The sequence below is a fragment of the Cupressus sempervirens genome, chromosome 3, assembly GCF_028749045.1.
Source record: "Cupressus sempervirens isolate cs-2001-9-10 chromosome 3, ASM2874904v1, whole genome shotgun sequence".
In the NCBI taxonomy this organism is placed as follows: Eukaryota; Viridiplantae; Streptophyta; class Pinopsida; order Cupressales; family Cupressaceae; genus Cupressus; species Cupressus sempervirens.
Window position 1 is genome coordinate 149,691,876 of NC_143120.1, and position 144,179 is coordinate 149,836,054.

At 35.6% G+C, this 144,179-nt stretch overlaps 2 protein-coding genes across 14 annotated transcripts; both read left to right on the top strand.

The window, feature by feature from the left end:
• The first annotated feature begins 25,675 nt into the window (after nt 1-25,675).
• LOC149565194 (cytomatrix protein-like protein) lies at nt 25,676-102,981 on the top strand. 12 transcript variants are annotated; one of them, XM_089818738.1, is made up of 11 exons: nt 25,676-25,841; nt 25,924-26,076; nt 26,759-26,870; nt 54,934-55,007; nt 55,119-55,796; nt 56,033-56,092; nt 56,215-56,328; nt 56,460-56,549; nt 102,048-102,155; nt 102,240-102,359; nt 102,533-102,981. In XM_089818738.1, the coding sequence occupies exons 1-11, from the start codon at nt 25,794-25,796 to the stop codon at nt 102,572-102,574; spliced, it is 1,599 nt and encodes a 532-aa protein (XP_089674864.1). In that variant the 5' UTR covers nt 25,676-25,793; the 3' UTR covers nt 102,575-102,981. The 12 variants fall into 12 exon arrangements, with proteins under 12 accessions (XP_089674864.1, XP_089674858.1, XP_089674860.1 ...); XM_089818732.1 differs by having other exon boundaries at nt 56,203-56,328; nt 102,240-102,433; nt 102,533-102,688; XM_089818734.1 differs by having other exon boundaries at nt 56,203-56,328; nt 102,240-102,433; nt 102,632-102,688.
• Nucleotides 62,822-65,840, top strand: LOC149565195 (uncharacterized). Of its 2 annotated transcripts, XM_089817051.1 has the most exons (5): nt 62,822-63,381; nt 63,503-63,735; nt 63,844-63,996; nt 64,082-64,480; nt 64,585-64,931. In XM_089817051.1, exons 1-4 carry the CDS (start codon nt 63,236-63,238, stop codon nt 64,153-64,155), a joined length of 606 nt encoding a protein of 201 aa, XP_089673177.1. In that variant the 5' UTR covers nt 62,822-63,235; the 3' UTR covers nt 64,156-64,480; nt 64,585-64,931. The 2 variants fall into 2 exon arrangements, with proteins under 2 accessions (XP_089673177.1, XP_089673176.1); XM_089817050.1 differs by lacking the exons at nt 62,822-63,381; nt 63,503-63,735; nt 63,844-63,996 and adding an exon at nt 65,119-65,840 and having other exon boundaries at nt 64,152-64,480; nt 64,585-64,987.
• Nucleotides 102,982-144,179: the final 41,198 nt, after the last annotated feature.

Genomic DNA, 144,179 nt, shown 5'->3' on the forward strand with positions numbered 1-144,179 from the left:
AATAAACAATGCACATTGAATGATAGAATTTAAGCATCCATAAAAGTGAGGGCTCATGCTAACTTTAGACAACTACTTATAATCAACAAACTATTAAAAGTATGGGTCGTAGAACTCATCAAAACATCATTAAATTCTCTATGACATCAAAACACTTTATCCAACCAATCTAATCTAAATGAGGTAAAAAGAGAACAAGAAAGCAATAAGGCACGTCAAGAGATCACAAAACTCCAATGATGACTTTATTTGTTTGAGTAGCTCAGTGACAATCTAATAATTTTCTCACTTACAAATGAGAAGTGAGGTTTATATATATATATATATATGAAAAAGAAAGAGAATCTATGATTAATGAGGAGGTCTACATGGACCAATAAAAAAGAAAACCTCCATATTAGTTGATAATAAATGCCCACTATATATGCCCATCCAATGGGAGAGAGGGGTGACATGAATGCCCACTATGTACTAAATGCACCTTTGTCCATAATATTGTATGTTTGACCATGCCCTTTAAATACATGGAATTTTTCTAACACAATCTCCAACTCATCTACATTAAAACTTGGCGTTGAGTCTCGTTTGAATTCTAGAACTATCATCTCTCACTTAGAATTATTCAAAATACTTTCCTAATTTGAAAACAAGTCTTGGGTTGTGTGCATGACATTTGAGAGAATGGAGAAGTTCTCAAAATCATCCTTTGTGAAGTAAATTAAATTCAAAAATTCTTCTAGTCCACCTTTTAGGTCGTCCATTTTTATTTCATTCTCAACCAATCTTAGGGATAAAAAGATGCGGTTGTGTTGAAGATCCCTTATTGAATATTCTAGACTACCCTCTTCAATCAAGTAGACTCCATACTAAAATGCTCAAACAATTATCTTTACCATGATCACTACATTATTACCATTAGGAAAATTCATATGCCTCTCCTCTAAGCACTCCACTTCTAATGATTGCGAGTCTCCATTAAATCCTTCAAATGTGAAATTATCTCATCTCAACAAATATGTTCATCCTCCCATGACCATTCTATGCATTGTATCCTAGAAAGGATATGACTATTTCCCTTTCATGAATTTGCACAAAGTCCTCAACAAATATGTATGCCTCATTTTGGATGCCTTCTACCCAAGCTTATGTATTGTGAGGATTTTGTCTGATTCTTTCAATACCCTCCACTAACTCAATTGGAAGAACTATAGAAGGAACAAAGGATTGTACCTCTTCTCTCTTTGGATGAGATAGGTTGTTAGATATTAATACAAAGCCTTATTCTCGCATTTTAGATTCTAATATTTTCCTTCCATTTTCCTCATCTTTTCTTTCATTGCTTGTATACAATCATCAAATTCTTCAGTAACCTATTCTTGAGAGACATGTCCCAGATTGAACTCTATCACATCGTATTCATTTGCAATAATTTGATCATTTTTTTTTATCGACTATAGGCAGTGAAATATTCAGAGTTTTGTATTCAAACTCTCCTTAGATGGCCTTTGAAAACTTCTTGGCCTTTCATTTCTCCTTTGGTTTGTTGATTCAATCCAAAATTTCTTGCAACTTCACTATTAGGTTAGCCTATTTCTCCTAAATTTTCTTAAACCTTTGCTTTATCTAATCAGGAATTAGAATAATCTAATAGCCCTAGACTAAGAACTACTCTTGCCTTCTACCCTTACATCAATCTTTTCCTTGTCTACAAGAATTTTTTTCTTTGTTTCAATAATTTTTATCCCTATAGTAGGAATTTCTTCCTCTATCGCAAGAACATATATTTTCATCATCTCTCGTTCTAAAATAAAACTGAGACTTTCCTTTGTTGCAACATCTTTCTCTATGTTTTTCCTTGGGAAAACTATTGATAGGCATTGAAATCTTCTTTGTCCAGTATTGTCCAGGTCATATGATCTGCTTGCTCTACCCTTCTTTTATTTTTTTTCACTTCTCTTCTGATGAAATGATCTATCTTTTGAAAACTCAAAGTTTGACTAGGCTATGATGGAACAAGCCTTGACATCTGTCTTTTCTACTAGGATTCTTCAATAAGAAGGTCTGATCAACACTAGTCTTTCATTTTCTTTTTTTAGCACTCTATGATGTGATTTCTCCTCCTTCTCCCTCCTAAGGGATGGTTTGGTCTTTCATCTTGTATTAGTTGATTCCATGTCAAGTTGTAGTTTAAGGTATCCTTAGATACCTTTAGTGTACTAATTTGTTTCTCACCCTACCATTTTTGAAATCCAAAACTGATGCAGATAATGAATCAATATCTAATTCTTTCTCCTTGGGCCTACTATAGGATGGATGGTCCTTTCCTTTTATGGGTTATATTCATCTTGGATCATATTCTTGTCTTCTTCTACTTGATTGGGTACCTAGTGTTGACCCCATTGCAAGACATATTGTCAATTAATGACAAACCACTTAAGTTATCCATGAAGGTTGATTAATACTGCAACCTAGCTTTCCATAAAACAACATATTTTAGTGTAGCCCAAGAAGATGAAGGATATATTGTGTTAACCAAGCTCACATTATAAACCAAGTTATCCAAGTTATCAGTGGAAGCCAAGTTCCTAGTGTGAACCAAGTTCACAGTTCAATCCGAGCTCTCTGTGTGAATCGATCTACCAATTTCAAGTTAGTATGCTCCAATATTACCCAAGCGATAAAGTATTACCTAGGCATCCAATGCTACTCAAGTGCTAGAGTATCACCCGAGCATCAACAGAACACCAAAATGCACAGTGTTGTTCGAGCATCAACATTTGGTTGACTTGATTGTATAGTTTGGTTATTATGAAGTTAATATCTTGTGTAAGATGACTTAGTATGAAGTTATTTTTTGAGGGATATGTAAGGAAGACAAATTCATTTTTCTAAGATGGAATACATGGGAGAGATGAATATTTAAGACAAGAAGCAAGTATGGAGAAGATTGAGTAAGCAGGCTACAAAGTAGTATAAAGGGAAAAGTAGAGATCTATCTATCATAGTTAGGTGATCAATATTATTCAAAGGATCTTCATCAACAAACAAAGTTGCAAAGCATAGATCAACCTGTTGATTTGTCCTAACAGGTGCATCAGTCAAATCCTCTAACCAGGTGGACCTAACAATCTTTTATTGAATCTATTAACATAGTACATACTTCATTGTATTGTAAAATCCTTTTACAAGGTGGATCTAATAGTCCTTCATACTCCTAATAGAGTAGATCACTAGAAGTGATCAATTGTAAGCCCTAACATGCCAACTTTATTACTGCAATAGTGAAGCATTGTGGGTGTCATCCCTACCCCAATTTTACCTCATCCTTAGAGGGTTTCTGGGTTACCAAATCTTGTGTCAAAGTGTAATGATGTTAATTTCTTATGTTTTATATTCATGCTTGAAAGTAAATTAGAGAATCTAAAGAAGTGAAGTAAAAGTATTCTAAGTGTGAAAAGTTTAAGTGGTTCTTGATTCAACCCCCCCATCTCAGCCACTTATTTGTCATTATATTTCCAACAATTGGTATTAGAGCATGGTACTCCTATCAGAGGCTTAACAACTTGAGAGTAAAGATATGAGGAAATGGAAGTGTACAAGTTAGAGAAAGCTATTGAAAATGACAAACTTGATCTACACATGGCTATGAGCAAGTCAAGAAACTCAAGGAGCAACTCACTTACTCTCTAAAAAGAAGAAAAGATTTGGTTACGTAGATGAATGAAAATCTATACATAGAAGAGAGAATAGAAGATCTATGCAAAGAAAGAGGTTTAGAAGAAACAAATGCAAGCATAGAAGATCTACTAGTAAGGAATGCAACTCTACAAGAAGAAGCGAGAAAATTGAAAAGAGAACATGAAAGTCACTTGATCAGGCTATGTGAAGTCATGGAACAAAAGAACAAAGCAGTAAATGATAAAGAAATGGTAGATGAAGACATAAGACTACTTGATACAAGATTAGAAGAAAAGACCAATGAAGTTCAACAACTAACCCAACATTAGGAAGACATTGCAGATCAGCTAGATGATGCAAATCAAGGAATCACCAATCTAAGAACATAATATGATAGACTCTAGAGTAAACTAGGAGTTGAAAAGGAACTAGATGAAAGGATATTGAGATGACAAGAAAGTGTGAATCAATTGTATGAGAAAACTCTGAATAGACTTAAAGGCACTATTGGCTTAGGGTATACTAATCAAGGAGAATCATCACACCAAGGAGCACAAAAGAACAAAAAGCCCACATGCAACAATTGTGGAAAGGTAGGTCATACATCAAATGTTTGTTGGAGCAATACTATGCAACCCAAGTTCAAAGGTCATTGCTACAATTACAACAAATATGATCGCAATGCTAATGAATGCAAATCCATTGCAAAGTTTGAAGGGAATTGTTTCACATGTCACAATTATGGTCACAAATCTTCAAAGTGCAAATCAAATCCAAATAATCAGCACAATGGAAATTGTTTACTTTGGTTGAATGGTTAAGTTTGTTTAAAGAAGATAAATGTTTTAATTGTTGGATAATTGGTTCACCACCTCCCCCACCCCCACTCTCAGTTATCTTAGTGGACTATTATTTCTACAAAACTACCCACAAGTTATTTGTAAAAAGTGTAATCCACTATAGGATTAGTGCAAGTGGTAGATAAATCAACACCCGATTGAAAAGGTGTGGGAGCAGGCTTGGAATCAAGTATGTTGAATCTTTAAAGCATATCAAGAGCATACTTTTGCTAAAGTATGGCTATCCCATCCGAAGACCAAACAACCTGTAGGCCCAGAAAATAGTGCAGAAGTCCAAGGTTTGTCATCTCAAACTGCTCTTTGAAGGCTAGCTGAACACTTTGTATCATGGAGGGTGAGCTACCTATAAAGATGAGATCATCTACGTAAAGGATAAGTATCAATAAGTCAGCCCCATGATGCTGAATGTAAATAGTAGGATCATAATGACATTGAGTGAACTGTGAAGCTAGCAAGAAGGAATCCATCTTCTTAAAACCAAGCCCAAGGGGCCTATTTGAGACCATATAAATACCTTCAAAGCTTGCATACCAATGAAGAGTCTTGTACAAAACCATGAGGCTGCTCCATACAGATCTCCTCATGAAGGTCTCCATGCAAAAATGCACTCTTCACATCCATCTGAAAAACTGTCCATCCTTGTGAAGCTGCAAGAGAGAGTACAAGGCGAATAGAATTCATCTTGGCAACATAAGCAAAGGTCTCAGAGTAATCAATACCCTCAACTTGTGAAAAGCCCTTTGCAACAAGATTTTCCTTGTACATGTCAATAGAACCATCTACATCATACTTGGTACAGTACACCCAATGACATCGAACCAACTTTCTTCCTTTCAAAAGAGGACAAAGATCACATGTGTGGCTCTTCATCAAAGAAGATTACTCCTCATCTATAGCCTTATCCCACTCTAAGTGCCTAATTGCTTGTGAAAAAAATCTATGGATCATCTAAAATGACATGAATCAAGAGGCTAGTACTAGAAGTCTAAGCATGAATGTGATGAGAATCTGTAGGATCACCTGCCATAGGTCCTGCTACATCAACGACATCACAAGCCCACTTGGGCACTCACAAAACAATTGGTGGAGGTGGTGAAGGGGGATTAATATCAAGATCTTCCTCAAAGGATGCATAATCTTGTGGACGAGTAGAGGAAGTACTGGGTAGTGAGGGAAAAGCTGGTGATGGTGGCTCCATCTGACGATAACGCTCATCAAACTGAACAACTTGTCAAAACACAAATCTGGAATTAGGATCAAATAACGTATACACCTTCACATCCTCACAGTAGCCAACATAGATGAGTGGTCAGCTCTTCTTCTTTGTGGCTTTTCACTGAGCATCAGGAATAAATACCCAATCCTCACTACCAAAAATGCAAAAGTAGAATCATCTGGCTTGACATGAGTCCAACCCTCCTTAGGAGTCATGTGTCGCAATGCCTTGTGAGACATTCAATTTTGAAGATAATTGGCATGATTGATAGCCTCAGCCAAAATGAAGAACTCGTCGCTTGAGACTATAACATACAATTGGTCATCTCCCATAATGTCATGTTCTTTCTCTCTGCAACCCTATTCTATTGAGGGGAATAGGGAAATGTGAACTGATGCTGCATACCATGCTTAGTGTAAAAATATTTGAAAGATAAATTCACATATTCCCCCCATTGTCAATGCATATATGCCTGACAGAAAGACCAGACTGCTTCTCCACAAATGTCTTAAATCTTTGAAATGAATCAAAGGCATCATACTTGTACTTCAAAAAGTACACCCATGTGCATCTAGAGAAATTATTTATGAAGGTAAGCACATATCAAGCACCTGAAAAGGATGGAGTGGGGAATGACATAAGATCATTGTGTATCAACTCCGATGGTGCCTTAGCACGTGTGCATCCACCTAATGGAAATAGATCTCTATGATGCTTGCCAAGTGCACAACCTCAACAAAAACTTTTAGTACAAGAGATTTGAGGTAGTCTAATCATTAGCTCCTATGTACTCATTTGTTGTAGATATTTGTAGTTGACATGGCCAAAACGCTCATGCCAAAGTTTTCTCATTGTGTCTGCATGAGCAATAAGAGAAACACCTATAGAATCAGAGCTCTCAAAGCCATCAAACTGATATAAGTGAGACTAAAGATCAACACTCCTAGTAGCAACAACCAAGTTAGGATCATGGAAGTCTCAAATAACCACATCATGTGGGGAGAACTCAACTATCTTTCTAAAGCCAGAATGAAAAATCTAAAAGATAAACAAGAGGTTCGTAGAAATGGCAGGAACCAAGAGATTATCTTGTAGTGAACCACCTTCTAAAGAGATAGCTCTTGAACCTATGACTGAAAGATGTGTAGAATCACCAACTATAATCTGTGTAGTAACACTTTGAGCAAGTGAGGTAACCAAATAAGGTGAGTGTGTCATACGGTATGAAACCCCTGAATCAAGAATCCAAGTAGTTGTAGAAGATAATGCAGCATGCTTGTGCAAAAAGAGCATGTTCTTTCACAAAAGGAGGAGGTGGTGGCTTTGAAGAAGCAATATTGTGCTGGTGCATGGCCTCCTCTAAAGCCTCAAGACATTTCCAACACCTAGAAACTAGATCCTTCCTTGCCACAAAATTAGCAAGGATCACCTGTGTACTTCTTAGTCTTGGAGGAAGACTCACTAGACTTAGAAGATTTACCCTTTTGAGAGGGTTTCCAGGCATCTTATTTAGGAATAGACTTGGAGGAACTCTCACTTCCTGTTGAATGTGTCTTGTGCTTCAATTTCTGCTTTGGCTTCCTTGTAGATGTTTGAGCAACCAATGCTTGTGTCTTTGAGCCGGTGATGATAGTATACAATTGCTTAAGCTTGGACTGCTCTCTAGTCAAGCAATTACAAAAGACCTCCAAAGTGGGCATGACAAATATGAGACCCAAGGCATCCATAGTGGAATGGAAGTTAGAAGAGAAAATATGAATGTTTCCTCGAACCTTTGATAGAATCAGACAGATGCAATCCTTATCTGTCTTCTCTTTTCCGCATCCTTGTAATAAAGTTATCTTCTATTTGAACCTCATAAGAAAGTCCTCAATAAAGGGGAAACCATCAAGTGCAAGAGAAATAAGCTCTACCTCAATCTGCAATACTCTAAACTTGTTAATGGCGTCAAACATGTCATTAAAGTCGGCCCACATTTCTTGAGTGGAACACTCATCAAGATAAAACTGTAAGTTGTCTAAAACACTCATAGAAAATCAAACCCATGGCTTCATCCATCTTATTCCTATTATGCAAGTTTGATATTGACTCTGAAATGTTGGTTACACTATATCTAAACAAGACCACAAACCCTTTGAATGGAGAATCCACTGCATCTGAGACTTCTATTTGTGATAGTTGTGTGGGTTTATTAGTACTAGAGAAGAAGAGGTCTTGACCATTTTTTTAAGAAGGGGTTTTAAATTTTTCTAATATGCTAATATTATAACATAAAATAATGAAAAAATACCCCCCATAATGCAAAAACACCGAACCCCAACTTACAAAAGGAATGCATATACAAAAATAAAGAAAAAAATATTTAGTTGAGCATCACAATTACCTTGTATAAAATATTGATGAAATGACAGAGAATTTGGAAAGTGCTCGAGAAGAGCTTTATGGATAAAAAATTGGAGCTATAATGAACAAATTACGCCCCTCGAAAGATTGAAAACATCATCAAACTTCAAGAGTGAAAACATGTACCAAACTAGAAAAATATCCAAAACTACTTGTACCATTATCTTTGTCTTTGAATGAACTTTCTAATGCTTCTTTTGAATCGAAAAAAGACCCTTGGATGCTCAAGTTATAGCCAAACAACTGACAGGGCCTCCGAAATTGTAATTTCTTTTTAAAAACCCCCAAAAATTTGCTAAGGGGCTAAAATTTTGGCCCTTAGCCCCCACGTGACTGCGGGTTGGGTAGGAAGGGGTGGAGTGGCCCAATGACAAAGCTCAAGCGGAGACACCGATAGAGTGCCCTGACGACAAAGCTCGAGTGGAGACATCGACGAAGTGGCTTGACAACGGAGCTTGAGCAGAGACATTGGTGAAGGTGGCATGTGCTGGTGGAGACATTAGAGGAGGTAGGGTTGTGGTGGCGGTGGTGCGGTTATTTTAATATCACAAGCATTAGTTAAAAAATGTTTTTTAAATTTTTTTGATTTTTTTGTAAAAATTGCATCAAAATGTGTGCTAGAGGTCATATGACCCTCATATGCAATTTTTTTTGCCTCCCCTGTCATTGTTGTCCAAAATTGACAAACTTTATATGAAAATGGAAGTTTTGAAGCCTTCTGAATCCAACCGTGAGATTTGTTTGGCCTCAAAGTGCTCCAAAAATTAGAGAACCCTCTATTTTCATAGAAAAAGACTGAAAAATGCTAGATCTATTATGTCAAATCCTCGTTCTTCTTTTTCTCCAAATATTGAATAAGCTACAACAGATCCAATTTTGATACTAGGAGGATTGGAGCAATACAAATCCACAAAGCCCAAAGAATACCTGCATGCAAGAACTTGTCACACAGAAGAAACAGCAAAGAAGAGGCAAGGGTTTTTCTTTGAAAATATACAAATTAAACTATCAAATTAAAAGAATGAGAGATATTTACAAAAGATCAGTCCTTATAGAAAGAGATTGAAAAACCTAAAAGGGAAACCCTAAGAGTTAAATGACATTTAATAATTACTAGTTAATTATTAAATGAAAATGCAAAGTGCATATGGTGAAATCTTAAGAAGGGAGTAAAGGTAATTTAATAAATTCAATTCAATTAATGCTTTAACACGAATACTATGTTATGAGAGAGTATTAAACACTGTGAGACCCAAATCTAAATCCCAAAAACTCTTAGGGTCTGTTTGGTTGTGGTAATAAGAATATGGGAATAGGAATACATATTCTGGAATTATTATTCAAGAATATAAAATAAGAATATGTATTCCTATTCTTGTTTGGTTCAACTAGAATTTGATGGGGAATTCACAAACCTAAAAATTTATGTTTTCTAAAATATATAAAATTGGTATAGGAATACGTATTCCAATTCCACCTATTTAGGTGGCATTGCAAATGTTCGTTTTTGGGCCAAAAGTGGAATATGTATTACTATTCACAATTCCGATTTGGTGCACCCAAATAGAGAATTTGAAATTTTAAGAATTTACATTTGCATATTCCACTCATCCTTGCTGCCAAACATACCCTTACATCAATGCTCCAAGAGGAGAGAGTTGATAAAAAAGAGCCCAAAACCATCCCTAAAACCCAACCTATAGAACAATGTCAACATTAAAAAGATTACATGTTGAAAATATTATGATTACATTATGATTGCTCAAAAGCCTAGAACTCATATGAGGACAAAAGTAAAGCCAATCATTAATTGGTGCAAGACTAAATGCCACAAAGTAGACCCCAAAAATCAACATTAGTGTTCTTCATCTATGCTACAATAACACAATGGCAATGAAAGAAAGAAGGCCATCCAATGTAGATACAAGTCCACCACGTCCTTGAACTATATATGAAATCTCAAAAGAACAGTAAGATCCATAAAATAATAAACATATGTTACCAGAGAGAAATCCAAACAATTTTGCTATGAAATCCTTTGATGCTAATAGTCGCCAAAATAAGCATACTGAGGAGCCAAAATGAAGACCCAAGCTAGAAAGGTTCTAAAGAAATTCTTTTGTGATCATATTAACTAGATCACGGAAGTCAAGAGGTTTAAGTGTATAAAGTAAATAAAAATAATAACTCCATCAGTACCTAGATTGGCCAGACAATCAACTAAAAGATTGCCTTCTCTATAAGTATGCATAATGTAACATTTAGAGATTGAATCAAGAAGGCACCAAACTTGATGCATTATATACTGAATGGACCAGTTATACACATGATGCTTAACACATGCATTAATAGTAATGACTGATTCCCCTTCCACATGCAAACTAGATATAGATAGTGATTTTGCAAGTTCCAAACCAAAGAGCAAGGCTAAGGCTTAGGTTTTGTTATTCGTACACAGAGGGAGAGGAGAAGATTTTAAATCACTTGAGCTTTAAAATCTCTAATGACTATACCATCAGCAGATTTACTTGGATTCCGCCTGGAAGCCCCATAAAAATTGAGTTTATAATAACCCTTACCTAGGGTGATCCACTTGGTTTGTGCTCGGACCAAAGGTACCTTGGATGGGCGTAATGGAGCTGGTAGGTGAGGAAAGTCCAAGCCTTTCCAATGTTGAATAACATAATTTTCCCATGAAGAAAAAATATGATTACGCTTGTACTTACTTACTGTAGCATTAACAAGCTCGATAATTAATTGTTCTAACCCTTTTAAAACTTGGGAGTTTGGAGATGAAATTTGTCTAAAAAATCTCTTATTTCTCTCCAACCAAATGGCCAAGACTAGAGATGCAGGGATACACTTCCAAAGACATGAAAACATTGTTTCAATGTGTAGAATTGGCCATGCTTGAAAAAGATCCAATAGGGAATTAGGTAGTGGTATAGAAAAATTAAGCTTGTTAAGAACAAAATGCCAACAATCTTTGGCAAAGGGGCAATTTAAGAGGAGGTGATATGTTGTTTCCACATCTTGGTGACAAAGCACATAATTAAAGAGATTAGGGATGTTCAATTTGTGAAGACGATCACTTGTTAGGATCCAATACTTTAATGCAAGTCATGCAAAACAAGCTGCTTTTGGAAGAACTGAACTATTCCAACATAATTTAAAAGCACGATATGTGGGCTAGTTATGTTGATTTTGTTGCAGGGCCAAGTATCCTTTCTTAACAAAGCATTTACTATCTTTGGCTGAGCCCAAAAGAGGCATTCTGGCTAATTAGACATAAATACATTCCTTTTAACTAATATTTGTTTCAAATAAGCAACTTATTTATTTATGAGATATAGGGAGAGTTGATGGATCTATCCAAATAACCAATCTTGTAAATCTATGTACAATTGAGGCATAATTAGAGAAATATGTTCCACAAGCTTGCATCACTGTGTTTGAAAATTCCTTTAAAGAGTCAACACATAAAAGAGGGAGAGGGCAGGGCTGGGGGGTGGGGGGGTGGGGAATCCTTTCCAAGAATCAAACCAAAAGTTGACACTCTCCCCATTATGCACTTCCCAGGATATGAGTGAAGTAATAACTTACCTGAAGGCTATAACGAAATATCAGATCGTAGAGCCCTTTGGCGGATCCAGGGTAGTAAAAATCTTGGAGGGTTCCATGTTATCCAAATATTTCTCTTATAAAATTTGACACCATTTGGAAAAGGGTTTGTCATACATCTGCTAAACTAATTTAGCACCAAAAGCCCTATTCATATTAGTAATGTTGTGAAGTCTCGTGCCTCTAGTTTTCAAAGAGGTTGACATGACAAAAATATAAATAAGGGGCATTTTCTTCTATCCATTCAAATTTTCTGACCAAGGAAATGAGCAGATTAAAGTTTCAATTTCAAAGATGATATTTTTAAGAGCTTGTAAAATGGAGAAATAGTAATTTGGAATGGCTGAGTGAACACTTTTAATAAGTAAAATTCTAAGTGAGCGAGATAATCAATGAACCTTTCATGCACTAATTCTATTTTTAATATGATCAATAACAAATTTCAAATAAGAAGATTTGTTTGAACCCATGAAAAAGGGAATACCAAGATAAGTAGAAGGAACCTAGTCAAGGGGAAAACCAAGCAACTGAACTATACTTTGAGAAACCAATTGAGAAGTATTAAAGACATAAATTTTTGATTTAGCTACATTTATACATTGCCCTGAAACTTGCTTATATAAATCAATGACTTTCTTCACATTTGCGATTCTTGATATGAAGATGAACCAAAGAGTAAGGTATCATCAACAAAAAGAGAGCAAGTTATGGAGAAGGATGTACCAACTATGTTTACACCTTTCCACAAACTCTTTTGATTAAAATAATTAATAAGTCTGCTGAAGGCTTCCACCATAATGATAAACAAGAATGTTGAAAGAGGATCACCTTGATGATCTCCTTGGGAAGAGGAATAAATGCCTACTAGTGTTCCATTAATGAGAACATAAAAGTGTGCACCTGAGACACAAGTTTTAATCCATTTACACTACCTAGGGGAGAAACTAAATTAACAAAGGAATAAGAGGAGAAAAGACCAATTCAGTTTATCGTATGCCTTCATCATATCTAATTTGGCAACAAAGGCCACGCCATTATGTTCTTTGATGGTGTGAAGAGTTTCATGGGCTATTATGGCTCCCTTAGTAGTTTCTCAATTAGGAGCAAAACCCCTTGTTTTGCTTAAATAATCTTTGGGATAATGGACTTAAGGCTCAAATAAATAGCCGTTGTAATAATTTTATAGATGGTATTACACAAAATGTTTTATTCTCTATAATAATTAATTTAATTCTATTTTAACTTACATAATTTTATAAAAGAAAAAATAAATAATCTAACTAAAAAGCTATATTAAATAAAATGTTCAGTAATTTGTAAAATCTAAATTTTGTAAATATATTTTTATTATAAAAAGTCTTTTTTAGTACTTGAAGCGAGGCATAATAATATTGTAATCACTTATGTATATCTAGTTATTAATATTTCTTATTTCTACCAATAAGAATCAATTATTTTTAAATACTATTATACAATTAATATTTTACAAAGGATAGATGCATATTTCTTATATTTATAATTTAGAGTTATCTTATTCCATAAAACATTTGGGGTCTTATACACTTATTTTCCACAACCATGCCTCTTCAAATTTTTGAGGTGACTTTTAAGGGGAGGACCCAATATTTGTAGAGTGTTAGCATATGTTTACTTTTTCTAACAATTTCAAATTAAAATTTTTGCATTATGATTTTTTAAAATTAAAATTCTAAAAGAAATAATTTATATGTATAAATTTATTTATATATATATTTTGGATTGGTAAGAGGCCAAAGCCCAAATTCATTATTATTATGTGATGTGATGTAACGCCCCGCTCGAGAACCCAAGAGAAATAAACCTAACATGTTACAATGTTTACTGAACTATTTTTTTTTTGAAGTTTAAACAACATCAAGATAACATTAATGTGGAAGCAATATGAACATACACATCAAATACACATATGCAAATATAGATACAGTTTCAATTCCTCAAGAGTTCCTTTACGTTGAGTCACATTTAATAATTTTTAAATTAATTAGTTTAAGTTCCAAGTACAATGTCTCATGATCATAAAGAAATACCAGATACATAATCGCATAAGCAATTGCATAAGTATAAACAATACAATGAAAGTACATCCAATTAATAACATCCACTGCACATGTCGCAGGGTATGTGAGAAAAGATACAATACATCAGAATACATAACAATATATATACATCATCTGAAAAGAAGTCTCTGAGATAAGGAATAAGAATGATAAAGGTACATCTTCTACAACGAACATCCAACAGCTATCAATGTGAAGGGGAACCCAAATGGTAAGAAGGCACTACCTCCCGACCGCGTGGTTACCTAATCAGGCTTCCACTCCCACTGTGTAGGGAAGATAATGAATGATCCACATGCGGTAAAACAAACATAAAACATTCCTAGTCAAGGAATTCCTAATAGCCAAAACTACCTCAAGGTAACACATGCTACTCAAGAAGATAAAATAATCCAAAAGTAAGAACACTCAATCCAATACCGACACCACATAACCAAACATCATACACAAACCAAGTATAAACCAAATACCAAAATCATAAGATAAAGTCAATGAAAGATAATCACCTCAAGTCAAAAACCACATATCAAGAGTACAACATTCATGAATCACCAATCATCATCAATGAAAGTAAATAACCATAATAAACACATCCGACAATAGATACGCCACCAGAGGTACACAAAATCTATAGAGGAGACTCAGGCTACATACTAGGGAGTGTCATCACATGGCTGCTTGAGTTACCCTGGACTGATCTCTTAAGAGACCCCGGACCCTCAAGCGTTGAGTTACCCTGGACTGGTTACTATGAACCCCAGACCCTCAACATCACACATATGGAAACTAGAAAGCCCTCTCAAGAAATCTCACAAAACCTCTGGTGTACATCCTAGATTGGTCGACATCTAAACAACACCAAAATCCAAAAAGAAATATAGACAGTACATAGAAAACATCATAGTCTCACAGTTGGATTTGATTGATAATATATTGTTGAATTAATGTAAGGTTTCAATTTTCGTTTTCAATATAAGTTTCAATTTGTGTTTCAATGTATGTTCAAGTGTATACGATTCTCAGTATTACTCATACAATACACCCGTGTATTTGTTTGAATTAAGGTTTTAAATTTCCAGTTTAATACATGTTTTCAAGTAAGTAAGTTTTCCAGTTAACCTTCATAATTAACCCTTGCAATTAAACTCATTCTTGTTCATATAATAACATATCAAGACTTAGAAGTAATATTAATCATTTATTAAATTATTCGATTACTAAATAGAAATATTTCTCAATTCCATTAATAATTCAAATGGTTAAATAGTAAATATTATTAACCATATTAATTGCATTAATAAAATTAATAAACATTATTACATTTTAAAATTAATAAAAAAAAAAACAGATTAATAAACATAGCGTATTTTTTTAAAAGCCCACCGGCTTTATAAAGGGCCGCCGGCCTCCCCATAAGGGGCTGCCGAGCAGCGTACCCTGCTGCGCAGGGTCTGCGCCAGTAGTGGTACGCTGTACCACTGTTGTCGCAGCCTGCATCAGCAACGTACGACGCCAGCAGGGGTTATAAAAAATTTCATTTTTTTTTCTTTAATTATTTCTTTTTTTATAATTTCATTTTTTTTTTTTAATTAATTAATTTTTTAAAAATTTATTTATTTTATTTTATTATTATTATTATTATTATTATTTATTTATTTATTTATTTTTTTAACTAAGTCAAATTTCAATAATTTTGTTTATTAGAAGAACAACCCTTCTAATAAATTTAGATAAATTATTATATATGAAAATTTTAAGAATTGTATTATAATTCTATATTCTTTATTTTATAATATTTTTCTCAACGAACTTCATAACAATATTATTTTAATATATACATATTTTAATAACATTTATGATATTAAACTGATAGGAAAAATAAATTGAACCCTTCGAATTTTCAATCCTAAGATTTTCATTTCCAAAAACAAACCCCTTCCAAATTTAAATTTCTTAATTCCATTTTAATTCAAAACCCAAATTTCAATTTAATACTAAATTTCTTTCAGAAGTAAAACAAGGTTTTCTAAATAGTTTTTTTCAATCCCGATTCCCAGAAGAAATCAAATCGCAAAAGATTCAGAAGAAAGGTAGCAAGATTCATTCAATAAAATTTGATAAAGCAATTTCCAACAAGCACGAAGAAGACAAAGATCCGAAAGTGTTTCTAAAATGGTTCACAAACCCTACCTTGATTTGATGCTAACAATCTGGTGAAACCCTTGCTAATCCGAATGCTGGGTGATGCGATGCGCTCCCCTACCCACAGGTGGTTAATTATGTGGTGTTCCATGTTCATTAACAGTCATGGCTTTTGGTGCAACGACAAATGGGCCCTACAATTGGTATCAGAGCTTGGTTTTGGCTTGGTCATGGGTTCAAATCTCCCCGGTGCCTTCCCGACCCGCATAAGCACCTGGTATGTGCGTCAAGGGGGAGATTGTTGGGTGATGCGATGCGCTCCCCTGCCCACAGGTGGTTAATTATGTGGTGTTCCATGTTCACTAATAGTCATGGCATCTCCCCCTCGACGCGCATACCAGGTGCTTACACGGGTCGGGAAGGCACCGGGGAGATTTGAACCCATGACCAAGCCAAAACCAGGCTCTGATACCAATTGTTGGGCCCATTTGCCGTTGCACCAAAAGCCATGACTGTTAGTGAACATGGAACACCACATAATTAACCACCTGTGGGCAGGGGAGCGCGTTGCGTCACCCAACACCGAACCCTTCCAAGCTTCCAAAGATTTCTTTGCTCCCCTTTCCAAAAGTGTGTTCTCTGAAAATCTATGTGTGCAATAATGACCCAAAACCCTCTAATATAGAATCTAATTACCTTTTAGGGCTTCTGTCCCCACAACTCTAAAATAATAATTACTTTATTTAATTAATTCATTCATGCACAATTAATTTCTCTTTTAATTAAAATTATTATTTTATTATTCCTTTCATGCACGTTAAGTGAATTGTTAAATTACTTTATTTAACTTTCCACTTTACTTTAATAAATTTATAACTTTTTAAATCTCATGTGCACATTATTAAAATATCTTTATTCAAGTTCACATTTTTATCTTTTAATTAATTTTATTTTTAACTCATGCATAATTCATGCGAACTATAATCTTTATGATAATTAAATATCTTTTCACTTTTAATTTCATTTTTAGAAACTTAATTGATAAAATATTTATTAACTTAAATAACAATAATATTTAGCATTTATTTTAAAATGCACTCTAAATATATTATTATTAAATTAAATAAATATAATCACGTTCTAAATTTAAACTTTAACTTTTATCTCCAATATTTAATTCTCTCTTATTTAATTAATTCATTCATGCATAATTAATCTTCTTTTTAATTAAGATATTCTTTTATTAATCCTTCATGCACTTTAAGTGAATTGTTATATTACTTTATTTAACTTTCCACTTTGACTTTGCTTTTAAAGTTAATTTATAATTTTAATCTCATGCGTACTTTATTAAAATACTTTTATTCAAGTTCACATGTTTTTATCTTTTAAATTAATTTCTATATTTTAAACTTATTCGTGCGAACTTAAAACATATTCATAATTTAATATCTTTCTCCTTTTAATATTTTTTTTGAACGTTTAACTTGATAAATATTTATTAACTTAGATAACAATAATATTTAGCATTTGTTTAAAAATGAACTCTAAATATATTATTATTAAATTAAATAAATATTATCATGTTCTAAATTTACTCTTAAAACTTTTATCTTCAATTTAATTCTTTATATTTAATTAATTTCTCAATTAATTAAATATAATTAAATATTCATAATATCATAATAATTTTCCATTAAATTAAATTATTAATTTAATCTATTAATTAGACTTAATTAATAGAAATTCATCAAAGACTCACAAAACAACATACGCACAAAATACACACAGGTTTAAAAAGGGTAGACAGTCTGTTACGAGTCCTCCTTGCAGGACAAGTATTATAGGCTTATGGCTAGGATTGGACCTGATCATTATTTTCCCATTCTCACCATTTGAGTATTTGTAATAGGGCACGCTCATCCTGGCAATTCAGGGAAGTCGATGCCTGGTACCTGCATCCTGCATAAAAGCCAAGCATGTACATGTATATAATATATCTAAACTAAATAGACAATGGCAGGGAGTGGTTCATCGTGTAGATCCCGACTAGCAGGTGACTACGACTCCCTCCCTTAACCACATCAAACACGTCAGACAGAAAGATAAAATAAACACGCACACCATACACATGCAAGTATGGGGTAAGTATCGTAAAAATCACAAGTCTAATATCAAATGCGCACATGTAATAATGCATCTCTATCAATACAACATAATCATCATTAAAGATATCACGTTAACATTTTTATAAAAGAAATCACATTTACTAACTAGGATCATTAAAATATCATTAACAACACATGAATGAAATCAACTAAGCAACAATAACTGATACATTTGTAATCAAAGTCATGAAATAATATCATAATATTACAAATCTAGTATTTCTAAAACTAATCAATGCATAAAATCAGCCTAATGAATTTGACAATGATAACAGAAATGCGAACTAGGGGCATGCACTACATCCACCCTCCCAGAATTAGGCTTACTCCTGGAAGCCCATTACTAAGAGACATGAATCAACACAAAACTAAGGTCCACGATCGGGGCAATTGGTCGCTCTATGACCATATTGTCCACAAAAGTAGCAATCTCCACTAAAGCCTCCCTGAGCTCCAAGTGCACGTGACTGATCACAACTACCAACACTAGCATCCTCACTGAGAGCTCGAGGAACTCGATCCAACCTATTGCGCATACTACGCTTCCAGTTGCGATAGTTCCCTGACTGTGAACCACCACTGTTACCATGGAAGAACTTTCTTCCTGGCTTCTCCTGATTACCCTTAGAGAAGTTAGGAGAATTTCTAGAACTTCCAGCCCCTTGAGACTGGTTATCCCTCAATGCTCCTGAATAAAGTGCCCCTCTAGCCTGAACACCTGGTAGGCCACCTTGGCCTGAAGTCACACTCACCTCAACCAAAGTAGCTCGCAATATAGCATCCTTAAGGGTTTTAGGTTGGAAAACCTTAACACCCCCAGTGATGTTAGCGTTAAGTCCTCTAATAAAATGTTGGACCATCAATGGTGAGCTATCACTAACTCCCGCATAAGACATAAGCTCGAAGAACTTACGCTCATACTCCACCACAGTCTTGGTACCCTGTCTCAAGTTATGAAACTCATCTGCCCTCTGAAGTTGCCACTGCTCTGATAGAAATTGCTCATGGAAGTGTTCAAGGAACAACTCCCATCTAACAGTCTGCATAGTTATCCCAAGTTTCTTCTCCTCTATATTCCACCAAATCGCTGCAAAGAGCTCTAAGTGGGTAATGACATATCTTGCTTTGACATTGGAGTCAAAGTCTTGCATGGAAAAACATCTATCTAGTGCAATCAACCAATTCTCAGCATCGTATCCAGTACCTTCTCCATTGAAAGGTTTGATCTTGACCCGTAATAGGTCCTTCATCTGGATGGACTGGCTAGACCGCCTTATGCTCTCTAGGCTCCTCCCTCTAGGACTCATGGACCTATCTCTATCTCCATGCTCTGAATGATGAGCTCTATCTTGTAACGGTAGGTGTGCTAGGATCTCCTTGACCAAGTCTCTAGCGACCGGTCCTTCTGTCTCAGCGTCTTGCTTAACACTAGCATCCTCTCTAGCCTCTTCCTGAATAGGGTCCCCTGAATGGACCAAGGAAGGAATATGGTGACTAACTCTCCCACGACTTCTACCACGCCCTAAGCTACGACCCCTAGCAATGGATCTAGAATCAGAAGTCATCTCTCCTACAACACCCAAACACAACAACGACATCTAAGAATCCATCATAACCATAGGGTCATAACTTACCGACATAAAGCAATAATCCGAAAAGTTTTAATAAGTTTTCTAGTTCCATGTTTAGAATCTGTATCATTTCAAAGTTTATTGTTCAACAGTTTGGTTTCAAGTTTGATGTCAATATAAGTTTTCTGTTTAAATAAGTTGCAAGTTTACTAATTGCTCGAGTGATGGCGCACATAATGCCCAGAGTTCCCAATGTTGAAACTCAGGCTCTGATAACAAATGTAACGCCCCGCTCGAGAACTCAAGAGAAATAAACCTAACATGTTACAATGTTTACTGAACTAAAATCATATTTAAACTCATATTAAATTATGAATATGTTTTAAGTTCGCACGAATAAGTTTAAAATATAGAAATTAATTTAAAAGATAAAAACATGTGAACTTGAATAAAAGTGTTTTAATAAAGTACGCATGAGATTAAAATTATAAATTAACTTTAAAAGCAAAGTCAAAGTGGAAAGTTAAATAAAGTAATTTAACAATTCACTTAAAGTGCATGAAGGATTAATAAAAGAATATCTTAATTAAAAAGAAGATTAATTGTGCATGAATGAATTAATTAAATAAGAGAGAATTAAATATTGGAGATAAAAGTTAAAGTTTAAATTTAGAACGTGATTATATTTATTTAATTTAATAATAATATATTTAGAGTGCATTTTAAAATAAATGCTAAATATTATTGTTATTTAAGTTAATAAATATTTTATCAATTAAGTTTCTAAAAATGAAATTAAAAGTGAAAAGATATTTAATTATCATAAAGATTATAGTTCGCATGAATTATGCATGAGTTAAAAATAAAATTAATTAAAAGATAAAAATGTGAACTTGAATAAAGATATTTTAATAATGTGCACATGAGATTTAAAAAGTTATAAATTTATTAAAGTAAAGTGGAAAGTTAAATAAAGTAATTTAACAATTCACTTAACGTGCATGAAAGGAATAATAAAATAATAATTTTAATTAAAAGGGAAATTAATTGTGCATGAATGAATTAATTAAATAAAGTAATTATTATTTTAGAGTTGTGGGGACATAAGACCTAAAAGGTAATTAGATTCTATATTAGAGGGTTTTGGGTCATTATTGCACACATAGATTTTCAGGGAACACACTTTTGGAAAGGGGAGCAAAGAAATCTTTGGAAGCTTGGAAGGGTTCGGATTAGCAAGGGTTTCACCAGATTGTTAGCATCAGATCAAGGTAGGGTTTGTGAACCATTCTAGAAACACTTTCGGATCTTTGTCTTCTTCGTGCTTGTTGGAAATTGCTTTATCAAATTTTATTGAATGAATCTTGCTACCTTTCTTCTGAATCTTTTGCGATTTGATTTCTTCTGGGAATCGAGATTGAAAAAAACTATTTAGAAAACCTTGTTTTACTTCTGAAAGAAATTTAGTATTAAATTGAAATTTGGGTTTTGAATTAAAATGGAATTAAGAAATTTAAATTTGGAAGGGGTTTGTTTTTGGAAATGAAAATCTTAGGATTGAAAATTCGAAGGGTTCAATTTATTTTTCCTATCAGTTTAATATCGTAAATGTTATTAAAATATGTATATATTAAAATAATATTGTTATGAAGTTCGTTGAGAAAAATATTATAAAATAAAGAATATAGAATTATAATACAATTCTTAAAATTTTCATATATAATAATTTATCTAAATTTATTAGAAGGGTTGTTCTTCTAATAAACAAAATTATTGAAATTTGACTTAGTTAAAAAAAAATAAAAAATAAAAATAATAATAATAATAAAATAAAATAAATTAATTAAAAAAAAAAATTAATTAAAAAAAAAAAATGAAATTATAAAAAAAGAAATAATTAAAGAAAAAAAAAAATGAAATTTTTTATAACCCCTGCCGGCGCCGTACGCTGCTGACGCAGGCTGCAACAACAGTGGTACAGCGTACCACTACTGGCGCAGACCCTGTGCAGCAGGGTACGCTGCTCGGCAACCCCTTTATGGGGAGGCCGGCGACCCTTTATAAAGCCGGCGGGCTTTTAAAAAAATACGCTATGTTTATTAATCTGTTTTTTTTTTTATTAATTTTAAAATGTAATAATGTTTATTAATTTTAAAATGTAATAATGTTTATTAATTTTATTAATGCAATTAATATGGTTAATAATATTTACTATTTAACCATTTGAATTATTAATGGAATTGGGAAATATTTCTATTTAGTAATCGAATAATTTAATAAATGATTAATATTACTTCTAAGTCTTGATATGTTATTATATGAACAAGAATGAGTTTAATTGCAAGGGTTAATTATGAAGGTTAACTGGAAAACTTACTTACTTGAAAACATGTATTAAACTGGAAATTTAAAACCTTAATTCAAACAAATACACGGGTGTATTGTATGAGTAATACTGAGAATCATATACACTTGAACATACATTGAAACACAAATTGAAACTTATATTGAAAACGAAAATTGAAACCTTACATTAATTCAACAATATATTATCAATCAAATCCAACTATGAGACTATGATGTTTTCTATGTACTGTCTATATTTCTTTTTGGATTTTGGTGTTGTTTAGATGTCGACTAGTCTAGGATGTACACCAGAGGTTTTGTGAGATTTCTTGGATACTATTATGTGGCTAGATGTTATGATGATTCTTGTGATTCAAATTGAAGTTTATACTTATGAGATTTGTTTTGTGAGCATTTATGTGTATTTGGATTTAGTTTGATCCATCTTGTTATCAGGTTGCCTGTTAAGGAGCCAAGTTTGATCTTTATGGGTGTTGTGGTATGGGACACAACTGTGTTTTTATGTGCTTAGGAGAGGTTGTCTAGGTATGTGACTTGGGAGTGGCTTGCATAGGGGTCTGAGACCCAAAGTGGTCAGTACCAGGGTAACCTAATGCAAGTTATGTAATAAGTGATAACCTAGTAATTAAAATTTATGGGGGGGGGGGGGGGGGGGGGGGAAACACACTAAAAAGATAAGTTAGAGATTTTTGATTTACCCATGCCTTGAGTGCTTGTATAGACTAAGGATGGGAATGAGATGAGTGCCTCGTCTTCTTGAGAGGGCTTTCTAGTTTCCATATGTGTGATGTTGAGGGTCCGGGGTTCATAGTAACCAGTCCAGGGTAACTCAACGCTTGAGGGTTCGGGGTCTCTTAAGAGATCAGTCCAGGGTAACTCAAGCAGCCATGTGATGACACTCCCTAGTATGTAGCCTGAGTCTCCTCTATAGATTTTGTGTACCTCTGGTGGCGTATCTATTGTCGGATGTGTTTATTATGGTTATTTACTTTCATTGATGATGATTGGTGATTAATGAATGTTGTTCTCTTGATATGTGGTTTTTGACTTGAGGTGATTATCTTTCATTGACTTTATCTTATGATTTTGGTATTTGGTTTATACTTGGTTCGTGTATGATGTTTGGTTATGTGGTGTCGGTATTGGATTGAGTGTTCTTACTTTTGGATTATTTTATCTTCTTGAGTAGCTTGTGTTACCTTGAGGTAGTTTTGGCTATTAGGAATGCCTAGGAATGTTTTATGTTTGTTTTACCGTATGTGGATCGTTCATTATCTTCCCTACACGGTGGGAGTGGATGCTTGATTAGGTAACCACGCGGTCGGGAGGTAGTGCCTTCTTACCATTTGGGTTCCCCTTCACATTGACAGCTGTTGGATGTTCGTTGTAGAAGATGTACCTTTATCATTCTTATTCCTTATCTCAGAGACTTCTTTTCAGATGATGTATATATATTGTTATGTATTCTGATGTATTGTATCTTTTCTCACATACCCTGCGACATGTGCAGTGGATGTTATTAATTGGATGTACTTTCATTGTATTGTTTATACTTATGCAATTGCTTATGCGATTATGTATCTGGTATTTCTTTATGATCATGAGACATTGTACTTTGAACTTAAACTAATTAATTTAAAAATTATTAAATGTGACTCAACGTAAAGGAACTCTTGAGGAATTGAAACTGTATCTATATTTGCATATGTGTATTTGATGTGTATGTTCATATTGCTTCTGCATTAATGTTATCTTGATGTTGTTTAAACTTAAAAAAAAAAATAGTTCAGTAAACATTGTAACATGTTAGGTTTATTTCTCTTGGGTTCTCGAGCGGGGCGTTACATGTGATTAATTATTTTAATTTATTAAGCTTGTGTAGAGTCAAACCCAAGTCCTCTCGAATACAACACTCACAATTTACTGTTGTGTTGTAAGCTCTTTCCTTATATATAATAATAATAATAATAATAATAATAAATTATGATTAAATCTACATAAAAAAATTAAATGATTAATTAAAAGGCAACTACTAAGTTACTAAGTTATGAAATTTTTTTTAATTAGTCATTGTTTCCAATAATATGATTATTATTATTATCACTTTAAAATAGATTATAATATTTTATTAATATTTAAATTTTAATACTCTTTAATACCACTATATTTTTTGATAACCATATTCTATATTATTATATACAATTACTAATGTTCATTTTTAGTTAATAGTTTTTGAAGAATACTTTTCTTAACTAATCAATTCATTGTTGTCACTATGTGGTGTAACAAACTATTAAAAATTTCAAACAATCTCTAGAATATTGCTGTCAAATGTTATTGAAAAAATTGTTTGGATGAAATTATAAACTTTAATGACTTGTTAAAAGCTCCAAAAGAAACACTTGATAGATATACAACTTTCATCATTACAAAATTATAAATGTTTATAATTTTATTAGTAAATAATATTAATTTTTTTTTCCTTTGTGTATTTTACAAAATTTATTTATAAATTAAAAGTTATTAATATTTTTATTTAAAATAGCTTAAAATATATGAAAAGAGATTTATAATTTTTTTTCTTTCTCAGTACAAAAGTGAAAGATATTATCACATTGAAGTTTAAGTAAATTTTTGTGATACTTTATTAGTTCTACCCTAGGCATATTATTATTAGTTGATACAAACTAAATTTACGTTCAAAAATTTGTAAAATGTAGAAAGATCTTTAATTATACTATCCATATATATTCACACACACACACACAAACAATATTGATTTTGAATAAAAAGTCAAACACTTAATTACTATAATTCTTACTAATTAGCTTTCAACATATTACATTTAATCTTATGCGTAATTGCAAAATCTTCTACTATAATTCATATTTTCTATTATAAAAATATATTCCAATTACTATAATTTCCTAGTGAAAAACAACTTTTTAATATTACTGCTTTTTTATAAACTTTTTGTAACTATATAGTTTTAATATATATTAATTTTTTTATAATTAAATAGAAAATATTTATCTTTGGCTGGTTGTTGCTACAGTTGTGAGTGAGGTTTTTGTCTTTTTCTTGAGAAAAAAATTAAGAATTTATTTAGAAACTTTATGAATGATTGATAAAGAATTAAAAATCTTCCAATCAACATATATTCTTTGATTGTTTTTTTTGGTTAACTTTATGCATTCTAGTATTGCTCAATATTGCTCAATAGTATTTTTGTTTGACAACTTTATACAAACAATTAAAAAATCTACAAACTAAATTTACATTTAAAAAAATTGTAAAATTTAGAAAAATCTTTAATCATACTACCCATAAATTTACATATATATAATATATTAATTTTGAATTACTTCAATTACTATCTTATATTTCTTACTAATTAATTTTTAACATATTACATTCAATCTTAATAAATATTATATATTATAGTATGTTCACAAATTTTCTATCTTAAGAGTACACTCCAATAATTTCCTATTAATTAGTTTTCAACATATTACATTCAACTTATGCAAAACTTTATTATTATTTTTTAATTGTGAAGAGAGGGAGGGAAAAATTTAAAGTCAAGACCCGTTTAATTCCTTCGTAATAAATGAAAGGGAGAAGAAAAACACGGAAGCCAAAATTCCCAATGCTACTGACTGTTGTCGAAGATGGCCACTCTGCAGAACATCTGTGCGGAGCAAGGATTAACAATCGAGGCAATTAAATTTTTACCGTTTACCGTTTGTCAGTCTTTGATAATTCAGCTTTTGATTTACAGTATTTTATGTTGTGTTGCAGAAATTGTTCGACTTTGCACTGAGGAATCTTGAAACGAGCAAGGAAGAAATCTCTTTCCTTGAAGAGGAGAGAGAAATTCTTAGACAGAAAGTGAATATGCAGCAAGCCCTCTTGGATGCCGAACATCAATATTTTCAACAACGTCTTCAAACAGTAAAATTCCTAATCCACAGACCTTCATTTGATAAACCAGTTCTTACATTTTATTTTTGGAGCCCGGTACATCTTAGGTAAGCTTGTTTTAATGGAGGATGGGGTCCGCCTGGACAATATTTGTGTCTATGGCCAATATGCAGTATCGGGAGAAAGAAGCTTTAAATTGCAACTAATTTTGAAGAAATTGAAAGCTCGATCCATACATTTAACTAGGTCAGACCCATGTAAATTCAAGCCTCAAATTTACGATATACATCACTTGCTATGTTTTTTTATCTTTATGTTTTGTCTTAAAATAAAACGAAGGACACAAACCGTTGGTAGAAATGCTTTTAAGCGAATTCCAGACACAGATTATATGGTTTTGGGTTTTGGCTAATACGGAGATTTGTGAACACGTGTGGTTTTCCCATGTATACATAAACTCATTACACCACTACCTCACCCACGTCTGCTTGATTAATAAGCTGTCTGGTATGTGATGATTTGGAATTTCGGTTATAGTCTTCCCATGGTGCCCCATTAATGTTGTACTGCAATGAGTTGCCTTATTATATGGGTTTTAAACTTAAGTATTTACAGTGCAACCTCTTTTCTCAGGGGTCTGTGAATGTTAAATTTTAAACTTACTCATCTTTTAGTTGTAATTTTTTATTTTTACTTTCTATTTATTACACAGAATGAACTGATGCACAAGGAAAGGGAGCTCACACAAGCATATGAAATCGCCAAGACAAGTCTTCTCTGTGGTGCGGATCAAAAGGATGCTTTACTTCTCAAGCTTAGGCTAGGTAATATTATACCCTAAGGACCTAAACCTTGGTTCTCCAGTATATATATGTAGGCCTTAGGTTTTTGAGTTTCTAGGAATATTCTTCTTTCATGTGTAGACAAATGTCATTCTAAATTGTTCAATACATGCTAACGATACTGAGCATCATGATCGAAGCTGCTATTGCTACCATCAAACTTGTTGAAGTCAATTTTTTTAATCATGTTCCGGTGAGGCTTCCAATCAAACCCTAAATCACATTTAATAAGATATTTGAGGTAAATGGGCTGCATCAAAGAAACTTCAAGAGGGGATGCACAATAGGCATATTTGCAAGGCCATCCGCGTGACCTGAGACTATGCCAAAATGCAGGAATAATCACCTCGACCCTTGAAATGGTAAAAGCTTGATAGTTTTGTCTGCATATGCAACAAGAGGATTTTCCCTTTTCCGTAATGTGGCCCTCAGTAGCTGCTGACATCGCTGCATCCACTGTCAAACTCACTACTAAGAAGTGAGAACTGCTTCACAAAAGGAGAAGCTATCAATTCTGAACATTTAAATATAATCTCTATAAATAGTTTTCTGGAAAGTACACTTATTTCTGAAATCATTGACACAAAATCTCTGAGCCTGTACTAGACTCGTGCAAAGAAAAGTGAATATTGAGCCTTTTTCTTTAGGATATCATTTTTCATTTTCCATCTTTTATTCTCCAGATTATTAATTCTCAAAAGGCCTGTAGGAATTCAGTGTCACATTTATTGGCATTGCATTTTATATTTTCTTTTTATTTCATAAGTTATATCTGGATTTTTCGAGGCTAAAAGGCATGTTTGAAAAGCAATTTTCCACTGTTTGGAGTATGCCGATACATAGGGTCATGTTTACTTGCATTGTATTTCATATTCGTCATCTACTCTATGAGTCACGTCTGATTTCCTGAATCTGAAACACCAGAGTTAAGGAATCTCATGTCTTGTCTGTTATGGTTACCGGGTGGAAAATTTTGCTAGAAGTGTTTTAAAAGCAACTTTTCCCTGCTTGGAGTATGGTGATATGTTTTCCTGAGAAGGTAATACCAAAAACAGTGTAAATATATCGTAGCAAACAGTTTTGAAAATCAGCAACAATAGAATCAAGCTAGTAATAATATTCATGGAAGATTTAAAATAACCAATACACAAGCCTTTGCCCAATAGAAGTCCTTAACACAGTATGATGACATATGATCTCCCATTTTTATGTGATGAATATTCCTTATCTAAAATTGTCCTCTTTCATGCAGAATTATACTATTGTTGCCTTCTCCAGGTTTGAATATATGTATATTATGGCTGTTCAATGTTGAACCTATAATATGGATTCTTCCAATATTTATTATTTAGAAATGTGCTGCCAATACCATATAATCTATGATTCTAACAATTTTAATGAATAAGACATTTTCATTACTTCCTAGTCTTACCAAATGTCTTTAACATAAAGTAGAAAATGAAAACTAAGCAGTTTTATTTGACTTCTTTATAAATATACAAGACTTTCTATGTGCAACTGACAATTGATCAAGTTGAAGCATAGAATGAGCAAGTAGCGCTTGTTATAAACAACTTTCCTTTGTACTTTGAGAGTGGCAGCTCCCTTCTAGGAGAGGTTTTTAGTGTATTTTTAGCCAAAAAATACAAAAAGGAGGATGTGATGAGAAAAAGAGAGAGAAACATTGAAAATTCCTAGCTAGTTTCAGATGCAAAAATATTTAAGGCTCCTCAAATGAAAGTGTCAGAATGAAGGGAAAAAGAAGAAACAATGAGCAATGGCTGTGAATGACAACAAAGTCCTTTGATTTTGTGCATGCAACCTTGACAAAATAAGTAATGTTTGACAGTTTTCTCTCTAAGGAACAAGAGAATGCATGCAACATTAAACCTACATGAACACCTCCTAGGTTTGTCTAATGCCAGTAGCCATTACCTTAACACTCTTGACACCTTGTCACTCTGAAATCTCCTTATATCTCCCTTCCATATCACTCTGTAATCGCCTTATATCTCCCTCCTTCATCCTTCTTATCACTCCACCTTTATATCTCCTTTGCTGACTCCATATCTCTCCAACTATCACATCCATCCCCCTTACCTCTCCGTCGTACTAGGCTTGCAGTCCTCTAGTTTGTTTGTGGAACATCTTGTCCTCAACATTTCCTACATCAGCCTATCTGTACTGACATGTCTCTGACAATTGTGAGCAGGCACAAATTTTCTGTGAATTTCTTCATTTGCAGCTTGGTCAAACCTACATTCATCTCCTTTGTTTGTGCGAGTATGGGAAACTGTGCTGAGATTGAAACATATGATTGCCCTTGAAATAACCCTGCCTGGCTATAGCTCTAACAAATACTAATATTTCTGACTTTTGACATTATGTCAAAACATTTAGCATACAATGCCAATACTACCGAAAAGAACTCCAAGGCTGACTAAATCACATTTACCAAGATTAGACAAATATTGAACAACACTGATGATGACCAAGCTCAATTCAATGGCAATGATAGATTTGCATTTGATTTACTATGCCATGTAACTAAAAAGAAAACTGAACTACTTCATATTTATCTCTCAATTCAATTTACACCAGCATTGAATCAGATCACATCTCAGAATTTTACACACTTTCTTCAAGCAACAGTAATGATAGAAATGGAAGATGCAAACCTTAAGAAATTGATGCACAATACCTCAGCTGCAGGATCAATGCTCAATTCTAAAACTCCAAACCCTTAGCCAGATGCTTCAATAAGTATATAATAATCAAGATTATTCTCCTTAGCTACAGTAAAACAGTGGGAGATATGCAAAATGCTGTACAACAACAGCAAATTGCAAGCCAACCTTCAACCAATTCTCAGATTCGAATCTACAACACTTCAGCTGTAGATCCAATGGAACAATTCAGAATTCAGACCCTTATACTTCAGCAAGGGCACATAAATCAAAACTCAGAAAAAACAACAAAGGCATCAAAAGCAAATAAAATATCCAAGCATGCTCTCATCAATAAATGGGCTTGTCTTTATAACCTCCATATGCCCTTTTAGTTGCTAAAATGTAACTTCACTCAAGAAGCTTCACCACATAACATTAATTAGAAGCTTCCATTAGATTCTTTCACTTGAATTTGCTTAACTAATTAATAAAACTTTTTCCAATGATAACTTAATTCTCAACTTAAATGAAATTATAAATTTAGCTTACAACTTTATAATAAGCCATTTAATAAATTAATAATAATTTGGCCACTAAAAATATAATAACTCCTAAAATACTCATCACTTAAATATGCCGTTTGAAAGACGAGTCATACCTATTATTTCTCCTTGTGACCAAATGCACTTTTCAAAAATAGAAAGGGTCCATCTCAATCAACACCCAACTTACCACAAATAGTAAGTACACAAAACTAAGCCCAAACGAAGTCCAATCTGAGCCAAACAAAGTCCAATCTGAGCCAAACGAAGACCAATTTGTAGCTTACTGAATTGTGGAGAAGACAAGAGTCAAGACCCTCCCAAGCCAAGCCACTGCCTTGGAAGACCCTCTATGCGCAATAATTAGCCTATGAGGAACACACTAATAGGCTAATCCTTGAAACTCTAATACTGACAAAAATAGGGACATTATAGTCCTCCCTCCTTGAGATTGCTTGTCCTCAAGCAATCCAGAAACATAGTGAACTCCAATCTCTACTTGGATCCCAAATGAAGAAGTATGTGGCATCCCTATCAACACTGGACCAACTGCATGCCAATATCATTAGGCCCATCAACATTGCTTGTAATATAGTACCCAGTACTTGTGCTGATGATGTGAAAGTCAAGGCATCAATAGAAGATAACTCCAGAGGAGATCTCAGCATACTCTTCTTCGCTGTAGCCACCAATATAATATATATTGGATTGGAATCCTGATCAACAATCCCCGAAAGAGACTTAGCTACAAGAGATCCATATGCACTCATGCCGACTATATCAACAATAGGTGTATCCACGTCACAATCTGTGGACACAGGATCATCACCAACTGCCGTAACACAAAATTAAACCTTTGCAGATGGTGAAAACTTAGCCCAACTCCACTTAGGTGAGTGATCAACATCAACCTCAAACAACGGATTGTCATAAGACAATGTTGCATACATGTCGAACATAGGATTGTCCATGAAGTGAACATCAACACTGTGTTGATCGATAGTATAACATGTCTTTGCTGCTACATCACTCACCTCATCATCAATAACAAGTGTACTATCATCAGAGAACACATCTACAATTGCATACATACTGCTAAGCTCCTCGTTGGATGACTCAACCGACACAGAAGTGGCTACTGATATGATAGCATCCTTGCATGCTCCTACTAACACTATCGTTGCATCGTGATCAAATACATGATCCTGAGAAGTCATGCCAACAACTGCATTATCTAACTTGACATGAATTCTCATAACATTCCACCTCAGTTGTGCCCAACTCATTTGGTGTCTCATAAGAAATGTCCTGCAAATTTGTAGCCGCAATTGTATCATCACATTTTGCTCTTCGAAAAAGCAAATCATGCTCTGCTCAAATCTTGGATTGAAAATTAGTTGGGTCATCCATTTGTGATTTTGATTCAGCTCATTCACTAAGACATCCAACTGTTTCTCAATACCGGGTATCTCAAATTCTCCATCCCTAAGCGGAGAAGTACGCCCTCTGCAGGTATAATGAATACCAAATCTCTTGTCACCATCCATAAAGTTGATGAAGAATTAGTAATTTCTGAATGAACTGCAACCTCCAAAGTATCATAAACATGGATAATATGCTCTAGAGAATAAATAAACACACAAACTCGGGAAGATGAGCATTGAGAGATGGCCTAGTATCATGATCTCCATATAACTCTTGAATGTGGGTCCAAAGAGCATGTAGGCACTCAATGAATAAGAGACTCCAAGATATTATAAGGGATATTCTAAAAAATAAATATAAAGACCTTATCCCTATAACCTTCCCAACTACTACATTTCCAAGGTGTGTCAAGAATGGGAACCTCATTGTACAAATATGGCAATGATTGGAGCACACTCAAATGAGTGATTATGAAATCACTCCATCACATGAAGTTCCTCATCTCCAAATGGAAAGAAAAATCTATTTTTACAATTGCGATTCAAAAAAAAGAGATAATATGATTACAAAATATAATTTCTAAAAAAAAAATCTTGACTGCCACAAGATAATCAACCCTTAATGGCGATTTCTTGGTGATTTCACTTGCCAAGGATCATAAGGCACATCACTCTGTGCACTTATTGAGTTTCACAGAGTAGTGAAACAAGCCAAATCATTGAGGGTCACTGTCAACTTAGACCAATGTGTGTGTCAACATTTGAGGACCATGATCCTAATTACACATTGATAACATGCGCTTTAGGCTATTTAAACTCCACATAACCCACCATTTTGTAAATAGGGATCAAAGTGTCCACAAGAAATCATGTGCTATATTATAGGACCAAATGCTTCTGTTGTGCATCCAACGTTGCACAAAATCACTAACAAATACTAATCAAAGCCACTAGATCCACTCAAGGAACAAGCCAACCATCTGCATGAGTACAATCAAATGGTAGCAAGCATGTTGATTGGGCTACATAAAGGCACTTTAGCTTCACCATGGAAGCAATGCGAGACAGAAACCCTCTTCATATTTAGAGGATCGCTGCAAATGTATTTGCACTGCCTATGATTTTTGTACTTTCCTAAGGTAGAGATCTCTTGCATTTATATGGAGAATAAGGCGAGAAAAGACATGTCTTGTGAAGGGACATGTCTATTTTTAATTACATGATTAACACAATGACTTTTATAATTATTTGTATTTATATACGTAATATCTCTTAAGTCATTTTATAATAACAATAATATTTGTATATATATATTTAAATATATACATCTAATATGTATACACACACACACATATACATATATATCTTCACTAGTAGTTATTCAAGTGAAGCTACAAAACATCAACACTCCCTCTTAGCTAGGGAGGATAAACACATGATATGATATAACCTCAATGAAATTTCAAGAATGACAAGTTTTAAGGATATCTTTGATTAGAAGATATCCAATATTTAGATATCATCTCATGATATCAAGAGTAATGGCCTCGTGAATGTCAAGTCACATGACATTCACCAAGTACTCCAATAGTTATAAGGTAATGGCCTCCTGAATATCGCATCACCTTATATTCAGCAAGTACCTATGACATATCTATACAAACAACTCATAGATGGTCAACACAATGACATCTTTCACTTAGTTGATTTACAAGATATAATCTATCATGATCTGCTTAGACATCATAAGAAGTTCATCACAGTAGAAGGCCATGGTCTGTTTAAGGAACTCAAACCACCAAGCAAGATATAATCTGTTATGATCTATTTCAAACATCATAAAATGTCTATCACGATAGAAGGCCATGGTCTGTTTAAGGAACTTAATTTACCATGTAAGTTATAATCTATTATGATCTATTTCAAACATCACAAATGTCTATCACAATAGAAAGCCATGGTCTGTTTAAGGAACTTAATCCACCATTCAAGGTATAATCTATTATGATCTATTTCAGACATTAAAAAAATCTCTATCACAATAGAAGATTAAGTTATTGAAAGATTGTCACCTTTCAATAGCTTCTACAAGTGATCATCATTTGGAAGTCGTCACTTCCTCATGATGTACACAGGGGGTAGGCACATTAAAATAATGCAGTTACAGACATGGATTTTTAGATTCCCTCTAAATATTAATTTTCTGAGCTCCTCATCTGTAACATCAGAGTATTTTACATCCATATGTTACATCAGAGTATTCTACAATTATAATTCAACTGATAAGAAATATCTAAACTATTACTGAAGTTAACCTAAAATTCTACATCAAGTTTCATTATTGATCATCAAATCTATTCTAAATAATTGACAAGAAACTGTATCCATTCTACTTTAAGAATCAATTTATAAAACATCTAATTACAGGGAAGAATCTATCAGTTATAGAAATAAAGAAAGAAAGAATGAAACAAAGGTACGTGCTGATTTACTTGAAAGACTTTTCCAAATTAATTGACCAAGCTCTGACTTTTGAGAGAGGAGAAGCATTAACATAGGCTTAACCTCCCAACCACGGACCTTTTTACTTATCCCCACAAGTTCTAAATAAATAGAACGGCCCTCCCTACCCTGAGGTCAGGCTTGGGATGTTCATCGATCCAGTCATCGGAGTACTCAAGTGGGTTAAGGTCCCAACGACTATTCGATTGAATAGTTGAAGTATCAAGAAAACAACATGATCATTTTGTTGTGGCATGTTCGCCCTTTTATCGCCCTGGCCAGGAAGTTCAGAGGTGGGTTTCTATAACCCAATCTCCACCGCTTAGCTTGACAATTTATTCTTCAAAGTGGGTTTTACATGAGCTAAATAAAATTATGTTCTTAATAACAATTACTGATAACCTTTCTTATTTATCTTGTGACAGATTCATCTACACTTTTCATCATCAGCAGATCGTTAGATCAGTGATTCCTCGGTGCCTGAATCCATTACATCTTAATTATAAGATTTTTGCTTCCACCTACTCAGTTCTTCCTTAGTAATCAGACTTGATCTTTATTACAGAATAGTTTAAAACATAACTTCGCAGTTTTATATCATGGATTGATATTGGTACAATTTTTCACACAAGAAAGAAATATCATTGAGGTAGAGTCAGACATTGAAAGAGATCAGAGGTTTTATAAAATTTTATCAACTCAGTCTAAGACACTGCTCACTGTTATTGCTGAATAACTAACGTGATAAGCACAAGTGATGAAATATGACTCAACATGTATATTTATCTTATTCACAGTGATCCAACTCGGCTCAGAAAAGAGGACGGGAAATGAGATGGAAAAATGAATTCGTATGCAAGAAAATGTAAACGTTTCAGTTCACTCTTACTTGTCTGTAGTATACTGTGCGTTTGGATTGAGGAAGTCTACCGCCCTTACTGAAATTCGTAGCTCAAACTGCATGCAAGGATGCTTCACGTAATTACTGTTGAATGCTTGGTAATGGAATTAGATCTTAAAACAATATGCTGGTGATTGATCAGAGAGGTCGAAGGATAATTGGGTGAAAGACCCAGGGCCGGCTACTTGCAGCAGAGAGGGAGAACTTCTCCATGCACTAGCTCGGGTTATCGAGAAAACAAAAACTCAGACCAAGGCAAGAACGTGAATAGGCGGATGTCCCTTCTTGTCTCCCGAAAATGACAAGACAACATATAAATTCGAATGCACGGCTTTACATCTTCCGCCGTTACAAGAATGCATTGTGTTGTTGAAATTCCAATGATTGGAATACGAAAAGTTGGAACAAGAGGTGGATAAAGGTTTTGCTAGTATAAATTTTAATGTTGTATTATTATTTTGGTGAAATTATAGTTAAGTATAAATAAGGTGACATTATTGTATTATAAATCTAATATAATAGTGCCACTTTATAAATATTTAGTTATGATTTTAATCAAAATAATGATATATTATTAAATGATATTACTATTAAATAAAGGCAAGAATTTTCTTATTTAGTTCTTTTTTTAAAAAAAAATCTTATATTATTTTTAGCTCATGAAAATTCCCACTTTGTTATTTGTTGTCAAGCTTTGACAGTCTTGCCATGGCGACTTTTGATCAACCCTGATATTCTTGATAACTATATCATATGATCATTCCATTTCCGTATGACCTCATTTCGTAATGCTTCCCCTCCTTTTCGAGTCTTTATCCTGCAACCTTCAAAAACAATCATCCTCGCCAAAACGCCAATTTCATAATTAAATAATATCGTTAGGAATTTCATCATACATAATAACTGATTGAACAATGGTTAAAGAAATTTTTTATTCGTTTGGGCTATAACCTATATTCATTTTCACATGAACACAACAGCTATAAACTATATTCATTTCACATGAACACAACGGCTATAAACTATATTCATTTCACATGATCACAACGACTATAAACTATATTCATTTCACATGAACACAACGGCTATAAACTATATTCATTTCACATGATCACAACGACTATCCTTCAAAAAGAAATTAGGGCAAAAATTGGGATGTAACATCATCTAATATTGCTTGTGATGAAGTGTCAGATTCCCTTTTAATTTTATATCAATCTTCTTTTTCTGTAAGATCAGACTTGGAGAGAAAAGAAAAGATCAAGGAAAACAACTCGTATAAAATGTATAGAAATATAAATAAGTGAGAGACTATAATGAATAGATAAATGTAATATTTAAGGGTAAGAAATACTTATCTGCACATGAAGGTCCATGAACATCAATGCCATTTACCATTCACATTCTTTTCCTAGAATGCCTTTATTCTTTATTTTCTTTATTAATGTATCATTGTATCCACCTTATATGGTTCACTCATTATATTACTCTCCTTATTTAGTTGTATTAGACGGACCCGATGTCCTCTTAATAGTCCTCACCATCGAAATGCTATTACCACTCGTGACTTGGAGTTTATCAATGGATAGGTATCATATGATTTATTATTTTATGTGCTAGGAAAAGATGGGGTGATGAGTGAGATGTTGATGTGTCTTCACAAAGACAAATGTGCCATGTGTTTGTCTGTGGTTGGGCATGACTTCTGTTTGATCAACAGGAGTGGGGCTTTTGGTCACGGTCACAAATTGGGTTTGAATGCCCGTGGAGAAACTTGAATGTGTGATTAGTCACAAGATCGGCTCCAATGTTTGGATTGGGTTGCTAATGGTGGGATATGCCTGCTCAATAGATGTCTCCCAATGATGTCGAGTTTTCTCACTTCAGCAATACCTATGTGACTCATGTGTTTACGGATCTTGTCTTGTGGCAGCGAGTGAGACGTTGGCGAGTTCATTGTGAGTTGGATCAAATGATCCAACGTTGAAGGGTATTCTTGTGATGGAGCATCTGATATTACTTGAGTTGGATCAATGCTTGCACTGGATTAGATAAGCTTGAGAGTTGTGGTGTTCTGGGCAGATATGACAAAGATGCTACATAGGTCACTTAGAGTGCTATCACATATACCAAGAGATGGCTCGACACAATGCTAGCTACGTAGTAGGGCTTCACAGAGCTTTGCATGTCTCTAATGTTGAATGTCACTTGGGTGCTGCGAAACTGGTTTACAAAATCGTTGATTAGGCTCAATGCAGATACGAGGGCGATGAATGCTAATATAGGCGATGACCCAATTGTCAAAATAGAGCCACATGGTCAATGTTGTTGTTAGTAGATCGTGCTCCAGTTCGCTTGGATCTTCTTATTGATGTTCAAGTTTGCTATCTTGGTTGGGAATATAAACCTTTTCATCGCTCAAATGCTCATATGGAGGAATTGCCTATGGAGGAATTGCCTATTATTGTGATATTTGGTATTAATGTAATTTCTCTTTTCATTTGTTTGTTATTTTTCACATTTGTAGCCTAGCTTTAATACCATGTTGAGTTTTAGTGTTTAGAGGATCGCTGCAAGTATTTGCATTCCCTATGATTTATGTACTTTCCAAAGGCAACAATCTCTTGCATTTATATGGAGAATAAGTTGAGAAGAGACATGTCCCATGAAGGGACATGTCTATTCTTTATTATATAACTAACATAATGACATTTATAATAATGTGTGTGTGTGTGTATACATAATATCTGATAAGTCATTTTATAACAAGAGCTCTGATCGAGCTTTAGTCCATGCCTTCTATGGAGAGAGTAAAGGAGGGTTATACATACAAGCAGGTCTGTTTTTTTGGGGTTCAATCCATGAAATTGTAACATTGACTTGGAAACATGCTACAAGTTTAGAGAGGGAAGAAGTTGGCAGTTAAAATAGAATGCTGGAAGTGATCTCTTTGTATTTGGAAATTAGCAGATTTTAAAATTGCACAACAATAGTACATTTAACATATGAATAGGTATGTTGACAAGACTGTATATGTAAAACTATGATATTCTATTTTGAAAGGAGTATATCATATAGTCAGTGATTCTATCTACAACAGTCAGGTACAACAAGCATAGAGACACATATGAAATCTATCTGTATTAGCAGACTTTAATATTGGGGAGCAATAAGAAAAGTGCAGATTTAAAATTAGCATATTCTATGTATTATACAAGTACTAGTGAGACATCTATATAAGAGATGAAAAAAATATAAGTACTAGTGAGACATCTATATAACAGATGAAAAAAAAACCCTTATATTTGATTTGAGAATTGTATATTGAGTAGTAGACATGTATATTTTTTCATACAAGTATTACAGCGGATTGTCAATCTTTTATAGTAACCTGAAATAAAGAGAAAAAAATTGCTCCTCTGAGATTAAAAAAAGAAGAAGTATAAGCTAATACAGCTATTCTTGAAAGACTAATTTAAAAATCTTGTAACAAGAGAGATTGTAAAAATCTGACCCATAGATCTGTCTGCATAAAATGTTGCATGGCCTGGCTTCCAGCTATCCACAGGTAATGTGTTTAGTATAGCGATGACCGCTACAATTCTCAAAGTCTTCATCGTTGCCATTTTGGTACAGAGCTTTCTTGTCATTGAAGCCTCTAAGTATCCACAAAGATAGATGTCTCTTCATGAAAAATTTGCAGCGTCAATTTAGTGCAATAAATCATTGCGGCCTTCCTGACAACTATAGTCGATACAATAAATGCAAATAAATGAAAGCTTATCGCTTTACAAAATTTCGTACCATTTTTCACAATTAAAAAACAAAATTACCCCTGCCAAAAATTCAATCAGCCAATAGTAAATTAGAATTTTAATGATAAAAATTAATTTTTTAATATTTGCATATGAAAACTTTAGTTTTTGTTAGCTTGGTGTGATTTGAAGTAGTTATGTGCTGTCACCGAAAACATTAGTTCCCTGCCTTATGCAAGGCAGGGACTAATAAGAATATTTGTATATATATATATAAGTGTGTGTGTGTGTGTGTGTCTTCACTAGTAGTTGTTGGACTGAAGCTACAAAACATCAACACCCCTATATTATTGTGCAAGATTGCAGTTAGCGGGCCCACCACAAACAGATTTTACATTGCACTGAATCCAACCCTAGATGCCAATATTGAACCAAGACTTTAATGGTTGCAAAATTTGCTTCAAATTAAATTAAATTGATCAATAGAAGAGTCCCTACCTTAATAAAATATGGGCTTAAGCAATGAGCAAGCTACACTAAATTGGGCCAACCTAATCTTTGGACACTTTGACTTAAATCCTAGCATAAGAGAAATTTGCAAAAGCACAAGGGCTATCTCCTCCATGCAAAGCCCTCAAGGAAATCCCTCCAAAATTGATATAGCTCAAAAACTCAATATTGCCTCCAACTATGTTACTCGATCCCTGCTATAGGACGTGACCAAACTTGACAAATGTGACCAATTTGTAAATCAAAAGGCTCTAAAACACTAAACACATAAATGAAAAGAATAATACCAAAGATAACCCACTCGGGGAAGGTAAGGCATAAACTGTTACTTCTAGGCACTAAGTTGCACTTGGAAATGTGCAAACATAAAGTGAATATCCATGCAAATATGCAAATTGTCGCAACCACACAATATACCATAGTTTTATGGGTATGGTTTTAACACTAACAAAAGATGAGCCTTAATCAATATTGAATGTCTAATAGAAATGAGCATAGGCAAATAAAATCATTGAGAATCAACTGTTAAATTGGTACAACTGTCCCAAAGAAAAGGCCCTTATTTTGCCAACTGAATCTCTTGGTGCCTCAACAAATCACTAATGAATGCTTCGTAGATACAAAAGGAGTTGTTGGATGTGCACTCTGATACCATGTAGAAGTGGCGAATCTCCCAAGATTCTCAAGCAAATATAAACCTTGACGATAGACAAACAAATCATTAGAAAGATAACTGATATGGAGATACAATTTTTTAACAAAACCTTGCTCATAAAGCAAGGATAGACAGGTAGATGCAACTATCAACATAAATACATAGCCTATTAATTATTAATTAGCTTAAGAAAGCTTAAGCATATAGTAAATACTAAATACTAATTTACGCCAACAATATTCCATCTTTCCCCTTACTAATTGATGCATTGTAATGTCCCTTGCCCAATATAAAATGAGATATTGAAAACCTTAAACAACTTTTTCTCAAAGTTGCTGATTGCTGTGATGTTTTCCCACCATTGCCCCATTGCAAATTGGGACATGTTGATGTGAGTTTTGTTCCACTACGACATCCAAATTCAAACACTCAATGTTTCGAAGTGAAACACTAAATACTATTGGCTACCTATTTTGTAAGTCACTAGAACTACAACTTACAAAATGGGAATTTTAGTCAACGGTGTAGTGAGATAAATCTCTCCTATCAGCAATAGGGGAGGCTTCTTTCTTACCGTAGGTGGCTACAATAGGGACCTAACTGGAATTGACAAATGGATAGTTCTTTGAATCAATTCCTCTTTTTACAGGAATGATTATACTCTTACACCAACTATTTGAGAATCAACAAAAGGTATCTATTGCTACAATAATGCCAGTGACTTAGAAATTGGCATAAGAACAACTTCTAGGACAGTATTTACAACTTGATTTATATGAATGAGAATAAGAGCCCATAGTCTCCTACGAACAATCCTCTTTGAATAAAGGATGAATGACTGATAAGCCCCAAAGTCTCTTATCAACTATTCAATTTAAAATAATGTACTAAGAATTAAAATACAAAGTCTTTAACTCCTCGTTCTGGCAGCCACTATTAACTAATCTTATTTCCCAAAGCTCAAAGTCTTTGATGCAGAGAGAAGCCATCATACATCCAAATCTACATCTTATCTTGATATTGTCTTCATAGATATTGAATTCAGAGGCTTACTACCATTAATAATAACAATAATGTTATTGTTCACTTGACATAATATCTTCTCTATATCAAACTCACCATCCTCCCCAGCTCTAAAACTTGACCACGACCTTTACTAATGTTAGAGATTGACAATGATCAGGTTCCTCCATCTTCACTTGCAGTGACCCATTTTCCCCTATCGGGTTAGTTAGTGGAACTTGCCACCCTCATTACTGTCGTAGTGGTTGAGATGCCAACTCAGCCTTCATCCTTATTTATCCATGCTGTGCATTCTTCATTAACATCAAGCGTCCATGGTATGGCACGCATGTCCTCATACCTTGCAATGTTGGTGACAAGCATAGTTTGAAGAATTGAATCATTTTTTTATTCTTAGAATAACATGCCTCTTTGTTGTGTTCGGGTTTCTTCCCAAGAAACCGAGCTTGCATCCTCTTTCCATGCCGCCACCTTTGTCTTAATAGTAATTGGCACTCCCCGCTTCAACTTTGCATATCGGGTCCCTCGTGATTTGAAGTTAACACGACATACCAACACATAGGTACTTGCATTTTGCCACCTTTCACCTTGTCTCTAGCCGGGGGTCCTCGTGTTCTTCCTCTTACTAGCGAAACCTGCCACCTTTTGTTATCACCATGGCTTGCGGTGACTGCAAGACCTGAGTGATCTCCATGGCCTTGACGCCCACATGGGTGTGCTCGTACTCGGTGATATACACAACCACTTTCTCCTGCGAACATCATGTGTTTAAAACCAACAGAAATCGGGTAGTGAAACTACCTCCACCACCTTTTGTCTTTTCTATTATCAGATAAAGATAGCGAGTGGCTCTTCCATATCAATACCCAATGCGGATCATCCCAAGATGCCGTTGTGATCATGTGCAACTCTCCATGTGCATTTGGGTCTCTTCGCATTCCACCCATGAATCCGAGTCATGTAGCCTATCAACCTATTGCGGGTTTTGATAATAGTCCCAAACCGGGATGAGGAGAATTGGTCATGAACCGAACCAATTCTCATTATGATTATCATCAACAGAATCGAATGCATAGGTATAATAACACAGATCGATAAAGATAGAAATATAAACTTACACTTCTATTAGGAAATCACCCGGAGATTACAAAAGCATGTGGCTCTTTGGCTACCGCTAGAGGGCCATTTGGAGATTCTAGCTAACCACCCTAAAAACGATTTAACTTCCTATCGATCTCCTTATCTATCTCATCGATTACAATGGTGCTCCTTTTAAAGCGCGAGTTTCTTAGGTAGTTATAAAACTGCCCATCTACTCAATTTTAATATGTAACACAAATGATTATGGTATTTGACATCTACCCTATTACATTCAACATGTAATACAATGTTTAGGGCATTCCAAAGAATACAACCATTACAATTTTATTTTTCAACACTTAGACAATGATTTTAATGGGATTCTTAAAGTGATTTAAAAATATTAAATAAGAAGGTGGAGGTGGTGCTCTTGCACTAGTCTTCAAGAACAACATTGAATGCTCAAATGCATTAGAAAGAAGTAAAAAAGTCAATGCAACATAAGAAACAAAGATTGATTACAAGCCTCACAGCACAAAGTTTGGGAAAACTTGCTTCTTTATTCACTTCAGAGAATTGCAGCAAGAAATACAACGCCTGCAAGTTACAAGCCCAACCTTCTTCTATAAAGAAAAAGATGATTATTTACAATGAACTCTCTCCTTTATATAGGAAAATAGGAGAGATAAAAGTGGAGGGAAAAGAGGAACTCCTCAACCACCTTGACTTATTCTCTAATGAACTCCTAACGAACTAAGTTACCTTATCAAAGTTGCATGCCTAATACAATTGCAACTTGACTACATGAGTTGATTGTAGACGGACATGTTATCTTGTACTTACAACATAATTGCTCTTTACACGCAATCTTTGTCATCCTACTCTAAAACACATGGAAAATTTGAGATGTTCACAAAGTCTCAACTATTTTTGCAAATTTCTGTAGTGAATTATACACAACTTCAGCATCAGGCTCACCGGTGTATTCAACTACCATTATGATCCTTCGATATGTACCAGTTGCTTTTGAAATTTCTTTGATGGAAACATCCTTTTTGCTTTGTAGTTCATCTAGTGAACGCTTCCAACTTGTAAATGCATTCATCATAGTGATATTGAAATTGTCTGCTTTAAGTTATAAGTGAATTGCTTTAGTCAACCCTGTAAGATTTTCATCTTCTTTCTTGAGTTCATTGTTCTAAAGGATAACTTCACATGACATCTTCTTATAACATTCACTAACCATGTCTTCTTGCTCATTAATCTTTATTACTGCTGCCTTCACATCTTTCATAAGCTGTTGCAAAACTTGTTCTTTGTTAATCATCTAGTGCTTGTAATCATGATACATCTCAAGAGATGAGATAACTTCATAATCAGAGAAGACATCGAAATCAAACTCCATCATGCTTTTCTACGCACCAATGTCTCCATCCGACAACTCTAATTGTCGTTTAAGTGATTCTTGAATATCACTTAATTTGGCAACAACTTCCTTTCCTTTCCTCTCCTTAGCATCCTGTAGATATCTCAAATGATCTGGATACCTTGTGATTCAATACTGGCAATCCACTCATCCATAATTTGCACTTCTCTTTTGATTCTTTCTGTACACTTGGAGGAAGCATGTTCAACACCTGAAGAATATTTCTTCATCCCTTCAATTGTTTTCAAAAGATGCACATTCTCTCTTTTCATCATATTTTTCTTTTCCGACAACTTGTCTTTTTTCATAACTAAAGAGTCAAGTGCATCTTGAGTATCTTGTTTGCAGCCCAAATGTGTTCGCTTGCCAAGTTCAATTCTAGAAAAATTATAATCAGCAAGTTGCATTTCTTCTGCTGGTTTTTCAGCAGGAGGTTCAACAACTTCCACATACTATATGTTGTTATCATCCACCATAACCTGAGAAACTATCTTAGCTTTTTTATTTTTTGAAACCCTTGGCCTGACAATTTGCCTGCCAAACTCTTCAGGAACGATTTCTTCTTTCTTTCTCTTTTCATGTGATGGTGCTCAACCATGGAGGAAGGTTGAAAGAAGATGTGCCAGCTGCAATAGTAGTCACCATGGTCTATACCAGATTATCTTGCATAATTGTAGTAACTATGGCAGGCGCCTTAGTCTGAATGGCTACAGGAGCAAGACTACTATGTGGTGCTTCAGCCATGAATTGTTCAAATTGGGCTGAAGTCGCATCAATCGGAGCCAATGACAGAGGTGGAATAGAAGGTATGGACATAGAATATGTGTCAAACGCATTCTATTGGTCTTCCATTTCTGATGCATGTGCGACTGATGACATAGGCAAGGCTTGTGTAATTACCATGGGATATTTGATCAATGGATACTTGGAAAATGCATCAACAAATGAGTTCAAGGGTGAATCTGGGGATTCATCTAATTCAGGTGCTAAAGCTGGAAGAGAGGTGGTTGCAAGAACCTCAAGAGGACACGGAACTAGTGGCGAGGGCTCCTTTGATCTCCTAGTATCATGATCGCTTGAGTAAATTAGTATTGATTGAGTTTCAATCCCTTTTGCCTCGAGTACTCTCGAGTTCTTCCCTCCTTTGATGGATGGCTTGGGAAAACTTTGAACAGGAGTTTCAAATGTTGATGATGGTGTCCCATCTTTACTTTTTTACTTTATCTCAGATCTCATCTCGATTGGACCAGCAGGATCAAAGTCTTTCTCATGCTTTATCTTGATGCACTTGAGACTTCTTTTCAGCCAAGTGTTAGTATTGACAAGAATGGATTGAAATTGATCCCAAATTGAGGTGCTTTCCTTGCATGACTGTGTAGGAGGAAGAATGGGTAAGTTCTCCACACTATGTTGAACATAGTTGGGATCCAATATTTTATCATCATCCTCAAATCCAATAGGGATTGTTGTTAAGTTGAAATCCACAATTTGTTTCACAGTTAATTGAGAGTAGTCCCTTTGCCATATATCCAATTTGGTGCATACATCAATCTAGAGATCTTCTAGGCGATGTATATGCAGGAATTGCTTCCTCATCTTATCATGCAGTCCTCTCCTATCAAAGCAACTTCTTGCTGCAAATTCCTTCGATGTGATTCGTTGAAGTTCAAACTCCATGTTCTTTGCTTTAGGCATGATATCCAAATAGTACCCATCAATCTTCAAGGGGTTGCGTGATGATATCTCCACTCCTAGTCAGTGCAAATTGGATTGATAAGCTTTTAACTCCATGAGTTGTCTTGCCAATTTCATGAGTACAATCTTGTTTGTAGGGTACCTTGGCAAAGTGTATGGCTCTCCCTTAAAACATCCAACTCGCAAATATGTGAAGTTGGGAAATTGTAGAAACATGCAACCATACTGATTCACTTTGTCCCATGCGTCATCAAAAACTTGCTTGTTTGTGAGTTCTTTGTCAAATAAGCACATGCAATGCAAGTATCCCAAACCCTTCGGAAATGTATCCGACTTTGCTTCAGAGGCAATTGATCATAGTATTCCCACACGTGCACCACATACCTGTCATTTTTAGTTGACAAGCTAGAGAAAGAACCTAGGGCAGCAAAAATATATACCAAGTAGGAGTTCATGTTGAACACGCCTATAGTCAACACGTTCACCAACTATTCACAGATTGCATCACTTACTAGTTCAGCTGAAAATATATTCTTCTTTGACCTTATAATGAGAGAGATGTACTTGTACATCAATGGTTCAAAGGTGTTTGAATCCTTGACCCTTGCTAAGCGACTGAGCAATGTGATGAGGTCATTAATTTCTTCTTTGAAATCACGATGACGCATGCCTTTTATTGGCCATCTAACAAGATTGGCCTCTTAGTGATCAACCAATTATCATTGACAAAATTTGTGCAATAGGAGGTATCATCACAATTGGAGTGTGAGGAACATGAAAAATATGATCAGTAGTCTCAGGATCGAGACTAATGATCTCTGATGGTTCAAGAGGGTGCATTAAAGTGTCTTGCACATGTAAGAATGAATGCTGGCTCATGAGCTGTCAAGGGGAAAGTGGACAATAGATGAATATGACTTCGTTTGATCCTTGTCATATTCTCGATAGCCTCAGCATCAACTCTTGCTAGGAAATCTTTAATGTTCATATGAGATATGTCGGTATCCTGGACTTCATCACAATAGAAAGTTACTTGTGACGGTGGAATGGAGTTATGATACTGATCATACTGGTACTTCATTTTCTTTCTATCTTTACCTTTTGCTGGAGTAGGTTCTCTTGAAATGCCAAATGGTATGCCTGCACAACTATCACATGAAAATCCCATAGTGTAAGAACATCTTCATTTGAGGGGTCCATGGCAAGTTTTTTAATGTAAAAACATGGATTTAGGACAAGCTATAGATGGTGAGAATGGATGAAATGATGGACAGTGAATGAACAAATGCGTCAAGCTTATAATGACTCAAATATGAGTAAAATGGCCCAAAACGTTTTTTTTGAAGTGGATTGCATCTACAAACAACAAACTTTAAAATATGTGATTGAGGAGTGAGATGTAATGAAATGGAAACATAGCATGTTTAAATAGGTGTAAGTCATTCTATGTATTTGGCAAATATGTTGGAAATTCTTCTTCAACCATAGGGCAGCCATATGGAGGTTAATGGAATGCACATCGGTAGGACTTGCACTTGCATTCTCATGCAAGAAAAGTGGGACTTGCCTTCATATAAGAACGAGAGTTTACTCCGATTGCATATGCAAGTAAATGCGACTTTGCATACGCAACTTGAAGAAGAAGATGAAAGAAAAAGAAGAGACAACATATATACAAAAACATGCAAATCTGAAAATGGAAATTGAAATACTTGCATTAAGAAACTTAACAGGACAAAAATGCCTTAAGGAGAATAAGGGAAAAATAACTCTGTTCACCAACCACGAAATAAGAGGTCTTTCTCAAATCTTTGGACAAATCTGAAAATAAATCCAAGAGATTTTGGATTACGATTGTTTAAAATCATAAGATATAGATTTTGAAATCCAAACATCAAGGTTTGAATTTGGACATATGGAGATAGAGAGATTTAATGCCCAAAACTTGCAACCAACTGTCGTTGGTAAATATTGAGTAGTTGACGGGTTGATGTTGTCGGTAATTGTTATGTAGCTGACGGGCCCCTTTGGGAAGGTTCTTGTTATGTAGCCGACGGGCCCCTTCCGGAAGGTTCTTCGGGATGGTAGATGTACAACTTTGGATCGTTATTGTAATCATCGAAGCACTATGTAATCTCTTTGGCATATATGCGAATAATAAAAGGAGTACTACTATTCCTGTCTATTGTCTATTTTCTCCTAAGCAAAAGAACCATTAGAGCTAGGGCTAATATTATTCAAATTATCCTCTACACCACCGAAATTATCGCTGTATTCAAAATCTTGTGGATCTACATCAAAAGCATCATCCACTACATCTTCTCCATTTAATATTTCTTGCATCTCAGCAGAAGGATGTATAGTTTCATCATCATTTTCCATGAAAGCAACTGCCTCTACAGAATTCCAATATGGATCATCAAGCAGTATAAGGATTTCATTAAGAATTGGCAAGATCTCCATTTTAGCTCGCATGCCCAACACCATCTGTTCAATACTATCTTTGATGAAATGCATATCAACTGTCTCATGATTGTCATTATTTTCCATTACACTGGACATCATGGTTTTCTCAGGTATGTCCAAGGAATCAAATACTATATGACAATCGGCATAAACACTAAGGGTCTTCTGGTGGATGCATAGAGAGCTCGAGAGGAGCTAATCATCTAGTTGAAGGTAGTACAGTGACACTCAGCTCAGTGTACCGAGGAGTTGGAAGCAGAGAAAGAGAGCTCGAGAGGAGCTAATCATCCAGTTGAAGGTAGTACAGTGACACTTGGCTCAGTGTACCGAGGAGTTGGGAGCAGAGAAAGCATCACGGGTGGCTATCAGGGTTAGCTTGACTAAGGAGACAATGTGTTTTGGAGACCAATTTGGTGCAGGCACAGGACGAATGTGAAAGTGATGTAATAGAAACAGATCTATCTTGTTGTAGTTAGTCAGTTAATGTATTCCGTTTTGTTAATCTGTCTCGGATATTTTGTAATTGTTGTCTGGAGACAACTTTTTCTTTTGGGGGGGATGATGTTGTCAGTAAATATTGAGTAGCCGACAAGTTGATGTCGTTGGTAATTGTTATGTAATCGACGAGCCCCTTCAGGATGGTATATATACAACTTTGGATCATTATTGTAATCATCGAAGCACTATGTAATCTCTTCGGCATATATGCAAATAATAAAAGGAGTATTGCTGTTCTTGTCTATTGTCTGTATGCATTAATCTATTTACCCATACGGTAAACACCAACTTTGATCAAATCAAAGCCATGTGCAAATGCATTAAAATTTGACATCTAGGGCATCATTTTAAGCTTGGAAATGATGGAGAACAAGCTGGAAATTGAAATAAATTACCTAGAAAGCTCTTTGGAATTATTGGAAACCAAAAATCACGAAGCAATTCAACATTTTTGGTAGAAAACATACCCCAGATGGGCTGTTTTTGGCCAAATGCACATGTAGATGAACACACTATTACTCCAAAAATTGCCACTTTAGGAAAACGCCCAGAAAACGTCTTCTATTAAAAACAAAACTTTCTTGAGCAAATGCATATGCCAATAAGTTATGGATATTAAAACGCATCTTTGGGGACTAAAAACATGCAAAAATATGCCCAAAACTTCCTAAAAAAGGTGCTGGAGTTTAAAATGCAGTTCTTGAGGGCAAATACACATACCAAAATGCATGTATTGGCAAGAGAAATAACAACTTTCAGCCTTGAGGAGAAAAATGCACTTTTTAAGGGTGAGCACATGTTTCAAAACATGTAATACAACCAAAATTCGCCACCATAAGAAATGGAATAATAACTTAGTGGAGAAAGCATTTTAAGAGGGCATACGTATATTCCAAATATGTGTTTTTATTAAGAAAATCGCAGGTGTTTTTATGTGTTTTTGGCCTTATAGAGGAAAACACAACATTTAAAGGCAAACAAATATATTGGAAACATGTGTATTGGCAAGAAAAACCACCACTCTTAACCTTTATAATAATACCTTCATTAGATGTGTTTTAGGAAGTCATTGACATTGTTTTAAAACACATGTATTAGGGTAAGAAATTGCCACCCATGAGTCTTTAGCCCATGATATAGTGCATAACATAATTTGGGATCCATTGACATATTCTAAATGACATGCTATTCAGCCAAAAATCGCCACTATTCTTTTAGTGGCAATGTAAATCGTTAAAAACACATTTTTCGTAGGCATTTAAATGTATTTTAAACATATGCAGTTGGGCTAGAAATCACCACTTTCACTTAGGCTAGGTGGAGATGAGTTTTAAAACATCATATACACATGTAGTTGGGTCAAAAATCGCTACTTATGTCTTTGAAAAGGATTTGCATATTATAAAAACATGCAAGTTGATTTAAAAATTCCATTAAGTGATTATTTGAAAAGATTTATATAAATGAGTTAGAATTTCTTACTTAGATTTATTAAATAAGCTTAAAATATATAAATACATTAAAAATTCTTTTAACACATTAAAATGTGTTATTGCATATAAAAAGTTCATTTAATTCAATGATAGGACTTATAATTTATTGGGAGTGCGTTTTCACATAATGATTTGCATGTTGATGTATGCAATGTGTAATAAAAACCCCACTATTAAGCATTTAAGTTGTTTTATGTAATTAAATTTAATATTTAACTATAGCTTTAACAAAGTAACATGAAAAATAGTCTTGAAATAGGCTATTTTCATAAAGTATAATATAATTTTAAAATTTTAAAATGAACCACAAAATCCACTTTAATTATCAAATATAATTTTATATCATGCTTTCACCAATAAAAATTCTACTTTTTTGAGGTTTTTTAAATCCATATATGTAGTTGTCTTGAAAGAACCCACTTTGTCCCCTATAACTTGAGCTAGACAACTCCAATTTTGACCTAAATTGGATTGGAATGAGTGGAATTCCAAGGGCCATTCACCTAAGGCAAAAACAAGACTAAAAGCTGTTTACAATACAAGAAAAACGAAGAAAGGTCGTGAAGGATTGCCAAAAATTGAGTGTTTGCAATTAGAGAAGAAAAATTCTTACTAGTAAACAGTTTGGGATTCAACTCGATGGAAACCTTCAAAAGAAATACAAGATAGGATCACATAAAGTACGATTCAGGGATAACAAATTATCTTCATGATACTTCATCAATGCATTAAAACTTGAAAGGTTCACCTACGGGTTGCCTCAATTTTGAGAAGTCAAAATTGAGGACAGCAAATACTCAATCCTCTCTTGAATAGGATCACTTCTCATGCTAAGCTTGCATAGTAAGATAATGAAATGACTTCAAAGTTCATTATATTGTGGATACTTGCTCAGTTGAAACGATGTGATTAAGCGGTTCACTAATGGGACTTATGATATTTATCAAGACTTATCAACTCACTCCTATGGATTTGGCTTCACAATGAGCAATGAAAATATAGTTTGTTGATTTTTCAAACCTTATTTCTTCTACTGCTACTTCTAGCTATGAATATGAGGAAGTATGGATGAACTTGGATTCTATTAGATGCAATCTTGTTTGCCACTCTGCCCATCCAATGCAAGCTTGTAAGGTATACTCTAATGATTTTCAAATCAATATCTCCTCTTCAATCCCATCAATGGATGCAAACGAAAGATTGAATATCATTTAAAATTAAGTACTTTCAATGTCTAGCTAACTACACAAGGTACACTTACAATCAATAAGAGGCTAGTGGCCTAATAGATGTTAATTCAAGCAATTAAGCATCCACAATTTCTTTCATCCAACTAAATTACTTAAGCGAATTCTATTCTTCCTTAACAACTTGAAATTGAAATCTATTCTAGATGAAGATTAAGGTTATCATGCAATAATTCAAACCTGTTTACAACAAATCACCATGCAAAACACAACAATGATAAGCAAAGCAAAATTGACATTATCTTTTGCAACAATTCTCCAACATATCTTTTACAAACGATAGGAGCAATCTTTATAGAAGGAGCCAAAGTAAAATGAATAACGAAGATTAATTTAGAATCAATAGCCCAAATTGATTCCTACAAACCCCAATTGGGGTCACCACCGCATTAGCCAATGAGATTGAAGGATCCCAAAATGAGCCAATGGCAAAATTACAAAATAGTGAAAACCATCTAATGACACCAAATGTGACCCAATCCAAATCAAGCGTCTAAACTACTAACTAATGAGGAACTAGTTCGCCACTTAGGCTTACATCGAATTATCATCCAAAATATTATTCCCTTTGTCTAATTCTTTCTTTGCTAATTTAGTGAACCTGGACGCAGTATTGTTGAGCATGTTCATTGGGGGCATAGGCACATTTTGTATTCTCCAATCTACTAAGTCCATCTTAGTTTTAGTTGTAGCAATTGTTTCTACCATTCCATTGCATTATTCTTGGTTGAGGCCATGAGAAGACTGAGAGATGAATGCCTCCTTAAATATTATCTTTTGATGATACCATTCACCTCAAAGGTGATGTGTCTCAATCTTTTTGTCAAAATTTCCAAGTTCAGGTTCTCTTCCTTTATCTCATCAAAGTGGAAGATGACCTTTGTTACTTCTATGGAAGAGCATGAAATCTTGCTTTAAGTCTCGTGAGTGGCTGAAATTGCACTAAGATTTCTGGAAGAAAGCCCATTCTTTCTTGCAAAATTTCTTCCATCCAAGCTCGAGTTTTTTAAAGTGAAGTCCCTGAACCTTCTACACTATTGATATCTTTCCTCTAAATGGTGATAGGTGGTACAAATATGAGATTTTTCTGCTGGTATGGTTTGAAGACATTCCCGTAGTATTCTCTCAATCTCCTATTCTCCTTCTATTTATTTTTCTTTGCAACTTTGTTAGTTACTCTAATTTGCACAGCCTTGAGAGCGTCTTGAGCTTCTTTATATTCTATCTTCTTTGTAGTAACTCCCAATTCATGCTTAACTACTTCATAATCCTAGGATTGAATGCTATCTCATCTTCTTCGCCTTTGGAATGACAATTTGAACCTTGTAGGTTTGTGAATTGTCTTTCATCACCTTAGCTATCCTTCCTACTGGTTGTCTCTTTCTCTTCTTCAACTTGGTGTGCAATGTCTTCGATATTCCAAGTTGGGTTAGGCTCTATGTATTCCTTTACTTGTATCATATCCAGAACCAATCAGGTTTCGTGCATTCTCGTAGTTCCACATTAGGTTCTTTTCTTCCTTAACTTTTGATTGGTAGGAATGCAATATCTTCATTCCAGCCTTCATTAGGAGGTGGCATTTGTCCATCTTAGGGAGAATCTTCAATATCTACCATTTCACCCTCATTTCCATGCCGTGGAGAAAGAATTCCTTCCATTGCAGAGGAACTCAATAGAGAATACTCTAAAGAGTCGTGGCTAATGTTGTCCTTTGATTCAAAAGAAATCCCTTGTCTCGCTTCCTTTCCCTTGGACATAGTCTTTCCTTGCTTTGCAATGGCACTTTGTTTTGATTGTGGAATGGTCTTCTTTTGTCTCTTAGTTTGAGGCTCTTTAATCTTCCCTTTTCTCTTGAATTCTTGCTGGGTGGAGCCTTTGCAACAATTTTCCTCTTCTTCTTAGCTTCACTATGTTGCTTGCTTTATATTTGAGGTTGTTTGGATGATTCTTCTTCAATTTCTTCTATCTCATTCATCTTATCGTATGTCAACTGTACTCCACTTACTAAATTGATCATCTTACCATCCAACCATTGTTGAGTGAGGAGGGAAATTGGAATCATCAAAGTCTCAAGGCTAACCTCTTTATCATTATGCCAATCAATTGTTTCCAACTCATGATTTGTAGTGGCATTGAAGTTTCCTCTAGTGATGTTATCATCCTCTAACTGATCAGGAACTGAGATCCCCTTCCCTTTGTACTTTCTAAATATGTACTGTCAACCTCGAGAACATCATCGTCTTGACTTCCAAATCAACTTTTACATCCATTCCAGTGTCTTTTATGTGTGGAGTGTGAAAATATTTGTTCCCACATGTGATGTACTCTTTCGTTGCACAATGTTCAACAATCTTTAAACTGGATCATAATGGTCATAGTATTTTTTGCAAATATTGTCATAGCTATTGTGTGAAAGCATTGTTGTTTAATATTTAATGTTTGAGTTTCCGAAGGATGGCCAGTGTCCTTTTGAGGTTTACATTCTTTTAAGAGGTATACAGGTTTTTAATTATACTTAAAAATAAACTGAATATGAGTCTTCTTGGCAGAACTGATAGCTAGTTTGTACAAATGTATTTAGATATTCTACATGCATGCAAAACCTAATAATTTACATTATGTAGCATTTACTTGCTGCATGCTCTCAAAACCCTTTTAAATAATATTTGAGATTCACGAGTGTATGTTATGTTGTATGACACAACAACTATCCTTTGTCTATCATCTCTAAGTTTGTTGGTAATATATGCGTACTTACCATGTGTTCAATTTGAGATTCCAATAGTATATGGAAGAAACATTGACATTCTTTTAAGTAGGCTCTTTTGAGTCTTAGTATTGCTAGATTTTGCAATAATATTGTCCTATGCATGAGCTAGAGAGTACATTGATAATGATGATAACAAACTGTAGACAAAGTTCAATGTAAATTTGGTTCAGATTGCAAAATGAAAATATGCAAATGTAAATGCACTCGTGTTAGCTGTATAATAATAATTGTTTAAGTTTGCTGTGAGGTGGATTGTTGTGACACTCTTATTTTATGTTAAGAATTTTTCTCTTGAGAAAAACATTCAATTTTAGGGCTATGTCATTTGGTAAAAAAAAGCTCAGATATGTAGCTTTATTGTTAATAATGGCTCAAATTGCCATAACATGATGTTTGGAAGGCAATCTCAGCCTCAAGGGGATCTTGGCCTGAAGGTAATCTCAGTCTGATGACATTATTGGCACCAAAGGGGATCTTGGCGCGGTGACGATCTCGGTGAAGTCTACTCTTCCCTTCGTACTTGGTTTATGGACACACTTACTTCCTCTACATTTGGTTGGTCTTCTGTCGTACTACAGTTTATGGGTCGGCGTCACTACAACAATACTCCTTACAACCACAATGCTTGTTCCCGCCTGCACACATTTTCCTGCAATAGAATTGTCTTATGGATGCTATCACAACCAAATATCGGAAAGTTATTGATGCAAGCCAGATTTTGAAAAGATCCTCAATAAAACGATCTCAGATCAAAGGGCAAAATACAGATTTGTCTTCGAATGAAAACTTTTACAATTTTGACCCACAATGTGAAATATCAGAATGATACTTTCAACGACAGACTAGGGTGACTATGAACCACTGAAACTGTGTTCACAGATTAGGGAGGATCTTCCACCTTGAAAACTGCATGAAAACCACCTTTAGCATTCGGCTTCCAGGAATACAAAGAAAGCATAAATTTTCACCCTGATAATTTACAATGCCCAACCATCTCCTTTTAAAAAGGTCTCCAAGCAACATCTAGAGATTTACAATTGACTGACATTATTTAATTGGGTTGTTATTTTATTAATTTGGGCCCCAATTTATTAATTAAATTAATTAACTAAAGGTTCTTTATAATTTTATTTAAATTCTAGGACCACTTAGTTAATTTAATTTAGTCGTTTTACTAAAAAATTTGGGGACATCACACATAAAAATTGAAACATTTCTGGAATGATCGTCTGCTATTTTGTATTATTATCGTTATGTCATCTTTGTATCCCTCCTAGTTTCTTTTCTTTATTGGCAAAACATATGATATTGAAATGCTTAATGGCACTGTTCGTATTTGTTTGGATATATTTTAGCCCCCTCACTATCTTGAAATCTATTTTGGAGCAGATTCTGCATTAGATGATTTGGAAGAACTGCAAACAAAATATGAATTCTGTATGCTGGAACTTAAAGAAGAGCAGGTGAAATTTCTGTTGCTGTAGATTAATACAGTCTATTAAATTTTCAACTTTTCTTTTGTTATCGTTTTCCCCTCTTATTGTCTTTTGTTGTTTTGCTCGACTGATTTTCAGGTCAAAGCTAAAGCTTTGAATAAGGGTTTAATTGAAAAAGAGAAAGAATTACAGTCACAGACAATCTTGGAACTAGAGCAAAGAACTCAAACCCTTCAGGAATCGCTTTGTGATATGGAGAAAGATCATGTTACAGAAATTGCCAAAGTAAAGAATGAGTATAAAAGGATTAGTTCCTTGAGGAAAAATGAAGTTTCTGCACTCCTGAGGGAGAAGGATTTTGTCTGGAATCAATTAAAAAGAATGGAGGAAGACTATGCTAACCATCTGAAAATAAAAAATGAGCAGCTTCAAATTGCTTCTGAGAATATCGAGAAACTTCGCATTGCAATGGATGAGCTGCACAAGGCAAACAATGAAAAGGAAGTTGAACTAACTGTAATGAAAGTTGAATTGGGAGAAAAGGAAAGAGAAGTCCAGGTATTGAAAGAAAATGTTATCAACAATTCAAAATCTTCTGAGCCTCTGCAAGAGTCCAAGCCTTTCAAAAATACATCAACAGAAAGCAAGGGGAGAGGAATGAAAGTTCTCTCTGTCCAGGATGCTTGTGGTGCAGAAAAAAATAAAGTGTCTTCTGAATTGAATGTAGCACATCAAACATTCTCTCCGGATAACAACACAAAAGCAGAAGCTCTAAACAAAAATATTATCAATTACGTGGAAAGTACACCAAACAAGGTTCATAATTCAACATTATGCTTTTTCCAGTAATAATCTACTAATGATTATATGCGTAACATGCTAGATCATCCATATGCAGATATGGATATGCATCTATTTGTTGCAAACAGAATCCTGAACATGAACTGTTTGTTTCAGATTAGACTTAATATCTTATTGATACTGTCTGTCGTGATAGGTGTTTACTATTATTGGGATTCCTTTTGTTAATAACTTGCAGTGACTTTAATCAGGATAATAAGTTGCATTTGGCAGCATGTGTGGATGAGAAGGCAAAAAAAGAGAAATTTTTGGTAGTATTGCAACTTGAAAGTGATAATGTTCAGTTGAAAGATGGAGATGTTTGCTTGATATGAATTGATTTGCATGAATTTGGATTTCTTTATTGATGAATACTCTACAGGTATCAATTCAGGATGGTCTGACATCAAGAGATCATTTATTCTGTAACTTGAACACTCAATTTGACGAGCCTGCCGTGAATTCAGATCTTCCCAAATTATCACCTGCCAATGATCCACTGTTAAATGTAAAAGAATTCTCACGATGCCAAATTCTTGTTATAAAGTATTCTGTACCTGCAGTTATTTAGAAGGCAATTACTTAAGTTGGAAGTTTAGTTTTTTTAATAGCAGCTTCATGAGAAAACAATTGCCACAGGAAAGCCCACATGTCGATTACAAGAAGGGAGTCAATGGCATGGATAGTATCCAATACCCCCAGGGAATAAATGACAACACAAAACTGCTGGTGAGGTTTTCTATAGAAAGGAGTTTGGAACATATCCTTCGATGATACCATAAAATGCTGTTGGTCTCCGATATGTAATATTGGCTTGAGGTTTACATTTTTTTTCTTATTCTGATTAAGGATAAGATTTGTATTGTAAAAGCAACAATTTTTTGGAAGGTGAAGTTGTAAAATAGGTTCTAGAAATTTTTAAAAAATCAAGTAATTATGCAGCCATAAGAACTTGATAATTAACTAATGGTTTGAAATGCATAACAAGAAAATTACAAATGCTGTCATGAGAACATCATGTAAGAGCTGTGGATTATATTCAGTAAATCATACTTTTTTTTTCACTTCTCTCAATATTTCATCTATTCAAGTGTCACTTTATTGTAAAAATACCAATTTGGGTACAATTTTGAGATATTTGTGTGGCAACCACCCTCCTTTCCACTCCCCTCCACCCTCCAGGCACAAAGTCCAATGAATAGATAGCTGCTCATTGCTTCTTTTCCTTAAGAATTTAAAACATAGCTGCAAATGCAAATAGAAGAAGAAGAGAAATGTCACCCGATGTGTTTGGAAATTAAAAAAGAAACACTAAAACAATGCAAAGGACATTGAATAAACAAATAGAAGATGTTATACGAACCTCAAATGTGGTGGATTTGATGCCCTATTACTTCATCCTGCTGTTCTCTTATTTTGACTACTCTGTTTGCACTTCTTCAAATTTTGGAAACTTCACTGAAAAGGTGCTCCTTTTAATGAGTATGTTTTGTAGTTTCTAGTTCTTATAGGTTTAGGTATAGTTTAAACTTAAAGGGGAGTAGGGGTCCTTGTTGGCTCATCCATCACTTTCTAAAAAATAAAAATAATGTTGTTTTTGAATGTGCTCAAACTATCTTTGGCTATAGAGAATGAGTTAAGTTTCCAGACGTCTTCTATTTTTTTGGACTTCCACGGAGGTTTCATGCTTTTGCATAAAAAGTTGAACAGTGACGGGCTGTTTCCTATTTATGTGTCTCCAAAGTGTCTCCTATAGTAGACCGGTGCATTTGGGAAGGGGATGTGTCCTCATGGAGAATGCCTTAATAATGGTCAATCAGAAATATTCAATCAAATTCTAAGTGTTGCTTGAATGAAATATCATTTTATGCCAACTTCCCCATAGAAATTTTTTAAGTTGGAAACTCTGGGAGGCGCTATAATATTAGGGATTCAGGGTTTCCAATTTTCAATACATTTACTATTTAGATTAGTCAAATTGATACAATACATTTACTGTTTAATGTATTCAAATTGGTTGATGCAAATGTTTGGTAGCTCGAATCCTATTTTGGGAGTTACCACTGGTTATTGCTTATTTTATATTGCATTGCTCTTGAATCCGTTTGCTCTTTTCTAGCCATTACATGAATTCCTATTTCAATAATGCAATAGAATAAGGATTTACTAACTTATGTGCTCGTTGGTTTTAATTTGATTGTCTATGGCATTCCAAGATCATATAAGTTTGTATTTTGCTTGACTATAATATAGGCTATTCGAATATTAATTTTACGTTGTCAACTTCACTGTAATACATGTTCGCTATTTTAACTCCAATATTGGGATTTAAGGTTTTTAAAACATTGTCTGTTTATAAGTTCAAATTTAATTTAGTGGATTTTTAAATTCTTTACATTTTATTGGTTTAAGGGTTTCACAATTTTTATTGACTCCTCAAAGTAATACTAAATTCTGCCAGGCAAATACGTTTTGCTGTTAGTCTTCTGTACTACTTTGAGTAGTCCTCCAAAATTCGTCACAAGCCAATGCAACATTACTGTCAATTCCAATGTTCAGAGTTTAAGGCTTTCAAAAGTTTTTTTCCCCAATTCCAATCCAACGCTATCATTTCTAGGTTGTCAACTACAGGTAGTGTAGTATATGTTTGCAATTTCAATCACAATGTGGGAGCGATGGCCTTCATAAGTTATCTTCTTTTGGGAAACCGTTTTGCTTCCATTTTGCCTCCCAAGATATATACAATTGATTACATTAAGTTGGTTGGAGAGTTTCAGATGTAGATGACATACGCAATGCAAACTTAATTTCAATCACAGATTATTACGTGGCTATAAATTGGTTGATTTAGGAGGCAGAATAGAGGATTCATTGATTGGTACAGTGTAGGAATGACGTGTGTGATGCTGTTGTAGAACATAACTAGATGAGCTAAATGAAGTTCTGGACAACGGAGGTTGTTTACAAAAACAACTGAAGTGAAGTAAGCAATCTGGGTAACTTATGACTATACATAATTATTCGTGAGTGTTAATGTATAGATTAGTTGGACATACATATTGATGATATATTAATAATACTTTGTGTTGATATTTATGTTTATTGTTTCAATTCATATGTATATTAGATATATGTATAAATATACTAATATATATATATATATATATATATATATATATATATATATATAAGTATGAATTAGTGAAAGTGATATTCTAATGTCATTGACTGCCTTTATAAATCTAGTTATGTATTAACTCCTGTCGACGGTTATGTTGTCTTAGATGATGGCTATTGAGTCATGCCCAAAAGACGTGACTCAAATATGAGTCACGCCTACCGGTGTGACCCATAGCCAATACTTAAGTCTTATTTATGTCATTCACCTCTGATGATCAGACACAGCGAACACAAACATTACTACAGTCTTCCAGTGCATATCACTATTGAATACCTATAAATATCTCTGTCGTATGTTCTTGGAAATTACATATCTCTGCATTGTTGGAAACTATAATTGTTATATGCTCTGGTTTAATGACTGTGGCATTGTTACATTGAAAGAACTTATAATCAGATTATTATCTGAAGGAAGCAATCAGAATAGTATTTATCTACAGTCTGTTTACATCAACCTGGTATCAAAGCAGGCTTAAGAAGTGATCCAAAATGAGGCATTATTTAAATACTGTTCAAAATGGTGAACGGCATGAGAATATAAGACAGGTTAGAAGGTGATTCAGACTTTGCAGGCTGGAAACTACGGTTAAAGCTCATATTAAAAGAACATGGCCTAAATAAGTTCATCGAAAAATCTGGCCCACCACCCAAAGGAAATGATGAACTGGAAAAATGGGAGAATGACAACAATAAAGCCATGAAGCTCATTGTGGATGGTGTTAAAACTCATCTACTTCTTGTAATCTCAGAACTATAAACTGCACATGAGATTTACAATGCTTTTGAAGAAGATTTACAAGTTCTCTCTATACAAGTAAATAAGAAGAAGAGAAAACAAAAATTCAAAGGAAAGAAAAAGCAATTTGACTTCTCCAAAATGCAATGTTTTAGATGTGATAAAATTGGGCATCTAGCATCTAAATGTCCTGATAGAATTAAGCAATAAGCATCATTTGCAACTACCCAAAATACAAATGAAAAATTCTGAACATAATGTGTTCTATTCAGCCCTCTCTAGTGAAGTATCAACCAGATCAAGTACTTGGGTAATTGATAGTGGAGCCTCTCGACATATTACAAGTTTTAAAGAACAGTTGGATTCTATCAAAGAAGACTATGTTGATGAAGTAACTATTGGGGATGATACAAGCTATACCGTAAAGGGAATAGGGACATGTACTATACATCTGAAATCAGGAAAAACAATTGAACTTACTAAGGTACTATATGTACCTAGTATAAGAAGAAACTTGGTCTCCATCTCTACTCTTGAAGATAAAGGATTCAGAGTCACATTTATAGAAGGAAAGGTCTTACTTGGCCTAAGAATTCTAACATAAAAAATGCTTACAAGATTGGCTACAGACATGGATGTGTTTAGCAACCTAACTCTCACACTCATTCAACTCTCCTTCATGATTATTTCAAAGGAAAAAAACATTGGCGCAGGAGACTAGGTCATCTTCATTTTTGAGGATTCCGCTCTAGAGACAATGGTAACGGGGCTACCTAAACTTCATCCGTACCATGAAGGAACTTGTAAAGGTTGTGCTTTGGGGAAGGATATTAAAACCACATTTCTCAATAGTCAAAGTAAATCCAAAGAAGATCTAGAACTTATTCACTCAGATTTATGCGGTCCAATGTCGGTTCCTTCACTAGGGGGTTTCCTATACTATATCATATTCATGGATGATTTCTCTAGGAAAACTTGGATCTATTTTCTAAAGAGTAAAGAGTGTGAAGAAATCCTGACAAAATTTAAAGAGTTTAAAGCCCTTGGAGAAAATCTATCTGGAAAGAAAATAAAAGTTCTTAGAACTGACAATGGTAAAGAGTACATTTCAAAGATCTTTATAAATTATTGTAAAATTGTTGGGATTAAGAGGGAGTGTTCTGTTCCCTATAATCCTCAACAAAACGGAATAGCTGAGAGAAAGAACAAAACCATAGTTGAAGCTGCTAAAGCAATGCTTCATGATCAAAATCTTGAAACTTTTCTTTGGGGAGAAGCCTCCAACATTGTTGTTTTCCTTCAAAATAGATGTTCACACTCTCATCTTGAATTCAAGACCCCTAAAGAAGCATTTTCTAGGAAGAAACCTGATCTTAAATACCTAAGAATTTTTGGTTGCCCTGTCTATGTGCACATTCCTAAGGAGAAAAGATCAGAACTAGATCCCTTAGGAAAGAAGGGAATCTTTGTAGGATATAGTGAAACTTCTAAAGCTTATCGTATCTATATCCCTGGACAAAGAAATATTGAACTAAGTCGAGATGTAATATTTGATGAAGATCCAACTTTCAAGAGAGAAGAGACACTAGAAGAACAAAACTCTGACAATGAGAGGGAGTCTCAAACAAAGGAAGATAACTCTATTGAACCTATGGACATTACTCACAATTTCGAGGAAAAGAAAAGACCACTATGGGCTAGAAAGCTAACTGAAGAAAACAATTCCATTCCCTCAGATTTCATTAGGGAAAGAAAACACCCTAACATATATTCTAGTATATTGCATTAATGATTGAAATCAAATCTGAACCATCTAAAGTAAAAGAAGCAATGAAACATCAAAACTGGAAAGATGCCATGATAGAAGAATATAATTCCATAACTTAAAAATGATGTTTGGGATATTGTTCCTAGACCTAAAAATAAATCGGTTATCTCTTCAAAATGGTTATTTAAGATTAAACATGCTGCTGATGAAAGCATCGACAAGTACAAAGCAAGATTTGTAGCAAGAGGATTTTCTCAAAAAGAAGGAATAGACTATGAGGAAACTTTTGCTGCAGTAGGTAGATATACCTCTGTTAGAATTGTTCTATCCATTGTTGCATCCTAGGGATGGAAAATTCATCAAATGGATGTAAGGACTGCATTTTTGAATGGTGTTATAGAAGAGGAAGTTTATCTTGAACAACTTGAAGGTTTTGAAGAAAACAATAAACAATCTCATGTATGTAAACTAAAAAAGGCATTACATGGATTGAAACAAGCGCCCTGAGCTTGGTATGAACAGATCATAGTAATGAGAATTGCCCAAAAATCGCCTGAATCGTCGATTCCGCGACCAGATTCATGTTGGGCGATTTTTTTTGCATCGTGAATCGGTATCGCCGATTTTTGGGCCATGAATCGCCTGAATCGCCGATTAATCGGCGATTCATGTAAAAATCGCCAAAAATCACCTTTAAAACTGGCCATGAATCGCCCGCGGCATGTAAAAAGGGAAGTTGAAATTTTTTAAAAAATCACTTGTTTTTTTCACTTTGTTTTTGACCTATTCTCTTTGTTATAACCCTAAAGGGCCTTCTATTTGTTAAGCATGAGTAGAAGAGAGGAAAAGTGAGAGAGAAGAAGAGAAAAGAAAAACCATAGGTTTCCAACCGGCAAGAAGGAGGAGCACCAAAGAGATCAGCAGGCCATTTGGGGAGCCCATTAATTGCTTTGGGAGCATTAAGGAGCCAATATCAACACTCCTCAACTCATTTGCAAGAGGTAAGTGCTTATTTTTTTCTTGCATGTTAGTGTATTATGCATTTTTTGTTAAATTTTTAGTGTATTATGCGTTTTTTAACTTTTTTGTTAAATTTCTATAGTTTTCAAGAATTTTAGTGTAAATCTTGAATGTTCTTTATTTTTACTAAGTTGCAAGCTAGGGTTTGTTGTTTTCTAATTTTTATTAGCTTCAAACTTTGATATTTTACATAAATTTTTTTATTGCAGCAGCCTTTGCTCTCATTTTTTGCAAATTCCAATGGGTAAAAAAGATGAATGTTGGAAATATAATGAAGAGTTTCCTAGAAGAACCAAATATCAAACAAAATGCATGTTTTGTAAAGAAAAAATAACTTCCGAGGGTATTTATAGATTGAAATTCCACATTGCTGCTATACCTGGACACGATGTTACAGTTTGCACTCACCAAACTCCTGAGGCAAAACGCACTTGCTTAATGGCATTAGAAAAAATTGAAAAAGACAAAGCAAATAGGAAAATGCAAGTTGAAGGGTTAAGGGGTATTGGCTCCCATGTTCCCGCATCTGCAGCCGCATCCACATCTGCATCTGCATCAGCTTCCGCATCTGTAGGTTGTGTTGGAGAGGGTTCTTCTAGGCCTCCTTTTTATCCTAGTGCTTCTGCTCGTGCTCGTGCTAGTGCTAGTTGATCACATACTGAGATAGAGACCCACACCAACCTATTGCAGCCTAGAGTGTGGAAAAATAGAATGGATAGTTACTTTGTGCCCCGCACTACTCCTGGTTCCCAACCCACGCTTGAGGGCATGGGTTTGAACAAGGAGATTCACGATGCTGCCAGAAAGGAGATATGCAAATTTTGGTACTTTTGCAACATTCCATTTATTGCAGCCAGGTAATTGATTCTTTTTTCTTTGTTTTCTTAAAGTTAAAATTAAAAGTAAAAGTAAAACTTTAATTATATCTACTTGTTTTATAATTTGAGTCTTTGACATCTAAACTTTTATTTGTGACAGGGCTCCTTATTGGCAGAATATGATAGATGCGGTTGCTATTTGTGGTCCGGGGTTTAAAGCCCCAACTGAGGCTGAGTTGAGCGGATACCTCCTGGATGAGATGGTAGAGGACATGAGGGTTGACCTCGAGGAGAATCGAAAGGAATGGATTGCAAAGGTTTGCACCATCATGACTGATGGTTGGACCGATAGGAGGAATAGAACACTCCTCAATTTTCTTGTATCCTGTGGAGGTGATTGATCATTCTACTTTCCTACATACATTGTAAATTTTGATTTGTTGAATGCTAATTCGTTAATGATCCATTTAATATTATAATTCGTTGTTTTGTTACTTGTAGGATATACCATGTTCATAAAATCCATTGATGCTTCCGCACATGTGAAAAATGCCACATATTTATGTGAGGCTATTGAGGAAGTTATAGTAGAGGTGGGGGAACAAAATGTGATCCAAGTGGTGACGGATAATGCAACAAATTATGTTGCAGCAAGTAAACTTTTAACTTCGCAAGTTTTGAAAATAAATTTATTTGAATTTTGAAATTTGAGTTTCTAATTGACTTAAAATTGTTGTAGGTAAACTTTTGATGGAGAGGCATCCCACCATATTTTGGTCCCCTTGTGCGGCACACTGCATTGACTCATGTTGAGGAAATTGGCAAACTTGAGTTTGTCAAGTCATGTGTGGAAAGGGCAAAAAACATATGCAAATTCATTTATAATCATGCATTTGTCCTTAGCACAATGAGGAAGTACACAAAAGGCAAGGAGTTAGCTCGCCCAGGTATCACGAGGTTTGCCTCGAATTTCATCACCTTGTAGTCCTTGTTGACATCAAGGGATGGATTGAGGAGCATGTTTGTTGGGCAGGAGTGGATTTGCTCTTCCTATGCCACGACCACTGTAGGGTTAGATGTGGCGGATTGCATATTTGATGAGGATGGTTTTTGGAAACCCGCTAGAGAAATCCTTAAGGTAAATTTATTGCAATTTAACATTTAGTATTTTGCTTTTACTTTAAGTTATATTATTTTATATTTAAGTTTTGACTCAATTTTTTTGTTTTACTTTAAATGTAGGTCACTGAGCCCCTTGTAGCTTTGCTACGAACTACTGATGGGGAGAAGCCCTCTATGGGCTACATTTATGCGGGCATGGATAGGGCCAAGGAGGCCATCAGAGCCCAATATGCAGGAGTGCAGGAGAGGTATGGCCCTATTTGGGACATCATCGATAGGAGATGGCAGAATCAGCTCCATTGACCCATCCACGCAGCAGCTTACTATTTAAATCCGACATTTTGTTTCCGTCTTGAGTTCAAGGTGGATGCAGAGGTTCTCACTAGCTTATACACAGTGATTCAAAGATTGAGTAGCGATGAAAATAGCGCTGCTGCGATTGTTGAGCTAGACCAGTTCAACAATGAGGGGCCACTTTTCTCTGGCAGGATGGCCATAAATGCTCAGACAACACTACAACTAGGTAAAAATTAAATAATATATTCAATGTTCATGAATTTAGATTCTAAACTTAAAATTGATTATATAATGCATTAATTTTAGAGTTGTAATTTTTAAATGAGACTAATTGTTTTTGTTTTTCCCTTATTTCAGATAGATGGTGGCAAATGTTTGGGGCCACAACCCCAAACTTTCAAAAAATTGCCATCCGCATTCTGAGTCAGCCGAGCAGCGCTTCTGGATGTGAGCGCAGTTGGTCCATGTTCGAGCACATCCAGTCGAAGAGGAGAAACACGTTGACAGTGCAGAGGTTGAATGATCTTGTCTTTGTTCATTACAACCTTCATCTTAGGATCAGACAGATTTTGGGCGCTAACTCCTCTTCGATCATTCTGGAAGAGATTGATCCAGAATCAGAGTGGATCACAGAGACCGTGGACCCAATCTTCATTGAGGAAGACCGCGCATGGGTTGACCAGGTGGATGTAGAGGTTGAGGCTGTGGCCAGGGCAGAGGAGGCAGCTAGAGCATGTTCAGGCATTGGTAGACGCACACGCGCACGCACAGACGCAGGCCCTAGCGACGTTATTCATGAGCCCATTGCCCATGCAGGGGACATGGCTCGGCGGTCCTCTAGGACCTACCTTACATGCCTTTCTCATAGGCAAACTGGATACTCAGAGGCTGAGGTTGAGGCTGCAGCAGAGCTAGAGGATGATGATGAGGATGATGAGGCTTGAGCTGGAGCCTTGTTTTTATATTTTGTTTACACTGTATAGATATTGATAGTGATACTGAATCACTGATAGACATATGTTTCAAACTTTCATGGATCTTCATCTTAGATTTATATATACATTTATGATTTGATGTCTTATAGATCTTCATGGTTTCATCTTATTGATTCTATGATTTGAATCATTATGATCATTTGATTTTTATTTACTTCAGCTAGCATACAATTTACATTTTAGTACATAGTGATAACATAGTTACGTATGTGATGGATTTTATGTTTCATGTTTATGTATGTTAGATTCTATGTGATGATGTTATAGTGTTTTTAAGTTATATTCAATAAAGGGTGCATGAAATAAGTCTTAAATTGTTAAAATCTTTACATTTAAAATATTTTTACAAATTTGCCGATTCATCGCTGATTCACCCCCGATTCACGATTCGATTCGACCATGGCGATTTCGATACGATTCCGATTCACGTTACTTTGGAACAGATAGATCATCACTTAACTGAACTTGGTTTCTCTAAAAACATTGCAGATTCTAATCTATATTACTTTTTATATGTTGATGATCTTTTGATTATAGGAGAAGATCATCTTATTGACAAATGTAAACAAGATCTTATATCCGAATTTGAAATGAAGGACTTAGGAACACTACATTATTTCTTGGGACTAGAAGTATGGCAGCATTCAAATGGAATCTTCTTAAATCAAGGGAAATATACTTTGGATCTACTCAAAAGATTTGGCATGTTGGATAGCAAGGCAATGAAGACTCCTATGGAAACAAATCTCAAGAATCTAAAAGAAGCAACAAAAGATTTTGAAAATGTTGATCCTGCTATATATCGACAGATGATTTGTTCTCTAATGTATTTAGTAAACACAAAACCTAACATTTGTTATGCTGTAAATGTTCTTAATCAATACATGTGTGAACTTAAGCAAACTCATTTAGTAGCAGCAAAACACATTCTCAAGTATCTTAGTGGTACAATTGGATATGGTCTAAAATACACTAAAAGTGAACTAAATCTAAGCGGATATACAGACTTTGACTGGGTAGGAAACTCAGAGAATCGTAAGAGCACTTCAGGATGTTGTTTTACTTTGGGGTCAGCAATGATATCTTGGTTTAATCGGAAGCAGTCTTTGGTAGCATAGAATTGTACAGAAGATGAGTATGTAATTGCATCCATGGGAGCAAGAGAAGCTATATGGTTGAGAAAGCTTCTATTTGGATTATTTGGAAAGCCTCTTCCACCTACTACTATCCACTGTGATAACCAAAGCTGCATTAAACTATCCCTTAATCCAGTGTTTCATAACAGATCAAAACACATCGAGATACCATACCACTATGTTCAAGATGGGGTTGAGAAGGATGTAATCAAGTTGAAATATATCAGTATAGAGAATTAGATTGCAGACACTCTTACCAAACCACATACTAAGACAAAGGTGGAGCACTTTTGTAAAGAACTTGGTATGATTGTAAAATTTGAGGAAATGTCTCAGAGAAATTAATTATTGTACATTACACATATTATATAAATATTAAGAAGTGACAACTTTAAAATGATTTCACTTGTATTGGCAAAAGTTGTTGTAAAGTGACGACCTTATAATAACTTGTAGCATGATTCATTTTGTGTAATTGTTTCATGTAAAGGCTTTATCTTATAAATGAACAACTAGGCATTAGATATCATTAAATTGATTATCTACAAGTTGCTTGTATAGATATATTTTCGATACTTGGTGAATATCTTGCCCTGATATTCCGATAGGCCAATACTGTTGGAAGCATGAATGTTGATGATATTCCTATGGGGGAGTATTGGAGATACATGGCTAGATCATTATCATGATGATATGTTACATTCATGATTGTGTTTGTCATTGATGTCAACATAACAGTTTTCTGTGGTATCTAATAGAAGAATAGTGGAAAGATCAAGTTGGTACGGATGATTAGTTGAGTATTCTCACTATCCGAGGTTATGGGAGATACTTTTGAGTATCTAGTATATGCAGTTAACGTCGGGCAAAGAAATGTTAAGTCTGAAAGAAGTTATGTAAGTTTTGGTGATGTCTGTTTTGAGATAGAGTTTACAGAGGCATGTGTTTACTGCATAGGTTAAGTAATGCACACAGATAATGAACAGGAATAGCAGCAACAATATTCCTTTATTCGCATATGCCAAGAGATTACATAATTGGTGATAAGATGCTTTACAATGATCCCAGACAGGTTATAAATACTTTTCGCTGAACCTTCCCGAAGGAGTTTGTCGGCCACAAAACATTAATCTACCCGTCGGCTACAAAATCTGTCCGCTACAAACTGGTTATCGACGTCGTCGACTACAAAATACAAAATTTACCAGGTTAATTAAGTAATGCACACAGATAATGAACAGGAACAATAGCAACAATATTCCTTTATTCGCATATGCCAACAGATTACATAACTGGCGATAAGATGCTTTACAATGATTCCAGACAGGGTATAAATACTTTCCGTCGAACCTTTCCGAAGGAGTTCGTTGGCCACAAAACATTAATCTACCCGTCGGCTACAAAATCTATTCGCTACAAACTGGTTACCAACATTGTCGGCTACAAAGTACAAAATCTGCCGACTACATCCCCCTCAAAAAGAAAAGTCGTCTCCTGACGACTAACAAAATATCTGAGACAAATTAACAACCAAAATACATTAAGTGACTAACTACAACAAGATAGATCTGCCTCTGTCATCACTTTCACATGCATCCCGTGCGTGCACCAAATTGGTTTCCATCCCACGATGCATCTGTAGCCTCTGCTAACACAATATTGTCTCCGTAATCAAGCTGACCTTGATAGCCACCCGTGCTGCTTTCTCTGTTTCCAAATCCTAGGGACCCTTAGCCAAGTGTCGCTGTACTGCCTCCAACTGGATGATCAGCTCCTCTCGAGCTCTCTATGCATCCAACAAGACAACCTCATGTCCAACACCTACTCCAAGTGCCTCTGGTACATGAACACTCCATGCCTGTAGCAGCTCCAAGTCTTCATCAACTGGTCATACTTCCCACGAATGATATCCGCAACGATTGGGGGTCCAAGGGGCAGCGCCCCAGGTATACAGGGCGGGGTCGAGGGTCAGCACCCCTCGCTGCCAAGACCAAATTAGCACTCCGAAACCCACAGAAAAGTCCATGGAACACACCATTTCTGTCATTTTCTGCCGATTCTCCACTTGTCTAGCAACCACTGATGTTTCCCCTTTCCTTTGGCATCATTTGTTCCTCATTTCAAATTGCTTCAATCTGTCGACGTTTGTTTTTTTTTTGTTTTTTTGAAGTTGCTTCTCTGCTCCTCTTCTGATTGCTTCCTTTTGTTGATTTGTATTCGCTCCAAGTCTTCATCAACGATTGCTCCAAGTCTTCATCAACTGGTCATACTTCCCACGAATGATAACCGCAACGATTGGGGGTCCAAGGGGCAGTGCCCCAGGTATACAGGGCGGGGTCGAGGGTCAGCACCCCTCGCTGCCAAGACCAAATTAGCACTCCGAAACCCACAGAAAAGTCCATGGAACACACCATTTCTGTCATTTTCTGCCGATTCTCTACTTGTCTAGCAACCACTGATGTTTCCCCTTTCCTTTGGCATCATTTGTTCCTCATTTCAAATTGCTTCAATCTGTCGACGTTTGTTTTTTTTTTTGTTTTTTTGAAGTTGCTCCTCTGCTCCTCTTCTGATTGCTTCCTTTTGTTGATTTGTATTCGCCACTTCATATAACCATGCCAAAACAATAAGAATGTCATGCCGTGGGAAGGCAAAAAGAACCTGCGGTAACCAATCGCCAAGCCACAGGCACACCTCCCACGCCGGGTAACCTCAGAAGAAATCTCCAACAGAAGGAGCAGCTAGCCGCAGGAGTACCAAGACAAGGCGCAGAGACAATCCACCTAATAACGTTTGCAGAAAGGGAACTACTCAGCTTGTCGTCCACAAATACTGCACCTGCGGAGAGGAAAAACAGTCTGCGGAGTGTGAAGAGCATCCAGTGAGAAGCACCTACGAAATTAGGAAAACATTTGCAGGAAGACAAACATCCGCGAGGAGCAAGATATCCTCGAACGGCACAGACAAATGTCCGCGGAAGATGCAGAATGTAGGCCGTGAGAGGAGTAGAGTCCGCGAGAGAACATACGCTGTGGGAAGAAGAAGATGGAGCTGAAGAAGAAAAGACAACTCCTCGAGCCACCCACGAACACACAGCTGCTACCTCGCGGGAGATAACTGTTGCATTGCCGAAGACATTCGTGGGAACAAACTATCCGCGGGAGAAGAAGACACAGGCGTGGAAGAATGAAAGGTCTTCGCCAAAGATGAAGTCCCTAAGTTCCATGCCTGTCCGTGGAAGCAAATCAAAGCCAAGTCGGGAGAACCTATGGGCAGATATACACGTGAAGCCGTGGCCAAGGCAGAGGGCACCCGCGAAAAAAAAACTCAGTCCGCGGGGGAACATGAAACGTTTGTGGGGATAACACCCATGGGACCACCCGCAGAAAGCTGCCCACGGGATAGTGTGTCCGCGGAGCAGCAGTCCGCGGGGGAACATGAAACACCCGCGGGGATAACACCCACGGGACCACCGGCGGACAGCAATCCACGGGGTGCTCTCGCGAGCACAATCTTTCCCCCCTTTTTTTTTTCTCAATTTTTAAAAAAAAAAAATTATTTAAAAAAAAAAAAAAAACCGCGGCACCTCAATTTTGCCTCGAGGCATCGCCGTTCTGCAACGACAACAACGAGGAAGTTATCTGGTCATTCTGCAATGGCGATGAAGTCTTCTTGGCACTGTATATTTTCAATTTGGATCCGTTGACTGCCTAAAGTACCTCTTGCCCGTCCAAGGTTGACAATTTTCTCGCTCCGTTGTCGCCGACCTTTGAGATTTGGTATGGTCTTACCCATCTAACCTTAAACTTCCTTGGTTTAATTTCATTCCGACTGTCGTACTTTAGTACCAACTGCCTCGGTTGAAACTTTTTGAGTTTGAGATGCTTATCATGCCACGCCTTACATCTGTTCTGTGTCACCTCTGTCGCCCATTGTGCCTGTGGTCGTTGCGCATCTAGATTATTTCTTTGCTGTCGGTTCCCTTCAACCAATTTTATGGTGCGATGCATTCTTTTCTTTCTGTGCGGTCTGTTCACTATGCACCGAATGGTGGGATCTTTTTTTTTGGGTTTGGACTGTATGTTCTTCCCCTCAACTTCAGTCGTAACCGCCTTTCCTTCTTCCGGTTCTCTGTATTCCTTCGGACATTCATTTTCCTTTGTTTTCTCACCTTCCTCGACCCTTAACATATTACAACTCGAAAACAATTCGTAGTCTTCTATTTGCTAGTGGAGAAGGCCATTCATCGAGTCTAGGTTGTCGTCATTCGATCCTCCTTCTAGTGTCAATACTCCTTCATCCGGTTCCATTCTCCTTTTTCCTTCGTCGTCACTTTCGCCTTCACCTTCTGAATTTGACGATGCTACCTTCTCACCTACCATTTGTGTGTGCAGGTCAATTATGAATATTTTGTCTCTGTGCTCCATTGATAGGGTATTTTGTTTCCAATCATGTTATACTTTTGCTTGCACCAACCAATTCCGTCCCAGAATAGCATCATATCCTTTTCTTCTCAATGGAATGACCACGAAGTCCAATAAAAATGGACGCATTCCAATAGTTACCAGTTGCGCCCTCAAGGTTCCCAACGGCTTGATCCTGTGTTGGTCTGCTATGAGCAACTGGAATGTAGGTGGCCACAACGTCGACTTTTCCAACTTCTTTCAAGTATCCTCTTGTAACACATTCACGTCGAACCCTCCGTCAACAATTGTGTCTGTCAGAACATGTCCCAAAATCCTCATCTCGACAACCGTCGGATGCCTTCCAGTTGTGATTGCTAGCAGCATTGGGTCTGTTTTCGTCACTTCACTACTGTCCCTTACTGTTTCCTCCGTTGCTTTTGAAAACGCTGTGTGATTCAGAATGGTCGCCCGTAACTGGGGCATTGTGAGAAGGTCACTTATCTTGACTGGTACCTCCGTTTGTAAGATCTGTCGTACGATGTTTTGTTCCATGTAGTTCCTTGCTAAGGTGCTGGTGATGTCTTTCAACTGAGATGTCTCTGCGGGCGATGCCTTTTCAATTTCCGCCCACCCTTCCCCCAATTTTCTCTTTTCTTCCGCCGAGTTCGGGTACACCTTCACTTGCCTCCGTGTAATTGCCAGAACCTCCTCTTCATCTGTGCTGACAGTGATCAAATTTATTCTAGACTTTGGGCACTTAGCATCTTCATGGTTGCCGGGTCCGCACCATCTGCATAATAATTTCAGTGTGTTTTCCGTTGTACAATCTCGCGCAAAATGACCCCACAAATTACATGTTCGGCATTGAACGATCGACCGTTCGTTTGCATCATACTGGATTTGACTCCGGTTGCCATTATTATTATTATTGTTCGCATTGTTATTGTTTTGCCCTTTGCTATTATTCCTATACCCACCCGAAGTGGCATCATCAATGTTTGCATTTCCGTTCCCTCCTAAAGTGGAAGCTGCTTGTGTAAGAAGCACCTGCGAACATCCTCTGGTTTTCATGTTAAAGGGGCATTTCTTTATCGAATGGCCCATGATTTGACAAATGTTGCAAAATTGGTTCTTTGGACAGGATCCTTTAGTATGATTGTCGGTTTTACACTCTATGCCCCACAACTCACTGCTCTTTGTCTCCTTCTGCATATTTTTAAACTCCTTCATTATGCGGATCATGACCTTCTGTAGGGCGCGGACCTTCTTGTTGCTGCCTTCATCGTCGCCGCTATCTTCTTTTGAGGGCTCATCGTCATCAGAATCAGATGAGCTCATCTTCTTCTTCTTTGTCTTTTGCTCACTTTCCAAATTCAGTGCTTTGTTGTATGCTTCTATGTATGACAACGGTGGCACAATTTTCATTTTCTTCCGCAACTTTGGGCGTAGACCTTCCACGAACCATCTTTTCTGTAGTTCGTCTGCTGGCTTATTTTCCATTTTATTTATCAAATCTTTTAATTTCCTGGCGTAGACACGGACAGTTTCATTCTTCCCTTGCTTGGTATTGAAGATCTTGCCAACAATTTCATTAGTATCGTGCAACAGTTGAAATTTCGCCAAAAACTCCTTTTTAATGTTATTCCAACTGTCTAGCTTTTGCGGATCTGTACTAGTAAACCAGTCAATTGCCACACCTCGTAGGGTTGTCAGAAATTGCCTCATCCAGTTGTCTTCATCAGTTATGCCATGTCCTCCAGATCGTTTCACATGTCTTGCAGTGTCGAATGGGATCAGCCATACCATCACCATCAAACTTCGGTAGTTTTTCTTTTGGTCCCGCCATCACAATTGGTTTTTGTAAACAGGAATTGCTCGGTCCTGCAACACTGGTACTGTTTACTCCCACCTCGTGGCTTTGCACTCCCACACCGGCGGTATGCACTCCCACATTAGCGACTGTTTTCCCACACTGGCGGACTGTTCTTGCACACCGGTGGACTGTTCTCCCACACTGGCGGTCTGCAATCCCACACCGATGGCCTCAACAGCTGTGAACCTTGGTGAAGAAGGGTCTTCTGAAGTTGTCCTCGGCAGAAGTATATCTCGGACGAAGAGTTCACTCCACGCTCTTGCTCCGTCCGCACTCCGAGCCATGCGAGTCGATGCTCTTCCGTCTGGATTCTCTTCCCTCGGTGAATAGTAATTCAAAAAATCTTCTCGTGCTTCTTCCACCAATTCCACCCGTTGTCGCGTTTCCTCCAATAAGTCTTCCGTGCTCTGGTTTCCGTCGGCAATCTTCTGGAATCTCCTTCGGCGTTCGACTTGTTGTGCCAGAATTAAATTTTCTTGTGCAGTACGGATTCCATCTTTTCCCTTGACCTTATTTCGATCATTGTTAAGCTGATTTGGCATTAATCTTCATTCCTCCCACCTTACAGGTTCATAGGGCAATGGCGCCAAATGTTTACCGCATATGTTAATTAAGTAATGCACATAGATAATGAACAGGAACAGTAGCAACAATATTCCTTTATTCGCATATGCCAACAGATTACATAACTGGCGATAAGATGTTTTACAATGATCCTAGACAGGGTATAAATACTTTCTGCTGAACCTTCCCGAAGGAGTCCGTCGGCCACAAAACATTAATCTACTCGTCGGCTACAAAATCTATCCGCTACAAATTGGTTACCGACGTCGTCGGCTACAAAGTACAAAATCTGCCGACTACAACATGTTCTAGTAAACTTGTTATATCTTTTAGCAGAATTGTTGTTCTGAAAATCGAGGTTGAGGATGTGAAGAAGACATGATGATGACATAGCTAAGCTCGCTCATCATAATATTGCACGTACGGAAAGTTATTCAAGTTGCAAGGCGGAAGATTAATGTTATCGCTAAGTGTAACGTGTTCTTAATGTAGTCCTATAATAATTGATTGAGAAGGTGTAACAGCTGACTCAGGGAATTGTTTTATGGTTTCAATATAAAGGAAAGACATTTTCCTTTATCTTAGATGTGACATATGAGATAATTATAAGCAATACGAAGAGCAGAATGCAAAGTTGAGTACAGTAGAGCAGAAGTGAAGGAAACTTCATTACCAAGGTTTTATTGAGTGATACGAAGTTGGATACTTGGATCCGAGGTTCGTGACCTGGTCTACAAGGTCTGATAGTGATTGGTACGGTTGACAGAATAGAGGAAAGAGGAACTTAACAGTAAATTATTGATTTGGGCAGTGAGCTCTTCTTGTAATTGAAATTGCATGTTTGGGCAGTGGGCTCTTCTTGCATACATTGTACCACAATTCCCAATAGGGTTGGCACAACTCCTAACAGGGTTGGAATCTCCTTATAGGGATTCAAAGTCTCCTAACAGGGACTCTATGTAATAAATGTTGTATAGACTCCTAATAGAGTCCATCCTCTAACAAGGAATATTTTTATTAGTACATCATCTTGTGAGCATCATTCCCACCGAGGTTTTCCCTCTGATCAAGTGTTTCCCTAGTTAACATATCTGGTGTAATTGTCTATGTGCATCTTGTTATGGTTGCTATTTATTTTGGATGAATGGATACAATTGCTTAAGGTTAATAAATGTTTTAATTATTGGATAATTGAATCACCCCCCCGCCCTTCTAAGTTATCTTGGTGGACTATTGTTTCTAGCAATTGGTATCAGAGAATGAAGTCCTTGAAGATAAAGTTTAAAAACTTTGGGAGATCCATGGCACACATGTTCAAGAAAGATAGTTTGAAGTCTGGCAGAGGAAATTTCGACACCTGGATGGTGGAAATTCTTGGTTAGTTATTAGAATTGTGGCAAAGATCAGAGCATTGAGTTTTCAGATCTAGAATTCTTTTGTTGTACACAAAAGAATAGAAGCACAAGAATAGAAGATGACATAAAGTTAAAGGAAGGTATTGATCTTCCTACAAAAAGAGAGCCAGAAGGTATGAAATTTTTTGTTTGTGGACATGTAAAGAGTTTGGTCATTTTTTGTCTGGATGTCCTAAGAGATTAAGGAAAACTAGAAAGAGTTTACTTCTTGAGTGACTTTGATAATGAGCCTAGATTGGTTAATGAAGATGAAGTAATAGAAGAGACAACTTTGGTGACTATTATGGAAAGTGCAAATGTGAGAGTTGGTGAGAAATTCAGGACACAAGAAAGAATAGTTGATTAGAATTCAGATGATGATGTGGTTACTAAACCAAGGAATGATGAAGTATTTCTTGAGACTAACAATGATTTGCAGAATGAAGGGGAGGCAAGGTAGGAACAAAGCTCAGAACCTTCAGTAGAGCCAAGAGTTGAGATAACAACTACTACTTCGGGTAAGAATATGATAAAGAATCATCCACCCAAACAAATCATCAGAAGTAGAGATAAAGGTGTGATGACAAGAAGCAGAATCAATGAAAAACTATGTTTGATATCTCAAGTTGAACCTAATAATGCAGATGAAACATTTAAAGATGACTATTTGAAGAAAGGTATGAAAGAGGAATTGGATCAGATAGTAAAGAATGAGACATGGGAATTGGTCCCTAGATCACGAGACAAGAATGTGATAGGAATTAAATGTGATAGGATAAAGAAAGAATCTTTATTTCTTAGACGAAGTACTTGAAGGATTTACTAAAAAGGTTTGGTTTGGAAACATATAAACCTGTTGGAACACCTATGGTAATTGGACACAAGTTATCTACAAAGGATGAGACACCCACTGTTGAGCAGAAGAAGTACAGATCTATGATCAGAGGTTTGCAATATTTGACTCACGCAAGGCCGGATATAACAAATGGAATTAGAATTGTTGCAAGATTCCAAGCTGATCCTAGAGAAGAACATTATGCAGCTGTCAAAAGGATATTTAGATACCTGAAAGGAACACCAGAGTTCGGATTGTGTTATGATAAGTCTATTGATTTCAGTCTATGTGCTTATACTGATGCTGATTGGGCAGGCAGCATGGATCACAGAAAGAGCACTAGTTGTGGAGCCTTTTTTCTTAGAGGAAGATTGGTTTCTTGGTTAAGCAAGAAGCAGGATTGTACCTCACAGAGTACAACAAAGGAAGAATATGTTGCAGCAGCAAACAATTGTAATCAAGTTGTTTGCATGAAGCAGATGCTGAAAGATATAAAGATAAAATTTAGTGAACCTGTTGTCATACATTGTGACAACACAAGCATAGTAAATATGTCAAGAATCCAGTGTTGCATTCTAAGACCAAGCATATTTCTATCAAGTATCACATGTTGAGAGAGAAAGTTGCAGAAAAAGAAATTAGATTGGAGTGTGTGAGCACTAAAGAGTAGATTGCAAATATTTTCACTAAGCCTCTTTCCAAAGAGACTTTTGAGTATTTGCGAGGTATGCTAGGGGTTATGCCCCTTCCTACATCAGAGTAGAAGATGCAAGAATGTTGATGCTTCCTATGTGGGGGAGTATCTGTGATGGACAAAGTCATCTAGGACTCTTGTTGGATGTTGTTTTTTTAACACTGTCTTTGGACACTTGAGCTAAGTAAGAATCAGTTGTTGTAGAGTTTTGATGTTTTCTGAAACCTTTGACATTGATGTCAATGGGGGAGAAGATTAGCATAAAAAACAAGTTGGAGAACAAGCAAGAACAAGTGCAACATGTTTGGGAAAAGTTTAGCATTTGAGAAGAAAACCGTTTGGGAGAATGATTGATGAAGAGGATTTGAAAAGAAAGGTTAACAATCTTTTGCAGTTGGTATTCTTGGAACTAGATGTTTGTCATCTATGTTGCCATCAATGCCAAAGGTGAAGATTGTTGGAAGCATGAATGCTGATGATATTCCTATGGGGGAGTATTGTACATACATGGCCAGATCATTATCATGATGATATGTTACATTCATGACTGTGTTTGTCATTGATATCAACATAGCAGTTTTCTGTGGTATCTAACAGAAGAATAGTGGAAAGATCAAGTTGGTATGGACAGCTAGTTGAGTATTCTCACTATCCGAGGTTATATCTCTTAGCAGAATTGTTGTTATGAGAATCGAGGTTGAGGATGTGAAGAAGACATGTTGATGATGATGTAGCTAAGTTCGCTGATCATAATATTGCACGTGCGGAAAGTTATTCAAGGTTCAAGGCGGCAGATTAATGTTATCGCTAAGTGTAACGTGTTTTTAATGTGGTCCTATAATAATTAATTGAGAAGGTGTAACAGTCCACTTAGGGAATTGTTTTATGGTTTCGATATAAAGGAAGGACATTTTCCCTGATCTTAGATGTGACATATGAGATGATTGTAAGCAGTGCGAAGAGCGGAATGCAAAGTTGAGCAGAGTAGAGCGGAATTGAAGAAAACTTCATTGTCGAAGTTTTATTGAGTGATCCAAGGTTGGATACTTGGATTCGAAGTTCGTGACCTAGTCTACAAGGTCTAACAGTGATTGGTATGATTGACAGAACAGAGGAAAGAGGAACTTAACAGCAAATTACTGGTTTGGGCAGTGAGCGCTTCTTGTAATTGAAAGTGCATGTTTGGGCAGTGGGCTCTTCTTGCATACATTGTACTACAACTCCTAACAGGGTTGAAATCTCCTAACAGGGATTCAAAGTCTCCTAACAGGGACTCTATGTACTAAATGTTGTGATAGACTTCTAACAGGGTCCATCCTCTAAAAAGGAATATTTATATTAGTACATCATCTTGTGGGCATCATTCTCGCTGGGGTTTTCCCTCTGATCAAGGGTTTCACTAGTTAACATATCTGGTGTAATTGTCTATGTGCATCTTGTTATGATTGCTGTTTATTTTGGATGAATGGATAAGATTGCTTAAGGTTAATGAATGTTTTAATTATTGGATAATTGATTCACCCCCCCTCCCCTCAGTTATCTTGGTGGACTATTGTTTCTAACAAATACTAAACTCTGTGCTTGGTAAACATTATTCAATTGATGTTTTGATAGGCCATTACTCAAGAGTGCTTGGTGAATATCACGTGGTTGATATTTTGATAGGCCGACACCCATGTCACATAATGTTGGTGAATATCTTATCATTGATGAACCAACACTTATATGATATTGTATAAAGAAGTCTTCTGATCAAAGACTTCTGTTAGTGTAGTTTTTTATTTTTCCTATTTTGCTATGTTTTTCCTACACTTTTAATAATCTCGCTTAGGTTAATAAAGCATGTCTTATTAGGTGAATGGTTGTGAGGTGTCACCTTCTTACATGTGAGCATCCATTAGCTATCTTGGGAAGATACTTTGCTATCTTTAGTCCGATAGATGGTTGCTCCTCATTGGTTGGTGTTGCCACCTCCTCTCTCTTCCTAGCCTATATAAGCATGCTACCTGGCTTGTATTTGCATCTCTTGTTTTTGCATCCTCTTAATGCTATTTTGCTTCCAGCATTTGCATTACTAACTCTATGATGCTATTTTGATTTTGTATCATTTGCATTCATAGTTTAGATATTTACTCTTTGCACTAGTTTTCTGGGTTATTAATCTTTTCAGATTCTAACATGGTATCAGAGCTAGCTTGCTGCTCGCTGTTTGTGGTTTGTTGAAGCGTTTCAAAAGCTGCGTTTTTCGGAGCAGTGGGAGGCCGTATGGACAACTTTTTAAAATTTCTTTTTTGGGGCACTTTTGGCTCAAACGGATGCTTCCATTGGATCCGGAAGGCCGTTTGCAGTCAGAATCCATATAAAATTTGTCCATTTTGGACACCGTTGGTCTGGGAGGCAAAATTTTTTTGTCCGACAGGGCCGTACGGCCCCCTGCACGCATTTCAAGGCGACAAAAATTAAAAAATGCACGCATTTCAAGACGACAAAAATAAAAAAAATATAAAAAAGCGACTTTGTTTACAGCTGCGGTTTTAAAAAAACCGCCAACGGTCACCGAGACCGCTAGTGGTTGGCGGCAACCGCCTGCGGTAAACCGCCGGCGGTCCCGCTGACCGCAGCGGCTCTTGGTGACCCGCCGGCGGCGCCTTTCGACCGCCCGCCCGCCCTCCACCGTGGCTTCACCACTACGGCAGCGCGGCCTACAACCTCCGCCCAGCCTCCACCCGTGCGCCGCTCCGCTAGCGGAGCAGGGGTGGCGCATTTTTTTTGGAGGTTTTTGTTTTTTTATTATTTTTTTTATTAAAAAAAAAAAAATTTCTTGCATTCGGAGGCCTTGGAGGTTTTTTCTCTGTAACCTGAGCATACGGACGTATTTTTTCAATCCGAAAAATGCGTCGGAAAGCTAGTTCCGAGACGGAGATGCTGGTATAGGTGTTTTTGGGTTTTGATGCAGTTTGGTTGCCTGTTTTGGCAGTTAAAGCCGAATGTTCTGTTTTGCACTCCGAGAGGTGTATCTTGAGCTTCCGATCTCCGATTTTGGACTTCTTTATATTGCTGGAAAGCTCTTTCTGTGCTCTTTCCAGTGATGCTGGTTGTTATTCCAAATTCTATTCCAGGCACATCCTATTCAGTCTTTTGCGTTTTAGCATTCTGGTGGATATCTTGTTTGTTTCAGGTCCGGAGATCGATTTTGTTGCTTCAGTTGCTTCGTTTTGGCCTCTACCTTTTATTGTTTCAGCCTTATGTTTTTTCTGATCATTGTTGATATTCATTGTAAGCATCTTTATGCAACGCACTGAGATAAAGTGCCACTCTTGCGTTTCGGGATCCTTTTCATCATTGTGATTCGTTGTACTCGCACTATTTTTATAATGTGCCATGGGGGGGGATAGTTGTTTGTTGCTTATAGGCCCTCTTTCTGTATTTTTCTCATGCAGTGTCGATGACACATGCCTTTATTGGTGTTTGTACCTCACTCTCGATGTGTTTGGCTCCTGTGTTGTAGGAGATTTTAGGCTCATCTTTTCAGCTGCCTGTCACCTCACCTGCCTTAAGGAGAGGTTATATTGCTGTTCTATGCTTCTTTGGTTGATGGTTCGTGCCTTCTATTTCCATGGAGGTTCCTTTGGTTGATGGTTTGTGCCTTCTATTTCCATGGAGGTTCTACAGATCAGCATATTGACAGAGTTTTGCGGTTCTTCATGCTTCAATAATTCTCTTCTGATCTCTTTGTTCCTTCTTCTGGAACATTCTTTGCTATCTCTTTTTGGAGTAGGGTTTTTTCCATGTGGTTTTCTCTATTTCTCCACTTTATAGAGATTTTGTTGTGATTGGGTACCTGATCAGGCCTTGTTGCCGGGACCCAATTCTTCTTTCATAGCTGTGCTAGGTTAGCTTCCTCTCAAGCTTCGCTTAAGGGGGGGTGTTAGAGTAATTATTTGTTTGCACTTATTAATTAAATCACTTTGATTTAATTAATTAAGTTGCCTATTACTCTAGTTTGCTTAAGCTATCTTGTAGGTGCATATTAAAACAATGTGGAATTGAAAAGAAAGATGAACAACTGATTCTTTGTATTCTCTCTAAGCTAAGTTCAGAATATTCTGTGTTTGTCTCTACCTTCTATGCTACTAAGGGTGCACTTGGTATTCAATTCACCATGCCATCTTTAGATGATTTTGCTGTCAATCTCACTCGAGAACAAGACAAGCTAATCCAGATGGGCATTCTTAAGTCCTCTAAGTCACATGCCTTGGCTACCAAGGCACAAAAGAACAACAAGGACAAAGTAGCAACAACAATAGTAAGGACAAGAAACAAAAGAATAGCGAGGAGAAGAAGGATCAGATGCTAGTTTCTTCAAAAGCAACTATTGATACACCATCTTCCAAGGGTGATAAGCCTAAGAAAGAAAAAGGTCAAATGTGCCTATTGTAAAAGACCTGGTCATGATGAACATAAATGTTTGCAGAAACAACTTGATCACTTGAGATACATTCTTGAGAAGAATAATATCAGTGTTCTTGAGTCTATCAAACAAAGTTCAACTGAAGGGTCTAACAAAGAAAAAGAAAATAGCAAGGGGAAAGGAAAGGGCAAGGCTCTTTTTGCAGTTGCTTCCTCACCATCCACTTGGGTTCTTGATTCGGGCACTTCACACCACATGGCTTCATCTAAGGAAGAAATTGCATCCTTAGAGCCATGTACTATGCCTTCTATGTTGATGGGTGATAACACTTCTGTTGAGGTGTGTGGGAGAGTGTCTGATGATGTGGGGGATGGGACATTCCATGATGTTCTTTGTGTACCCTCAATGTCAACTAATCTCCTATAGGTATACCAGATCACTCACACAAGTTTAGGCAAGCAGGTTGAGTTCACTCTTAGTTCAGTGGAGATATGTGAGGTTCACAATGATTCTACAGTTGCAGTTGGGAGAGCAGATCATCAGTCACGACTCTATATGTTTTCTCACTTTTTTCCTGATCCTCCTTTGACTGTTTCACTCACTCACTCTAATGATGTGAGCAGATTATGGCATGAGCGGTTTGGCCATCTTAACTTCCACTACTTGCATCAGCTTAACCAGCAGAGCATGGTCACAGGGTTGCCTTCTACTTTGACATTGGAGTCACTTGGAATACATGATAGATCTTCTAATGGGTCAGATTCACTTGAGCGGTCTTCTACCTCCACTTCGGATGCAGAGAGTGATTCAGAGGACTCACCTCCTTCCTCTCCTAGTCATCATTTACAGGTTGATGATTCTCCTCTAGATTCTCCATCTTCTGGTCCACTTTGGGCTAGACAGACCTTGCAGTTTGCAGGTGATTGGGTTAGGGATCCATCAGACACCAAGCAGATTCGTTCACAATTCCAGGATGCTCTACATATCTTCATTACTACTGCCTCAAATCCATAGTCCTTTCATGAGGCTTCTGGTATTTCTGACTGGGATACAACTATGCAGGAAGAGTATAGTTCCTTGATGAGGAACGACACTTGGGATCTTGTCCCTTTTCCTAAGGGAAGAAAACTCGTTCGATGTAAGTGGATCTACCGGACAAAATTTGCAAGCTTTGCTGGAGGTGCGGGATGCTTCATCTTTTGGGGGGGCCTCTTCCTCTCACTTGGAGTTCTAATTTTCTTTGGGGAGTCTCTTTTCTCTCTCTTTTGGGAGAATTTTATCTACATGGGTACCTCATCAGGCTTGACTTGTCGGGACCCATTTCTACATCCACGTAAGCTTCACTTATGGGGGGGTGTTAGTGTAGTTTTTTATTTTTCCTATTTTGCTACGTTTTTCCTACACTTTTAATAATCTCGCTTAGGTTAATAAAGCATGTCTTATTAGATGAATGGTTGTGAGGTGTCACCTTCCTACATGTGAGCATCCATTAGCTATTTTGGGAAGATACTTTGCTATCTTTAGTCCGATAGATGGTTGCTCCTCATTGGTTGGTGTTGCCACCTCCTCTCTCTTCCTAGCCTATATAAGCATGCTACCTGGCTTGTATTTGCATCTCTTGTTTTTGCATCCTCTTAATGCTATTTTGCTTCCAGCATTTGCATTACTAACTCTATGATGCTATTTTGATTTTGTATCATTTGCATTCATAGTTTAGATATTTACTCTTTGCACTAATTTTCTGAGTTATTAATCTTTTCAGATTCTAACAACTTCTTCTACGTTAAACATAAATATATTCAAATATTGTTTTTCTTACTAATCTAAGAGGGGGTGTTAATGTATAGATTAGTTGGACATATATATTGATGATATATTAATATTACTTTGTGTTGATATTTATGTTTTTTTTTTTCAATTCATATATATTTTAGATATTTGTATAAATATACTTATGTATACATATATCTATATCTATAACTATATATATGTATATGCAGACATAATATAATATGTATGAATTAGTGAAAGTGATATTTTGATGTCATCGACTGCCTTTATAAATCTAGTTAATGATGTATTAACTCCCGTCGGTGGCTATATTGTCTTAGATGATGGATATTGAGTCATGCCCAGTAGACGTGCCTCAAATATGAGTCACGCCTATCAATCGTGACCGATAGCCAATACTTTTATTTATATGTCATTCATCGTTGATTATCAGACACAATGAACAGAAACATTACTACAGTCTTCCAATGCATATTAGTATTGAATACCTATAAATATCTCTGTCATACGTTCTTGGAAATTACATATCTTTGCAGTCTTGGAAACTATAATTGTTATATGCTTTGGTTTAATGACTGTGGCATTGTTACATTGTAAGAACTTGTAATCAGATTACTATTTGAAGGAAGCAATCAAAATAGTATTTATATACAGTTTGTTTACATCAACAATGAGATATAATTACATATATATTTATAAGATGAGTAAAATTAATATAAATATGTGTGTGTGTGAGAGTGTGTGTGTGTGTGTGTGAGAGAGAGAGAGAGAGAGAGAGAGAGAGAGAGAGAGAGAGAGAGAGATTATATTTTGTAGTACATTAATTGTAAAATTAACCAATAGACATGTCCCTTGAAGGGACATATCCTTTCTTAACCCTTGCTCATTATAAATGAAAGGTTGCTGCCATTTGGAAGACACATACCATACACAATGCTAGTACTACTACTTTTGTAGCAAATCCAAAAAATCTAACATGGTATTAGAGCACGGGTTCTTTCTATAAAGCTTAACAGCTTGAAGGTAGATCCTGGATCATAGAAAGAAAGATAGCCAGAATCGCAGATAACTGGATTAATTTAAACATATTATGAGAGGATTTCCATCACTAAATCAGGCTACTGCCTCACATGCATGAACCTAGATCAAGTTGCAAGTACATTATCCTAAGCTTTTGCATTGATTTGTAGTATGTACAAGAGTGCATGAGTGGTAGAAATTACTACAGACTGTAGCATGGTATTTGACAGATTGGAAATCCATAGCAAGATAAAACAACAAGAATTTTGCAATGTCCCATCTTCACTAATACGATATACACCAACACCTTTGTTGTAGATCAAGCATTAGCACACCTTTAATTGAGTTGGAAATTTGAGAAGCAACATTACAGGTGTGGCATCAAAACACAACAATGTGGATTATGATGAATCCGAAGAATAATATAGTATAAGATAGCGAGCACATAATACTCATCAATTTCGATTTGTAGATGTACATCATATTAGAGGAGGGGCGAGATGGCAAGTGGAAGTCTTGTTTGTTTTTGTGTACATTGTAATGTGCCATCTTCTGCTCAAGCCACATGTGGATAAGAAGTAAGGAGTTGGAGAACAAACGCAATCATGGGAAACATGCATAGATTGGAAATCACCAATGATCATACATAATTAGTGTGGAGATAGCCACCCCAACAACCTTACTCTGCTTGAACTTCGTGTCAATGGAAGACTTCATGTAACTGACACCACCCCAAGTCAAAGTGACAGATTAGAAGCGGGCGTCACCTGTAATTAACGAGATTGATGACACAGGAGATATAAACGTGGATCCCAAATATAAACTAGAAGCAAGAATTTAAGGAATAATCCTTTATGAGGGATATTTTCTTATAAAAGAGACTAGAGATCAATCCATATCGACCATTCAATTAGTTGATTGGGCATGATAAGATTAAAGGTGGAATTTACATAAGTTCAAAGAATAGTTATAACCATGGGCCCTTACATCCACTAAGGTTTGAGAAAATTTCAAAACTGAATTGGAACTGTGTCCATATAATACAATTGAAAGGAGAGAAGTATTTTTGTTATATGGAGTATTATTTTTATTTGTTTTTGTGATCACTTTAAATTATATGTGAATTAATAAGGAAATAGTATGTTGAAAATATATATTTATCTTTATTTTATTGGAATGATATTTATAATTATGTAGAATTATTTTAATTTTTAATTTCAATACATATTATAAGAGCTATGTGCCTTGATTTTTTCCTTCGAGAATGTTATTGCAGGAAGAGGGAGATTGAGATTCAGAGGGAGCCTGACATTCAATCAGAGACAACCTTGTAAAAGAGGGAGCAAATAGAGGATATGATCCAGTGAACCTTCAGTGATCTTGGTCATATTGATTTAGAGGGAGTAAACTATGTTGAGATGGATTCTCCAGTGATTAATAAATTGTAGCAGTCAAGACTATTGTGATTCATAATACCTCGTGACTATGTGATTTTAATGGGTCTACCCCGTGTAATTCATGAGGAAGTGACGACTTCCAAATGATGTCTCTTGTATTTATATAAGTTACTGTAATGTGACGATCTTACAATAACTTATCTTTTCTATTATGATGGATATCTTACGATATCTATGTAGATCATGATAGATTATACTTTGCATAGTTGATGTTTATATGGTGGCATTATGAGAATGCGTGTGTACATACCTAATAAAGACTTTTGAGTATATGGTAAAAGTTATGCGAATAGATGTTCTAGAGGCCATTACACAGATTACGTGGTGAATATCATACAACTTGATATTCTGGAGGCCATTACTCACTGTTCTTGGTGAATATCTTACATCTCATTCTGAAGGCCATTACTCAAAGAGTATTTGGTGAATATCATACGTTGATATTCTGTAGACCATTACCTTATTGAGTAGATGGTGAGTTTCAAGTGTTGACACTTTGAAGACCATTACTTAGAGTATTTGGTGATTATCATATATTCTGAAGGCCAATACTCATGATATCAAAATGATGGATATCTTTTGATTAAAGATATCCTTAATCTTGCTAACTTCATATTACTTTGAGGTAATACATTTCTCCCTAGCTAAGAGGGAGTGGTGATGTTTGGTAGCTTCAGTCGGATAAACCTATGACTATATATAATTATATATGAGATATAATTACATATAAGATTATAAGACGAGAAAAAATAATATAAATATAAATATATATGTGTGTGTGTGTGAGAGAGAGAGAGAGAGAGAGAGAGAGAGAGAGAGAGAGAGAGAATATATTAATTGTAAAATTAACCTAAAGACATGTCCCATGAAGGGACATGTCCTTTCTTAGCCCTTGCTCATTATAAATAAAAGGTCGCTGCCGTTTGGAAGACACATACCATACACGATGCCAATGCTATTACATTTGCAGCAGATCTGGAAAATCTAACAATTACAAATTATTGGGCAATTCAAACAAAGATCTCTTAGTAAAATGGCATCAAAGGGCAAATCAGAATTGGCCAAAATGGTTTATGAGATAGGTAGCAAAATTGAGTTGAAATCACTGATAAGAGAAACTATCCTCAACATTTTGATCCGTTTAGAAGGATGTTTGTTCATTGTAGGGCAATCACCCTCTGATTTGCTACAGATTGCTCTTGTTCCTGCAGTGATGGAATTGAAACAAGACAAGTGGCTCAAGCATTCGGATAGTGAGATAAGATTGCTGGTCACTTCCTATTTGATGAAGGTTACAAGAATCTTAACACCTCAAGAACCTTACTGAGAAGACGTAATGAAGAAGGTACTGCAGATAATCATTGATAGTTTCCAGAATCTTGGTGACATTGAATGTCGGCATTTCTCAAGAAGGGTTGCTATACTATGAACATTCATTTGCAGAAATCAGATTGTATAATCTTATTCTTGACATGGGATTGAATGGCTTAATACACACCATGTTTCAATATTTTTTGGTCACACTCAAGGAAGAACATGATAAAGATGTTACTGCAGCAATGAAGACCATTATGGTTATGGCAATTAATGAGTGATGTACACTTTCATCCTCTTGTGCATAATTGAGTAGTGATTTCAGGACAAGAACAAGATGCTACTAAAGCTGCTTATAAGCTGGTTAACGAAGTGCTCAAACACTGTGAATGGAAAATTGTGGATTTCAAGAAACAATGGGCTGAAAAAGAAATAAACTCATAAAAAAATAGGTTAAAGATACAACTTTGAATATATCTCTTGCTGGGCATGATGAAAGCACAAAGGTTAATGGTTTCAATCTGCCAAAGTGAATAATGTAGAGGAAGAACCAATCGGCATAGGTGAGTAGTATTCAAAATTTTTAATTGGTGATTTGCTGATCCATATGGCAAGGAGAGAAACTCCTTTGAGGGTACCATAGACAATCAAGATACTGGCCTATTTGTGTTACATGAAGAGTGCACGAAACTGGCCATAGAAACAATTAAGTATGATAATGATTTCGCTTTAGTTGTTGTAAACAATTGAGAAAATTTGATCTGTCGACCTTTACCCCTTAGATGAATTTGAACTAAAGCCTTTATCATTGCAAGATTTGAAGGAAAGATTGTTGGTTATAGAGGAGAAGGTTGTACAAGTTTTAACAAGGGTAGATGAGTCTTGCAAATGTATTGAAGACCCTATGTGTCAAACTCAAATGGAAGTGAGAAATAAAGGGAATCCCTGTGGAAAGATTCAAATCAGATTATTTACAGCTGTTTTTGGATAAGGATCTCATTATCAAGTTTGTGGAAGCTAAGGAAAAGAGGTAGATGAGCTTTTGTCTTCCATTAAGTATGATAAATTACTCATACTTGGCTGAAAATCACACTTCTATTGCAGTCATTCACAAGGAAGATGGACTTAAATATAGAATTATGGAGATGGTAAAAATAGATGAAGGAATCAATACCATTTGTGAGCATGAAGATAAGGCCAATGTGTCCACCGTTCTCCATCCTGATGAGGTACATTTTGTTAATGAAGACCAAAAGGACCAGCAAGAAGTCAAACACATGGGTTTTGATTTTTATAACAGCTGTTGCATGATTTCACCATATCATGAGGTAGAAGATGAACGAAGTGATTTTACTTTGAAAACTATGTGTGACGGTGATTATTTCCTTGATGGAGATGTTGATTTGAGTGATGACACTTATGGTGATGCTGAAAATCAGATATATTACTCCATTAAGTATGATATATTACTCCTTATACTTGGCTGAAAATCACACTTCTATTGCAGTTGTTCACAAGGAAGACAAACTTAAATATAGAAGTATGGAGATGGTACAAATAGATGAAGGAATCAATACCATTTGTGAGCACGAAGATAAGGCCAATGTGTCCACCGTTCTCCATCCTGACGAGGTACTTTTTGTTAATGAAGACCAAAAGTACCAGGAAGAAGTCAAACACATGGGTTTTGATTTTTATAACAACAGTTACATGATCTCACCATATCATGAGGTAGAAGATGAACCAAGTGATTTTACTTCGAAAACTATGTGTGACAGTGATCATTTCTTTGATGGAGATGTTGATTTGAGTGATGACACTTATGGTGATGCTGAAAATTTAGAATTGTCCTTAATTTATATTGATACTTACCACATGTTATCTAGAGATTTATCATCGAGTCTTCATGAGATGGCAACTATTCACTTATTGATTGGTGGTTCTATCTTTATGCATACTCCGGCTATCAGTAGTTGCTACGCTTGGTTTGCTGTTATATTTTCAGATTTGGCTCAGCTTTTGGAAGATAGTGAGTTGCAAACTGATTTCCTCTTGAGGCACATACCTCATGAGATAATTTCCCTTCCGATACAAAGGCAAAATGACAACATGGATTTCATTCCATTTCATTTGTATTACTGATTCAAATTATAGTAGTAGCGTGTGGTGGTCCTATGAGTTAGTTTTCATGCATATTGGAGATATTGTTAGCATAGGAAGAGTTTTATACTTGTGCAGTTGGACGACACAAAGGGATCATGAGTGGATGGACAACCATTTCTACTCCTAGGATCAGATGGATAGATTTGTTTGGGATCCAGGTGTTGATGGGATAGGAGCTCTTATTTTCAAGGATCAAAATTAGTTCGTTTACAAATTGATGTAGGGAACAGTTGGGTTTAGAGTAACACAATAGGCAAAAGTTGTAGTATGTCTTGGGATGACTTAAGATCTAGGGATCACATTGATAGATGAGCCACATTCTTATTTTTGGTACCAAAACATGGCAGGTCCTAACTTTGGAGTTACGAGTATGGACCACAAAGATGCTAGCAAAGGGATATGAGATCCTGGTATTGGTTTATGGACTCATGATTGCTTGAGGGAAAGCCATCTCAAAGAGGGAGGATTGTAATGTTCCCTTTTCTGGGACATGAAAAATATTAATAGGCCAATCCAACTTATATTAGTATTGACTACTGAGGATTAATGCAAATTATTAGTCAATTATAATTTAAAAAAGGGTTAATAAGAGACGAATTGGAAAAGGACAAGGACAGGATTAGTGAAGCTGAAGAGTCACGGGTTGGGTCTATTAATGTTGTAGCTTCAGCCGGATTGATTTAACCTTGAGATACATTGTTAAACAACTTTGATTAGTAATCAATAAACATTATATATATATATATATATAATGTTTAATGATTACTAATCATAAATAATATGTGTTAAATGAATAGACATGTCCCATGAAAGGTATGTCTCTCCTTGTCTCATTCACTATGTAAATTCAAAGAGATCGCAGCCTTTGGAAAATAAATACATCAAATGCAATGCTATTAGATTTACAACGATCACACTTATAACAGGGTCCTTGAAGAGAAGTTCATTTTGGATATGCTTAGATTTGGAATTGCTGCAGGTTTCTCTTGGAAAATGTGGAAGCTTTGGCTTTCAATTTCAAGAACCTAAGGATAGATAGCTTCAAAATCTTCTTAGTTAATCGGAGGCCAACCGGTTCAACTTGGAGTAAATTCGAGATAGAGTTCACCATTGTGCTTATAGGTTCTTTTGAGCTTTCCAATCTGACTATATAACTGTTTTTAAGATTGGACTCTTTATGCAATGTTATTGTATTGCTGTTGTGTAATGCAATAACGTATTTTGAAGAAGTTATATGAGTTTTTGCTGGTCATGTTTGTAAGAATTTGTCTTAGGGCAAAATCACCCAAGATCAAGGAACTCAAGCACAAGCACAAAATAGACCAAGTATGATTAGAATAACAATATGATATTCAATTGATGTAATGTTATGTACATACACACTAGGAGTGCCTGAATATAAAGGCCTTCAGAATGCTTTTAGAATATCTAGGAGTCAGCACACTGATAAGTCTTACAACCAAGCACATGTCCACTAGGAGTGGTTTATCCTCCATTAAGCACAGGAGTAAGTGCGATGATGAGAGGATAAGTCTACAGAGGTGTAGCACGTAAAATTATGTTGTAGATAACATGTGCTTAATTAAGAGTGCGAATAACTGTGTTGTCAACAAGACAACTCAATTAATTATGAAAACTCTAGTATTGTAGACACATTGTGCTAAATTAGAGTTGGTTACTCCTGTGTTGTCAATATGACAACTCATAAGAGTACGCAAACTTCTAGATGTCAAACTAATAAATAATAAAATAATGCATTGACCTAAGTAAACTTAAGTAAAGTGTAATGAGTAAATACTTATTTACACCAACAATGTTATTGTATTGCTGGGTTTTATAGTACAATAGCAAAGCTGAAGTTGTCAGTAATTACATATTTTAATGAGCATTGGCTCATTGCTGGTTTTATTTACAAAAGATATATGTTGTTTTTTGAAAATTATTTGTGAGTAAATTTGGGAAAATTTCAATTTGGAATATTGTACCAAGTCAGCCAAAGTGCACAATACATTCAAAACATTGTAAAATGGACACTCATCAGCTCAATACATGTCGATAGTTTGCCACCTCATTGCAACTAGCCAAACCTGTCTTTCCTATGTATATGATACCACCCTAAACACATAGACAAGACACAATGCAATTATTGCAGTCAAAACCTATTGTCATTCCTTATTTGGAGCACACAAAATGTGGTGACCTCAACATAGATCTTGAATGGATAGGTACATCAAAATGTTATGAACAACAACAATATCATGGAAACTGAAAAAAGATGAGTGTGGAGGAGATAGTAGAATGCAGAGATATGTAGAAATGAATGTGGTGAACATTGATAAAGAAAAATGCATGAAGGAGATAGCTTCAAATAGATTTTGAAATGTAGAAACAAAACTGATCAGCAATAAACAATTACATACCTAGATTAATAGCTTCAATTATTTCTACATTGTATTCTACCTTCTTTGTGCTCTTCGTTGGCTGCGTAATGGGAATGATTCAAATGGTTTGCAATCTACTTGTCTTTTTTTACGCTTTCTTGCATTTATGAATTTTGAATTCATCTTGTTTCTGCTTTCAATTAAGACTTCATTGTTCTTTAATGGTAATTGGTGGCCTTAAACATTTTGTTTTACAAATTGCAAGTGGTTTATTGTCGAGGTGATCACAAGTTGTGCACTTAAGGAGCAATGATGATAAATTTTGGTTCCAATGATGGCATGTTGTCTTGTAAGTGTTTAGGGTGGTAACATATATGTTGGTAGTATAAGTATGGGTAGTTGCAATGAGGTGACAATGTGTGGCCATGCTACAGTGCTTGGATTGTACCATGCACTTTGATTGAGTTGGTGATCCTCATGTGATAGTTTAATGTTGATATGTTAGTAATCACTTTCATTTTGTTTTGGAGGCATCCAAGTTGCCTATTTGTACAGTATGACTCACTTAATTATTGCGTGAGAATCTATTAGTGTGTTTGATAGGCTGTTTGTTTTATTATTGTGCTTTTAAAATCCTAATATGTTGTGGCAATATTTACTTTGACTTCTCAAAACCACGTGGACATGAAATGGGTCCTAGGCCATTATGAGTGGGTCCCTATCATGTCAACTCACATCTCATGTTTAGGACATGCACACTTGTTGGCTCCTATCCCACTGTTCAACTTTTCACTTCCATGGTCGAATAGCCATTGACATGCACTTTTCTCAAGTCTGTATGGTCTCTATGTCTCAAACTTGCCTCTTATCTTCTTCAGGTAGGTGTGGAATCTTCAGTTTACAAAGGATTTTCCTCAAGGGATAGTGAAATTCAACAACCTTTGAGGAATTTTCCTTATACATGTGATTTATTTGATCCTCAACACTTAACTAAACCACCTATACCCTCCTTTGTTTTCACTTTACAATGCAAATTTGGGGGATTGTGCTTGTTTTGGCCTCTCTAAGTCTAGGGAAAAATTAGCCTATCAAGAGGAATTCAGATCTTCATCCACCCTTGATCTTCCTCTCACCAAAAATCAATTCAATTCTGCATAGTTCATCTTTAGGATCAGATTGCCATCGAATAGAGTTTCATTTGTTTCCAAGGTCCCAATATTGCATTTTGCTTGCTCAAGATGGGAGGCCTTCCTCAAGGATTGACAAAATCTGCCAACCTTGGAGGAATTTTCCTCCTTGCATTTGGCTTGACTCATCATCCTCAAAACTCCACTAGACTTGCTCTACTAATTTTTTTTAACTCACCACACTTCCAAGTTTGTGTTTAGCTAATTGCGAAAATTGGATCCTTACGAGTATTAAAAATATTGGGATTCCGCCACCTCTAGAGGATTCTTACCTTGACTCAAAACACAATTCTTTGGTGTCTTTGGAACACTTCTGCATCCCCCTTACATTGCCATCAAATACTCGATCTTGTTTCTAAGGTGATTTGATGTTCATTCCAATATGATTTGAGCAACTTAGAAGTTTGATTTCATGTTTGTCTTTCACTTACACCATCTGATCTTCAATCTCTCCCCAAAATTGTGACCTCAAATTGTGCCAAACTCACCTTTAATCACTTTAAGTATATTCTCATAGGTGGAACTAGGGAGTAGTGCAAGACTTTAAATGAAGTGTCAATGTCTTGAGCCTGAGTCTAGATTGCCCATAGGATGGCCTTTCTTCTCATCATTCCTTTGAGCTAACCTGATGCGGAAAATCATATGAGCAATGAACCAATCCAATGGCTAGGTGATTAGGTTTTGGAGGGTTTGTTATGTGTTTCCCAGATGAGAAGAAAGTTGTTTTGAAACCCTAATGCTTTGATCAAGTTTTCGTGGAGAAGACAGGATGCATCCAAGAAGAAGATCGTAGACATATTCAGAATAGATGACAAAGTTGCAGTTGACAAGTCAAATGGCTTAGAGACTAAATCCAGATCGTCGGATGATGTTTTAAACATGGAATTATAAGTATTTAATGATGAATCTCGTCAGCCGTCAGATCTTAAAAAATTGACGCTTGTCGTTATGTCGCTATGGAGAGTTGCACAAAGAATAACTAAAGTGACATAACGATGATTGGACACGTGGAACAAACAAACCCACACAGGAAAGGAAATCAACAAGTTAAGATCTTTAAATTATAGTCGTCAAATCAAAAGAACATCCACAGTCGTCGCTATATCGTTATAAAAAGTTGCTCTATTGATAGTCCTGGCGAGATAGCGACAAGCTGACACTTGTCTGCAGGACCCAACTGAGGTGGGACTTTCGTTGAGTCATATGCAGTAATTAAGGAACATAATGAAGATCGTCGATCTTAGGAAAGATCTAGGATTGTTGCTTTGTCCTTATGGAAAGTTGCTTGAGTTTTAATCTATGTGACATAATGACAAAGAGACACGTGCCTTGCTGGGCCCATCACATTCCATGAGGTACAGTCATAACCTTGTCATGCAGTGCTACGAAGTAAAGCAGTCTGATGTTAGATTTTCCAAGCAATGAAATTGTGACACCTATTTGCCATGATATGCATAATTGGAAAGTTGACACATGAAGCAAAGTAAACAAAGGGTTAAATGTCTTTTATTACTATCATCATATCGAAAGGAGATCAATGCTCATTATTATGTCACCATAAAAAGTTGCAAGGAAAATAACTATAGTGACATAATGACAACTTGACATGTGTACCTAGGTGGACCCGTGAAGAAAGTCAAAGAGAAATGGCTGGGTTTTAATCGTGATCATTAGTTTAAGATCAGTGGCCAAAATTCAAAATCGTCGTGACCGTTGAGATACAAAATATATGGATTTGGCGCCAATAGCAGAATATGAAGGAAACAAAGCGTTTAACAGGGTTTTTTGAAGCCGCATGAAGATGAACAATTTCCAGGTGTTCTTAGAGGTGCCATGGGATCAGGACATCGCCGAAAATGATGTCACGCGTCTATACCATGTCAAAGATCATATATTTTTCATGTATTATTCTTTTTTTTTTTTGTGACTATTGCTCTGCTAAATTGAAGGATAACAACAAGTTAAAAATGTAATCTTATTTGATAATACAAAGGTCAGCAAACTTGATGGTGAATTGGTTTTTGATTCCATTTACCCTATTTGCTTATCATGTTTTGAGGCCCATGCATGGAATAATTTTGCATTAAGAGTTGAAAGACAATCATGTATGATTTTGTGAATAATCAGATGAATTCCATTTCACTTTGGTTTTTGTAGTATAGTGATTCCATTTACTTTCTTCATATATGGTTTTGTTGCTTCTCTTGTTAGTTTCATAACATGTTAGATAGTTTCATTGGGAAATGAAAAATAAATGTGTACGAATCTGTTAGTTATTGGTTGGATTCCATTTCATTCAAGGCTGATAGTGAAAGCAATTCCATTTGCCTTCATGTGCATATCTTCTTCATTCCTCTTTTGCATTTAGATGGTTAATTTGCATTTAGAATAGAAGTAAGGGTTAGAAATATCAAGATAATCTACTATAGTCATTCCATTTAGTGTGATAGTTAATTCAAATCCATCTTGCTTGAATTGTTTATACCTAAAAACAATTTGGTTATCCTTTACTGCTCTTAGGTTAAGAGCTTATAATGTCAAAACTTTTGATCTCATAAAAACATATTCATTGTATATCATTGCAAGTCATAGGGAGTTGTACCTAATAATTCAGAGGGCATTGATAGAATACATACACTAACCCATTTGTTGGTCAACATCCTTTTGTCTCTCCAAAATATTGGGTATCAAAAAGTCAAGTTATAAAATCTAATAGGAGGACAAACTGTTAACCAACAAAGCCACATGGGCATTTTCCTTGCAATATTCTGTAAGCCAGAGCCACCAATAACCACCCAAAATGGCCCTATTCAACCGTATGAGCCTCCTTTTTAAAGATAATTTTCCACTACGCAAGAAGGTTCTAGAAATTCATCCTTAACCCTTGAGGCCGACCAACCCTACATTATTTTATTTTTCATGTTTTATTACATTAGATTCAGCCTAAATAATTTCATTGTTACATTTTTAGGTACCCCAACTTTTGGAGACCCTAACTTTTTAATCGTAGCTTTGATTGACTATGATAACCACTTTTTGGTTAGGACACCTCCTGAAATACAATGCCTTGATCATATAAGCATTGTCAGTCAAGGTTCGACTTCATTTTGTAGCCTCTAAGGCCTTCAAAATCGAGTTCAAAGTTTTTTTAGTAAAAATTCTCATTGATTTTGCTAATATAGATGGTATTGCAATGAAACTCAACTAACAGGCTGATATATCTAAGTTGAGCCTCCACCTATGAAATTAGAACATTCTAAACTCAAATAACCAACTTACTTAAATAGTAAGATTCCACAAATACTAATAGCAACTTTGTATTGAATCACGCTTATTAAAGGCGAGAAATGGTGAAGCGACTGGTAGAGGGGATGAAGCGCAAGAAAGAGCGTAGATGACTACGTGGCATCACTATGAGGCTAGTAAGTGAAAAGACTGGACCCAGAGAAGTAGGAAAGCTCATTAAGGATCACCAAGTTCGAAGACACATAATTTTAATAGTTGGTGACCATATCTAGCGAGGGAACCTTGATAGTTCTCTTAAGATTGTTGCAAGCCCAAAGCATCCAGATCTGACTTGGTTGTGCAAACCCAATCAAACCCATGATCGTGGAGTGGTGTCTGATAGTCTCTGGTCCAAGCATTAATGTCCCCTAAAATGATGATTGTCCCCATGGCCAATCCAAGCCCTGTCTAGTGAAATATTTGTAATACCCAGTAGATTGTTGAGAAAGGAATGTCCAGTAGTAATAGGGTTAGTGGAAGAGAGGGAGAGACTATAGACACACGAGTTCATGAGCCCGTCGAACTTGCTCATGCACCAACTTGGCATGGACAAGTTCCTCCACACGCGTAGGAATACAAGGGGATCCATTGTTGTTGCTACTGCTTTTGCACACTAAGGCCCAAGACTATAATCTCTTTTTTGTTTCAGTAAGGAGGTTATCATGGGAAGATAACAATTTTGATTGTTTGGCTTTAATTTTCGAGATGATTGAATCCTTGTTGATCTCATGTGAAAGGTTACTGTTAAGTTTGAGACAAAGTCCATTCTTGTTGATAACCAGTTTAGAAACTGAGGCAGACATATCTACAACCAATACTTGTAGTTTGGTATTGTCATCTTCAAGATTCAATTGTTATTCCAGTAGCTCGTGCACGGCTCAGATTTGGATTTGTCAAATGTACCTAGAGGTGCGGCATGAGCAGGGTCACCAAGAGTAGTAGGGTTGGCTTCGTCTGAATTAGACATATCGAAATGCAGAGGCACAACAGATAGACATAGTAGTTGAATCAGTGAATAGAGGAAGCACAAAAAGCATAAAACACTACCATAAACAAGAACCAGATACAATTGCAAAGAAAAACATTGCTAGAAATGTCACTTGGGAGCAACAAAATAGAACCCGACCAAAAGCGGACCACAATAGTAGAAAAAAACTGCTAGCAAAGTTGTTTAGGAGTAGCATACCAGAACCCAACCAAAGCCCGACCAAGAAAGAGCATGCATAACAAAAACACATGCTGAAGTGGCACAAGTAAATGTAAGAAAGTTGAGCACAACCAACACCCAGGCATGATCAGCCCAAATGTTGGTGTTGATGCAACACAAGTACGGGGAACATGAAGATGCAAACCAAAGAGGAGAGGAGAGGAAAACAACCGCAATGAGCAAGACAACCTTTGCACTCAAGACATTGAAGATTCTATTCGAACAACTAATCTAATTACATGCCAGCCTAGATAGGTTGAAGGTGAAAAACCTGGAAGATGCAGGTCGAAGGCCAACACACTTAGGTTTGACAATGACAACACATGCAAGGTTACACAGAACGACCACTAGTGCACGGAAATGACAAGAGAGTTTGCTTCTAGGTCGTGTGTACAAAGATGGCATCGAGAGCTGTCATGTCAAGGGAAGAATCTCAATAATTCGCCACAACCTTACAATGAAAAGAGTTTGTTAGAAATTATTCTCTATGCGAGAATAATATTAACCTCCTCAAAGCAGGATAGACTTTGGGCTCCTTCCAAATCAGGTAATTACACAATTAAACAAGATTATAGCTCTCCTATAAGGTGAAACAATAGAATACCAAAGAACATTTTCATTTTGTTGGAATAACATGATCTTTCCCAAGGTTGGATGCTTCTGTTTGTTAGTACTTAGAAATAGAATCCTAACAAGCTTAAGACTTTCCAAACTTGGCATAGAAGAGCCATTCAAATGTGTTCTGTGTGGAGAGCGACTAGATGATGTTTATTGTCTATTCCTAAACTGCCAATTTAGTCAAAAGTGTTGGTCACGTATTATGTCAAAACTGAAGTGTGTGCACCATTGCCAAATAATATTGGAGATTTGTTCCCCAGTTGACCAATTTTATACAAATCCTTCCTCCTTGCTAGTGTATGGAGAGTCACACCACCAATAGTGCTTTGGAATATTTGGTGGTAACGCAATATAAGAATTTTTCAGGCAAAGGTTGTCAAATGTGTACTATCCCCATTTTTAGCAAGTTCCTACAGTTGGTTGAGTCAGTTCATTATAGTGACCCTCATGAGTTGACAGGTTGATTTGGGGGGTCTCAGTTGCAGACTTACTATTTTTAGTAAGACTATTTTTGGTAGTGTAGTGGGTGGCTTTGGGAGTTGATCGTCACCTGCAATGGATGTGGTTATTATTGGTGTGAGCTCTTATTTATAATAACGTCTTAAAGAGATTGTTCTAAAAAGTGGTATTGGAAAGTTTTAAGAGCTGAGTTCTTTTGGGAAACTCTGCAGTTTCTAGAGTAGAGTCTTTTTGGAAACTTTTGGCACTAAAGCTTTATAAATATGAGCTCATTTCAGTGGAAGAGACATCCAATTATTTGATTATCTTATTTGCTTGTTGTCTTTGTGACATTTCTGAACTTGTGGATTTTTGTGCCCTTGCTGAGGTATAAGGGTTTTGCATTTGCATTTGTGGAGTTTGATTGACATCTTCCATCACTGTACTTACTGTGGCTTGGAAGATATATGTTGGCTGGAGGTTATCAATATTCTGCTGTTGATTGAGAAGAGGGCTGATAGCTAAAGAAAAAATCTCATGCTTTGGGACACCTAGGGTCTGGAGTTTGGCATCATTTCTCAGAGTTTTGCTATAAATTCTCATTGGTTCTTCAAACACCTAGATTTCTGGTTACAGGCGTTGAGTGTTCTGAAAGTCCTGTCAAAGGCCACATTAATATCTACTGTTTGACACATCTATCTCTGCTAAAGCGTTGGAAGTTGGTCTGCGCTTGATTGGCAAAATCGAATTGCAATTGATTTGCAATTCTGGTCATGTGTTACTGGGCAGCCTGTTGACATTCTCTGCTGCCGTCTTGCTTTTTATTGTGAGCTGTAGTCACCTGTCAAGTTTGGGTGAGTTCTAGTGTCACCCTGCTGAAGGAATTCAGACACCATTAGAGGGTGTGATTCTGTGTTTGCAATCGCCAAGTTTGGTGACCTGTTGATAATCTCTAGACACTGCTGCTGTTAGGCAATCAGAATCTATGTGGAGGCACTTGCTAGTTTGATAGGAGCACAGACATTTTCATTATCTCAATTGGAGTTACAGAGCTGCGTGAAATGCATGTCAATTTTTGTGCAAATTGACTTGGATCTGAACAGTCACAGGTTCTTTTTTTATTTATCATGTTGTCGCAGAATTGTCTTAAATTCCAAGTTGCAGATTAATATAGACACCAATTACAAGACATTCAGTTTGGTATCAATTATAGTTAATTATAAAATTTGGCCATTTTGCTGCTAGCCATATATTGAGGGTGTGATGCAAATTTGGTATATATGTAATGGCTTAAGTAAATGAAACTAATTGCTAGTTTCCAATTGCCAGATCTATTTGAAATTGTTCAATTAGTTGTGGGCAGTTTAGTGCATATTCCAGTGTAGTGTTTTGAAAACTGGGAAAATAACATACTTTCGGTAGTGTCAGTCAGGTTGGGGTTTTTATAAAATGTTGATCAAATTGGTTGTAAGGTTGAAAAGTCTATAACTGAAGTAGTAAATGCATGTCCATCAAAAAAAGAATCTAGATTGGGACTCAACAATCTTTAAGGAGTGGAAAGATCTGTCTTTGGCATTTTCCCTATAAAGTCTATCCTAGTTGGAAAGAAAAGAGGTGACCATAGTATTTTGAAATTTGATGTGGTTGTGTTACCAGAAATTATGATAGCATTGTTATCAAAGTTAAAGCTTGCAACGCAACAAGAGTAACTAATAATGTAGCTAAGGGCATAGCTCTGCTGCATGGGGTTACAATGCTCAGATATTATTCTTTGCATTTATGTCACTGGCTACCAGTTTGTAACTCATGCAGAAAATGTTTTTTTTTTTGTTATTTTGAGGAATTCATTCCCGTTACAGGACAGATTTACATCTCCCTCCCATTATTATCTGCGACTCATGCCTCGAGATAGCAACTCCTGCCTTTCCTATTAATTGCCCCTTTCCTCATTCATTTCCATCATTTTCATCCCTTGGTGCTTCTCAGTTCTACCCTAATCTCTTGGTGCGGTGGTACTGCCAGAAGGATGGATATTTCATCCTTTAACAAGCGAGTCTTCTTGCCCATCTCGAACAGCGAGTATCCTGAATTCAGTGAGTTCTCTGATGAAATGCCGAGCAAAATTTTCATTATACAGCTTTCAAGGATTGAGAAAGCAATTAGATGTGTAGTTGGGAATAATATTCTGGATGCTTATCCTCGCCTCCTCTATCCGACACAAGTGGCAAATATTTTTCTTTCCAAATCCACGAACTTGTTAAAATCTAATGCTGTTGTTGTTGAGCTCGCTGTTAACTATGTGATGATAAACTTTTCCCATGCAATAAACTGAACTCTGCCATTAAAGAATATGACCCCACTCTGGTAAGGTTCTAATTGGTTGTCTCTTTAAGAGAAAGGATTTAATTAGAAACTCAGGCAATTTATATGTATTCTCTGCTCTGAAGAGGGTACTGCTAGCCAAAGAAGAATTGAAACTCAGCTTTATCAGCTCATAAATTAGAGCTGGGAGAATATCTATGCGATAATGTGTTAGAAAAGTATCAAGCACTTGTGCTCATCATCCGTCACAAACAGTCTCCAGTGTCTCCATACAATCTTCTGTATGAGGAGCAAGCCAAAGAAGAGGAAGAGGGATAGGCGTCAAACTTAGATCTGGATATTGATACCATATAATAATTGGCAATCTGGTTTAACGTTTTGTTATCCATTTTTGAGCTTATGGTGATTAAAATATAGGCTGGCTCTTGCTATCTAAAGATCTTTGTGGCCATCATTTCCGCTGACAACTGTTCTTGAAATGCCCTTATTAGGATGATCAGGCATACTATAATGGCCATAGCAGTATGGAGCTTTCTGTTGTTTTTTTGACTTTGGATTGAGGGTTTTTAAATTTTCCCTCAGTCTTCTTTCTTATAAAGGGCTCATGTGTAGTTAGAGAAGGTTAGTAAATTCCTCTCAGTTCAGCAGTTCTTATTTTTTCTACTAAACTGTGGGATATTTTATATGCCTTCAGGGTTAACAGCTAAAATTTGGGTAAAAGGTCAGCCCGCTATTTTGTAATTATTTAAGACTTCTATATATATATATATAATACTGACCTCAGGATCATCCCAATATGGAGGAACAATCTGATTTTACATTTAACATTTGCTGTTGGTTCCTATGTTGGTTTCTGTTGGGCCTGTACCAATTGTTTTGTGCCACACTTCATTCAAGACCTAAGTTAGAAATAGGGCTCAATGTGGCTTATGAAATATCAATTTCGATGCCGTTCTCTATGCTGTCATCATTAAGCTTACATCATCTGTTTTTGGGAGATCAACAGTCCCATTTGTTACTTGTACTGCCTTCACTCACTGCCAACATGGATATTATATTAGTTGAGCTGCCTTTGTATCATATCTATATACTCTTCAATTTTAAGTATCTTGCAATTCTTAAATTTTAATTAAAAATGACTTGCTTTTGTCTTTATTCCAAGTTGAATTTAAGCTTAATTTGTAGAAGCTTTTAAATTTTAGTTTGTTGGATTATTGCTTTCTTGTTTTCGTTCTGAAATTAGAGGGACAAACTTCTCTCTAAAATGACATAATCTTCTTGGTTAGAAAGGCGTGAAATCAAATTGGTTAAATGGATTATAATGTGTTTTAACTTTTTTTCGGTACAATTTTAAACTATCTCCATGTTTGTTGTGTGTTTTCTGTAGTAGGTTGTAATTTTATGATCTTGTGACTATATTTTTTAAAACTTTGACCTATCAGTATACACACTGCAAATGAGCTAGAAATTGAGAGAGATTGATAGTTTTGAAAATCATGTACTAGTGTTGGTTCAGTATGACGTAATTTTGAATATCCTCACATTTCCGTATAATAGACTTCTATAATATGTAATTAGTTATGATTCAATATTTGTATACTAGCATAATTGCAGCTGTTCCTGCATCTATTTAATATGATGATTATGCTATTGGTTTAAGATGCAGTAAAAAAACAACTTATATATCTAAACGGGTATTTGCATTTTGTGATATTATGTCAACTTATTAGCATGCACTGTGGTACATGTAAGGATTTGGCTGTAACATACATCCTCACATACTCCTTGAACTTGACAGTGTGATGGTAATGGTAGTTCCAAGCATTCCAGATCTCCCAATGAAATTGCTATCAGAAATGACAGTTCAAATAAGAGACGACGAGGTGCACAGAGGTCAATATGTCTTGTGAGTAATCTGCTGCTTATCATGTTCTTCCATTTCTACGTTGCTATGCATTCTCCTAATCAGGATATAACTTTTGTATGCTAGGAGTCTTCATCACAATCTGCTTCTTGGGAAAACAGAAATTTAAGGTCTAGAGGAAAACAATCTGATGAATCTCTACAGCTGTTTGGTCAGATTGTCAAATATAATGAGAGTATGCAACCTGTGAGGCCAAATTTCTTCCCCTCATCTTTCTCTATTCCCAGAGTTAAGGTTATGTCACATTTGAGTGCTTTCAGGTGAAGGCAGCAAAACTCAAATCATATGTATTAGTTTGATTTTGAGTATTTGGAATTTGTCTGGCAAGTTCAAAATTTTGGAGTTGTGGTTGTCTGCAGTGTGAAAGAATTGGTCAAGCAGATTTAAGAAGGCCACAATGATTGGGCTTACACATTTTAACCTCTAATCTGCTACACACAAATTTCAAATTCTTGCAGAAATAGGCGGTGAAGGGCATTGTCAGAAAAAATAAAATGAGAAGCCCATTTGCATAATCTGGAATTTTTCATCGGTAGGCAACCCTGCATTCACATGTATCTATTCTGATGGCTAGTCAAGGTTTTACCGAAAAATGGTTTACTATCAGTTAAGTACTAGATAGAAATCGACTTTAACTGCTTAGAAAAACATAACTCGAATGTCAATATGGTGAAACATGTAGCTGTCAAATTATGTTCGACTGTTTCTATTTTTTATCATATATGTTCAAGGAATCAGAACATTTTGTGACCAATTGTAGCATACACACTATCTATTCTAAGGTTCAATCGTATATTTATCTGCATGACATCTAATGGTACGGTTCACAAAGCATTGCTGTCAGGATGGAATATTAAATCTGAATTACTTAGAAGATATTTTTTTCATTTTACTGTCATTTGGATTAAAAAAATTATCTTTTTTATTTGTTTTTTTTTGCAAATTGCGTGGTCAGTGGTGCCTAGTTGTGTTATTCCTTTGCCCTATACCTGATTGGGTTGTGCTTCTGCCTTCTCTTTAAAGATTTTCTATCTGGGAAAATACTACATTATGTTGCTAGTTTTCCTTCTGGTGAAGCATATTTTTTTGTAAACTTTCAATGGCAGTAAACATATAATAAAAACGAGTTTGTATCCATCAGCAATTGCCTTTACAAAACATTGGTCCCTGATCTTGAAGTGAAACATCAGAAGTGCTGACATACAATTTTATATAATAGAACTTCTAGAACCATCTGATAGATCCTGCATTTTATTGCTTTGAGTTGTGGAATGTGTTTATGATCTGGTGAAGAGCTTCTTAAGACTGCAGTTAAGATTTTATATACTTCTGACCATGCAAAATTTCTCTTTATAGCAACACTTCGGTAGATTTATAAGTAGGTTTTCTGTGGGAAACAAGGATCCCTTGCAAAAAAAACACCACAAATGAGGAATATGCAAAATGGTATAATTGACATTGTCACTAAAATGTATAAAAAGGTGTCTTGCATATAAAGAGAATCAAATAAAGATAAGGTGAGAGTCAACCTTTGACTACCGCTTCAAATGTGCAACAAGTAGACTCCATGGAGAAGTTAACTCAACCCTCTGTGTGAGCTTTATCATAGTCAGAATAAGACTCAACCAAGTAGGCTAAAAACAAACTAAGTAGGTAAAACCATAGTTCCATGACTTGAACTCAACTATGACTCATCAAGGTTGACTCGACAAAATGAAAAAAAAACCTTGAAATTGAGATATTTTTAACAATTTAAAACTTGTTTCATACACCCATTATTGAATAAAGTTTAAAGACACTATAGCATCATCAAATAGAAGCTTTGGTCACATACAGTAACATACATCCATAATGGGTGCACATTAGTTTATTTAATCATTCCTATACCTTATGTCCTGCACATGTTCATGAAGATCGGTGAATGTAAACTGCAAAACGAATCAGCGAACTATGTATTATCTGTTCCTTTATATAACTCAAATTTCTGAAAAAACTTCATATAAAACTGAAGGCTATACGTCACATTCTAATAGCCATCACATTTTGTAATGTTCAGCCATTGCTAGTCATAAGTTGTAAAGGGTGATTTCTCTAGTGCTACTACCAAAAGCTATATCTATGGCTAGTCATAGATTTGGGAATTACATGTTGGGTGTCATCCCTTCTTTGGTATGAAAGGCTTCCAAGGTTGCTCATTGTATTAAAGAGGGTGAAACTAGTTTGTATGAGATGCACAGGCCACTAAAGATAATTCAAGATGTGCACATAAGTATATAGAGGTTGTCTTATGGGAATAAGATCAAATAGATAAATATTTAGAGATGCAAAGTTAGGGAAGAGAGGGCATGATACAAGGAGAAATAGATAGACAGTAGTGGTTTTCAAACTTTTAAATCGTAGAATGAAGAAAGAAATGACATCTATAGTATTAATTGTTGAGAAACTAGTGATAAAAATCCTATAAACCTTGACAAACTGCATAGCCATTGGAAAGAGTTTAATATCCCATAAATACAAAGTTCCATCCCAAGTGGGAAGCAACCATGTCAAAGAGGTTGTGATAATATTTAATAATCTTGAGAGCCAAGGGTTTTTGATAGTGAGGAAATTAGAAGACTTAAAAAACATAGATACCATGTCAGCCATTGCCATCAGACTCAACAAGTCATGGCATGACTCGTTGATTCGACGAGTCATGGGGGTGATGACCCATGACCTAACAAGTCATGTTGGCAGGGCATATAAACTAGCCAAGAGAATTTATGATTTACAACATGCCTAAACTTGCATGACTCATCGTGAGTTATGGAACATTGGGTAAAACACTCTTTCACACTAACACCCTCCCTCAGGTGAAACTTTTAGGGAGTAAGCTAATTAGATGCAAGACGCGTCCCAAAAACATGGCTTGATAAGGTAGTCAATGTACAAATTTAGATCCTTTGTAAACTAAGAATCAAAGAGTATATTGTGGGAATGGAATTTCCCTCGAAGAGAGGAATAAAACCTTCTACAAGAATGCCCATGTAAAGATAAACATGATGAGGAAGAACTCTTGAAGCATGTCAAGAATTGTAAATTTTTCCAAAAGATGAGCAAGTGTATGCTGGGATCAACAAACCTCTAGAAGATGTAGATCAAGAAATATAAGTATGATAAAAAAGTATAAACAACAAAGTATGTGTGTTATGTAGTACATTACTTAGAAGTACTTGATGTTTAATGTGGATGATAAAAAATAACAAATAAAAAAACACAAGTGTCACAAAGTAGGCTACTTAGTAGTGCTCGGTGGTAACAAATCTCACAAATAATCTATTGCAAGAATCTCCCGTATGAGATAAAAATCAGGTCTATGTTAATTCCTTGCAAATATGTGAACATTACAAGGCTCCTAAATTGGTCTGCTAAAATAGAAAACAATAGCAGTACAAGTCATGATTCCTCCTCTAATGTTGATGAGGAAGTGCAATGATGGCAAACCAATTGAAAACCAAATTTGTAACACTTCATATCAATGCATTTACAAAAATGTATGTTGGAGAATGAGTTAATGAATGTTTTATGTCAAATGTGGACAAAGAAGACAAATATTATGTTGTCTTTCAAACTTCAACAAGATAACAAAAACATAAAATAAAAACCTACGTAATGCAAAAACTTAGACCTCTAGAATATACAATGATGTGACCTTTTATTTTTAGGGCATTTATGAAATATGTGAAGGCCTCAAAAAAGTTACAATTGAAATTTGTATTATAGACTATTGTATTGAAAAATAAACATTGCCATTGCATAGACTTGGAAAAGACTTGTAGATTAAATAAAAAACATGGTATCATAAAGTGTGTTTATATACAACTAAAGGAGCCTCTTAAAGTTTGAAAAAATGGGATTTTGGTGTTCTTTGACAAGCAACCAATTGATAAAATCCATAAATTATTGTGTAAAATGACTGAAACAGTTGGATAGAGAACAAAGAAATATGTACAGAGAATAAAACATTGAAAAAGCCCTCTATATGATCAAGATATGGACCGTTGAAGTTGAGGGCAAAAAAAAAAACCAATGAAGGGAGGTTAAAAGTTAGGTGACGACATTATCATAATGTAATGATAATATCAACATGCAAATTGGGCTCTAATTAAGTCTACAAATTGACAATGTATTCACTTGATGTTGATTTGGGCAAGTTTGATTGTACTTTTGAGTGATCAAAAACAAAATAGGTCATTTTCCTTATGAATAAAAGAGAGTAATGTAGTGCACAATACTATTGCACACCATACTTGCACATGTATGTACATAGGTAGCATAAAGTAATACACATTACAAATCGCAACATTTACGTAGAGTAGTGCCCAATAGTATTGCACAAAACATGCTTGCACATCTATGTACATAGGTAGCATAAAGTTTTTTTTTTTTGCATTTTCTTTATAGAAATATAATTGCAAAAAAAATCGCACACAAATAGGTTCTGCACAAAACAAGACACACTGAAAAAACCAATGTGAATTTAAAAACACAAATTTTAGCAATTGCCAAAAATAAGAGTGTCATGTATGAAAACAAGGGTTTTGAGTGTGATTGTGACATCCATTTTGCTCAAACAAGCTTTGAATTTTGCCTTATGCCCATAATCCTCTCAAAATCAAGCATAAAAGGAAGTGGATTTATAAGTATGCTTTAATACCATATTGGAAACAAGTAAGGTCCCTTGTGAAATAAATACTTTCCATATCTTAGAACTATGCAAAATAAGACTAAAATGTACAAAGAGTTGCCTTGCATATTAAGATAACCAAGTAGAGGTGAGAAGGTAGGAGTTAAGATTGACTAGCCTTCCCAGTATGCAACAAATGTAGGACTTTATGGACAAGTCCAGGTATACTTGGTAAGTTTACATAAGGTGAGATAAAAGGCTCTCTAATCTCCCATAATGAGAGGAGAGAATATCTCAACCTGTAAAGTTTATTACCAGATTTAATCGATTGCAGAATTTTTGTTGCAGGTACAAACAATAACACCAATTTTTTGAATCACTTCCAAAATCTGCAAACGTTAGTGCAGTAATAACATAAATGAAGTATATCAAACTCAAAATTATCTTTGATCCTTTTGGAGTGCTTGCATTAATAGATTTCAATGCCAAGATTACATCGGGCATATTGGATAAATACCAACAGAAGGGGTGTGGGGATGAATGGCCATGTCTCCAATTGGAAACATGGACATTCATTCTCACACCCATTCATTGTTAACTAATACTCATGATTAGTTATTGTCATAAACACATTGATTAAATGTATAACCAATTGTCACATTTGCGACCCAATATAAAGGATAGATCGATCATGATCTAAACATCAAAGGAACCAAAAATAATCTTGATCATTCCTTAATGATCTTGGAACATACACACACACACACACACACACACACACACACACACACACACACACACACACACATATCACATCGGTTGCATACTATGTAAGGTGCAACCACATATATGTATGCATATATGCATAACAATGTGTGCATCATGCTATTGTGTGTATATACATACGTATGTGCTTATCACAGTAATGTCAGATCGAAGCTACATGCATTAACACTTTCTCTTAGCTAGGGAAGACAAAGTGCATATATATAAGTTCTTTATATGAAAAGTAATATCCTCAAGATATATATAAGAAAATCAAGTCTTATGATATTCTTTCTAGTTATGGTGTGTATACAGGTATCAAGTCATATGATATCCATCAACATGCTCTATAACTATCATGATTTTTCCTTGAATATCAAGTCACATGATAGTAATCTAATAATAATAAAGTTGTCACCTTGATATCTTCAATAGATATCAAGTCACATGATATTCATTATGATAGTAATCTAATAATAATAAAGTCATCACCTTATATTATTAGAATCAATATTTCATTATAAAAGATTGTCACCTTAAATAATGAACATAGGGTAGGCCCATGGGTCATAGAGTCACATATGACAAAAGAGTTTACACTTTTACCATTTTTATTTAAATAATACAAATTTACAAAGTTGAGACTAATCTCATAAACTTACATTTCGATCAAGTCAAGTTTCTTTTTGAAATGATCAACTTTCACTTTAGGGAGAGCCTTGGTGAGAATGTTAGCTGTTTGATCACCTATATTAATATATTCTAATTGAATAGCTCTTCTTTCCACCATGTCTCTTACGTAGTGGTAAGAAATTTCTATATGCTTAGATCAATCATGAATTACCAGATTCATAGATAACTTGATGCAACTCTAGTTATCACAGTGAATAGTGGTAGGTGTCATAGGTTCACCAAACAAGTTAGAAAGCAACTTCTAAAGCCACATTGCTTCTCTAGCTCCCATATATGTTGCAATATACTTTGCCTCAGCAGAACTTTGAGCAACATAAGCTTGCCTTCTGTAGATCTAAGAAATCATGGCTGATCTTAAACTGAAGCATCATCCTTATGTGCTTTTTCGGTCTTTTACACTTTCGGCCCAATCAGAATCAGTATACCCATGTAACTCCAAGTTGGTATTCTCATATTTAAATTCATACCCAATAGTACCTTGAAGATACCTCAATATATGCTTCAAAGCAACAACATGAATCTTACGAGGTTCACACATGAACTGACTTAATGCATTTACTGCATAGCAAATATTAGGCCGAGTATTTACAAAATACATCAAGGAGCCAATTATTTGTCTGTATAAGGTTGGATCAACTAGTTTGGATTCAACACTTGCTTCCTTTAGCTTGTGAAGGTTGGTTTCCATAGGTGTAGACATAGGTTGACAGTCCCACATTCCAAATCTTTTCAAAATATCAATAGTATACTTCTTTTGATGTAGAAAGATATTACTAGACTTCTTACATATTTCCAAACCAAGAAAGAAATGAAAAATTCCTAAATCATTCATTTCGAATTCAGAAGCCAAATCTTTCTTACACTGATTAATGAGATGTTCTTCCCCTGTAATCAAAAGATCATCACATAAAGAATTATAATTAGCATATCACCTTTAGTTACCTTGAAGTAGAGATTTGGATCAGCCACGTTCTTAGTGAATCCAAGGCTTAAAAGGTATTTTTCAAACCTTTCATACTAGGCCCACGGAGCCTATTTAAGTCCATATAGAGCCCTCTTCAATTTACAAACATGAGAAGCATCATCATGAGTTACATATCCTTCTCGTTGTTCCAGGTATACTTCTTCCTTTATTTTTTTATTAAGAAAAGCAATTTTTACATCTATTTGATGGATTTTCCAACCTTTGGGTTTTGTGATGGCTATTACAGCTCTAATAGAAGTGTACTTGGCAACTGGTGCAAAGGTTTCTTCAAAGTCAATTCTGTCCTTTTGAGGGAAACCTCTAGCCACAAAATGAGCTTTATGTTTTTCAATGTTGCCATTTGCAGCATACTTAACTTTGAAGAGCCATTTTGAAGATACAACAGATTTTTCCTTAGGTCTCCAACTATGTCCCAAACATTATTTTTTAGTATAGATTGATATTCTTCCACCTTAGTGTCTTTCCAAGCTTGATGTTTAAGTGCTTTAGAAGTATTAGAAGGTTTAGGATTCGAGTTCTCACACAAGAAAGCATTATATGTCAATTTTCTAGGTCTCTTTCTTTCTCAGAAGGTTCCTGAAGGGGCTGTAAATCTATCTCCTTCCTGTATTATTTTTCTTGCCCAAAGTGGCCTTTTAGAGTGATTAAGACTCTCTTCTTGAGTCTCTAGAAGGATTTCAGTTTTAGTTGAAGTCTCTTCAGGAACTCCCTCTGAATCTCAGGAGTAGGAGTCTCTTATGGAGATATAGCAAATATATCTAGTTCATCGGAGCTTTTGGCTCTTCTAAAAGCAATGTCTTCCTCAAAGATGACATCTATGCTTAGTTCTATTTGTTTCTATCCAAGTATGTAGACTCTGTATCCTTTTATTGTTTCACTAAAACCAATGAGAATACCCTTTCTTCCAAAAGGTTCTAACTTAGTCCTCTTCTCCTTAGGTACATGAACATATATAGGACATCCAAATATCCTTTGGTGACTGATGTCAGGTTTCTTTCCAAAAAATGCTTCTTCAGGAGTCTTATTGTCCAAATGTGAGTGAGGACATCTATTCTAAATATAGATTGTAGTGTTGGATGCTTCATCCCAGAAGGGCATGCTCAAATTTTGACCAAAAATCATAGCCAAAGCAACTTCTACAATAGTTATGCTCTTCCTTTCAACAACCCCATTTTGTTGAGGATTGTAAGGGACTGTGAACTCCCTATTAATCCTAGTGAGTTTGCAGAACTCTTTAAATATTTCAGAAGAATACTCCTTCCCATTATCTGTTCTCAGAACTTTAATGTTCTTACTGGAGGAGTTCTCAATGATAGTTTTGAATTCTTTAAACTTAGAGAGAATCTCTTCATATTCTTTGCATTTAAGGAAGTATATCCATGTCTTCCTTGAAAAATCATTAACAAATATCAAATAGTACAAGAATCCTCCTATAGAAGGTATAGACATGGGCCCACATAGATTAGAATGTACTAGTTCCAACACTTCTTTAGTTTTGTTCAAACTATGAGGAAATGGATTTTTAGTGTTTTTCCCTAAGGCACGACCTTTACATGATTCATTGTGAATATGGTTTAACTTGGGCATTCCAATTACTACCTTCCCCATTGATATTAGAGCACGGAAGTTGATATGACCTATTTCATTTGAATCTGAGGTCTCATGTACAAGTGCAAGGTTTGTCATAGCACATAACTCATATAAAAGTCCTTGTCTTACTCCTATTGTTAGAGCCCTTTTAATGGTTTTTTTTTTAGGCCATGCTAGTACTTTCCCTCCCATGAATGTGATACTAAAACCACTATCTTCAAGTGCGCACGCACACACACACACACACACACACACATCTATACATATACATATACATATATAATTCCTCTAAATATGTGGTACATAAAGAACTCCAAAAAATTGAATAGAATTCCCAGATTTCAATTTTATGGTGCAGGTCCCAATTCTTTTTACGGAGTGTGAATAATCATCACCAATTATAACTTCTTCATCTGTTTCTATTTGCATGCTTTCTAGGTTATCCTGATATCCAATGATGTGTCTAGAAGACCCACTGTCAACTATCCATGTATTTGTTTTGGTTGATATTTGGCTGGATAATGTTGAATAGCAGGCATATTTCTCATATTCATTGCTTTCATTTGACTTCTCAGATTTTGCAAAAGATGCTTGAGGTTTAGATCTATCGGGACAATTTATTGCATAATGTCCATATAGATCACATCTGAAGCATTAGATTTTGGACAAATCTTTCTTCTACTTGGATTGTCCTTTTCCATGAAAATTTCTTTTCCTTTTGTCACTTTTCTTTGTTCCTTTCTTATGAGCATTTGTATTAAGAACTTGAACATCTTCATCTAGGGTTTTGTGTTTTCCCTTAATCATTAATCTCGATTCTTCTTGAAGACAATATGATCTTAAACGATCTAGTTTAAGGATTTTAGACCTAGCACTTATACCTTATACAAAGGATTCCTAGGAGTTTGGAAGTCCTCCTAATGCTATTAAGGATAATTTGTGATTTTCAATTTCATAACCAAGTGCAGATAATTGATCTCTTAAATCTGTGATTCTCATAAAGAAAGCATTTATAGTTTCTCCTTTATTCATGCTTACATTATTCATCTGCCTTTTAAGAGCACGTTTTTTGCCTGTATTATTGATTATGCATTTTCAAGAGCATGAAACATACGATATGTTGTGGTATGTTTTGCCACAATAGGTACTATGTGGCCTCGAAAAACATCCACAATTATCTTCATAGCCTTTTCATTTTTCTTGATCCATTCTGATTTCTTAGGATCATCTTTAGGTTCCTCTTTGTCCTCTCTTACAAATGATCCAATTTTTTTTTTTTTAACATCTTTAATCGAAGTTTCCAGGATTCGATTATCAAAACTTCCAAGGTGATGTTCAAATCTCATTGTGTTTGTCATCTTTGTCGAGACAGGGTGGACTGTTATTTGAAGTAAAATCTGATCCTTATAAATTTAGTGTGATCTTTCCTTAGCCAAGCTCTGATACCATGTAAAGTTTATTACTAGATTTAATTGATTGTAGACTTTTTGTTACAGGTACAAATAATAACACTAATGTTTTGAATTGCTTCTAGAATCTGCACATGTTAGTGCAGTAATAATAGAAATGAAGTATATCAAACTCAAAATTATCTTTGATCCTTTTGGAGTGCTTGCATTAATAGATTTTGATGCCAAGATTACATCAGGCAGATTAGATAAATACCAACAAAAGGGGTGTGGGGATGAATGACCATGTCTCCAATTGGAGACATTGACATTCATTCTCACACCCGTTCATTGTTAACTAATACTCATGATTAGTTATTGTTATAAATATAGTGATTAAATGTATAACCGATCATTACATTTGCAGCCAAATATGAAGAATAGATCGATCATGATCTAAACATCAAAGGAACCAACAATAATCTCGATCATGCCTATATGTATGCATATATGCATAACAACGTGTGCATCATGTTATTGTGTGTATATACATACGTATGTGCTTATCATAGTCATGTTAGGCCGAAGCTACATGCATTAACACAACCCTTTAAGTGAGCTTAATATGTATACAATTTAACTCAGTAGTCTAATAGAAAACTAGTTCGGTAAAACACTTTTTGATAGACACAATATACTTGTAGGGGGAGGAAGAGGAGCAGGGTGAATCAAGATGTGTAACTTTATAGCATTACATTAAAGAATTTATTTGGACCTTTCTTTGAACTTCATTACAACACTTCATTTAGAAATAGAAGAAACACAAAGTAAGCATGCCGTCATAGATACACAAGAAAAGCAAATTTATCTAGAAATCCAAGATGTTAAAAAACATTATAACAATCAACCTCACAAAAAATATTAAATCACTTACATTTAGTTCACAATGAAGTGCTCGAGACACCGATCTCATATCGTATATGTGAGCACCAACCCGTTGATTACATTAATATATTTTGTTGACCCATTTATAAGGATCAATAGTAAGAAAGAATGATGGGCCTTTATTTTGCTAATTAGTTAAAATATAATTGCTCACTTCTTGATTGATCTAATTTCCTACTTCAGTTTCAAATTGCATCTACGGAAATTTTCTTTTAGACGCATGAGCTTGTATCCTCAAAAGTAAATACATGCATACACTGTAACACCACACGAGAGGCTTCAAGAGACCTCTATTTATAATATTATGAGTTACTACCACAAATATAGGTTGGCCATATATAAGGATTACTGCGTCTGCAATTCGGCTTACGCTATGAGCACCAAAACCAACATGTAGCGAGCTAGTTCCAATAGTTCACATACATTGGAGAACCCAATGTAGCCCAATTTGATTATAATGATAATCTTTGTAGCCCAATTGTAGTTCCAATTGAAGGATATGAGCATGTTACATAACGTCATCAAGTTGGTCAAGGTCTAGCCTAAAGAGCTACACAATTCCACACATGATACTAAGATACATGGTTCCTATCGGAGATCAATGTGTTCACAAGGAACATCCTTTCTCCAACTCAGGCAGTAACACCATAAGGACAATTGCCATATCAAATAGGTGCACAAACACTACTCTCATCGAAGTCATAAAGTATTGACAATGTTTCACGAGGTTTGTCTTGTGTAAACATAAAACCTAAATGGATATTGTATAGGCATATTCTTCACTCAAGTAGCAAGACATCATCCTTGAACTTAGAGTGAGTCATATGCCTCTTAAGCTGAAAGCATGCTATTATCATATCCAAAATTTGCTTAAAGAACATTTATGCTCTTGATTCTTAGGCAAATGTGAACTTAGAGTGAGTCATATGCCTCTCAAGCTGAAAACATGCTATTATCATATCCAAAATTTGCTTAAAGAACATAGGAGAATATGTTTGGTTGAAACCATAAATTTGCTTAAAGAACATAGGAGAATATGTTTGGTTGAAACCATAAATTTTTATTTCTTTAGGTTCATGTAAACTCGCCAAGTTGTGGATACATTAAGGGTTTTTTTAATGTCAAAGTCATTAAGGTTCATTATGTCAAGAGAACTAGGGTAGTTGCCCATGGTGGATGCGAGTGGACAAGTAAAGGATTTATGTCAATTTTTTATTTTTATTTTTATTCTTATTTTGGTCATGAGTTGAAATTCTAGGATGTGTGAATGGTTGACTAGATTATTGATGAGTGTTATTTATTGAATCGTGGGCGTAATTGATGGAAAGTTCTACTTGGGTCCAATCAATTCAATGTGTTTCAATTGCATAGTTTTGTTAGGCTCTAGTCATATATAGTTATAATAAGTTTATATTTGTATGGCCACTTGGATCTATGCAAGAGACGACTCAAGATTGAGATGGCACACTTTAACCAATTCTCATGTCTATACCCTTGTGAGGAAAAATGTCATTTCCAGTAGGAAGGTGTGTTGGGGACAACAAGTTTGCAATTAGAGGAAAAACACCCAAGTGACACTCTCTTCTTGTAGATAATGACCATTTAAGCCAATTATCAATAGATTTGCAACACTAATTTTTGTTATGTGATTTCAATTTTTAAATTAATGAATCGAGAGAAAGAAACAAGTTTAAATTTTATGATGGTTTAATCATAGATGTTTAGGATTATTTTTCAAGTTTTAAAATATTGGTTACTTTTCAATGCTAAATGGATTAAGTTATCATGTATGGTGTTAGAGTGATTGAACTTAACATGTGGACCCATAATTGCACCACATAAAAAGTTCTCAAATTAAATACATAGAGGACAAAAACAAATGTTCTTGTTCAGTTGACATGAATGAGAACTTGTCAAACTCCATGGAAGAAAGTTTACCTAAATGGACCCTATTTAAACAAAAAAAAGAATTAATGAGACCTTATATGATTACTTAGAGCATGCCCTAATATTTGATGATGAATTCCTCACACATGCATTAAGAAATCAAAGGAAGAGATAGAAATGGATAGTTGAAAATAAGATAATTTCTAGAAGCCATCTTTTTAATCTAGACCACTTGTGCATTGTGACATGCTAGAAGAGCATGACCATGAAACCCTTTCTAAGTGAATAAAGTGAGGGAGAAAGTGGGAAAAATGTTACTACAAATTCATCATAAATGATTTTGAGGGGTAGGAAGTACCCATAGAAGCTTCATCCAAGAGTGATGATAGCACCATATAAACATGTCCTCTCATGGTCATTCTCACTTGTGATGGCTCTACAACCATTTTTTTGTTGCTTCTAAGACTTCATCGACAATCTCTACTATGTGCCCTAATGATGGTCCTAATTTGTTAGTCATGGCGGTTGCACCTTCTGCTGTGTGGGTCTCTTCCTCAGCGATTGCTACCATTAGTGCTTCAACTGAACATTTATGTGTTGGTGCTCTGGTTAGTGTGGGGTCACTTGAGGGTGGGATATCCCATGTTGTCTCTCCTATTGCATCTCTTATGCCCCGTCTTGTAGATGGTTCCATTAGGGAATCTATGGATTCTAATTTTCTTAGCTTGCCAATGTCTTTTTCTATAGTGGCAAATAGGGCTTCTGCCTCTCTGATACTTTTTAGCTCTCCCATTGGTTGTATTGGGGTCTATACAGGAGGAACTTTGTCTAGTCCTTTTTCTTTTTTGTCCCTACCTCATGGTGTTGGGAAATGTCAAGACCCTCTTATTTGTGCCAATAAAGAAAAGTCTTTACTATACAATGAGCCAATGTCATTTTGTAAATCTATGGCCTTCAAGCTTTCTATGGAGACTAAGAAGGATGTTGCTCATAACTCAAAGGTTTTCTCTTCTCATGGAGTGACTTTCAATTTTCAAAGCTTATGGTCAAGTCTCCTCAACTTAATGAATGGAGTTCATGAAATTGGGAACCAATGCTTACGAGTACCATTCATGTTTTCCCATTGGAAAAGGGCTCTTTTATTGCTAACTTTGATAATGTTGAAGATTGATCCAAGGTTTTTATGTGATCATTTTTTCAGTTGGGAGGATAAATATATATTGATGATTGAGACATGAAATTTTGAGTTTAATTCCTCCTCGTAATTGTTTATTATTTGGGCTAGACTTCCCAATGTTCCCCTTCATCTTTGGAAAATTTTTGTATTGGTGGAAGTGTGCAAAGCTTTGGGGGATGGATGAGTCTTTTGAAATCTATCATTCTACTTATGCTCGCATATTGGTTGATCTAAATATTTCCAAGGGACTACGTATTGAGATCAAAATTGATTCCTCCATGGGTTCATGGATTCAACCACTTGACTATGAGGGCATCCCCTTCAAACATTAGTTATGTTTTAAGACAGGTCATGTGCCTACTAAATGTGAACTAGAGAAAAAGAAAAAGAAATTCTTCTTAGTGGAAGGGTGTTTCTATAGAGCATTACATTGTTTGGAAGAAGAGCTTTTTAGAATTAGTTGCACAAGATTCTACGATTGATGATCCTAGTCTTCCTCAAGATGATGATGTGGTTCTATGTACTATTGTAGCATCTATATCAATTGAATTTTAGGGAGGCAGTGCTTTAGATGTTGCTACTGGCCCTCTTGTTTTCATGATCATACGAAGACGGTAAGAAACCAAAGCTGAGGCTCTATTCCCTAAGGCTCAACTTGTTAAGACCATTCTATTAAGAGATTTACCATGTCTCAATCTGTTAAAGCTGATTTAGTACTTGATCCTTGCTTTTCTCTAATAAGATAATGTTGGATCTCCTCCTTTAAGTTTGATTTGATCTCTGATCTAATTTAGCTTTTTTGTCCTTCATTGCTTTGACTAGGTCACTTGCTTTGTTATGGAATAACATAACTATTTGCCTCTTTTGAAATGTTATCACATTCCCATTCAAATCAAATGAATATCTTTTTCACTCCTTCACATTACTGCACACTTCACCATTATCAAAACTAGGTTAAGATCTGCTTTATTTAAAGATTTCATCAAGATTTTTTTAGATGCTTCCTTGTTTTTCCTTTTCATCTAATTCATTCATCATAGAACATAGGGATATGTGATCCTCGTCATAAAACACGTAAATCTCTTTGCAACAACCTCTACAAGTATTAAATATCTTGTTTATGTTGGCCTAAAATGGTTTACCTCAAAGTTTGTATGATTCTTTACTTGAATGTCAATTCTCTGTTGATCAACACTTACTTTCTCTAACACTTGACATTCACTAAATATGCTGCTAATGTTCAGTCTTTACTATGCTTGACACCTTATGTGCAACTCAACTTCAATGTGCTTGAGTTGCTTAGTAAGCATTAGACTTAGCTTACATTGAAAATACTCGACTACCATAGACAAGCTTGTCTCCTATGGAGCTTGGTATATACATGTTTATATACAAGTCTATCTCATGACTCGACCCATATAGAGTAGCTCGGTTGCAGTGATGACCATCTGACTTTGCCTAGTATATGACTAAGTGTTTGACACTAATAGACAACAATAGTTAGAGATATCAACAATGTCCCCCTTTGACACTAGTGGCAAAAAAACTTTGTCATGATTACATCATTACAATGCTGATTTGAGTACTCCCCCTAAGCCTATGACTTAGTTCTAATAGAACTTCAAAACTTTGATTTATGCCAAATAAACAATGAACAATGTATTGATACATGTATGCACATGACTCTAAGTAGTCAGATTGTTTCAGTATCATACCTTGTTTTCATTCTGCATTCTGATTGCCATCTGAATTCTAATTTTTGACTCTGACTCTTCTGATTATCATTACATTCCCTTCTTTCTTCTATCATTGTCTCCATTCAAAATATATAATCAATCATTACAACCCCCCTTGTTTTTGTCACTTATGTCTGCTGCTAGGGTTTAATGGGTGGAATCAAACCATATTTTTCAATAAATTTTTTTGTGAACTTGGTTAATCATAGCAAGTACATGATCCCAAGTGGTTCTTGCTAATTCTAAAATGTGATTTTGCAATTGTAACCTTGCTGCCAAATCAATCAAACTTTCATCAACCAAAAGATTATGATCTTCATTAATAAGACGTTGTGCTGATTTTATTTCTCTTTGCATAACATCGAAATGAGGTATCAACATTGATTAGATGGAGATAAACTTTGATCTCATGCTATTATCAACTTCTTGAAGTTTGGCCAGTTTCCCTTGAGTATTCAATAACTTATTATAGTGTTGGGAGCTAGATTCAGCTGACTGTGAAACAATGTTGCCTGATCTTTGCATTTCAACCTGAATCTGCTAGATGTTTTCCTGAAGATCACTAGTGAATCTTAGCACATCGCAAAAAATGTTGTACTATTTATATTAGTTCTATTGTGTTCTATACACATTCTTGTAATAGAGCTTTTTGCTCAACAATGGTTGTTGAGACTTTGTCCACAACCTTATTCTCAAATTTCCTTACTAACCAATCCATCAATTTTTCATTGGTTTCTATATCTTGAACATTTATTTTTTCAAAAATATTTATGAGATGGGAAATGATTGGGGATTTACCATAAAAAAAATTCATATCAAATGTCTCAACAAAAATATCTTTAACATCATGTAGTACCTACTTTTGTTAATGTTCTCTCCTTAGCTCTTCTTGCTTCTTCGTCTTCTTAGCCAAAATCTCTTGCAACAAAATTGTTTGCTCAAGAGTGAGATTTTCCAAAATTAATTGTGAAATCTCAATTACTTCATCCATACTAACTTCAATATCTTGAGGGCAGTCTTGTATTGCTTTCCTTTTGCTAGGTATATAAGTGTTGTTGCTTGGCACTACTTTAGGAGATGGCAAGGGGGTATCACCACTTGGTCTTGTTTTATATCAGTGTTAGAAACAACAATAGGTACACTCAGAACTATTTTATTCTCCTCCTTATGCTCCTCAATGAGGTTTTGACACATGCGGTCCTTCTTGACCTATGGTAGAAATGTCTACAGTTGTGTCTTTATTCATTTCTTCTACCTCTTGCTCCTCCTTGTCTACATTTGAGGGCTTCACGACATGGATTGGTGACATGCTGCCTCGTGGATTCAACACATCTGAATTCATTCCATCACTCTCATCATCTTGAATAGTTACTATCTCAATATCCTTGTCTTCTATTACCTCTTTTGTTATGAGACTAAAAATTCTTTTCCATAGCAGCTTGTTCTACTGAATTAAAACTTCAATCTTATTTTGCAATATCATAAAGATTCTAAACATATGAACAAATTTGTTCCTATATTTCTCCAAAAATATATCATTTTTCTCTTGTGAAAGATCATGCATAACCTTGGCTAATGTGCCAGTTCTTATGTCTTTCTCAAATTCAGCTACCCATTGTCACCTTCTGTCAAGTCTATTATACAAATCTATTAGAATTTTTCTTTGTAATTCAAAAGTAGCCAACTTCTGATTTTCCATCATGTCTACCATGGCTTCTTCAATCTTAGATTTTTCTTCATCACTTAATGTATCATATTTTACATATCTAAAACTAGATAAGCCAATAGAGCCTCATATGTCAATACATACCTCATCAATAATTTTTGTTCCCCTTTTGGTTGGTCCCCTAACCAACCTTCTTCTCTTTGGTTGACTTGTAGGAGCTTGAGATATTTTTTTTGTGCGTGATTTTCTTGATTTTGTAGTCTCTACTTTTCTTTTCTTTGTAGACTACTCAACACTAGCTACTGCATGGGTTCTTGGTTTGGTAGGTGGTGGAGGAGAGAAGGGTGTCACATTGGCTTCTTTGCAGTTCCTTTATCCTTATTTCTAGGTGGTTAAACAACTAATAGGGCTTTACCCTTGACTCCTTCATCTTCTTCCTTTTCCTCATCACCACTACCCTTTTCTTCATCTTCTCCAAGACTTTGTGTGATCTAGAGAGGTTTATTACTCTAGTCTTGGGTGCCTAAATTTTCCTCTAGGTCTTCAATCATTTCCTTCCTTTTCTTCTCCTTAGAAGCTATCTTGATGTCTATGGTGGTGATTCTTTCCTTAGCTTCTTCATACTTCTCAAAAGATTCTACTTCATTATCAATTTCTTCTTTCAATAATGCAACAATGCTTGCATTCACTATATCACTATGAATCTCATAATCAAATGATGTTAGTCATGCCTTGGCTTTACTAGCTGCAAAAATGTGTTATCTGTGTCTACTAAGAAACATACATCATTATAATGTTTCATTACCAATTCTTCTGGTATTCTCATCCTCATCTTCATTCTTTGCATGAATTCTTCAAAATAAATGTCCGTGATATTTTCAAAATTATCTCCTAATTGAGTTATGTATTCATTGATTTTCCTTATTACTAGTTTTATTTTTTCCCAAACAATATCACCAATACCAGGAAAGTACTTCTGAATATAAAAGAAAATACACATAACAAGTGATCCAAACTTACAAATTGGGTTCTTTACCTTCCTGATGGATATTAGGTTTTTTGATAATTGCAGTCTCTGCAACTTGGCAAGATCATATTCATGATCTTTCATGACAATCTTCCATGCTTGATCTACTACCATACACAACACACTGCTCAATTTTATAGATTAATAGGATTTGTGAGAAATCACTCACTTCAAATTTAATCAATGGATTAGAAATGCTTGTGATGGACAACCCTCATCCATTCCACTTGACTCCTATGTTAGCTTCAACTTCTTCACGACTGAAACTTCTCATATTCTTCTTCTTATTTAGTGTGGGGTAATCGGTAATCATGTGAATCATCTTCTTGGTTATCATGACCGGTCCATTATGTTGCCAAAACTTCATGTTGTGGATCCTTCTGAGTACAACCTTGATCCATTCTATCTTAAAATTTCTTGGAAACTCTAGGGAATGAGTAAACCCTTTGCTCTCAACAATTTTGAATTCCTCTTTCAGAACTCCTTTGTCATACAATTTCTCAAATGCCTTGCAAATATCATAATCACCTACTTCTCCAATTTTGCACATGTAGCAAATTTGCACATCATATATCATGATTACCTTGGGTGGTATGAAAGATAACACACCCATTGAATCACCTTTCATCGTGATCCTAGGAAAAACATGGAATTTAGGTGGAGGACAAGCATCATCCTCACAAATTGAATGTTACTAAACTTTTCTCCTTGATTATTTCCTATGGATGATGAAGATTCTATTTTTCTCTGTGTTAGGGTTTAAAACTTCTTCTCTCTAGATAACTTGATACTACTCAGATCTTCACTTGATCAAACTTTTGTCTTAGATTTTCTCTTTAAATCACCTTAGGATCTCTTTTTTGCTCAAATCTCTCTATGGTCTTGAATTCTGTATGCAAGGTATGAAATAATATCTTCAAATCTTGATATATAACCCTTTTTGATCGATTTAGGGTCTCTATTAATGCTATGTACTCAGGTAGGTGGAAGCCAGTTGTCTCGGTCAATATTGTGCCTTTGAGCTAGGTCTTCACTATATAGTTTAGTCTCTTCCATCTAACTCATGTTATACATCAGTTTAGCTTCTAAAGTACTCGATCCATATTGTAATGCTCGATCAATATAGACAATTTTATTGATGTTCAACATTGTCTGTATAAATGACTCTTTTGTACAAGACCTTTCATAAATCTTTTCTTATGCAAAAATATGAACTTTAGCGCATTTTATGTTAGGAAATGATATAAGATATATCAATTAAATATACATTTCCATACATACGTTTCTTGCTTAGTTTCAAGTGATATGATCACCTTCTCCATTGGATTGGGTGATCTCAACTCCATTTGTTCCACTGTTTCCATCGTCTACCTTTTTCTTCCATATTTGATCAATGTCCACTTTGCCTTTACCCTTGGTGTTGTTGTGATTTGTTGGTGGCACTTTGATCCTGGAGTATTTTCTTAGGTGTCCAAACTTGTGACATTTGGAACATACATTGTTAGGTGCATGGTTCTTCCTTTGATTAGTCTGATAAGGTTTTGTCTGTGATATATAGTCATATGCTTTATATCCATACTTTTGTTAGTTATAACAATAGCCTTCAAATCTAGGTGTAGTAGATGCATTCTTTATTCTTGATCTACACTCATTTATTTTATGTCCTTGCTTCTTGCAGTAAAAACAATAACCAACAAACTTAGGTTTAGGATTTTGCATATCATTTTTCCTTTTGCAAATGTTTGTAGTATGACCAAGTTTTGATAGTGATAAAATGTTGGTCTTCCCTTTGATTTTGCATTTCTCAATTCTCCACTCTTGGATGATTCTCCTTGCTCAGTAGAGAAATGTCCTAAACCAATAATGCTTCCAGATGACCTCATAATTTCTTCAAATTATTTCATTGCTTTATTAGGCTTTTTGAATCTTTACACAAGTTCTTTCTCAGTTTTTAGTTCACTCTTCAATAAGTCATTTTGTGATATCAAATTTTCTATTTCAACATCCTTTCTATTCAATCCTAATTTGCAAGCATACGTTGATTCATAATGTCTAGTTGAATGTTGGTAAGCTTTTGTACATCAGATATCCCTTTTTCAAGTCTAGTTGTCATTAGCCTTTTGTCTTCCTCGACAACAACCTTGTCTTCCTCAACTTTGTTCTTTTACTCAATTACTTCACATAGCCTTATTGATTGAATCTCATGTTCCATTTTTAGTCCTTTGACTTCTTCATTTAGGATTATATTCTTTTCTAGTAGATCTGTAGATGTTGTGTAATTCCCATTTGAACTTCTAGTTCCAAAAAGTCCTTCAGTTTCAACTTCTTCATAATGAAACTCTTTTATCTGAATAGCCAACTCCTTTTCCCTTTTCAAAGATTTCTTCAATTTTTGTCTTGCTGTCTCAAGTTGCTATGGTATGAGCTAGATGTCAATCACCTAATTTTCAATAACTTTCTCCAATTTATAAGTCTCCATCTCCAAGAACTTAACTCCAACTTGTTAAACTTCTCTAATAGAATTAAGTTGTGATACCAATTGTTGGAAGTCTTAATTGGAACCCAAGATACTGAGAGAGGTTGGGGGAGGGGGGGGGGGGGTGCATGAATCAGGATATGTAACACTTAAACCTTTTCAAAATACTATAGTGCATTCACCACATTTACCATCTCATATCCAATTGCTTATGCATGCATAATGTATATAATCAAACTATAATAACATATAGATCTAATCTATCAATCACATGCATGAAAAGTAATCACATGACTCAAAGATTTTGGTTACCCAGAAACCTCCCAAGGTGAAGGTAAAACTAGGGTGGGGATGACACCCACAAATCTTCACTACTGCAATAATAAAGTTAACCTATTAGGGTTACAATGTTTGACCATATCCAATGATCTACCTTGTGAGGGGTCTTCCCTGTTAAAAGTTGGTTTATTCATCCTTTCCACAAGTTCTTTCTTAGATCTTATCACATTCCTCAGTTGGTCACTTCTTAATCTCATATTTTCTATGTCGATGTGTTTCCTATACATCAGATGACCTTTCTTAAAGTTTGGAAGCCATTTTTCTTTTGTCTTCTTCAGCCATAACTTTATCTTCTTCAACTTTCTTCTTTTGTTTAGTTAGTTCACATATCTCTAGTGATTGGATTTAATGCTCTCTCTGTAATCCTTTGATTTCTTCATTCATAATATATTCTTTTCTAATAGATCTGCAATAGTTGCATCACTTTCACTGGAACTTCCTGATAAAGTGTCTCATTCTATTGAATAGCCACATCCTTTCTCTTCCTTAGGGATTTCCTTAGCTCCTCTCTTGCTGCATCAAGTTGTAGTAGTACGAGCTAGATGTCAATAATTTGATTGTCAATAATCTTCACCAATTTGCAAGCCTCTATCTCCAAAATCTCAACTCTCAAGTTGTTAAACTCCTTATAAGAGAACTCTTCTCTAATACCAATTGTTTGAAGTTTATTGGGAAACTGAGATACAATGTGGTTTAGGGCTGGGGAGAGGGGGGGGGGTGTGTGTGGAAGGTGAATCAAGATCACTAAAACTTTAACCTTCAAAACAAACTGTCAACATTCACCACATTAACCATCTCATACGTAGATTATGCATAAATTAAATTATAAATTCAAATGCTGAAATAGATGCAACTATATATCACAACCATCAACATGAAAATGTAAACACATAACACAAAGGTTTTGGTTACCCAAAAACCCTCCAAGGTGAAGGTAAAACTGGGGTGGGGATTGTTGGTTCCCAAAACTGCAGATTGGAATCTTATGAGTCTTGCTAACTCGATATTGGGTATCTAATCGGTTATGGCCAACTTGACAGAATTGAACAATGTGGTTTGAGTTCCCTGCACTGCTGGCTCTACAAAACCAAGGTGGGTGCACCTAATCTTGGACAAAATATTTAGGTCCAAGACACTTAAAGTAGATAATTTGTAACATGAATACAATTTTTTTTTTTGAATGGAAAGAATTATAGAAAAACTTTAAATTTGAAAATTATGAATAAATAAATAAATGTGATAATGTTTTAAATAAAGAATGAACACAAAAAATTAATATATTAATTCCTCAATGGAAAGAAATGAAATAGTTGCTAGGATATGGATTATGAACCATGAAAAATAAAAAGACCAAAGTTGAAGGACAATAGAGTCAGTATTATAAGTTTAAATTGTACAACTTTATAAAATTCTATGCACATTAATTATAAACAATTTAGTAATCAAGATATAACATATCAAATATATGGACACAATTTTAAAATAGCCTAGAATGTATTTTAACTCTTGTGGTTGGGAGACAAACCAAACATAGATTTAGAAACAATTAAATATTTCTCAATATCTATGATGTTCGATTTTAAAATGCTATAATTGATCCTGTCCACTTATCTATCATAATAAATTATTTATAAAATTAAAAATAATAATTATAAAGGACAAAACTATATAATATTTTAACTTTAAAGCTTCATTCAAAAATAAAATAAATGTTTCTTACTGATCATGTGGAAATAAAATTGCAGTATAGACACTCTTGATAGATGATCTATCCAATACAGTTTGACTCCAGAATCACATAAGAATTTGTTCAATAACCCACAATCCACGGGCTTGACTAAAAAATTTATTCCTTTACAAATGAAGAAATATAATATATTAAAGTGCATAAGATTTGTAAAAATTTAATCTGAATATGAATCGTCCCTATTTGATTGTACATCTATATTTATAGTAGGTGGAAAGGTATTTACCCACCAACCATTGCACCTTTTCAATATAAAACTAATTGGTTATAATTTACAAAATATTATTAAATTCCTTTCACAACTAATAATAAAATCAAAGTATGCCTAAAAAGCCAACAAGTGTGGAGATCTTCTTCCAATGTATACTGATCCTTCACTTAAGGACAATGAAACATGTTAAGATAAATACGTTTTGCACCCATACTTGGTATCTCTACTGGGTCATGTCCATGCCTTCAGAAATTCATCTTCACTTTGAATCGGCACATTCTCTCCATGTGTTTATTCATACCTCTAATCTTGCCAGCGGTCACGCTCTGGACTATTCATGCTTTTTCATTCCTTCATCTTGCGTGCATCTCCAAACACAAACTCCATTTGATTCATGTATTCCTGGAAACTATGGCATCTTCTACTATTAGTCGGAGCTTTTTAAGTTTTGGATGCCATATCTAATTCATCCAAGTGCACATGTAGGCCTGCAACAAAAACATAAGAACATTAGATATTAATTATAAATAATGGCTAGAATTGATATGAAGTCCATGATCAGGGCCTCTAATATTTCCACATTCGATGGCTTCTTGAACATCATGCATATAAGATGCCCAAAGATGTATTGTATTCACTTGATGCTTGTCTTTCAATACATTCCTCTCAATGGTTCGATTTTGTTCCTTTATTTTCTTTTCAGTCATGTTGGCATATACTATACATTATTACTGCAAACATTAATGAAAATATTCATTGAATTTACTGCTAGCTTCAGAATCAGATTTTTGAGTTTTCATAGCCCATGAACCATTTCCACATGTTACATAAAGCATCAGTACCTATTCCTAGTCTTTCTTGCTACTCCATCAATGTTTTACCACATTATACTTTTGAAGATTATTTGTTATTTATCCAACCATGCTACTTAACCGTGACATGGAATGCAATTGTGTTTCAACACTTATCATTGCTATAGCTTTCTAACCTCTGTATGACTTTGAAATTCAAATCAATTTTCTTTATACCAATCATTTCCTTTTAGTTTGCTACTATACCATGCATAATATATTCTCACAATGTCTTTGGTAAAAGATATATAATCTCATGGCTTTCAACTTACTATCTAAGAGCTGCCAAAATCTTTTCATTATCATTTACAAGGTTCAATCATTCTAATAATATCTAGCAGTAAGCTTCTAAATAAGTGAATCTATATATGCAATCATGTTCCATGGATATTGCTCCTTTTTAGGCTTTATTTTAAAGAAAACTTTCACAAGGCTCTCACTTTTAATCAAACACACCGTTCAAGAACTAGGAGCTGTATAATTTTAGATCCTTCATATGACATCAATGACAAATTTTTATCAATTCTCTAATATTATTTCATAAATGGAGGCCCTAGGTTTCACAAAAATTAAGGACTCCATCAGTGGCTCTGATTGGGGATATATGCCCCTTGTGGGCATAATGAGATTCCAACTATCTCTGGAGAAGCAAACTGAGCATGGGTGGCCCCAGTGCCCACACCCCCCCCGCCAAAAAAAAAAAAAAAAAAAAAATGAACATTGATTGTTTCCTCTGCATCATGTTGTTCCCTAGTAAAATCGGATCCGTTAGTAGATATAAAACAATCATTTAAAATTTACATTCGTTTTACCAATAGTATCATTTGAGAAGAAATAAATTTCATCATCATTTAATCCAAAAATTTGATCTCTTGCTTTATTGGTTTGATCGATATATAGAGAAGAAAAATCCTCAAAAGAATTGTGATGAGAACTTAAAAGAATTTCCTTAAGCATATCGTTAACAAATATTATAACATAATCTTCAGGGTACTTACCTCGGTACACTGCATATACTTCAGACCTCTATCAAATACATCATCCATATGAGTAAAATTTTCTTATTCAACTTCATCAACACCATCTCTAGCCTTTGGTAAGTCATTAGTTACATTGTGGTCCTTGCCATATAGAATATCCTTAAGTCACGCTCTTGATCAGTCATACAAACATCCAAATTAATTTTTTCTGCACAACTTGTTTGATCTCCATACACTAGATGTTGTTCCTCATAACAAAAAGTCTTTCAAGACTGCTCACAATCAGCAACCATTACTCCTCTTTTATAGAAGATTTGATCATACATGACAGTTGGAGAATTTTCAAAATCACTCTCATATGTTTGTACTTGCTGATCATAAGATGAACTAATACATATTTCATCTTCTACTTGCAAATCATGAGTTTTATCCACTTCAAAATTGTCATCAAGCCTGCTATCCTCATTATAATGCTGATATACTTGATTGCACAAAAGATCTTTAAATAATGAATTCAAGAAAGTAGCCACCTTGGGCATATCTTTATCGCAACATTTATTTGAAACCTCTTCATATTCATATGTTGTCTCAGATGTATTCTTCCTCTTCCTAAATGTTCACATTTTCCTCAAGATCCAAAAGTGTATAAGAGTTATATTCTTCATTCTTTTCTATTAATCCATCATATACAAGATATGAAAATTCTTTGAAATTATATCCAAATAAATCTCTTGCTATACTACAATGCACATCTTCAACAAATGGGTATTTGCAAGATCATGGTGTACCAAAAAGTGGCGATGTGAAAAAAAAAGAGTTTGAAGACGTCTAAAAGCGCTTCAAAATCCACTCTGATTTTTTTCCACCTATCTAGGTACCAAACCTGGAAGGAAAGGCCGAGCCTTATCGGATATCCAATTTGACATCAGATATCCGATATGACATCGGATATCCGATATCATCAAATATTCGATCACATATTGGATATCCGATAGTCAACGCCTTATAACATTATCATTATTATATTATAAAAATATAAAAATATTATATTATAATAGTATAATATATTATTTAATATTATATAATATAATTTTATTATAATAATAATAATAATTATACTATAATATAATAATAATATTATAATCGTATAATATTATACTATAATAATAATATTATATTATAATAATATAATATAATATTTAATATTATAATATATAGTAATGTAATAAAAATAAAATATATAATATAATATATAATAAAAAAGTATAATATAATATAATATAATATAATACATTATAATAATATAATATAATAATAATATAATATAATAATAATATTATATAATAATAATATAATAATATAATAAGATAATATAATATAAAATATAATATAATGTAATATATTATATATAAAATATAAGATATATCTTATATCTTATATAAAATATAATATGCCGTATCGGATATTCGATATCTGTGACATTACATAAAAAAATCAGACCTGTGGGCCCTTATTTCACATATTTAGGGGCCAGTATGGTGCACTGCGATCAAATATCAGATATTGAAGTATTTTTATTTTTTATTTTTCTTAACTCATTTTAAATCTAAATTCAATATATTTTAGCATGATTTTGTTTGTTTTAGTTGAATCTAGGGTTTTTTTGAAAAAAAGGGTTAAAATTAAGGTTTTTAAAAAATATATATTATGTTTTGCAATTCAATAGGAATGGCTGATCAGAATGATGACACTGAGGTAGGGAATAGTATTCCTCATAACCCCCCACCAAATGATCCAGTAACCCCACAAAATTGTCCACCAAATGATCCTCTACCCCCTCAAAACTCTCCTTGAATCGAGGATTTGATAAATGAAAATCTCACCGAGTTGAGAGGTTTGCATAGAACATATAATAATGTACCCGCATTGGCTCCTATGTTATCCACGTTAAACACCATAGTGGATAACATTGAAACCAAACCATATTGGATAACATTGAAACCAAACCATAATGGATAACATTGAAACCATAATGTTAAACACCTATCCTAGAGGGACAAAGTGCGGGGGGTAAGCTAGTACGCATTGACAAAGGAAAGGTAATTAGGAACTTTCTATTTGATTAAATATCGATGCATTCTTGTAAAATTTTTGTGGTAATCCCATTTAATTACATTCTTTATTGTATATAGGGCGTGGCTACTAGCGATGAGCCTATACAAATTCCATGTCGTAGACCATCAAGGATTTCCATTCGCACTGAGAGCCCCATTGTATGTATAAGTATCATTTATTTTTTATTATCCTTATCTTTATAAATAAATTCAAAACTGATTTTCATGATATTAACAACTACTATTTTGTATCTCATAGGAGACTCCTAGTGCGCATGAGGACCGACGAGAGAGTTATGTAGATTTGATGAAGTGACCACTCATTCTTGAGGAGGAGCCTACAATAGTAAGTTGTAGTTTGAATTCATGATTAAACATGTTATAAATTTAGCATGCTATGAATTATAATGTTATAGTTTAAATTTTAAATTTATTTGACAAACATATTTGAACATATACAACCCACAATCAGAGAGGTACTAGCATTGCTGAGGGCATACGAGAGGACTCCTGACCGGCGCAGGAGGTCTACGAGAGAGGTATTTATTATGAAAATTTGATAGTATAAATCTCCATTACAAAAAAGATCATCATGCATTTGAGTAATTCAATGTTAGATACGTAGAATCATATAAATTTAGTAGTCTAACTTTGGGTTTTTCTTTTTTGTTTATGTAGGAGGCATCTGATCCATCTAGTGTAGCAAAGAGGTTGCATTTTGATCATCGACCAGCACCCTAGGATAGTATAGTTGTCGTAGGATGTATCATGAGACATTTTGAGATGGCATATGCCACATTGTATATAGAAACATTGATATTATACACATTCTGATGGCATGATCAGCCACAGTTTGTTTATGGATCTATGTATTTTGATATATATTTGAGTACTTTGTCTATGGATACATGATCTTTGATATATATTTGTGTAAAATTTTGTCTATGGATACATTTATTTTAATATATATTTTTGTCATTTATGTGCACAATGATATGCATATTAATTTAATATCTAGTATTGTTCAATTTATCGTGGATCATGTGTATTGTTCATGTTTATGGAATATCATTAATTTTGATTATGTTTGTTATATTCGATTCAAATGAAATAATTTTTTAATAACATTTTAACAACTTTTATTATCAAATTTGGATGCTATGTATAATTTGAAGTGCTATCATGACATAAACACACTTGTTAATCTCCTACACAAGGTTCAGATAACCCCAAATCTGATTTTAAACTCCACCTTCAACCTTGAAACTAACTCTTGGCTTCAAATCTAATCTCAACACAATTAAGGACTCCACTTCTCCACCATGGATTCTATTACCAACCACTAAGTCATTCATCAATTCATAATATTTGATAACTAGCACTTCACTTTGTTACTATCCTCATACTACAACTTTTCAATTTCAACATAACTTCAAAATATCTCAAGGGACTTGATTGGAAAATTCATCAATAGACATCACGAGCTTGGAGTTATTTTAGGCCTCAACATCACCATCTTATAGCATTCAACGGTTGATTGATAGCCCTCACGAGCTCTGAGTTATGACCCTCGAAATATCAACCTCAAAATGCACTTAGAGCACCTTGGAGACTCCTCAATATAGGGTGGCTGCAGATGATAGATGGTCTCCGTGGCCAGAACAAGGGTGTCACTAAGGTTCACCCACCTACCCAGAGCTAATGGCACTGACAATTCGATGCCAAGATCAGCAATTTCAAAGTTACGCAGTGGTGCACCTATGAACTGAGGCACATTGCGAGTTTTGGCATCGAGCGAGATTGCTGTGCCGAATCCAAACGGAATGTGATCTCTCAAAAATGAGTTAGGTTATTTTAGTTCTCAACATCACCGTCTTGTAGCATTTGACAGTTCATCGATAGCCCTCATGAGGTCGAAGTTATGACTTTCGAAAGATCGACCTCGAAATGCACTTAGAGCACCTTGGAGACTCCTTGGTACAGGGTGGCTGCAAATGATGGATGGTCTCTATGGTCAGAACAAGGGTGTGACTAGGGTTCACCTACCCACATGGAGCTAATGGTGCTAACGATTTGATGACAAGATTAATGGTTTCAAAGTTACGCTATGGTGCACCTATGTGTAGAACCAGAATCAGTATGCAAGGAACATTAACAAGTAAAGTAAACATTCACAAACCAAAAACTAAATTCACATATATGCTTAGACAAAGGAAGAAAACAAGAAGTACAAACCTCACAAGAAAAAGCACTCCATGCTTTCTTGATTCTGTAGATGTGTCCTTTTGCTGGGGATGTATGCTCAAGATGCTCAAAAGCTGCTTCAATGGAGATGGGTAATGGCAAATTGGTAGCTTTGTGAGCTCTCAATTTGGCATTATAAGGGTATGGTTGATGGATTTGGTTCTCAAAATAGCATGGTAACTTTAGCTCAAAGATTGTTGATGAAATGGCTTGGGATGGGATTCAATTTATAGGCTAAGGGGTAGAGGGATGGAGGGCTTAGATGCAAGGATGGATGAAGGCTTAAGGAGGGCTAGGATGCACTCAAAGGAGAGCACATGGATTGTGCTTGTTTAGCACCAATGGGAAGGTGACACTTGTCACAAGGAGGATGAGTGTGAGAGGGTAGGGTAAAGGGTTGGTTAAAGGCATGATGAGTGGGGTTGAGTATGTAAGAGGGATGTAAGAGGAATGAGTGTGGAAGAGGGAAGAGTGTGGAAGATGGGTGTAAGAGTCATGAGTGGGCTTGTAAGAGTCTTTATGTTTTGTAAGAGCACTCATGACTTAGTGGTTGGGTTCTTTTGAGGGGAGACTTTGGTTTGGATTAGGAAAGTCTTAAACTTGTTTTAAGGAATGTGACAACATTAGGGGGTGGATTAGGCTTGGGTTTAGGATTAGATTAGGGATGTTAGAGATGTGCAAGTGGATGGCATTAATGAGGGTGGGTGAGTTAGTGGCTAAGCTTGGTTAGTATGGGTGGATGGGGTGGATTAGGCTAAATGGAGGATTAGAGATAGGTTAGGGGTTTTTGAATTTGAGGATTTCATTTATCAAATAGATTTATTTAATAAATGGGGATTTTTGGAATTAGATAGAAGAATAGGATTTAATTGATAAATAATAGATTATTTGATTTATCAATTAGGACTATAGATGATTAATTAAATTAATCAACTAGGGGATGACAAAGGATTAATTAAATAGAAATTTAATTAATAATGCCTTTTTAGATAACTAAATAGGATTACTAATGAGGTCAAAGTTATGACTTTCGAAAGATCGACCTCAAAATGCACTTAGAGCACCTTGGAGACTCCTCGGTACAGGGTGGCTGCAAATGATGGATGGTCTCTATGGTCGGAACAAGGGTGTGACTAGGGTTCACCTGCCCACATGGAGCTAATGGCGCTAACGATTTGATGAAAAGATTAATGGTTTCAAAGTTACGCTATGGTGCACCTATGAACTAAGGCACACTGTGAGTTTTGGCATCGAGCGAGATTGCTGTGCCGAATGCAAACGGAATGTGATCTCTCAAAAATGAGATAGGTTATTTTAGGCCTCAGTATCACTGTCCTATAGCAATTGACAGTTCATCAATAGCCCTTACAAGCTTTGAGTTATGACCCTCGAAAGATCGACCTCGAAATGCACTTAGAGCACCTTGGAGACTCCTCAGTACAGGGTGGCCGCAAATGATGGATGGTCTTCGTGTTCAAGAAAAGGGTGTCACTAGGGTTCACCTGCCCATCCAGAGCTAATGGCAATGATGATTTGATGCCAAGATCAACAGTGTCAAAGTTACGCTGTGGTGCACCTATGAACTGAGGCGCACTGTGAGTTTTGGCATCAAGTGAGATCATTGTGCTGAAAGCAAACAAAATGTGATCTCTCAAAAATGAGATAGGTTATTTTAGGCCTCAACATCACCATCATGTAGCATTTGACAGTTCATCAATAGCCCTCACGAGCTCCGAGTTATGACCCTCGGAAGATCAACCTCAAAAGGCACTTAGAGAACCTTGGGGACTCCTCGGTACGGGGTGGCCATGGATGATGGATGGTCTTCGTGGTCAAAAAAAGGGTGTGACTAGGGTTCACCCACCCATCTGGAGCTAATGGTACTAATGATTTGATGCCAAGATCAGTGGTTTCAAAGTTACGCTGTGGTGCACCTATGAACTAAGACACACTATGAGTTTTGGCATCGAGTGAGATCACTGTGCTGAATCCAAATGGAATGTGATCTCTCAAAAATGAGATAGGTTATTTTAGGCCTCAACATCACTATCCTGTAGCATTTGATAGTTAATCGATAGCCCTCATGATCTATGAGTTATGACCCTCGAAAGATCGACCTCAAAATGCACTTAGAGCACCTTGGAGACTCCTTAGTACAGGGTCGGCAAAAATGATGGATGGTCTCCATGTCTGGAACAAGGGTGTCACTAGGGTTTACCCACCCATATAGAGCTAATGGCACTAACAATTCGATGCCAAGATCAGTGGTGTCAAAGTTACGCTATGGTGCACGTATGAACTGAGGCACACTACGAGTTTTGGCATCGAGCGAGATCGATGTGCCAAATGCAAATGGAATGTGATCTCTCAAAAATGAGATAGGTTATTTTAGGCCTCAACATCATTGTCCTGTACCATTTGATAGTTCATCGATAGCCCTCATGATCTCTGAGTTATGACCCTCGAAAGATCGACCTCAAAACGCACTTAGAGAACCATGGGGACTCCTCGGTATGGGGTGGCTGCAGACGATGGATGGTCTCCATTGCTGGAACAAGGGTGTGACTAGGGTTCACCTGCCCATCTGGAGCTAATGTCACTGACGATTCAATGCCAAGATTAGTGATTTCAAAGTTATGTTGTGGTGCACCTATGAACTGAGACACACTGCGAGTTTTGGTATCGAGCGAGATCGCTGTGTTGAATCCAAATAGAATGTGATCTATCAAAAATGAGAAATGTTATTTTAGGCCTCAACATCATTGTCTAGTAGCATTTGATAGTTCATCGATAGCCCTCACGAGCTCCGAGTTATGACCCTCGAAAGATCAACCTTGAAATGCACTTAGAGTACCTTGGAGACTCCTCAGTACGGGGTGGCCGCAAATGATGGATGGTCTTTGTGGCTAGAAAAAGGGTGTCACTAGGGTTCACTTGCCCATCTGGAGCTAATGGTGTTGATGATTTGATGCCAAGATTAGCGGTGTCAAAGTTACGCTGTGGTGCACCTATAAATTGAGGCACACTGCGAGTTTTGGCATCGAGCGAGATTGTTGTACCGAATGCAAATGGAATGTGATCTCTCAAAAATGAGATAGATTATTTTAGGCCTCAACATCACCATCCTGTAGCATTCAATAGTTCATCAATAGCCCTGACGAGCTCCGAGTTATGACCCTCAAAATATCGACCTCAAAATGCACTTAGAGAACCTTGGGGACTCCTTGGTACGGGGTGGCCGCGGACGATGGATGGTCTCTCTGGCTGGAACAAGGGTGTCACTAGGGTTCACTCATCCACTTGAAGCTAATGGCACTGATGATTCAAATAGTTTTAGCCATTAGGAGTTAGATTTTTAAAAGTTGTCAAGAAAATTGCAAAAGTTGCTAAGCAACTTTTTGCAATTTTTGCACTAAGACAAGTTTTATTGCAAATTTGATTGCAAATGGACTCTAAAAACTCCTAGGGACCCTAATAATGTTCTAAACATCTAGACTTACCTAAAAAAACATGGAATTTACCGAAAATCCACTTTATTGGACCAATTGACAACCAAGGCTTATAGTTGTACCATGGGGTCTTGTGTCCATTACAAATGTGGATGGTCACAGGGAGATCATTAGATATATCCCTAGACCTTATTACATCAAGAAAAGAAAAATTATTAGGTGCTTTGCACTAGTGTTCCCTGTATTTCTTTAATGTTATTGGACTAAGAACCAATTTTCCTCTCAGTTGGAAGGGTGGGTCTAAGGGTTAAATAGTAATGGGTGATGTTGAACCACCTTGGTAATGACTACTTAATTTGGGGAGGCTTGAGATTGCATGCAAAGAAATTCTTATCTATTTTACTCTGATTTCAAGGGGTGGGCCTAAGAGCTCAACATATTAGAATGATGTTAAATCACCATATTAATGAATAGCTCATTTGGAGATGGTAGCTAACCAAAGCTTAGAAGATTATTTTTATAGTATTGTAAAAGTTTTTTGTGAGAACCTTGCTACTAAAAATTCAAAGTATATGTAATTTTTCCAATGATTCTAAGCATGGTAACCAATGGAGGAAGAGTTGGCATGGTTGTAATAATGCATGGTAACCATGATGAACCAACAAAAAGGAGAAACACTATGAACCATGATGCACTTGAACATAAAGATGGTTATGGAGAGGATCAAATGCAACATGTTTCTTTAGTCCCAAATGTTGACAATATACAAGTGATGCAGAGGATAGGGTGATGGACCCAAGTAACAACCTAAAATGAGTAAATCTATAACAATGTGCCAAGTGACCCTTCTAGGTCCTGATGGTCAAATCTCACAAATGGTCAACTCCAGGAGGTTTTAAGGCTTCAATGAGTTTGTTTTGACATATTCACCATGTTCCAACACTTACCCTTGAGTTTCAATATTTTTCAAGCCAAAATGCACAACATGCCAAAATGTTGTCTATGTAACTTTACAATTCTGTGACAACATCAAGACAAATAGGTGTATAACTTTTTTTTTTTTTTTTTTCTCAAAAGACTCCTTGAATAAATGGATGTTTTGGATACCATTTATCCTTTCAAAAAACATATATAAGACTTAGATACCCTTCCTTTGGAAAATATCAATGAACTTTCACACTTCTCCTATTTTTTAACAATGTAGAAAAGATGCATTTACAAAGCAACCACTAGAAGGACTTAAGATCTGGACTCCAAACTTTGCATAGGCTCCTAAAATGACTTCAATTAGAAAAATCCACTTTCAATTTTATTCTATGGGTTACCTAACCCCAAAAGCCCCAATTCACCTTCTCAAAACCTTTGTTCCTAGGGCATCACCAATCTCACATGTGCCAAGCCTTCTTGGACTAATTCAAAATTTAGACATCTATTTTTTATCACCATAAACATGAATCAACTCACAAACATTGCCCTCTTTAAGGAAAATATCTTCCTCTAGGACTATCCCCTCACATTCAACGCTTGTTTTCACCCTTTTATGTTTGGTGGCCACCAATTATTTTGGTTAGTTGATCATTTCATAGTTAGAAGACATTATAAATGTTAGGGAAATGGAATTCCATGAAGAATCAGGTAAGCATTTCATGGAATGACCATGATTAGATGAAAAAATTGTCAAAATGCTTATGAAAAGGACTGCTACAGCCAACAATTAGCAAGTTAGATGAATAACCCTTCAAAAATGAAATCAAAACTTGGTCCTAAACTTCCTTAAAAATCTTAGAAGATTCCTTAATGCATTAGAATATCATAAAGAACTTAGAAACTCCAAAGAACTTTCAAATTGCTATTAAAATCCAAGCTTTTTTATTCAAAATTCTGAATCAGTCCATACATACTGCCCTTACAGTAAATACAAACACTATTTATAAGTTTTAGGGGATGGTTAATAATCCCCTCAACCACCTCCAATTGGTTTCACTTCCTATTCCTTCATAAAATTTAAACTATGGAGTTTCCCTCCAAAATGCTCATGTAGCCGTTACATTCAAGATTTGAATTTTCTAAAGCAACAAGCTAAATTTTAAGTGACTTATTGAATGTTTCAACTTATGAAATGACTTGAGATTATTATGAGACCTTATTAGGACCTATCTAATAACTCACTTACCCTATGCAAACCTAGATATTACTAAAATTCAAATCTCATGGTCCTTTACAACTTTTCAATATGAAAGTCTTTCAAAACATTATACAATATTATGACTATTTATGCTTTCAAATGCCATGATTGGTCGCAAAATGGAATAAATCAAGTAATCTAATTGTTCATCCATACTTTCTAGATTTTTCTTATTTGATTAGTTTGATAAAAATAGTTTTAATAATCATAATGTCAGCTTTATGTCAAATAAGGAAAACGCCAAACTTGTAATAAGATATCCGCAAGCAATTATCTTTCATATAGTTATAAATGCTCTTAAAATTGTCCTTATAGCCTTGTATCAATGCAAATATGATTTGCAAGAACTTGTTCAATATCTTCCTCTTATTATTCCTTACAAAGAACCTACCAAAATACAAATTAGAATGTGCAACTAATTTAACCTATCTTTTTCATTATTACAAAAACCATATACAAAAAAGGTTCACATTTTACATCATAATACATCATAAATCTTAGGAATTCTCCCCATTACCACCCCCCCGCCCAACTCTTCATGATGTACCTACATTCCAGTATCATAAAAAAATTAGTAACTTATTGTATTAAACAAGATAATCATCAGTTCATTGAATCATTATGAAGAAAATAACATAAGAAGTAAATATACCTAGTCAAGTGTTCCAATAGGGTCCTCTCTCTGTTTTAGGGTCTCCAACAGGGCTTTATGATCAACATTAGTAGTAGTAAAAAGTTCTTTTAATTTTGGTCTTCCTTGATGCTTCAACAACTTTACATTTGTTTCTATAATAAGATGCGAATATATGAGAATTATTTTGTGCTTCTGATAGTCTTCGAATGTAGGAATTCCATTCCTTCTAAGCATGTATGTCCACAACCATGTTCCAGCGTCAACCACTGAACCAGTAGTATATGTGAATCCATCATCATCTATGATCGATTGTGCAAGTTTTTGTTTACCTCTTACACAACGTGCTATCCAATAATCAGATTTCTCATCATTCCCCTGTGGTACAACCAATGTAAAGACATGTCCTAGCTGAAGTAGATTTGATAGATGGTTATGCTCAAGTGAACTTTTCATGTCATCATTTCTGATAGAGGGTATGATAGATGATGGAGTAAGATAATGTGGAGCCCATGTGTCCAACCACTCACTTGACTCACAGTGATCCCAATCACATTGAAAACAACTAGGACAAAAGCAAGCTAGCAAAATCAAAGCTTCGGAATGAATGCATTTTTGATGAGTTTATCACTATAGCACAATATGATCTATTAGCTATGGATCCTTCCTCAACCAACCAAAAGAACCTGTGTACCACTGAATCAAGAGTCCCCCCTTGTGATAATGCTAAACTACACCAATCAACAATGCTACGAGCATCAAGAAGCTCTACTGCTGAAATCTTTGGTTGCTCCTTAACTAGAGCTCTTTTCACACATGCCGTTGCTCCATCATGTTCCCCTTTTCCATTTTCAAACTAAAAAAAACTCCAAATATGAGGCACCCCTCTCTCTACATGCATCCTAGACAACCAATAAAACATGCGAGCATTCTTGAATTGACCTTTATAGTTATCTAACCAAATGATATGTCTATCCATAGCAATTGCATGCTCATGTAAGAAATTAAAATAATTTTGGAAACAATGTTGCACAAACTCGTGATAGTGAGATCTATCATCACTCATATAAAAATGATACTCTCTAATAATCTTCCGATTATCTTCCACACTATCAGGGGCAGGTCTATATGTTATGTGAACAAAAATAGCAATTTGAATAGAGTTGTAATACTATGATTGTGTCTCATTTTGAGGATGCAATGTGTAGTTCTCAGAAAAATCAACAATTGATATAATAGTGCCAATGGGAAAAGTCTCCTTGCACATTCTAAATTGTTCATCCAACCACTGAGACCTGTGACTATGTCTTGCATACTTGTAAAAAAGATTTTCATTGAAACATTAAATAAAACTAGCCACACTGATATCTTTTCCAACCAATTCACATCTAGAGCTCTCACCTCCACTCTTCAATGTGTATTTCACCATTTTATATACCTTCTTTTTCACTATTATCTTTCCAAGATCTTGTTCGCACCCCTCATGGAAACATGTGTCAAACTTGGATAAGCCACCACATTCTAAACACTTCTCATTTAAGCAAGAATTTCTATAAAAGAAACAACTGTCAACTCTATGACATAAAAGTTGATCTAGCAAGTCTCTTGATGATTTTGGAAGCCCACTAGCACCACAATCCTCCAACATTTCTTTACTATGCAAAGTAGAAAATATGGAGCGTAATAGTTCATAGTGCATAGAAAGCTCAACATGTATTTCAAATTTTGAGTGGCACAAAATAAAATGGCTTCAAAGATTCAAAAGCCCTTTGTGATATATGAAGACTTGGATGATTCTCTCTAAATTGTTTGAACAACATAGTTTGACTTACCTCCAAATAGTGTTTAGGATGTGGCATGCAGTCTCTGATGCCAATTCTCAATTTTAACACATCTTTAGCATTGGGTGATACTCGTGAGTTAGAGTGCCAAAATTGTGTAATTTCTTCCTTCACATCATCGGATAGCTTCTTATCAAAATGTGGAAGTCTCCCACCAAATGCCCATGTTTCATTTTGAAGAGGATCATAAATTTTCTCTTGTTGACTAAGTGCTCTTCTCAAGGTAGTACAATTTAAATTCAAATCAATACAAGTTTGTCTCATATATCTACCCTTTCTCAAATGATGACTTACCAAAGAGGTTTTAATAACCCTTCAAGCAGCTCTGTTATCCTTCTCCCTGCTATTTTTTCCAATGATATTGAGAGCACTGAAAAGATTCTTCAGAATAATGGTATTTCTTTCCAACTTTTTATTGACATGAATCTTCAATTTGGAAAGCATAAGTCTCATATTTTGCATCTTTAACAAGTGCATAAAAAGCTGACATTGCTCTACCACTATCTTGTTGCCGAAAAACATCTTATATAGTCTTGAAGCCCATAATCGAATGGTTCTTTCTCATTTTTTCCCTTCCAAACTAGTAATAATCATTTCATCAATTTCAATTATCCATTTTGGTGTTTTAGAACCTTCATGTCAATTATAATTAGGAGATATGTAAGGTTCTTGTGCATTGTCATGTTTGACATGGTCAATTATGCAATTTGGATTATGATTTGGTAGCATTTTGTCTTCAAAATTTTCATTCTCTACCTTTTCAATTTCGGCATTATCATTTTAAATAGGTACATTTTCATTCCCCAATTGCACATATTCATTATCTGACTCTATGATTTCACCTTTGACTAATTCATCGTCAACTTGACTGATTTCAAATGACAATATTGGACACCTAGGGTTATATTTTTAAACTTTTTTCAATTAGTTGGGCCCCAAAACACAACCTTTTGTAAAACTCGTAAAAATAATAATGAAAAATTGATGTTGTCGGGTTTGTAGGGACAGGGAATATGTTGGAAATTGATGCCAGTAATATCAAATATTCTATTTCAAATTGGATATCTGATATGTCCCTAGGGACATCTTGGAGGGAAAATTGAGTTTGTGAGCTAATAGTTTATAATTTATCAATTATTTGACTTATATTACTATGTAAAAATATATTATAATATATTATATATATAATAACGTAACGTAAAGATATAACATATAATCTATTAATATATTACGTTATTCTTATTATAATCTAAAAATATAATATATATTAATATATTATATTATTATTTATCAAATATTTTTATCAAATATAATAACATAATATATATACATATATATATATATACACAATAATCTATAATATATTATTATTATTATGAGCTATGTTATTAATATATAATAATATATTATCTTATTAGTATTATAATCTATAAATATCATATATATATGTCGTTAGGGGTCCTAGGACCCCTAGGAACATATTAGAATCGTTCTTATCGGTCAAAGGTGGTCATAGGGTGACCTATGACCTCCTTCGACCCATTAAATGATGACATATGTCCCTAGGGGTCCTTGGACCCCTAAGGACATATTAGAATCATTCTTGTAGGTCAAAGGGGGTCATAGGTTGACCTATGACCCGCTTCGACCCATTAAATGATGACATGTTCTTAGGGACATATTAGAATCATTCTTGTGGGTCAAAGCAGGTCATAGGTTGACCTATGACCCCCTTTGACCCATTACATGATGACATATGTCCCTATGACCCCCTTTGACCTATTACATGATGACATATGTCCCTATGACCCCCTTCGACCCATTACATGATGACATATGTCCCTAGGGGTCCTAGGACCCCTAGGGACATATTATAATCATTCTTATGGGTCAAAGGGGGTCATAGGGTGACCTATGACCCCCTTCAACCCATTACATGACCACATATGTCCCTAGAGACATATTAGAATCGTTCTTATGGGTCAAAGGGGGTCATAGGTTGACCTATGACCCCCTTTAACCTATTACATGATGATATATGTTCCTAGGGGTCCTAGGACCCCTAGAGACATATTAGAATCGTTCTTATGGGTCAAAGGGGGTCATAGGTTGACCTATGACCCCCTTCAACCCATTACATGATGACATATGTCCCTAGGGGTCTTAGGATCCCTAGGGACATATTAGAATCATTCTTGTGGGTCAAAGGGGGTCATAGGTTGACCAATGACCCCCTTCGACCTATTACATGATGACATATGTCCCTAGGGGTCTTAGGACTGCTAGAGACATCCTAGAATCATTCTTGTGGGTCAAAGGGGGTCATAGGTACCCCCTTCGACCCATTAAATGATGACATATGTCCTTAGGGGTCCTAAGACCCTTAAAGACATATTAGAATCATTCTTATAGGTCAAAGGGGGTCATAGGTCCTTTCAACCCATTAGATGCTGACATATGTCCGTAGGGGTCCTAGGACCCTTAGGGACATATTAGAATCATTCTTATGGATCAAAGGGGGTCATACGTTGACCTATGACCCCCTTAGACCCATTACATGATGATATGTGTCTTTAGGGGTCCTAGGACTCTTAGGTACATATTTGAATGTTTCATATGGGACAAAGGGGGTCATAGGTTGACCTATGACCCCCTTTGACCCATTACATGATGACATATGTCCCTAGGGGTCCTAGGACCCCTAGGGACATATTAGAATCATTCTTGTGGGTCAAAGGGGATCATAGGTTGACCTATGACCTCTTTCGACCCATTACATGATGACATATGTCCCTAGGGGTCCAAGGACCCCTAGGGACATATTAGAATCATTTTTGTGGGTCAAAGGGGGTCATAGGTTGACTTATGACACCCTTTGAACCATTAAATGACAAAATATGTCCATGGAATCCTAAGACCCCTAAGGACATATTAGAATCGTTCTTATGGGTCAAAGGAGGTCATAGGTTGACCTATGACTGTCTTCGACCCACTACATGATAACATATGTCCCTAGAGGTCCTAGGACCTCTAAGGACATATTAGAATGCTTCATATGGGTCAAAGAGGTCATACGTTGACATATGACCCCCCTCAACCCATTACATGATGACATATGTCCCTAGGGGTCCTAGGACCCCTAGGGACATGTTAGAATCATTCTTATGGGTCAAAGGGGGGTCATAGGTTGCCCCCTTTAACCCATTACATAATGACATATGGTCCTAGGCACATATTAGAATTGTTTTGGTGGGTCAAAGGGGGTCATAGGTTGACCTATGACCCCTTTCAACCCATTACATGATGACATATGTCCCTAGGGGTCCTAGGACCCCTAGGGACATATTAGAATCATTCTTGTGGGTCAAAGGGGGTCATAAGTGTACCTACGAACCCCTTCGACCCATTAAATGACAACATATGTCATTAGGGGTCCTAAGACCCCTAAGAACATATTATAATCATTCTTATGGATCAAAGGGGGTCATAGGGTGACCTATGACCCCCTTCGACCCATTAGAGGATGACATATGTCCCTAGGGGTCGTATAATTCCTAGGGACATATTAGAATTGATCTTATGGGTCAAAGTGGGTCATAGGTTGCCCAATGACCTCTTTGCCCCATTACATGATGACATATGTCTCTAGGGGTCCTAGTACCCCTAGGGACATATTAGAATACTTCATATGGGTCACAGGGGGTCATAGGTTGACCTATGACCCCCTTCGACCCATTACATGATGACATATGTCCCTAGGGGTCCTCGGACCCCTAGGGACATATTAGAATCATTCTTATGAGTCAAAGGAGGTCATAAGTTGAAATATGACCCCCTTCAACCCATTACATGATGACATATGTCCCTAAAGGTCCTAGGACCCCTAGGGACATATTAAATTTTTTTTTATTAGTCAAAGAGGGTCATAGGTCACTTCAACCCATTACATGATGACATATGTGCCTAGGGGTCCTATGACCCACTTTGACCCACAAGAACGATTCTAATATGTCTTTCACATATGTCCCTAGGGGTCCTAGGACCTCTAGGGACATATTAGAATCGTTCTTGTGGGTCAAAGGAGGCGATAGGTTGACCTATGACCCCCTTCGACCCATTAAATGATGACATATGTCCCTAGGGGTCCTAGGACACCTAGGGACATATTAGAATCATTCTTGTAGGTCAAAGGGGGTCATAGGTTGACCTATGACCCCCTTCGACCCATTACATGATGACATATGTCCTTATGACCCCCTTTGAGCTATTATATGATGACATATATCCCTATGACCCCCTTCGACCCATTAAATGATGACATATGTCCCTAGGGGTCCTAAGACTCTTAGATACATATTAGAATCATTCTTATAGGTCAAAGAGGGTCATAGGGTGACCTATGACCCCCTTCGA

What these genes read in the sequence shown, in the direction of transcription:
- LOC149565194 (XM_089818732.1), top strand. Translation starts at nt 25,794, where the DNA reads ATGGCCACTCTGCAGAACATCTGTGCGGAGCAAGGATTAACAATCGAG. An exon ending in ATGACAACACAAAACTGCTG is followed by an intron (nt 56,550 to 102,047) that starts GTGAGGTTTTCT and finishes TGAACTTGACAG; the next exon opens with TGTGATGGTAATGGTAGTTC. An exon ending in TCACATTTGAGTGCTTTCAG is followed by an intron (nt 102,434 to 102,532) that starts GTGAAGGCAGCA and finishes GGTTGTCTGCAG; the next exon opens with TGTGAAAGAATTGGTCAAGC.
- LOC149565195 (XM_089817050.1), top strand. Translation starts at nt 64,954, where the DNA reads ATGGCCATAAATGCTCAGACAACACTACAACTAG. An exon ending in TCAGACAACACTACAACTAG is followed by an intron (nt 64,988 to 65,118) that starts GTAAAAATTAAA and finishes CCCTTATTTCAG; the next exon opens with ATAGATGGTGGCAAATGTTT.